Source organism: Mchenga conophoros, linkage group LG11, assembly GCF_057382185.1.
Source record: "Mchenga conophoros isolate Kocher_MC1m ecotype Shallow Benthic linkage group LG11, M_conophoros_male_GT1.1, whole genome shotgun sequence".
Taxonomy (NCBI): Eukaryota; Metazoa; Chordata; class Actinopteri; order Cichliformes; family Cichlidae; genus Mchenga; species Mchenga conophoros.
In genome coordinates, this window is record NC_140536.1 from 13,132,285 (window position 1) to 13,276,463 (window position 144,179).

General features: G+C 39.7%; 6 protein-coding genes and 1 long non-coding RNA gene across 12 annotated transcripts; 5 read left to right on the plus strand and 2 right to left on the minus strand.

Annotated features, from left to right (window-relative positions):
• The first annotated feature begins 1,509 nt into the window (after window positions 1–1,509).
• Window positions 1,510–10,112, plus strand: tmem147 (transmembrane protein 147). The gene is made up of 8 exons (XM_085290979.1): window positions 1,510–1,644; window positions 2,313–2,415; window positions 3,490–3,559; window positions 3,652–3,717; window positions 3,852–3,988; window positions 4,970–5,054; window positions 5,279–5,400; window positions 9,251–10,112. Exons 2-8 carry the CDS (start codon window positions 2,339–2,341, stop codon window positions 9,369–9,371), a joined length of 678 nt encoding a protein of 225 aa, XP_085147105.1. The 5' UTR covers window positions 1,510–1,644; window positions 2,313–2,338; the 3' UTR covers window positions 9,372–10,112.
• A 13,324-nt stretch (window positions 10,113–23,436) lies between these two features.
• On the plus strand, window positions 23,437–40,514 carry LOC146563724 (sulfotransferase 2B1-like). The gene is made up of 6 exons (XM_085290981.1): window positions 23,437–23,658; window positions 28,983–29,191; window positions 29,281–29,407; window positions 29,522–29,616; window positions 38,555–38,735; window positions 38,926–40,514. The coding sequence occupies exons 1-6, from the start codon at window positions 23,517–23,519 to the stop codon at window positions 39,039–39,041; spliced, it is 870 nt and encodes a 289-aa protein (XP_085147107.1). The 5' UTR covers window positions 23,437–23,516; the 3' UTR covers window positions 39,042–40,514.
• A 1,717-nt stretch (window positions 40,515–42,231) lies between these two features.
• LOC146563725 (sulfotransferase 2B1-like) lies at window positions 42,232–52,822 on the plus strand. Of its 2 annotated transcripts, XR_014894266.1 has the most exons (7): window positions 42,232–42,754; window positions 44,714–44,922; window positions 45,011–45,137; window positions 45,224–45,318; window positions 45,699–45,879; window positions 46,000–46,167; window positions 52,430–52,822. XR_014894266.1 is itself a non-coding variant. In XM_085290304.1 (6 exons), the coding sequence occupies exons 1-6, from the start codon at window positions 42,619–42,621 to the stop codon at window positions 46,113–46,115; spliced, it is 864 nt and encodes a 287-aa protein (XP_085146430.1). In that variant the 5' UTR covers window positions 42,232–42,618; the 3' UTR covers window positions 46,116–46,838. The 2 variants fall into 2 exon arrangements, 1 of the variants encoding a protein (XP_085146430.1); XM_085290304.1 differs by lacking the exon at window positions 52,430–52,822 and having other exon boundaries at window positions 46,000–46,838.
• Window positions 52,823–67,422: 14,600 nt separating this feature from the next.
• On the minus strand, window positions 67,423–83,892 carry LOC146563726 (uncharacterized). Of its 2 annotated transcripts, XR_014894350.1 has the most exons (4): window positions 83,763–83,892; window positions 73,462–73,709; window positions 72,176–73,372; window positions 67,423–72,017 (listed from the first exon to the last, which is right to left on the minus strand). It is a non-coding gene; the product is annotated as an uncharacterized LOC146563726 (long non-coding RNA). The 2 variants fall into 2 exon arrangements; XR_014894349.1 differs by having other exon boundaries at window positions 67,423–73,372.
• Window positions 68,848–75,173, plus strand: ncam3 (neural cell adhesion molecule 3). Its single transcript, XM_085290982.1, has 17 exons — window positions 68,848–69,051; window positions 69,433–69,504; window positions 69,661–69,858; window positions 69,961–70,095; window positions 70,348–70,494; window positions 70,629–70,746; window positions 71,291–71,445; window positions 71,551–71,684; window positions 71,868–72,003; window positions 72,153–72,320; window positions 72,470–72,586; window positions 72,835–72,837; window positions 72,965–73,092; window positions 73,185–73,353; window positions 73,546–73,732; window positions 73,822–73,926; window positions 74,021–75,173. The coding sequence occupies exons 1-17, from the start codon at window positions 68,988–68,990 to the stop codon at window positions 74,061–74,063; spliced, it is 2,079 nt and encodes a 692-aa protein (XP_085147108.1). The 5' UTR covers window positions 68,848–68,987; the 3' UTR covers window positions 74,064–75,173.
• Window positions 83,893–87,184: 3,292 nt separating the features above from the next.
• Window positions 87,185–112,657, plus strand: mroh1 (maestro heat-like repeat family member 1). 4 transcript variants are annotated; one of them, XM_085290985.1, is made up of 46 exons: window positions 87,206–87,344; window positions 88,002–88,105; window positions 89,105–89,207; window positions 89,350–89,495; window positions 90,264–90,395; window positions 90,783–90,945; window positions 91,723–91,821; window positions 91,983–92,134; window positions 92,754–92,894; window positions 93,088–93,180; window positions 94,312–94,390; window positions 94,712–94,825; window positions 95,048–95,121; window positions 95,311–95,433; window positions 95,928–96,035; window positions 96,279–96,423; window positions 96,623–96,663; window positions 97,127–97,268; window positions 97,513–97,565; window positions 97,791–97,898; window positions 98,605–98,724; window positions 98,838–98,960; window positions 99,582–99,728; window positions 100,401–100,427; window positions 101,691–101,813; window positions 101,911–101,990; window positions 102,323–102,464; window positions 102,605–102,700; window positions 103,668–103,772; window positions 103,874–104,009; window positions 104,222–104,334; window positions 104,539–104,691; window positions 105,693–105,749; window positions 106,012–106,109; window positions 106,260–106,425; window positions 106,622–106,791; window positions 106,904–107,041; window positions 107,233–107,347; window positions 107,516–107,662; window positions 107,739–107,805; window positions 107,946–108,067; window positions 108,469–108,618; window positions 108,743–108,877; window positions 109,057–109,159; window positions 109,317–109,382; window positions 109,468–112,657. In XM_085290985.1, exons 3-46 carry the CDS (start codon window positions 89,186–89,188, stop codon window positions 109,542–109,544), a joined length of 4,911 nt encoding a protein of 1,636 aa, XP_085147111.1. In that variant the 5' UTR covers window positions 87,206–87,344; window positions 88,002–88,105; window positions 89,105–89,185; the 3' UTR covers window positions 109,545–112,657. The 4 variants fall into 4 exon arrangements, with proteins under 4 accessions (XP_085147110.1, XP_085147113.1, XP_085147111.1 ...); XM_085290984.1 differs by lacking the exon at window positions 88,002–88,105 and having other exon boundaries at window positions 87,185–87,344; XM_085290986.1 differs by lacking the exons at window positions 87,206–87,344; window positions 88,002–88,105 and adding an exon at window positions 87,386–87,483.
• A 2,560-nt stretch (window positions 112,658–115,217) lies between these two features.
• Window positions 115,218–120,115, minus strand: ccka (cholecystokinin a). Its single transcript, XM_085290988.1, has 4 exons — window positions 120,016–120,115; window positions 117,893–117,972; window positions 117,454–117,637; window positions 115,218–116,898 (listed from the first exon to the last, which is right to left on the minus strand). Exons 1-4 carry the CDS (start codon window positions 120,113–120,115, stop codon window positions 116,765–116,767), a joined length of 498 nt encoding a protein of 165 aa, XP_085147114.1. The 3' UTR covers window positions 115,218–116,764.
• Window positions 120,116–144,179: the final 24,064 nt, after the last annotated feature.

Sequence of the window (144,179 nt, forward strand, 5' to 3'; positions counted from 1 at the left end):
AACAGCACGTGGATGATCAGGGACTGCGCAGACAGAAGAAACTTTGTCTGCATTCAAGTAACCCCTCAGTGAATGAAACTGGCAGCTTAACATCAAATGCTACAATAATGCTTGTTCTATCAGTTCTTTAGCATATATTTAATTATTGTACACCTCTAAGTTTGATTCTAATATTATTAATCCTTTCATTTTATGCAATATAACTGTAACAATCTCTGAAAACAATGGTGTACTCTGAGGTTGTAGATACTTTGAAATGAAAAGTGCAGGTGATGTTTCACTTGTTGTGTTTAAACCTCTGCATCCAGCATATAAATTGTTTTGGTTTGCCTTGCTTTTCATTTATAATTAATTTTTCATTAACATGAAATCATGACTTACTGCTGCTACAGTGATACAGGCTCCTATAATGTTGGCTCTGTTAAGGTTATTGTAAAATATTTCAATTCAACAACCATCTCAAACAACTCTAGCTCTCAAAACGTAAGAATATTATTTAGTTTTTTTTTAAAAATACTCAGTCTATACCGAAATATTTCTTGTTTGCTGAAGACAGATTGCATCATTTTGATGTTTTAAGCAATTAAATAACATATTAAGAGAAGTATAACTGACCACCTGGGCTCTAGTGGTGGGAAGGGTCTTTGCGAGCCTCCATTAAAGCAAAATCGCACCAGAAAAGAAAAAGAAAGGGAGGGAAGAAATGTCAGGGAAGTCTGCTGTGTGGAGAGAAAAGCAGAGCAGAGCAGCTACAGGTTAAAATATATCATATAACATTTAGAAAAATTTAATCTAATGCAATTTAACATTCTGTTTTTAGGTTGACTCTACTTTAGAATTACAGTTTCATGAATATGAACTATATCTAAAAGTTTGGACAATCATTTAAGCTTTCATAATAATCAATAAAAAATGTAATTACATTATTAACCATTATTATAAGTTTCATTAAGTTATAACTGGTGAAAAACTACCCGAGGTTGGCAATGTCCCAAGATAGGGCTTGCACTTCTCACCACTGAAATCCAATAGGCCAGATAATTTAGTTTTAAAGATCTAATTAGTGATTTTGCTAAAAAGAAAATGTGCCAAGTGGTATGTTACTGAGGAATAAACTCCATCATCATCTATACATTATCATTATTGATTTATTATATTATTATTTGCATTTATTATATTATGATTTTTTTAAGATTTCTTAACACTTACGATTTTTTTGGCCTTCATGTTTTGAACCATTACACTGTAAATTAGGAAATCTGATGCTTTGTGTCCGTTACTGCAAATAAAACATGGCTCCAATGAATTGTTCAGTTGTCTTTATCGTAAGCAGTTTCTAAATGTGAGCCTTACAAAGCTAGGATTGCCTTTTGACGCCCTTTTATGCAATAAATGAAACAAAGTAGATTTATTTACTTATATTAAAATCAATCATTCACGAGGGAGATGGGTTAAGAAAGGAAGCAGGGCCACAGATTATTTATACATACAGTCCATAGTTTTGCGCTAAAGGCCCCCGGAACCAATTGTTAGGTTCCTACAGTAAGTAGAGCATTGTCGGATGCATTCCGAGGTGGAGCTAAGCTTACTTCCGTTTGTCATTCAGCTAGAGAGCTGCTGGATACATGGTGTGTCGCTTGTCAGGTATTTAAAACGCAGTAACGTTCTCCTTTTCTCTTTAAAAAGTCTTGATACGTCAAAACAAGGAAAGAAATGAGATTCGTAATCACAACATAGGAAAAGAAGGTGCCGGAGGGTTTGTTACCTGGATGTCGCGGTGTGTCCGCACAGGGTGTGCGGGATGTAGCTTAGCCAGCTAATGCACTGGTTATTCATTTCCTTTAGGACCCTACACTACTCTGTAGCTCTGCTAATATTCATATAAAATACACAAGCTAAACGACTCACTCAGAGACGGCAGACTGTCTTTGAATTTTTAACATTTTAAATTCCCGCGATCAGTGCAGTGTCATCAGTGAGGAGTTGATATTAAAATACTTTTACAGTAAAGAAGTAAACGCTGGCTAAGGTTTAAATGGTGCTGAATGAACCAAAAACCCAGTGACGGTAAATACAGCAGATATTATTAAACTGTAACTGATAGTAATTCAAACCCGTAAGTGAGCTATTTCGAACTTTTTGTCTGCTGCGGGAGTGAGCAGCTTTTCTGTGTTTTAAATCACTATAGTATCATATATAATTAAAGAGATGTTTTCTCTTGTTTTCTAACACAGTAAGTGGTTTTACTGACTTAAACTAATGCAATTGTTTCCCCCAGTCTTTGATCATTCTCTCTCTTTCTCTCTCTGCAGGAAGCTGCATTTTGTGACAAGACATCATGACACTTTTTCACTTTGGGAACTGCTTTGCTCTGGCCTATTTTCCGTACTTTATAACCTACAAGTGCAGCGGCCTGTAAGTGTCTGTGTGAATCAGTCAGTAATGCTTGACGGTACAAGATTTAAATGCAGTTACAAGTAACACACTCATACATGGGCTCACATAGACCCTTCTTTCACATTCTTCTTCTTCTTTGTGGTAACATATGTTGCCAGACTGGGAAGTGTCTGCTAATAATCTTCTTAGAAATGTTCGAGCTTTTGGAGAGGGTCCACATAATCCTCTTAGACCTGCATAGTGTGCATAGTACGTTCATTAAAGGCATAATGTAAACCCTTTCTCTCACCATTACTGCATGGATATATTAAAGCTCTGTTCATCTAATTCAGGCATGTCAAATTCATTTTAAATGATGTGCTATATTCAGCCCACGTTGATTTTAAGCAGGCTGGACCAGTGAAAGTACATAATGAATATGTAAAATTACAGAATAATTTCTATTAGTTGATTGCCAAGACTAATTATAAAAAATATAAGTTTCATTAATTTACAGAAGTTTTTTATTTTTAAAACTGTGGCCTCATTGTTTGTTTGGTTTTTTAAACATAATATAATAGATGGTGGAAAAACAGAAACCTTTGTCTATTAATTGTTTGTCAATTAATTTCGGGGTGTCAAACATATGGTGCGAGGGCCAGATGCAAGTTGACACAGTAAATGTAAATGGACTGGTTCTTATATAGCGTAAATGAACAAAAACTTTGTCTTTTAGAATTACAGGGTATTCTAGGCTATGAGCTACTATTACATTTTCTGTACAATTATGCATTTATTCCTTAATTTAAGCACTTTAAAAGAAATATTAAGCTATTTAAGAGGTTAAATGCACAAAGGGAGGTTTCACTGGTCCAACCCACTTAAGATGCAAGTGAGCTGTATAATACCATTCATACTATACAAATTACTTTTGTATAGTATGAATGGTAAGCTGTTTTTTTATTGATATGGAAAGCTGTTAAATGTATGAAAATGCATAATAATAAGTTCATAATCTAAGCTGTTCAGTGGGCTCAATTGGAGTTTTTTGCTGGGGCTATTCTGGCCCCGGGCCTTATGTTTGACCCTCTTGAACAAATGTTCTCTGTTTAGCTCGGAGTACAATGCCTTCTGGAGATGTGTCCAAGCTGGAGCAACGTACCTGTTTGTCCAACTTTGTAAGGTGAGACATTTTTTGTGGTTATGAAAATGGATCATATTTTTTTGAGGCAGGAAAAAAAGCACAAAGTTAACATAAGTAAGTTTGGGTTTCAGATGCTGTTTCTAGCCACATTTTTTCCCACGTGGGAGGGAGGAGTAGGAGCGTATGACTTTGTAGGGGTGAGTGTTTAATGACAGTAACAACACCAAAAAGGAAGATAATCGTTCTTGTCATGTGTATATCATTAGAGAAAGGAAAGCATACAGAATACCAGCTTTAGCATTAGGCTGTAATGTTCTTGTTTGCGTTTCAGGAATTCATGAAAGCCACAGTGGACCTGGCAGACCTTTTAGGCCTCCATCTCGTTATGTCTCGCAACGCTGGCAAAGGAGAATACAAGATCATGGTGGCTGCCATGGGCTGGGCAACAGCAGAGCTCGTGATGTCGAGGTTAGCACTAACGTCTCATTTTATCAAAATGTGCTACACATCTACACAACAGGGGCTCATTCTGCATGTACGATCACACGATTAAAGTGCTGTCACAGTGAAGTTTGCATAAGCTCAAACAAGCTCAGGAGACGTTTTCTGTAGCATAAGCAGCATTACGTGAGGACCTGAAACCGTGTTGCTTAACCATGGCTGTGCCGTTCTTGTGAGAGGAACTGGTTTTAATCGAGCCAGTGATAACGGGAGGATTTAAGGGGAAGGAAAATAGCTCAGTCATTAAAATCCCTTTGCCTGCTCATTTCTTTTAGAAAGATGTCACTTAAATAAATGATATGAAATGCATTCTCTGCCCACAGTATATGACACCATTTCACCATGACACCAGCCATTTCTGCTGCCTTGTTTTTAAGTCAGACAACAGTTAAAAAAAAAATCCTACATAACATTTAAGTAATATTTAAAGCTGATAACTTTAAATATTACTTAAATCCGTAACCTGTTTTATATTGGTTTTTTTTATAGTATTTCATTTTTAAATTTTACTTTGTGGCCACATGTCTGAGAAAGGCTCTTTATAAATAAATGTTATTTACCTTGAATATTAACGGAGTACATAAGAAAACATGTAAATGATAACTTAATTAACATGATGGACACAGAAGTTGCAACAGTTAATGAATATCTTACTGCAGCATGCTTTTTGATTATTAGTTTCCTGTTACTTTTCCCTCACTACAAAGTAAAAGAAAAATATCCAAGACAACTGTTCCTATTAAAAGCGGAACAAACATACCTGTTTCTTCTCTTATCGATAATTTTCAATTTTAAGTTTCTCACAGACTTCTAAAATATTTACTTTTGTCTTTATGACAGGTGGCCTATTTAAGTTTATTAAGAACTGTATATATGTAAAATCATATTATATAATCACCGAGTGAAACATGAAAAACAGGTCCCATAACTCACTATCCTGCTTTTCAGGTGTCTTCCCCTGTGGGTCGGAGCCAGAGGGATTGAGTTTGATTGGAAATACATCCAGATGAGCTTTGACTCAAACATTAGTTTGGTGAGTGACTGCTGCTCTTCTCCCTTTTTAATATTTTCACATTAGTGACTCATCTTGTTTGTAGCGGTTTTACAGAAACATCACAGTAGAAACAATTTGGTCTTTGCATGTTCAGAGAAATTTGAAGTTTAAACGACTTCATTCCTGCGTTTCTTTTCTCTGTTATAATTGGCATTATCGCCATTGTTGTAATATGAGTGATTTTATTCTGGTACATTATTAAGGTACATTACATTGCTACGGCATCAGTGGTATGGATGTTTACACGATACGACCTTCCAAAGAGCTTCAGGCTGCCTGTGACTGTGCTGCTGGCTCTCTGTGTCTATAAGGCCTTCTTAATGGAGTAAGTCTTGGATGTTTCATATTTCATGTTACCATTCTTATATTATATAGGCTTACACAATATAAGAATTATTGTATTTTTACCACATTAAAGTCATTTTTTACCTACAATAATATATTTAACATTTATCTGCCCTGTGTGGGTGTAGCAAGCATATTACTGTATGTACAGTAATATGTTGTATCCTGGACTAACATTGTTATGAAGATGTAGGAACAGCATCGACAGAAGGATATCAGATCACACTTGCAACAATTTGAGTAACTTGAATAACTCGAATACAAAAAAATCCCTGATGCAAATTTTTTGCTTCGGTACTTCATTTAATGCAACAGAGATTGTCTGGGGTACCTGGATGTCCATCATGTGCATGCACAGAGGTACCAACAGACTGTTTCTGTTGTGGTACCTCTGTGCATGCAGGTACTACAAAGTTACATGTGCAACCTGGGTGCAGGGGAAGAGCAGCAGCCAGCAGTCATCTCCTTTTCATTGTTTCACCTTTAAGCGCATACTGTGTATGTTGTTACCATTAGCTAGCTGCAGTGCTTACCACCTGTGCCAGTAGCCTCGATCCTTCAGTTGGAGCTCATTTTTTCTCTCCCAGAGGCTTCATAGATCACAACTCTCTGCACTCTGTTACTCAGAGTCGTGACAAAATGACAGGAGACGCAGTTGGGTGCAGTGACTGTCCAGGTGTTTCACATTGCCTGCAGCAGTTATCCAGAATGCATAGAACCCTAGTTATATTTGTAACTCTGATTTTACATCAAAGCCAAACGTCCAACTTAGGTGGGAGTGCATTAGTCCACCAGTGATGCTCCAACAATATAAATCTAGGAGGTGTAGGATTCATGAAAGGCATCAGCACAAAGCCTGTAATATTTATCAATTTTAAAAATTATTACAAATAATGTTCGTAAAATCATAAAATAAAAAGTCTGTAAAAAATACCTGAAATAGCTTTTAGGAAAAAATATTTTTGACTCGATAAACTGTTGCTTTATTGTTTGAAATTAGTTTTTGGGATTGATCTGCTGTTGAGTTCATGGGATTCATATACCGTACTTTCTGGACCATAAGCCGCTACTTTTTCCCTAGGTTTTGAGCCATGAGGCTTATACAAAGGTGCGGCTATTCTGTGGATTTTTCTTCCACCACTAGGGGGACTCTAACCAGAATTAGAATAAAAAACAAGATAGATGAAAAATCAATGCAAAGAAGAATACACTACTTTTTCTTTAGCAGATAGAACACGCACAACAAATTACCAACTGGTAATTATTTTCAAATCCTCGCCCCTTCATCATGGAAACCACACGAAGAAGTTCGTATGATGCAAGTTTTAAGTTGAAGGCCATCGATCTTGCTATCCAGGAGGGAAACCGTGCTGCTGCATGCAAGCTTAGCGTCAATGAGTCTATGGTGAGACGTTGGAGGCGGCAGCGGGAAGAGCTCATGCAATGCCAAAAGTCGAGAAAAGCTTTCAGAGGACATAAAAGCAGGTGGCCTGAACTTGAAAATGTCCTGGAGGAATGGGTGAAGACACTGAGAGCAGGTGGCCGAGGTGTATCCACTGTACAGATCCGACTGAAAGCCAAAACAATCGCCCGCGAAATGAATATTAAAGATTTCAAAGGTGGGCCGTCATGGTGTTTCAGATTTATGAAACGTAAAAACCTGTCCGTCAGGGCACGGACCACTCTCTGTCAGCAACTCCCCCCTGACTATCAGGAAAAAGTTGAAAACTTCCACAAATTCGTTGAAAAAAAGATACAAGAAAACTCCATCGGACCAGACGATATAATCAATATGGATGAAGTACCTTTAACATTTGATCTGCCTCTGACTAGGACCGTTAACAAGACAGGTGCATCATCCGTGTTGTTGAAAACAACAGGCCATGAGAGGACGCACTTCACCTGCGTTCTGGCATGCACGGCATCCGGACAAAAACTTCCACCAATGGTGATTTTTAAGCGCATAACTATGCCGAAAGAACAACTCCCGAAAGGCATAGTGGTCAAAGTTAACACCAAAGGGTGGATGATAGAAGGTCTAATGAAGGAATGGTTAACGGAGTGCTATGGGGAAGCGCCCGGGAGGATTTTTTCATCGGAAAAAAGCACTGCTTGTTTTGGATAGCATGAGGGCCCACATCACAGATTCTGTGAAAGCAGCGATCAAGAAAACAAACTCCATTCCAGCTGTGATTCCTGGAGGTACAACAAAGTTTTTGCAGCCACTTGACATCAGTGTAAATCGGGCATTTAAAGCTGCACTACGGGTTGAGTGGGAGACTTGGATGACAAGCGGTGAAAAGTCATTCACAAAAACTGGCCGCATGCGAAAAGCATCCTTTTCTGATGTCTGTCAGTGGATCCTAACAGCGTGGAGTGCTGTGAAAGAATCCACCATCACCAATGGGTTCCGAAAGGCTGGACTGCTGCGCGAAGAGAGTGGCGCACCTTCAGAGCCAACTTCACCGGAGGATGACAGTGACACGGAGAGCGAGACTGATGGAGACAGATGTGATGAAGCGCTTCTGAGCCTGTTCAACTCCGACACTGAAGAAGACTACTTCATGGGTTTCAGCGAAGATGATTAAAGTGACATGTGGTTTCAAATACAGGAAAAATGGAGGTAAATAAATAGCGGTTATTTTCTCTTGGTTCTGTTACGTTTTAATCAGCAAAGTTGCTGCCGTGTTAAAAGGCATTGTTCGGAAAGAATCTGTTCAGGTACATACTTGTACATTTGCACTACAAGATTGTTCTGTACATGCAGTAAATATCTATTTTTTCATCATAGATATCTGCGGCTTATAGCTGGGTGCGGCTTGTATATCTTTTTTTTTTTTTAATTTTTTAAAAATAGAGCGGATGCGGCTTATATACAGGTGCGCTCTATTGTCCAGAAAGTACGATAATAATGAGACATTTTTGAGAAAACAAAGCATGGAGTGGAGCTACACTCTCAAACTTATACATAGCTTCCTAAGTTTTCCATTAAAAAACAAAGTAAAACATATTTAGAAATATCTTTTCTTTTTCTTTTTTTAAAATTGGAGACATAATTACTAATAGAAATATGGTTCCGGAATCAAAATGATCTGTTTCCATAATTTTTACTGGTTAAAATAAGTGAAAAATTGTTGCAGTACAACTGCAGGATTTGTGGACTTAAATACACTTTAAATGAAGAGAAATTATTTAAAGATGTGGCAGCAGAAGATAAGATAAGCTAAGATAAAACTTTATTAATAATCCCTCGGGTGGGTTCCTCTGGGAAATTCGGTTTCCAAAAGCACAGCACCGACAAAAGTTACAGTTACAGAATATTATATATATATATATATATATACACACACACACACACACATATATATATATATATATATATATATATATATATATATATAAAAATAGACGAAGGGGATAAATAGAATAAATAGGAATAAAGATAAAAATACAAGTGAATTGCACATTTCAAGTATTGAGAAAGCCTTTGTGAAGCACAAGATGGCAGTACAACACTGGACAAGTATATGACCTAATATTTTTATATATAAAGGACATAATTTGCAGGTAATTGGAAGAATTGCTAACTTGCATGTTGTGCACCATAAGTGCTAAATTCTCCAATGAATGACTTCACAGTTTGGCATCTTTAGAAACTCTTGCAAAGAAAAGTTTCTTGTTCTGTTGGTGTGAGTGGAGTGAGTAGAAAATGGGGTCAGAGTTTGAATAAATGTTTTGAATATACTAATTATCCCTCTGTGTGTTTGAGCAGTGTTGTTTTGCTCTTTTAATTTGAAACTTACACACATTTTCCCTGGTTTTGTCTTCAGGTTGTTCGTTCATGTCTTCCTGTTGGGCAGCTGGACAGTGTTGCTGGTGAAAGCCGTGCTGACTGGGGCCATCTCTCTGTGCTCACTTTTCCTCTTTGTCACTCTGGTTCACTCCAACTAAATAACCCTAACCCCCCACCGGGCCAAAGCCTTTGACAGTCTTTCTGGTCCTGATAGGACCGGGGTTGTCCTGAATCAGGAGCTGACACCACATCAGTCTTGCTGTCACCATACAACATTCAAGATGGCTGAAAAACTACAGTTGATATTGAGCAGAAGTTGGGCAGGTCTGCCTGGAACACTTACCAGTGCTCCCAGTTTATTGTGATGAACCCATTGTTAAAAACTGTGTGTGCTTTCAGTCCATCTGTTGAAGCTGCAGAGCTGCGGTGGTGACATCAGAAGGCTTCTGTAATACGATTGGCTTACCTAAGCTGTGTTGGTTTCATGGAAATGTGACTTTTATATCAAATGAATCAAGACTTGGTTAACAGCATATTTAGTTTTAAATGTTTTCCAGCATTAATGCTCAACGTAAGAAGTTTAATATATAACAAATAAATGACATCAGTAGTTTGTTTGCCCACATGTGTCTTTTTGTTTGTATAAAAGTAGTAAAAACATGCATTCTAGGACTTTTTTTTTCTAATTATTGAAAAGACTTGAGGTCTAAATAAAAAATCAGAAATGCCTTGTTGTAAAATTAATGACAGGTTCTGTGATTTTGACATGAATAAATGTCTTTGTATGATTTTGACATGAATAAATGTCTTTGTATTCTTTCTCTCAACTGTCCTTTAACAATCAGCCTAATTTGTTTTTAATAAAGCACAGTTGCAGCTATCTCAAGAAAACAATCTAAGCATTGTTTCCTTGGTTTCTTTTGTATTCAAAGATTCACACTTTGGGCTTTGCAGGCATTAACCGATCATCTGGGGTTAAAAATCACTTTAGAGTAACTCTCATTTTCTGTTTTTCATCTTTTTAATTGAATTTGTTCATGACCAGCACGGTGGGTGCCGTGGTTACCACTTTTTGGGTTTGTTTTTTTTTTAAAAATAGTTTTATTGAGAAAGAGGAATATACATTATTCGTTCACAGTTACAATACAAGCTGTTCCCCGCACACACGTTAAAAAAAAATACAGTTTTAAAAAATTCATTAAAAGGGGGGGGGGGTGATAAACTAAGCGACTGAGCGAGAGGGCGGGGCAGCTGCTGCCTGCGAGTGCGCTGTTAGAGAAACGGAGCCAGCCATACTAAGGAGAGCTTAAGTTTGACCAGGTACCAAAGCAAATCATTAGTACCGTACAAATAATGTAAATATGACAGTGCATCACGAAAGATTGATATGAAACTGATCACTTGACCCATATTACGTTACTTGCTGTTCAAGTGAATCAACAAATGGCGAAATGAAAAGCCGAACAAATGCTATTTTTTTTAGAGAGTCTTAGCTTACGTGTGTTTATTCCATATTTTCAGTACCCTCCCCGACTAAATCGGTTTCAGTTATGTACTGAAATATAAGAATGGACATTAGAGGGTTCTTTCAAAGAAAAAACTCAGGTAGTATTTTATATATTATGCTTTGTAAGTTGTTCAGTATATTTCTATGCAAAACAAGAGGGATTTCAGTACACAGCAGGATATTCACATTTGTAACCAGATATTTACATACACTTTAGGGAGAAAACATAAAACATTTTTACTGTACAACATCAATTTAGAGTAAACTTTTGTTTTAGATAAATATTGAAATATATTTTGAATTAGTTAAATGTCAGAATAAAGAGAGACAGAGCTGTCTATTTTTTATCACTTTGATCAAATTTAGGAGTCCATGTACACTAAGTTTATTGTTAATTATTAAGAAAACTGCAGACGATTCCATTCTGAGCTGAAGAAGCTTCTGATAGGTTAGTAGAGTCCATGTGAGTAAATTGGTGGCACACCTGTGGATGCATATAAGGCAAAACACAGAGCCTGTTTCTTTGACATGGGAAAATCAAGAGATGTCAACCAAAACACCAGGAAAAGAATCGTGGAGCTCCATAAGTGTGGCTCAGTTTGAATACAATTTGGTGCCATTTACAATTAAGAAATACAGATAGTTTCTCTCTTTACTCTTAAAGTTAACAAATATGTTTTTTATATTTATCAATCTAAAAAAAAATATTTAGTCTGATTTGATGTTACAATTAAAAAAGTGTTTTTATCTGAAGAGTTTGTAAATATCTGGTTTCAACTGTATATTTGATGATTGTCAGCACAAAGAGAGAGAGAGAGGAACAGAGTGGGAGATGGAGAATGAGGACAGAACAGAGATGGAACAAGAGCAGGTGAGACACACATGTTAGTCAAATGGTTGTTTACCAAAAGTATCACCGTATTATAGGTACTCATGTATCTCGTACCTAGTGTTTCTTTTTAGGTTTGTTACGTTTCAAACTCTATTAAGTTATACAGGCTTGTTTGCACAACAAGGCTAAATAATTATATAAACTTTTCTCAATCTAAATAGTGGACTTTGGTAGAATTTTAAAAAAATAAGTGTAGTGCAGGTCTATGATGATTTTTAGTGCTGCTATCATCTAGTTCTGATTCTGGTTCTGTCTTTGTTAAATCCTCAGTAGTCCTGATTTTGAACTGTTGTAGTCCTGTTTTAGTTCTGGATCAGTTCTGGGTCTGGTTGAATTGGGGTTTAGTCCGCCTGTCTTGATACAGCCCCGACATTGTTCTGCCTTGCTGCTTAATTAAAAAACTAGTTTAAGGTGTCCTGCATATGTGATATATATTTTTCCTATATGAAGCCATTCTTTTTTGAACAAAACTCAAAACAGAGCCTATTAATCTTTCAGTCATTTCTAACTCCCCCCCCCCCCCCCCCCCCCCTCAAAAAAAAAAAAAAAAAAATCCCACATGCATACTACCCTTTAGGGCTAAGCCCTGGGTGTTTCAAATGTCTGGCTCCGCCTCTGCGTGCATTTATCGAGACTTTCAACCCCAGGTAGGCCAATTATGGATCTTCGGATCCACATTATGTCAGCAGCCATTCTCCACTGTGAACTATGTTAAAAACAAACACAGCTCACACCCCACAGATGACAGCTTACAGTCCTGCTTAAAGATGAAAGCCCCACCGCTTTTCACACACGATTGCTGTACGCATACAGCCGGCTGTAGCTTTTCAACAGCAGAGAGAGCACAGACTTTAAGGCAGCGAGGCGTGATTGCGGGTCCCGCTCAGGTGCGTCCGCCTCCCCTGCAGCGGCGCTCCAGACCACGCCCCGCCACACACATTAACCAGGTAAATACATATTTAGGCAGAATTTTGCAAATATCTATATATATATTTTTTTTTTAGCAGCATAGTGCTTTTTTTTCAATTATTTTTTAAAAGTCAGGTCAAGGCTCCAAAAGCCCAAAGACGATATAAGGGTGGCGGCTCACAACAGTTTTGTTTGCTACATGGATCATTTTAGTTAAGCTGGGTGTCTTTCCTTTTGTTATATTTCTTTAAGAGTTCAAAATGTGTTATTTACGGTGGCCCCTAGAGACAAAGCAGTACAAACTCCAAAACACATGCAAACCCCAAAGCACATGTAAATTCCAAAACACAACGAAGTGCAAAATAAACGGCAAGTTTGTCTGTATGGGACGGTCTAGTCTCCGTCGTGCTTCCCAGGTTGCCTAGCAACCATGATACTAACCGCTGGAAACGTGTCATACAACTTTGTTTGACAGAAATGAGGGAGAACATGTTTTGTTCATTTGTTTGTTTGTTTCTACAAGAGCTTTGTGTGATTTGATAAGTATCTGAGGCTGAGACCACAGGACAGTAAAACATGATTTTTGGGCTTCATTTCTGTACTGAACAGTCATTTAAGATTAGTTAGTAAATAACAATTAGCTAATGTTGTTCATGAGACTAAAGTCATATCACTTTGGTAATGTAAATATAATATGGCCAATATTATAGTTATTATATTAATCATTATTAGCTATTACAGCAGTGAACATGAACTCTGTCAAATACTGAGCTTCAGTACAGATTCAAGTTGCAGTTATTTATGTCTTATCACCTTAAATCTTCACTCAAAGACAAGTATCTTTGACAGTGCATATATAGGTGTATCATATATAAGAGACAAATGTTGTTCCTTCAGTATGTTGGCATTACTAAATTTGGCTCATTGCTTACATATATTTATAAAAAGAAAATGTACAAGCTGTGATAACTGTTTCTGATAAAATGAAGAGTAGACTGATATATGAAATATTCCTTTATTGGGTGAGAAAATCAGACCATGTCATAACTGCTTTAAGTCATACAGAATAGATATCAGAGCCTTAAACAGGCTGACTTCTGCTAAATGGGTCAAACTGGGCAGAAAGTATACAAACACATAACATCCTTATAGAATATGATGTAACACTAGATCAACTTACCTCAGAATATATAAAGCATATAAACAATTACAGCAATATGATGCAACAAACACAGCAGTGCTACTAATCCAAAATACTCAAAGCTTCATAGAACTGAAACAAACATTTGTTTTTAGCTCCATTCTGCTGCTGATACATACTTTAGGTTTCTGAACATTAAACTTGTTGCTGCCTTTCATAGTGTTTCACTTGAAGGCCCTGAGTACTTTCTCCCACACTGAAAACACTGGAATGATCAAATTATTTGACCATTACCTAATAAGACTGATTCAGGACAGACAATTAGTTATTTTAAACTTTTCTAGCAGTCCTTCACAAACAGGGAACAGTCTGTCTATTCTCTCCATCTGTCAGCTGCTGCTGGCTCTTCCTCCTCTTCTTCCTCACACACTGCTGAGTTTGTCCTGGTGGATCATCAGGGGTGCAAAGCCTCACAGATGATATGCAGCAGTGGGTCCCTCAGTCTGTCCTCACTCTGGACACTTGCAGTCGTCACATATGGAAATCAAATGTGTGATAAGCTGCAGGATTCAAACACAAGTGTCACTTATAAATACATGTTCATACTTTTATTACACAATCAGAGAGAAAGAAACAGAGAGAGAGTGCAGGACAGACAGACAGGTGACAGTCTCAGGTGTATACACTGCTACAAAACAGCACAAAAGAAGGAGGATTGTGTTATTACGAAACAAGAAGAGTTCCCAGATGGTACAGTGGACACATGTGTGACTCCTGTGATTAAAGCATCTTTCTTTCAGCGTAACGAGTGAACCGCCAGCTCGTTCAAACACACGTTAAAGTCCGTTTAGCTCGACACCACCGAACAGAGGCAGCAATATAACATAGCTAACATTAACAGTGCAGTGAATCCTGCTTGTGCCGTGATATTCATGACTGCAAACCGAGCAGCATCACTGACTTTCAGCTTGTTGTGTTTGTGGATATATGACTGACTTTAATTATACATAAAATCATCACATTCTCTGTAAGATTAAAGTCAACTATTGAACGGCGTATATTTTGAAGTAAAGGCTTTAAAAACAAGTTAGTACAAACATCGCTAATGTCACATAACTTTCCCGACATGTGGCCAACAGTAATGTTTTAATGTTCTTCATTATAAAAACATTCGCGCACAAATAAGTGACATAATATTCAGTACTTACTTCTGAAAGTTTACTCTTCGGCGGCTCCGTTTCCGCTGTTTTTTTCGGCAAAATTATCCACACTACCGCCACGCTATGAAATCTGGGATATGTTGGGCCATGAAGGCTACACCGACCCATCCTTAAAATTCAGGGAAATTAAGGACGCATTTGAGGGCCACATTGTGTTTTGGAGTTTGCAAGTGTTTTGGAGTTTTTACGTGCTTTGTCTCTAGGGGCCACCGTAGTTATTTACATGAATAAAATGTAGCACTTCATGGATTTCATAAGCAACACACTTTAGTTGCTCTGTGGATTCTTTTAAAAAGCAGTTAAAAACTATTCTGTTCAAACAAGCCTTTTGTTGATCTACGTATTTTATATTCTTTACATTATTTACATTTGATCTTTTACATTGTGTATAATGTTTATTGATTGTATTGTTTATTTTAATATTTGTGTACAGCGCTTTGTGACTGCCTGTCTGTGAAAAGCGCTTAATAAATAAACTTTACTTACTTACTTTAGTTGTTCACACAAAGCATAAAGGTAAAAATATATATATATATATACAGTGTTATCTTCATTTTAGATTTCAAAAAGTATTTGCGGCTCCCAGTGTTTTCTTTTGCGTGGAAACCGGGTCCAAGTGGCTCTTTGGGTGTTAAAGGTTGCAGACCCCTGGTCAAATCAAATCAAATCAAATCACTTTTATTGTCACATCACATGCGCAGGTACACTGGTACAGTACATATTACTGAATGTGTATACTAAATATGTATATCTACGTGTGTGTGTGTGTGTGCATATATGTGTGTGTGTGTGTGTGTATACATATTTTACAAATTAAATAGAGTAAAATAAAATAAATATATAAAATATACAGAGGTTGGTAGTTGGATATTGTGCAAAACAAGTGGCATTTATATACAGTATGGAGTGCATAATGTTGAAGTTCCAGTAGTGAAGGTGAGGTGTCTATGAAGTGTTCAGCAGTCTGATGGCCTGGTGGAAAAAGCTGTCTCTCAGTCTGCTGGTACGGGACCGGATACTGCAGAACCTCCTTCCTGATGGAAGTAGTCTGAACAGTTTATGGCTGGGGTGACTGGAGTCCTTGATGATCCTCCCCGCTTTCCTCAGGCACCGCTTCCTGTAGATGTCCTGGAGGGAGGGAAGCTCACCTCCAATTATCCGTTCAGAGCACCGCACTACTCTCCAGAGAGTAGTGCGGTGCTGTTGCCGTACCAGGTGGTGATGCATCCAGTGAGGATGCTCTCAATGGCACAGCGATAGAAGGTCCTCAGGATGCGGGGGCTCATGCCGAATCTTTTCAGTCTCCTGAGAAAGAAGAGGCGCTGCTGCGCCTTCTTCACTGTTTTGTTTGTGTGTACTGACCACGCAAGATCCTCAGCCAGATGTACCTCAAGGAACCGGAAGCTGCTCACTCTCTCCACAGCAGCGCCGTTGATGGTGATGGGGGTGTGTACTTCTCTGCACCTCCGGAAGTCCACTATCAACTCCTTTGTCTTTGCAACGTTGAAGGTGAGATGGTTGTCTTGACACCAGTGGGTCAGGGCGCTGACCTCCTCCCTGTAGGCCGTCTCATCACCGTTGGTGATAAGACCCACCACTGTAGTGTCGTCTGCAAACTTTACAATGATGTTAGAGTTTCTAGTGGCCGTGCAGGTGTAGAGTGAGTACAGGAGAGGGCTCAGTACACACCCCTGTGGAGCACCAGTGTTCAGTGTGATGGGGGATGAGGTGATGCTGCCCAGTTTAGCCAAAAGTGATGTAAAGGCTAATATTTTGAGGTGTGTAGGAGTAGTTAGACCAGTATTAACTGGAAGCCCAAAAATAGCCAAAAAAGGGTTCATTCTGACCTGGGTCCCAAGAGTCTTGGACAGAATAACTAAATAATGGCTCCAGAAGTCATGGAGTCTTGGGCACAGAAAGAACATGTGACTCAGGTCACATGGGGTGGCATGACATCTCTCACACTGATCCACCACTTGTGGGTAGATCTCGGACACGCGAGATTTCGAATAGTAAACCCTGTACAATACCTTGAATAAGTTGTAACCTAGCACCAGTGTTGGGACTAACGCGTTACTTAATAACGCGTTACAGTAACTACGTTATTATTGTGGTAACGAGCACGGTAACTAGTTATTATGCCAAAACCAGGAACGCGTTACTCGTTACTGGGATTTAGATAGGCTCGTTATTCGTTACTTCGTGTGGTGGCTATCGCGGAGCTTCCACAGATTCAATAACATTAGCAAGTGGTGGAAGCCAGCAGGTGGATGAAGGAAAAGGGAGGCAAGAGGAGAGACCCGAAGTGGCCGCTGGTCCGAGAGTGTCAGGTGAACTGAACTTCAGGTAAGAAGTTATGACCTGCAGTCTATCTGAGTCAGATATGAACCAAGTTTAGGTGGAGTTTATTTTCGTTGTGCTGACTTTTTCGTACTGCGTACTAGCTAGCATGATGGAGTTTCTATACAGCTGGGTGGGTGCTATGATGTTACTGATGTTGAACTTTATTTTGTTCATAAGGTTAATTATTAGAGTTGCCAACTGTCCCGTAAAAAACGGAATCGTCTGGTATTCAGAGAAAATATTACGCGTTTCGTATTGAGGTGAAAAGGAACAGTTTGTCCTGGACTTCAGCTACAATGACAAAGACACACAGCTGGAGTTATTCTGTGTTTACGCTGCACAGCTGCCTCTTCTTCTCTCATCCTCTCACCCTCCCTCTCCTGTTTCTACTTCAATCACAAAACTGATCAGTGATCAGCTGATCGGCTTTTCTCTCTTGTTTATTTATCGCCCACTTTGCGCCAGAAAGAGGAAACCAGAGGATGTCGCGCTAAACAACAGCAGCACGTTTAAGCTTGATCAGCTGATGTTAGAATTTATTTAATATTACGTTCTAGTATCAGCTGATGTTTGCTGGAGCCAGGGCCGTAAAAGCTGCTGGTCATGATATCGGTTTGGTTATCTGGTGAGAGGGAAACATGAAGATGAAACCAGGAGATGTCCTTACTGAATCATCACAGCCGAACAGGTGATGGAGAAACAGGTTTACCTTTTAGGTGACATGAATGAGTTGAAGGGAAGTTATGAACTGTTTCTGAGAGACAAATAACACCAGGATCCTTTTCTAAGTAGCTCACAGCTGGTAACTGTGCAGGGGCGGATCTAGCAAAGTTTTGTCAGGGGCCCAGGTAGGGCATTAACAGGGAGAGGGGGGCACAAGGAAATACTTTTCTTTCTTATTCTCATTTAAAATGTCTAGCTTTTAAAAAAATAATTATCTGAGTCTTACAACAAACAATTGATAGATTGATGCATATATACCATCAAGACAGTGTACATCACTGTCACAACAGTGTTTGTTTTCATTCAAAGTCTTTATGATTTTTCCTATAATGATGGGCCGTAGTCAAATTCCCCGGGACGATTTTTTTTTTGTCCCAGTCCAGCCCCGTATACAGTTCATCTGCAGTCTGGTGTTACCTACATCTTCCTATTCAGAAGGCAGAATTTCCGAGTTCTGAGTACAATCGAAAGCACTACGACTGCAGTTTTTGTGTTGGATGTAAAAAGCAGGCTAGAATCATGCGGCGGTCAACGACGGTCCAGGCGTGGGATTTCTCTCGTGGAAATGTGCACATTATTTTTTTCCTTTCTATTGGTAAGTGGCACAGTGCACTTCTGGCAATAAGCAAGCTAGAAGACTGGCAAAGTTATGGAAGCAACACATTAATAAGAGAATTCTGAGTAAAACCAAAGTTACTTTCCCTAGTAACTAGTTACTCTGAAAGTAATGAGTAACTTGAAGTAACTGAGTTACTTTTGATAGAAGTAACTAGTAATGTAACTAAGTTACTATTTTAAAGTAACTTACCCAACACTGCCTAGCACAGGACGTACTATAACAGACATTGGATACTGCTTTCTCCCACTGCTGATCCAAAAAGATTATTCCTAACTCCCACTCCAAGCCCTCCTAATAATAACCACCAAATGGACATCTAAATCCATGAGTTGTTTATATATTACAGATATAATTCATTTCTTATTGGGCTTAAGGGACAATTATTCCTCCCACGGTTGGACATCTGGAAGCTTGGATGCTGTGCCTAAAAATAATGAAATAGATGGGCAGCCGAAAGATTTGTTTCTGAAGAGAGGTCTTTAAGTTAAGAAAGTGCCATCTTTAAAAAGATATTTAAAGGTGTTAATACTATTATGTTTCCACTGTACATAAGTGCCATTGATAAGAAAAGGGGTAAATAGGTGGTTCTGTGTGATGGGCATGTGTACTGATGCAAAGACGTACTTAAAATGACTCCTGTATTGTGACCAAATCCAGTACCACAGTAGTGATGTGCGATACCACTGATTTCCTTTCCGATCCAATACCAAGTAAAATTCAGGGTGGTATCGACGTTACTGATCCGATACCGATACTTTGTACAAAAACGTATTTTATTTATTGTATCTTTTATTGTATCTCAAATTATAGCGTCATAATGATTACAGGATATCAGATTACTTGTTCTTATCACTTAATAATGCAGAATTCATCATATAGAAATAAAAAAAATGAAGTTGTGCGCAATTTGAACATGTTGCCTGTCTGCAGCACTAAAGGACTCCGCGAGAGACGTACGGTTGGACCGTTGGAAAGGATATTTGAACCTTAACAGACGTCATATTCTGTGATATGATTTACCCTGAGGTGTTTGACGAGGTTAGTGGTGTGGTGTTACGCCCCAGTCTAGGGGTACAGGAACGCAACATAAGTTTGAAAAGACTGCCCCGCCCTGGTCCCCAAAACCATACACAGAGGGAAACCAATTCCTTAGTGAATCGTGTTTTATTATCTACACTGCAAAAATGAAGCTCCAGGGTGAACAAAGGCCAAAATAACAAACAAAACAAGCTAAGTCAGGAGGAGGTGCTATCTAAAACCCTATGTGAAATCAAACATCAAACAAAAGACAAGCGCTACACCTAACTCCCTAACTGAAATAAACAGGAGAAAACAGTGCAAGGAAAAACAATACGGCAGCTCACCCCTTCTGTTGCAGTGCTATTTACAATGTGCTATGTACAATGAAAGCTAATATACACACTATATACAAAACTCAGAAAAGCCGCACAAATCACAAGCACAAAAATCTCAAGTTTTGAAGGCCAGGGTCAGGTCTGCTGCTGCTGTCAGTGGCTGCCCCGGGACAACTGCTGGTGAGGGATTTGAAGAAGATCACATGGCCAGGGGACCAATCAGCAGCCGTCAGCTCATCCACTCCGGGACCTGCAAAGACTTAAAGGCACAGACAACAACAGCCACCAAAACAGATTATGGACAGGGCCATAACAGTGGCCACAACACCTCACTTTCTTGCCACATGTATCACAAACCACGTCTCGGCTGTTTGTGGAGGTAAAATACGTCCACACATGACTCCATTCACGCTCAGCCATTGTTGTGAGTGCCATGCCAAGGGGCTGCAACACATTTATACAGCCATATTTCGCATATGACTATGAAAGGCAGAAGAGGAAGTAGTTCCTTCCAATGTAGACAATCCAAATGATATAGTTTCTTTCCACTGTGTTCCTGTTAATGATAAACTACAAATTTACCCTAAATTACTAAAATATCGATATTTTAATATGAGAATTGATTCAAGAACATAAATGACTGGTATCGGAGGAATCGATATTTCAGTATCGATCCGCACATCACTATACCACAGATTTTTGGGTTTTTTTTTGTGAAATGAGAGGGGTTGAGTGGTAGTGGTTAGCACTTTTGACTTTCAGCAAGAAGGTCCTTGGTTGAAATCCAGCGTGTTGCGTTTTCGTCCTTGTTTGTATTGCTTCTATCCAGATACTCCAGCTTTCTCTCTCGTGCCAAAGACATCCAGTTAGTGTAGTTGGGTTAATTGGTGATTTTAAGTTGCCCATAGGTGGCTATCTCTCTTTGCTAATCCTGCTATAGAATGATGATCTTTCCAGGATGCACCTTTCCTGCCACCCAGTCAACCTGCAAACCTGAACTGAATATTTATTATACTATTAGAAGGATTTCATTAAATATTTTAAATGGATTAGTTGGTGTTTTACATGCTAGTTTTCTAGTTAAGAGTTTTACGTGTTGATTTTAGCTTTCATTAGTGCAATCTCACAATAATAACAGTAAAAGCTTAAAATACTTCACAGCTGCATGATTGGTTGACTGGATTTGTAGAAAGATACACTTGTGGTCATAAGGTACATACGCTCATCATGGACATGAATACCATGGGCTTTGATCTTTAGTGTCTTAAAAAAAAAGAATCGTGGTCAAGTTTGAATTTATTTTGGATTCTTCTACACAGTCAAAAGTACAGATGCATAGGTGAAATGTAGGCATGAACTCAAATCTTTTAATAAGTGGTTCTGAATGAGCTGCACGGTCTTTTAAAATTGCACCACACATCAAAACTGGAACGGATGAAGAAGGTTAACATTCCCCAAAATCTGAGGACTATGCATAAAAACCCCCTTTTACATTCTTCTGAAAAGAAAACCTCATTTCTGCTGTTCAATACTGAACAAATTTAAACTTTTTAAAATTATTCAAAATGCAAAACGCTTAGCCGTGTCTCTAATAAAACCGCTGTAACGTCAGAGGTAATGTTCATATGTTGATTAATGGTTTTCTTTCGTTTTTGATGTACTGCAGAATATTTTTTATAAAATCCCAGGCCAGGAAAATCACCTTCATGTTTTTCTGTGTTTTATCTTCAGCTACTTTGACACAAAGGCATCTGCTGTGACGCTTACACCTGTGATAAAGTCTTGCGTGTGTCAGCTTCCTTTTTATTGATACAAAAATATGTAAATGTACTGATCTGAATTATAATATTTCTGACTGTCAAAATTTCCCAGATTTAAATCGAATCGAATTAAATCGAATCGTGGATCGAATTGATTTGGGACCTTGTGAATCGGAATTGAATCGATTCTAGAAATCAGTGACGATACCTATGGGCAGAAATCTGTGCCATCAGAAACTGAATTTGAATAAGTTCAATTTGAATTTGAATTGCTTACAATCTGAATTGTAACTTGAATAAATGCTTTTGAAAAATGAATTTGAATTAGTCTAATTTGAAATTGAATTTATGCTTTGAAAATGATCATCACTAAAATGAAATTTAATTTTATATTTTGAAAATGAATTGATTTGCTTTGAAACTACATTTTATCCTTTAAAAATTCAGCTCTCGAATAATTTCAGTTTCACTTCTCACCATTCAGTTTCAGTTCTACAATTCAATTTCAGTTCCAAAATTCAGTTTTTTGGAACTTACATCCACATCCACATTATATCACTTCAAACAGAGGTGATCCAGTAATGCTGCACTAATGAATTAGACTAACTATTCACTTTAGCTAAAGTTATTAAGTTAGCTAAAGAGTTGGGATGCTGTGTAAGACATAAATGAAGCTAAAATACAAAGGTTTGGGCACCGTTTTGCATGTTTCCCTACTGTAGGGGTCTCTGCAAGCATACAGAGGGGGTACTCTGAGAGGGTACAAGATGACAACTCTGGAATTCTACTAGAAACAGTCGATCATATTTGTTTGTCAAAGCTGAATTCAGGGCAAACTACGCTAAATTAGCGTTTTTAGCTAACAGCTACAATAAGCATAAAAGTTACTGCACGGCTATCATTTGTTAACATGACGCTTGTTCTTATACATGTAATACATTTATTACCAACCTGAGAGTTTATCCGCTGGTCATTCGACATGACGAATGACTTCTGAAGTCTTAATTCAGCTCAAGACGCTGTAGATTCCCGTCAGTAACACTTTCGGTCTGCTAGTAAAACGTAGTTCTATTAATCTGCGCTTGAACCGGAATCGGATGTAAGTTCCAAAAAACTGAATTTTGGAACTGAAATTGAATTGTAGAACTGAAACTGAATAGTGAGAAGTGAAACTGAAATTATTTGAGAGCTGAATTTTTAAAGGATAAAATGCAGTTTCAAAGCAAATCAATTCATTTTCAAAATATAAAATTCAATTTCAATTTAGTGATGATCATTTTCAAACCATAAATTCAATTTCAAATTAGACTAATTCAAATTCAGTTTTCAAAAGCATTTATTCAAGTTACAATTCAGATTCAATCGGAGCAATTCAAATTCAAATTGAACTTATTCAAATTCAGTTTCTGATGGCACAGATTTCTGCCCATAATAGTGCCCCTGTATTGACCTGATATTAATATATATATATATATATATATATATATATATATATATATATTGCTGTATCGAACAAAACCTAATTGTAAATCAGGCGCCATACAGAAAATCACGTGCTGCCTTCACGTTACCCTGTAAAATCTGGCTATTACTTTATTCGACATGATTGTGGGACAGTTAATTGCTATTAGTCTGAATAGTAATTTTGAGGTCATAAGTAACATAATAAATAACTTTGGAGATGTTTAAGGAATCAAGCACTGGGCACGAGGAAAGTAAATATTTACTGTTTGATTTGCATTTTCGCCTCCTCTGTGATTTCCCACCGTGCGTGAACGTGGCGGGGAAGTACGACGGTTACTGACAGCTACACTTTCTCTGCATACTTCGAAAAATGTCGATTTCCGAGGAGATGTACCTGCACTATCACGGACTGATTGTGCCCAAGGAAACTCACTCTTATGAGAGTTTGGAGTTTGCTCAGGGATTCAAGTTTGAAGACGACGACGTCCTGGCTGTTACCTACCCGAAGTCAGGTGAGAGCTTCTGTAAAACACTCAAGCGGCTTTTACTTCACAGAAAACTGATGACTAAACCTTTGTGATGGTAGAATTTGATGATAGACGCTGCACCTGCGCATTTATCTGTGTAAGTGGTGTCAGACAGAGCACGCAGAGTCTGCGGGTGAGGGTGAAAATAAATGAGGTTCGCGAGTGAATTGTACGCCGTTGTTGTACAATACAACAATTGTTGTACAGTACAACAGTTGTTCTGCCAAAAAGTGATTTCCGGTATTTGCCAAAAACTGATTGCTCGTATTTAAACTGCTATAAGTGTTGGCCTATAATATGTGAAACATATGTCAAATGCATCCCTTATGGATGACATAAAGTCATCTTGAGCCACAAACAACATTAGTGTAAGAAGGTAGAAGCCGCAATCAGTTTTTGGCAGTGACTTTTACGTAACCTTTATTTATGCAGTTAAAAAAATGTCATTAACATTAAAAATGTCTTTTGTAAGAGTAAGCTGGCCAAGAGGACAACAGAAATGGCAGCAAATATTACAATAGTTCTGTAAAAATATTTTAAGTGGGGATAAACGACCAAATTGGTTATAATGTAAGTACAATAACACAGAGTTGTAAAGATACTTGAAAAACAGATAATTTTTTAATTCTATATATAACCCCTTTGTAAACCCTGTTCACCGAAGTCTGTTTACGAACATACGTAAAGATATTACACATAAAAAATACACGGAAACATTGGAAATCAGTTTTTGGCAGGCAATCACTTTTTGGCACAACACCGTCCTTGAACAGTTTGCTGCTCAACCTGAATGTTTACTATTACCAGTTTGCCTTTGAAGGCTAGAGACTGCATAAACCTATATATGTGGTTAAGTAAGCCTAGATACTGTGCACTATGCAAGAGTTATGCAAAGTTTTTCCAGTCACTCCAAAGCCGTGTGTCAACTGTTATGATATTGTGAAAAATGATGCAAATGGCTGTGGTGAACACGTACTTCAAGAAGAGGGAGGAACATAGAGGGATGTATAAAAGTGTATAAAATGTGCAGTTTGAAGGAAATGGGAGTCTGCAAGGTAGTGGCAGGTGAGAATGTAGCTAGGCAGATGAGTCGCTGAAGTTGAAGAGCAAAGAATGTTGCACAGAGTTCAGAGAGGATTTAAGATAGCTCTGGGTAGAAGGCAAGGGTTATCAGATGTCTGGGAAAACTGCGCAGAATGTATCCTCTGGATAGTTTCCAAACAACAAGTAGACTTGTTGTGAAAAGAAGAACTACAGAAAAGTATCCAAAGTGAAGAAAGACCTGAGTACTGGGAGCTTGTCATACAGCAAAGAGAGCGCTTATGAAAGGAAATGGTTTATAATGAGTTGTATGTGAGGCTGCACACTAAGAAAAGAAAATGGGGCTTGTAACAACTGGCTAGTCAAGACAAGGTAGAAAGGATGTCCAGCAGATTAGCGTGGTTAATGATAGAGATGAAATATACCAACAAGTGAAAAGAGTGTGTTGAGATGATGGAAAGCACTGCACCTGGCAGTCATGTGTGTGTATGATGTGCAGGATCTTTAATTGGAGAGCAGTTACAAACTGTGCTCACATTTACTAAGACCGATTTTCATAAGCGTTCCTGATACTAAGCACCGGTTCCCACTATTGTTTCTGTTAACCCGTTATGCAGTTATACTTGAAGACCTGGGCCCTATTTCAGGAAGCCGGTTTAGAAAACTCAGAGTGAAAAACGATACTCAGGGTTGAGTAACCCCGAACTGTCCAACTCGGAATATTCGGTTTCAGAAAGGCTGATAACAATTAGTTCAATCAACACGGAGTTGCTTTAACCCCAAGTTAAACGCGCGCACAAGGATACATAAAGCCCTGATTAGTGGAGCACAGATTAAGCGAGTCACCATGGAGACGGAGGGAAAGAAGGCGCGGTCAATGTATTTTACAGCACTTGAGGCCGAAATTCTGATGGCAGCATATGCCGATAACATGCAAATTTTGCGGAAAAAAGTAACACAGCCTCAGCTGCAAAAGAAAGGGAGCATGCATGGCAAAACATAGCCGACAGAGTCAATGCGTGAGTGTTAATTTAAACATTGATCTAGGGATTTCCACCCATTTAACACGTTATTTTATTATATTTTATTTTATATTTTATACATTTTATTTTGTGATGTGACGTGAGCGCAGGTGCAACCCAACAGGCCCCAAACGTTCCTGGCAGCAAGTAAAAATGAAATATAAAAATATAGTCCAAACAGGTAAGGTGTAATTGTATTATGAGCCATAGTGCTTGGTCTGTTTGTCCGATGTAAATCAATTGCAGTTAGAGGCTACATTTAATTTCCCCTCTGTAAGCACTTATTGAAATTATCTGAGCACATTACAATTACATATTTGCTTACTCTGTATGCTCAAATGTGACCCGTTATAGCCAACAGAAAAAAAGCGGAGGCCCGAAAAACAGGTGGAGGTCGTCCACCACCACCACTCACAGAGGCTGAGCAGTTGGCTTCCACATTTGTGATAATGTTGGCAGCATCACATATGATCTTCACAGTGCAGAGAACACAAATTAGCATCCATTACTATAATAAATAATTTGTTAGTTTGAAATGCTACAGGGAACTATGTACCTGTACATTAATGCTGTGGAAAGACTTCCTGTTCACATAGTCTCCTTCATTTACTGAAGGAGCAATGATTGGAATGTGAGTGCCATCTATACAGCCAATCACGCCTGGGAACCGTGAGAATAAATGTAAAATTTAAGTAGTAGTTCAAGTATCACCACATCATGAATTAAGTTTCGTTCATCCTGCTACCTGCAATTTTGTGGCATCCCTCTTTGATAAATCTTGTGGGTCTATGACCGGGGAACACCACAAACGAGTACAGGAGACGTTTCAGTGCAACTGTAACATTCCTGACTGCCCGACAGACGGTAGCCTTGGAAACGTGCTCAGCGTCACCAATATTATACAGAAAGCTACCGTTTGCAAAAAACCGAAGTGCAATACAAATAATATGTACAGAACTGAGAGGATGTCCGCGATGTGTCACATGAGCAATATTAGGCCTGAGGATGTTATTCAAATAAATTATAGATTGTGCTGAAAAACGGTGACGTTCACACAGAAAATCATCAGGAAATGATAAAATGTCCAAACGCACTCTAATCACTCTCTCCCGGCGGAAAGCTCTGCGGAGAATTTGGGCTTCAACATCTACAGGCTCTTCAAGGAAGGGGCACGCCATGTCTGACACTTCCTACAGTCAGGTTTCTGACAAAGAGGCGGAGAAGGTCAGGGTTAGTTGAAGTAAACCTGCTAGGGGGCAGGTTAGCTTCACGGAGTGTGTCGTCATAGTAACTCACTCAGAATCAGTGTTGGGTAAGTTACTTTAAAATAGTAACTTAGTTACATTACTAGTTACTTCTCTCAAAAGTAACTCAGTTACTTAAAGTTACTCGTTACTTTCAAAGTAACTAGTTACTAGGGAAAGTAACTTTGGTTTTACTCAGAATTCTCTTGTTAATGTGTTTCTTCCATAACTTTGCCAGTCTTCTAGCTTGCTTACTTGCCACAAGTGCACTGTGCCACCTACCAATAGAAAGGAAAAGATAATGTGCACATTTCCACGAGAGAAATCCCACGCCTGGACCGTCGTTGACTGCTGCCATGATTCTAGCCTACGTCACAGAGTCATGTGCGCCTTTTACATCCAACACAAAAACTGCAGTCGTGGTGCTTTCGATTGTACTCAGAACTCGGAAATTCTGCCTTCTGAATACGAAGATGTAGGTAACACCAGACTGCAGATGAGCTGCATACAGGGCTGGACTGGGACAGAAAATTGGCCCGGGCATTTTGACTAGAGACTGGCCCACCATTATAGGAAAAATCATAAAGCCTTTGAATGAAAATAAACACTGTTGTGACAGTGATGTACACTGTTTTGATGGTATATATGCATCAATCTATCAATCGTTTGTTGTAAGATTCAGATAATTATTTTTTAAAAGCTAGACATTTTAAATGGGAATAAGAAAGAAAAGTATTTCCTTGTGCCCCCCTCTCCCTGTTAATGCCCTACCTGCCCCCCTGGCAACACTTTGCTAGACCCACCCCTGCACAGTTACCAGCTGTCAGCTACTTAGAAAAGGATCCTGGGGTTATTTGTCTCTCAGAAACAGTTCATAACTTCCCTTCAACTCATTCATGTCACCTAAAAGGTAAACCTGTTTCTCCATCACCTGCTCAGCTCTGATGATCCAGTAAGGACATCTCCTGGTTTCATCTTCATGTTTCCCTCTCACCAGATAACCAAACTGATATCATGACCAGCAGCTTTACAGCTGTGGCTCCAGCAAACATCAGCTGATACTAGAAATTAATATTAAATAAATTCTAACAACAGCTGATCAAACTTAAACATGCTGCTGTTGTTTAGCGCGACATCCGCTGGTTTCCTCTTTCGGCGCAAAGTGAGCGATAAATAAACAAGAGAGAAAAGCCGATCAGCTGATCATTGATCAGTTTTCATGATTGAAGTAGAAACAGGAGAGGGAGGGAGGGGGGAGAATGAGAGAAGAAGAGGCAGCTGTGCAGCGTAAAGACACAGAATAACTCCAGCTTTGTGCCTTTTTCATTGTAGCTGAATTACGGGACAAACTGTTCCTTTTCACCTCAATAAGAAACGCCTAATATTTTCTCTGAATACCAGACGGGACGGTTGGCAACTCTAATAACTTATGAACAAAATAAAGTTCAACATCAGTATCATAGCACCACCCAGCTGTATAGAAACTCCGTCATGCTAGCTAGCACGCAGTACGGAAAAAGTCAGAATAACGAAAATAAACTCCACCTAAACTTGGTTCATATCTGACCCAGAGAGACTGCAGGTCATAACTTCTTACCTGAAGTTCAGTTCACACTTGGACCGGCGGCCGCCTCGGGTCTCTTTTCCTTCTGCGTCCTCTTTCCATCCTCCACCTGCTGCCCTCCACCACTTGCTAATGTTACTGAATCTGTGGAAGCTCCATAGCCACCACACGAAGTAACGAGTAACGAGCCTATTTAAATCCCAGTAACGACTAACGCGTTCCTGATTTTGGCATAATAACTAGTTACTGTAACGCGTTACTTAATAACGCGTTAGTCCCAACACTGCTCAGAATTAATCTAAACTCGCTTTGTGAAACCGAAAACCCAGAGTTTTCGTTAACTCAGGGTATACTTACTCAGAGTTTGCACTAAACCGGCTTCCTGAAATAGGGCCCTGTAGCTCATACTCATTTATTTTTTTATTGCTATTTCTTCAGGTACAATCTGGATGCAGGAGATCCTCCCACTGGTGCTGAATGGGGGGGATCTGACCCCCATCCATACCATTCCTAACTGGGAGAGAGTCCCATGGCTGGAAGAGAAACAACTGGCACGGGTGGTGGATAAGCTGGCATCTCCACGGGCACTGGTCTCACATTTTCCCTACAACCTCATGCCCCCTTCCTTCTGTACCTCCAAAGCAAAGGTAATGACTCTGTGTGATATTCCCAATGTGTTCCTGATTGTGTAAGAGACTTTACACACACGTATGTTTTTGCACTCTTTCTGCTGTAGGTGATCTACGTCATGAGGAACCCAAAGGACATCATGGTGTCTTCATACTACTTCCACCAGATGGCTGGCTTCCTTGAGGATCCAGGAACCTTTGATGAGTTCATGGATAAATTTCTTGAGGGCAAAGGTCAGAGATCACATATGCACAAGAGGAGACATGCAAGAAAATCAATATTTGCAAGTTCTATCACAATAGTGGTTGGATCTGTAACTGGTCAGCCAATGTCTGCTTCATTTGCAGTGATGTTTGGAAAATGGACAGACCACATGAAGAGTTGGAGAAACAGTGAACTGGGAGACAGAATAATGTACATTACATATGAAGAAATGGCTCAGGTAAAACACTTCCAATGTTTTCACTGAAAGGAAAGTATTTCATGTGAGGTTTTTTTTTTTTTCTTGACTAAACTACCAGACACAGTGTCTCATAGTGCACCGCATTGTCAGTGTGTGCGTGCACACTATGAGAGACAGGTGTAACAGAGAGCTGCCATTACCTGCACAGAATAAATATTTTAACTCACACTTTCTCTTGTTATATTTTCAATTGTCATATTCTGCATTGAAGTAAACAGAAAGTAATTGGAGGACTGTTGAAACTTTTATTCATTATCAGGTCATCAGCTGAATTACATGAGCAGCTGTTGTTAGCTGTGTGTGTATTTGTGGGTGCGGTTGTCTTGCTCAACTTCAGCCTGCACCTCGTCACTACGGCATTCGCCTACAATATACAAGTAAAGAAAGCGATCTATATCAATATACTAGAGCTGGGCGATATGAGATTTTTTCATATCACGATATGTTTTTTTCATTTCAGGCAATAACGATATCTATCACGATATAAGCCAAATAACTATATTTGTTAGATTTAAATGTGCCGTTGCTCACAAGTAAAATGTGAAATAATCAGCAGCTTGTTTTGATTTAAATATTTATTTCCCATAATAAGTTCAACAGGGTAGATGTACTAAAGGAACATGAGACTTTTTCAGATAAATAAAGGCAAATATTGCAAACTACACAAAAGGCAGCTGCTAAAGCGTTTAAGTTTCAAAATAGAACAAACGAAACAGACTACTAAATTGTCAATTCCACTTAGAAACAAAATATTAATTCTAAAAATAAATCTTAGTTTGTTTTACAGAAGAACAGACAAAATTGACTAACTTTTGTCAATATCAAATAAACTGAGAACTAAAAGGAAATTCTCAATCTCTCCTTGTTGTATAGCTTAGCTTTTCAAACAGTTTTAACAGTTACTTTAGTCTGACAAAAGCCGAATGACGAATTAGCGCTTCCAGTCAGAGATTGAGCATGCACCGCTTTATTGCATTTCCAGACTTGCTTTTGGCACAATTTACAGTGCGTGCTACTCTGTTTTTTGTCAGACTTGAAATAGCCGAAATACCTTCACACTACGGAACTTCTATGGCTCTTCCGTTCGACAATCTCTCCGGCATTGGAACCATCATCTGTTTTCTCTTCGGTCACGCTCTCGGTTGATTTTTCTCTAGTCAGCACACTCATTTCCTCCGTTACCCGGGCGGCACGCCGGCTGGCTGCTTCCCAAAACAAATACACATGTGCGGCTTGGCACTTGTGCTGTACGTAACAAGTCACGTGACGTGACGCTGCGGCTGCGATTGGTTCGGCTCTGCGCTACTTAATTTGGATTGGCTGTTTTTTTTTTTTTGTTTTTTTTTAAGAGGACAAGAGCGGCGAGGTCTATCGCAATAGTTTAATTTTTCTATCGAGAAAAAGTTATTTCGCAATACATATCGTTATCGTTCTATCGCCCAGCTCTACAATATACAAATCTGTTGGTTAAATAACATGAATTTTTGCAAACATAAATCATAGTAGTCAGCTAGAACATCATAGAAAGAAATAGTTTTTTCAGCCTTTTACTCACCTCTGCTGCTTCCTGGTTGCAATGTTATGATCGGGGAAGATTGTGCCCCAGGCAGTGTTGGGAAGGTTACTTTTAAAATGTATTCCACTACAGATTACAGAATACATGCCCCAAAATGTATTTTGTAATGTATTCCGTTACGTTACTCAATGAGAGTAATGTATTCTGAATACTTTGGATTACTTAATATATTATCATGCTTTTTACAACTGCATGAATGTACTGTTGCTGTGTGATTTATTACTATTACTGAAGGTCCGTGGCTCCGAACCGTAGTAAAAGGACCTCTGGCTAATACGTCGGTTCCGAGTCGGGCTCGTAGCCGAAAAATAGAGACAGAGAGAAGCGTTGAAAGGCTGCTCCAACGGAACTTATTGTTTCGGAGGAAAACACGAACACAGTGTACACTCGAGTCTTAATAGCTTACTTACAACTGGGCTCGTCAGGCACTCTTCTTGGCTGCAGTGGTTATTATTGTTTCTGCTCTGTGAAAGCTCGTACTTTTCCACTCACATTTTTCTCCCTCCTTCGCTCACAGACACATAACAGGTATGGCAGTCCATTCTCCCTGCAGCACGGACTACACTGCCATAAGGCTACATTCTTTAGGCCAATTAGCTTAGCACGAGAACAACAACAACAAAAAAGCGCTCTCTAACCCAGGAAACACACAGTCGCAGAGAGAGCGCGTCACCATGGCAACCGTAACGCTGCCGCCTGGAACAACAGAACATAGCTGTCAAACAAAACCCAAACAGTCCTGACCCGCCACAATATGAAACAGGGAAGTACCGCCGTGTAATCCATTTATTTCAACAAAGTAACTGTATTCTAAATACCACCTTTTTAAACGGTAACTGTAACGGAATACATTTACTCATATTTTGTATTTTAAATACGTAACGGCGGTACATGTATTCCGTTACTCCCCAACACTGGCCCCAGGACCCGCAAACAATTTATTTGTTCCGGGAGGAGAGTAAGGCACGAGTATAGGGTATGGGAATTTATTTATTCATTCATTCATATTTATAATAGGATTATTGTTGGTTATTATTTTAAATGTGGCCTAAGTTGGAAATGTTTGTAAATAGTGTATTTTTATAAATATTTCTGTGTTACAATGCAATTTCTTTTGTATCATCTATAGTCCTGAGTGAAACCTGCAGAATGGAATATGCTGTGAGGTTATTTAAACCCATCTATTCCATTCAGTCAAAGACTCTTTGGTTCTTATGTTGGATGTCTGCTTCCATGGCCACTCGACCAAGCTGACAACTGTGTTTTTAAAAATTGTTACTTACCTACATCTATATTGTGTTTTGAGTAGGGGTGGGACTCAATTAAAAGAAAGTTAATCTAATTAACTAGAGGTTTTGTAATTAATGAATTAATCTTGATTAATCACATTTAATCGCACAAGCAAATGTGCCTCAAAGCGCAAATGTTTTTTTTGATTTAAAAGGGTTTTAGTGGGCGACAGAATAAATAATAGACATGGTCATGAAAATTGTAAACTCAAGCTCTTAATTTCTGGGGGGAAAAAAAAATTAAACTGCATTTCAATTCAAAACAGAGAAGCAAAAATAATATCTCTGGCCAAAATTGGGCAGACTTTAAAATAAAATACTGTTATAAGTACATTTTCAAAATGGTATTGTCTTTCAATAATAATGATAAAAATTTCAACATAACGTGCAGTTTTTCTTCTTAAAAAAATAAAGCAGAAATATAAAAGGTTATTTGACCAGTTTCACCTTTAAACTGTGAGTAACCTTAGCCAAAATTATTTTGTACATTCCGCTAAAACAGTGTGATCATCGACTATTTTAGTGCAAAAAATAACAAACCCATTGGACTCACAATACCTACGTACTCCATACTGTCTGTGTCTTTTAACCAGTTACTTAGACAAAGTAACTGTGCTTTTATCTGTTTTTATCTTGTAAGGTATGAAGATTCATGTGCTTTGTGCTGAGGTGTTTTTTTCTGTTCTCAAACTGCTCTCCTCTCAGGAGCTCAGTCTGCTTTTCTCCTCCTCTCCCCTCATGTATTGTGCATTTCATTGTTTTTCTTATCATCCTTTGGGAAGACAGCTCTCTGACCTGTCTTCCCAATGTGATGTTTTTGCAGTGTATATAGTTAGAAGGGGACCCATTTCACTGCAGGTAACATGTACATGAAACATTGCAAGTGACAGGTAAATGCATAACCATCATCATCATCGCTTCCAGGCCAGGCCAGACAGCTGTGGGTGGGTCTCTGCTCGACTGGACCACCACTGCAGCGGGGAGTCTGTCTCGCTGATGATGGATTCTGCTCTGTACAAACTCAGAGCCCTGTTGCACAGGGCATCCTCATCTCAATCAGAGTCTGAAGACAAAGAAGAGAGGAGGAGGCCCATTGTCTTTGCTGCCTCCTTTGTGGTGGCATCTTTACGCTATTCCTGCAGCAGGGCTTCAAGGCTGGTCCAAAACTCTTCTCGCTCTCCGCTTGCAAGATGCTTTAAATCCTTAAAGCGTGGGTCAAGCACAGTAGCTATCTTGAGCCACTGATGGTTGAGTGTAGCTACACGCTGGGATAGGTCCTTTGTGAAGGCAGTCTTAAATTTCACCATGTAGTTTGAGTTATCATTGGAGACCTCCATGGTGTGACGCAGGTGGCAGAAAGCAGGTAAAACCACGGAATATAAGACATATGGCTCACCTCCAAGAAGCTCAGTCACAAACCTGTAGTAGACAGTTCAAGAAAATAATGTCCTAAATTCTTTGTTTAATGCTACCGCATCCGGGGCAGCCGATGCGCCAGTATTGGGGAACAAGGATGCTGGTGAGAAGTGGGCTACTGGCCGAAGGAACCGAAACATCATCACACCGAAAGTGGAAATACAAATTTGAAATCATTGCCAGAACTACTGAACTGCAAAATCGACATCAGAGCTTTATCCAAATTATGACTCACAGGATCAGGGCAGACGGTCGTCAAACCATCACTCAACGATGACCAGATGGCACTCTACTACTCGGGTGGAGAAAAACGAAAAGCAGGAGTTGGTTTCATGGTTGCCCGTCGCACAGTCAAGAGTGTTGTCTCATTCCAGCCAATCTCCAATCGCCTTGTAGTGCTCACCATCAACGGTAGCATCAAAACCCACCTCATTACCATCTACACACCAACCGAGACAAATCCAGACCCGGCCAAGAACAATTTCTATAACCAACTACAACACACGTTGGATTCAATCGGACTGGGTGGGAGAGCACGGGGTCGGGTCATTTTGGACATGATGTAATGAACAACAACGGTTTGCGCCTCTTGTCCTTCGCCAACACCAACAACTTCATCATCGGAAAAACACCCAATTTTAACATCCAAAGAAACATCAACTCACATGGCAAAATCCAACAGGTGATGACTCAGCGATGTTGGATTACATCCTGATTGACTCCTGTTTCCGTGATAAATCTTCTACTACAAAGAGCCAAATGCAAATCGCACCCATTGGCAAAGCTCAACTGGAAATGCCTGTCAGATCCCGCTTACAAGGCAGAATTTCAAATAGCATTATCCAGCCATTTTGCTGCATTGGTGCCATCCGAAGATGTCAACGTCAAAGAGCAACAAGTTTTGGACGTCATCATGGAAAGCGCCAAAGACCTGTGCCATCCCACACGCTGCCGAACACAGCCGTAGATATCCGACGAATGTCTCGATATGGTAGATGAAGCGAAATATGTGAAGCTGGTCGACTTTAAACGATATCGTCAGCTCAACAAGGACGTCTGACGCCGATTGAAGGAAGAACGCGAGGCTTACTGGAACCAAGTAGTGGCTGACTTGGAGGAAGTGGCCTCAAAGCATGAGTGCCACACCATTTATCGAATGCTCTGATGCCTGAGTAGAAAAACCAAATCAACAAATGACAACATCTGAAAGGCTGATGGCACCTTTGTATGATCATCAACTGAGCGGTTACAGTGCTGGACGGAGCCACAAGGACCACCAGCAGAGCCGCCACCCATCGAAGCACCAGAGACCCCGATGGTCCGATGATGAGTCAACCCTGGCAAAGGTGAAGACAGCCATCGGGACTTTGAAAAATGGAAAAGCGCTTGGTGTGGATGCAATTACAGCGGAATCGATCAAGGCTGGCGGTGATGTTCTTCTCCAACAAGTGCACCTTCTTCCGCAAAAAAATGTGGCGCACAGAGACGATTCCAAGAACATGGGAGAAGGCCATCATTATCCCAATCTTCAAGAAAGGCAACAACCGAGAATGCCAAAACGAATGCGGCATCAGTCTGCTTGTTTTATTCAATTTTAAATCATGCTTTTTATTTGTTCTTGTTTCTAATGTCTCTGTAAAGCACTTTGAATCACCTTGTTGTTGAATTGTGCTATACAAATAAACTTGCCTTGCCTTGCCTTGCCTTGCTCTTGATCAGTGGAAAAGTCTTCATGAAAGTAATTCAATCATGCCTGCAGAAACATCGCGAACAAACGAACCGCAAAGAGCAAGCCGGCTTCAGATCTCACCGCGGGTCCTGTGACCAGATGTTCAGTATTTGCCAGGTGAGGAGCAAATTTTATGTGGGAAACGGACGGTCATCATCTTTATTGACTTTCAGCCTACATTCGACTGCATCGATTGGGCAACACTTTGGATGACACTGGAGACTGAGCACATCCCACCGAAAGTAATTAAGCTCCTACAGGAAAATTAGAACGGATCATTGAGCCAAATTCGCATCCGAAACAAGCAGTCGACTGAATTCGCCATCCGCACAGGAGTCACCTTACTGCTGCTCTTCAACATCATGGTTTACACCATCATTTGACCGTGTAGTAACATCCTGTGTGAGTGGCTCTTTCTGTTGCTCCAGTCTTGTTTGCTCCTGGTGTAGTTCCTCCATATTAGCAGGGGTGTCTGTAATGCATCTCATTTTGCTTCCCTTTCAATATCATAAGGCTGTTCAATTTTACTTGAAATAGTCTTTCGGCACAGCAGTTGAAAGTTGGATCACCTGATGCTAACTGTAGCACATTTTCTAACCCCTTATCTTCTACCACTGATAGTAGTCTACAGTCCAGAGCAATCCTTTTATGCGAGAGTTGGTAAGTTTGTCCAATATTGGCTTACTAATTTTGGTTCTGGGGCCAGTCATTTCATCAAATTTGGACTGTTCATATGTTTTATTGTCACTGCCAGTGCTAGGTTCTGTGCCTCCTGCAACATGTTTTGAATTTGGATGGTATCGTAAGGTTGAGGTGCTTCGGTGGTACGGAAACTCCTTTTTGGACAGCTTGCACAAAACCATGCTTTTATCAAGGCTTCTGTCAGGTAGTCTTTTGAAATGAAATTTGCCTCCGATCAGTCCTAACAATGCGCGTTCTTCTTCTCCCTTTTTGTACATCTGATGTGTGCATTAGTGTAGTTGGTATTCCAGGAAATTGTGCATTGACAAAAGTTCCCCTTTGCTTGAAATGCAAAGTGTGATTAAATGCGTTATTTTTTATTTAAATTATATTAATAAATTATTTTACATGTTTAAATTCCCATCCCTAGTTTTGAGACACAATTTCCCACATATTTTGATGCTCCACCTAAAGGCCCGAGTGCACCAATGTTCCCTCTAAGCTGCGCACATGCACAATTGCGCACTGCTGGCACGGTCTCTGCGCACAGAAAATCTGTGTTGTGCACAAAAAAAAATCTAACCTGAATTGAAATTAAAATTAAAACTTTAACAATTCTGTTTTGCAGTGTTAGTCAGTGAGTGACTGGCTGCTCCTGTATGGGATTAGAACGATGCCACCATATTCCATAGTCCAGCCAATAATGCCATTTACATTCGCAGCTAATCAATGTGGTTGACAGGCTATGACAGCGTCCTTATGTGCCGACACCGGTGTTTTAGCTAGCAAAGCGGCGTGGCTTATGTGGAGTGAAGCCACATTAATGACAACGTGTACAACCATTGGAGATGTGAGCAGGACAGACGAAACAATTGACGGAAAAAGTGTGGACTTTATACCAGTTTTTAAATTGTGTTGATAGGCCACCTAAAACCAGAGTTATGATAAAAAGATATGCAATGTTTGGTTTTCTTCCTGAATACTATCGTTGTTTATATTTACTGCGGGAAGAAACGGTAAAAACTGTGTTTTATAAGGAAAACGCTCGAAAGCCTGTGAGCAAAAACAAAACCAAAAAACCCCCCACCCTTTCCTATTGGTCGAAAAATATACCATGTTGACCAATCAAAAATGATATGGCAACATGGCATTTATTGTTTAGGAAGGGGGGAAGTTTTAGGAGTGACCGCAGTGTTTTGCCAGGTGAGTGATTTGCGACGTTTAGCACAAATCTTGTGTAGTTAGCGTGTTGTCTTGTATAGTTAGTGTGTAGTGTAGTCAATAGTTTTGTTGTGTGTGTCAGAACAATGAGGCGACTACTGAATGTTACAGGTGTTACAGGAGTGATACATCTCCTGTTGTCAGGCAGGTATCAGGCTGTTGTTCTCCTTTATCTCATAGTGGACAGAAATAATTTTTTGGAGTGACACAAATAATTTGTGTGGCATCAAATTTGATGCAGAACAGCTGATTGTTCTGTAAATAGTTTGAAATATTTATTTTAAAAAATGCCTTGGCTACATTTTTAGGTAAACAGCTGCAAAAAACTCCGTTGTTTGCAAAACTCAGTTACTTTTTTGAAGAAGTAACTATATAATTAATTGCCCAACATTGGTCATTATATATTGTATTTTGCAAACAGAGAATTACAGGAATCTCTCCCAGACCACAGACTCATACTCATAATTCAAGTCAGAGCTTTATTTAAAAAAGAAAGAAAGTTGTGTTTTCAAAATTGGAGTTAGAGTTATTTTCACTTCCAATAGTGTTAACATACTAAACAGGTCATGAACAAGATTTTTTTTTGTTCAAATTTTCATTGTCAGTGTGCTGAAGCAGTTAATTAAAAGTAGTCTAACATAAATGCTTTAATTTGATTATTTTAATAAACCATGTAACTTGGATGGATTCGATGTTGGCGTGACCACAGTGCACACTTCTAATGTTGCTCACAGTGGTCCAAGGGACCGCGCAGGGAGTTTGTGTGTTCGCTCAGACACATGAAAAATTAGAGGGAACATTGGAGTGCACCCTCCACATTTGTCACTTTGAGCAAAACAAACCCAGACTTATGTTTAAGTCACTTGAAATTGTGACTTAAACTATTCAAACCCCTGACCTTTCAAAGTTTGCTCATGAAATGACTTTAGAATAAGTTTTCAATAAAAGCCAAATTTAAAAAAACACTGACTGTTTCACATTATATAACGAGCGTGTTTCTTCCAGGACCTGCCTGCGGCTCTCAGGCGTATTTCTGATTTCCTGGGCTGCAATCTGACTGAAGAAGTAATTCAGAAGGTAGCACAGCATTGTTCTTTCAAGAGCATGCAGAACAACAACATGTCCAACTTCAGTCTGATCCCCAAGGTGTACTTGGACCATGACAAATCTCCTTTCCTAAGAAAAGGTGAGTTTCCATATTCCATTATGACACATCTGACTGGGTTGAAAAATTAGTGATATTGAACACAACACACCAACTTGGACGCATTTGTTATCAAAGATGTCTTTTCAGAGTTTCTTCCATGGTCAATTTCTGTTCTCATCAGGTGTTTTTATGTTTATGTGACTCTTTGCATGCGTGTTTTTGTTGTCAGGCATTGCTGGAGACTGGAAAAACCACTTCAGCTCAGAGCAACTGACCCGATTCACCTCTGTGATTTCCAAAGAGCTGGAAGGTGAGAGCTTCTCTCTGCCATGGAGCTTGGATTGACCACCATCTGAAATAGTGAGATGGAGAGATCAGGAGTGGTAAAGACAAAATCGAGACCTATATCGCGAGTAATGTTATATTTCTTATAGGAGGCACATCTAGTATACATAGAGCTGCCCCAAAAAAACAAAAGAGTGCATCGACCAGCACAACAAATTTTGGATCCTTCGCTCTGATTTAGCGGTGAGTGCAGCGCATGCCGTTGTGAAAGGGCCTTTATGCTCCGCAGTGTGACTCACAGGTCCCAGGTCAGCCCTGACTTTGTGTTAGGTAATACTAAAGTAATAATGGGATTTCTGGTATATCACAGCTTTATCCTTTCAACAGCTACCGGAAGTTAAGGGACCTAGCTTATAATGAATATTCATATGGAAATCCTCCAGCTTCAAACTATATTACCCTTCCAGGACCTGCAGCTCAGCAAAGCACCCCTTCGACAGCCCAACCCATCTGTCTCTGATTGGATTGTTAAATTTGTGATTGACCTGACATTGACCAATCAGCTGAAAGGAAGAAGAATTTGGTCAAAATTTTTAAGTTTAATATATAGTTTTTTGCTTTGCATCTGTAACCAGACCTTAAAAAACAAATTTGTAATGTGTAAATATTTTTTTACAAATACAAATCTCTTTTACATTGACACAAATTCTCTTCCATAGATGCACAAACATAAAATTTTCAGATATTTGGTTTACAGGTTACAAAACTCAGTTCACAACTATGCTGTCTGATTTACAAAATATTCGTACTTGTAAAATATTTATAATAAATATTTTAAAATATTTATAACCACAATTTGAGCCCATAAACTAGTGCCATGAACTAGTGGTAAAAAACTAAATTGCCGCAAAATGACGTCACTTCCGGTTTCGAACAGGTCATGACGGACATGCGATAGTTCGCGCTGATGGATGTAGGAAGTGTTACAAACAGCTGATCGGATTGGCAAAGCGTGTTTCTGTAATATTATGTTTTTGTTGCTACAAGTGCTTTTTATGCAGTTTTTGCAAAGCTATATGTAGAAGGAAACTGTGACCTAGGGCAAGCTGATGGAATAAGATGTAAGTACAACTCCTCCGGTTTCATATGCAAAAAAAATTATTGCGCTAGCTTACGTGGTTGCAGTGCTACCGGGATTTAAAAATAGTTATGTAAAACGGAGCGTGCCCGCTCCGACCGGCTTTAAAGGGTTAATATATATTGTTTTTTAGTGTGTAATACTTATTGCATGTTAACCTTGTATATGATTAACTTTTGCCATCTAGGACCTCCATATTCTGGATCTGCATGTATTTGACATTTAACTGGTACAATTTTTAAAGTTACTGAGCATAGCACATTCACGGCACAGTCCACATGTTTCTGCTAATACAAAGTTATGATACTGCAATCTTAATTAACATGGATGTAATGTTGTATTTAATTTGTTGTTGAGAATTTTAACAAGAAGATCAATAAAGTCATTAACAGTAACTTGTCTTATTTACTTCTTTTATAGTTTTGATGAAATAGTAGTCAAATTTTAAATGCTAAACATCATATTGTTCTCCAGACGTATGATAGACACACAGGCTTGTTTTTATTTCAGCTGTAGCTGTAATAACAAGAATGATGGATGAATCTTTGAAAAGACACATTTCTGTTGGATTTTGTAAAAATAAGGCCTACAAATAAAGCTCCATTCCCCTATATCTGTAACGGGGTTGCTTTTTTTCTCTCATAATGAATCAAGCTACTTTAGCCACTCTGCATTCCTCTAATCTGATTTTCAAGCCTGTACATTATGTGTACATAGTGACTCAATGTGCTCTAATCACCACTTATATATTACAGAGCTGGAGCTTTTAGTCAGCAGGCGAGCTCACACAAGTTGATCCTTCTGGGATGTTGCAATGGTAGACTGAAAAAAAAGCTAGGATACTAGATATAAAAATGCTTTGCTAACTTTATGGAGCAAGTCAAAGCTTGAAAATGCCTTGCCTTTTTATGTTTTGGAGAAAAGTTATTTGCAAGCATATTCAACTTAAAATGCAACAGCTATGCAGATTTGAAGCTGCTAGCATATACAGGTGTGCTTACAGCAACATTTTATGATGAACTGTATCTTGGAGACAAATGCAAACACATTCCTACATGTCAGACCACAGGGGTTGGAAGCCCACACAGGACATTGGGTAGACTAAAGCAATTGTCTGTCTTAAATGAACCATATCCAACAAATGTTGCACCAAATCAGCCGTGGGCTTTCAGTAATAGTAATAAATCACACAGCAACAGTACATTCATGCAGTTGTAAAAAGCATGATAATATATTAAATAATCCAAAGTATTCAGAATACGTTACTCTCATTGAGTAACGTAACGGAATACGTTACAAAATACATTTTGGGGCATGTATTCTGTAATCTGTAGTGGAATACATTTTAAAAGTAACCTTCCCAACACTGCATATACTACCTTATTAAGTTTGTGTTTAGGAATTCTGTCTTTGGGATGAAAGACAGAACTCCTATAATATTTAAAACTTTACTTTCTGTATTTTGAAAATACACACCATGCTTATATGAATCAAAATTTCAGTGAGTCTTCTGCAAAGAGTTAGCAGCCAGGAATGCTGCAAAAATCTGAAAGTAATCAAATTTGTATCTGGAACAAGCAAAGAATAACACATTCCTGAACTTTCACTCCAAATGCAGGATAACTTGTATTTCTTTATAAACTAAAGAACTACTGGTGTGAAACTTTGCCCATTAATACAGTCAGATCCAGTATACTAATAAAAAGATCACATGTGGACAAATAGGTCATCAAGGAGAGGAGCCCATTTTTCACGCAGGATTGTTTTTCGGTAAGAAAAAACTGAATAAAAAGGAGGACGTACAAAACGAATGGTATTCACTCATTTTTTGCTAGTTCAGCTCACACGGCCCAATTTTTTTCTGTCTCTCATTTGTTGTCCCTTGAGTCCAATAAAGCTGTCATTGTTGAAAAGGCACAATGGTCACAGACACAGACATAAACACAGGCACACACACTACTTGCTTTTACGAGCTTGCTGAACAACGCTGTAGTGTTTACACTGTCGTGCTACTTTGCTGCGGTTGTGAATTCCAGTGAGTCATATCAAGCCAGGCATTATACTAACACGGAATCACTCCAACTTTATGTCAAGACACAGAAAGGGAGAACATAACTTGATGATTACAACCCAACAAAATTTCAAAGCCTATGACCAGTCAGTAATGTCTGCAGCATGAGGTTGTTTATGTTTTATTTTCTTTAAGTCAGTTTTACTACATAAAGCCAAGAGTAATCGAATAAAAAGACAGTATACTATTTGAGACCAACCCGTGGTCATTAGGTCTTGGCTTCAACCTCTGAAATATAAAAGCAGTTTGGAATACAAAGTTCCCTTTCAGGAAGGTATACGTACTTGGGGGAGAATGGTCCAATCATGCCAACTAGATTATTAAATAAGGAGGTGCTCAGGGAAAGGGCACTGACTACGTAACAGGAGAAAGTCTCTAACGAAGGATAGGAGAAAAGTACAGAAGACTCACTCATCCAGAGAACTGTCATGTCTGCCACTGAGTACATTAAGTACCACGGTCTCCTCCTGCCCCTGGAGGCCCACACCACGGAGAGCTTGGAGTACGCCCAAAATTTCTGTGTGGAAGACACTGATGTGTTTGCCATCACTTATCCGAAGTCAGGTATGTGTTTGTTCTCATATCTGTTGTCGCTTTTTAGCTTTTCTAGTTGTCTCTGATGGTTTTTGTTGATAAGCTTTAGTTTCCACATTTTATATATGGAGGAATTTATTCCTGTATATTTAAGAAATTTGTTTTGATGGCAGCAAAACATCTCAAAAAAGCTGAGATTTGGGCAAAAGAACACTGAAAAGGGAAGTGACACTAAAAATAATCACATGGAGGAGCATTTCAAAACTTATTTGGTTAATTAGCGACAGGTCGTCAGCAACATGACTTGGAATCAAAAGATCATCTCAGAGAGGCAGAGTTTCTCAAAAATGACGCTAGGCAGCGGTTCCTTTCTGAAAACAGCATTCACAAGTTGTGGAATGGTTTCAGAAAAATGTTCCTGAAATTAATGCCTGCATATCTGAAGGTGTGGGGGTCTGTGCTTATGGAGTGAGTGCTTGCACATCTGGAAAGGTGCCTTCAGAGCAGAAAAGTAACTTTTAGTTTAATTTTTCTGTGCTTTTCTGCCTCTTTTTCTGTGATATCCTGCCTTTTTGGCCTAAAGGGACCACCCACCATTGGAGAGGAACTCCTCTAATAAGCACATCAGGGCTTAGGAGGGTAGCTCAAATAAGTCAAACGATATAGACCAAAAGCAAATATCCATTACAGAGCACATAAATGAACCGGCTTGGTCTCAGAAGGATATACAGGTTTCAGAGGAACATACACTGCCGTCCAGGCAATATCTTTTTCAGGGAAGGTCTTGCATATTTCAGCAACATAATGCTAAACCACATACTGCAGCTATTACAGCATAGTAGAAGATTCTACTTCAACTGGCTCCTTTCAGTATGGAAGAGTAGCAGCTCTACCCTGAGGCACAATCTCTAATGGAGAGACCAGCCTCCCTTCAGAGAAAGGCCATTTCTGCCAACTTTCTCAAACTTAGAGGTGCTGATTCTCATTCCCACCACTTCATACTCAGCTGTAAGACAGGACAGCAGGGGGGAAAGTGGGAATTTCTTGAAATTCAGAGATTATACATAATGTCCTTATTTATTTAAAAAACAAACTGGAGTATACTCTCTGTATCCCATTCAGAGGTTGCATGAAAATGCTATGCAGTTAAGTGAAGGCTCAACAAGTTAGCTTACTGTTTGTAATAATGCACCTTGTAGGACTGGTAGAGAGCAGACTGTGGGCTTCATGGTCAGTTTAACAGACAATGATGGTGGGAATATTATTAGTAGTCCACTCACTGAGCTTGACGTTTATAGCAGCTTCATACTCTGTAACATCTAGCATCTCTGTTGGCTAAATCCATAAACAACAGTGAATCTCAGAGCAGCAGCATACCTTAGCTGATCACAGCATGTACTCAAAGAAAAATCCTACTGGAGCTCACATTGGGAATTGTTCTTATGTGATTCTTTTCCCTATGCCCACCACTCCAACAGATCTTAGCATTCCCCCACCTACTAAATCCTAATGTAATGTTGGGCTACATAAATTTTTTCTGTTTACATGTTGATGCAAAGTCACCCATCTACAGTGCAGGCAGCAGCAACAAATGTAAGGCTGAGTTAGCTTAGCACAAAAATAGCTGGTAGAAATGTTTTTCAAAGAGCTGTTTTTTTTTTTTTTTTGTACTGAGGGTACATTTACATCCAGTATAAGTACACATGCTTTACGTATACTTGGTCAAAGAAGTTGAATCATCTGGACGACCCTTTCAAATTTTGATTTGTCAGACCTCTGGAAAATCTTTCACTTAAGTCTTTGTTAGATGAAGTCAGCCTCAAAGAAGACAACAGCCTTTCTGGATCTTTTTTCCCTTGCAGGGCAGGATGTTGTTTTGAAGTTGTGGTGCAATGACAAACTGTGTTCAATGGCATTGTTTCTCAGAAGGGTTCCTGAGCCCGGGCATAGTTTCCAATACAGATTGTTATTTCACTGTTATTTCTTCAGGTACAATCTGGATGCAGGAGATCCTCCCACTGGTGCTGAATGGGGGGGATCTGACCCCCATCCATACCATTCCTAACTGGGAGAGAGTCCCATGGCTAGAAGAGAAACAACTGGCATGGGTGGTGGATAAGCTGGCATCTCCACGGGCACTGGTCTCACATTTTCCATACAGCCTCATGCCCCCTTCCTTCTGTGCCTCCAAAGCAAAGGTAATGACTCTGTGTGATATTCCCAATTCATTCCTGATTATATAAGAGACTTTACACTCATTATGTTTTTGCACTCTTTCTGCTGTAGGTGATCTACGTCATGAGGAACCCAAAGGACATCATGGTGTCTTCATACTACTTCCACCAGATGGCTGGCTTCCTTGAGGATCCAGGAACCTTTGATGAGTTCATGGATAAATTTCTTGAGGGCAAAGGTCAGAGATCAAAACTGCACTTCTATTATCACCAGTAGAAGAGTGGTTGCATGTGAATGATTTGCCAATTTCTATCTTATTTGCAGTGATGTTTGGAAAATGGACAGACCACGTAAAGAGCTGGAGAAACAGTGAACTAGGAGACAGAATAATGTACATTACCTACGAAGAAATGGTTCAGGTAAAACACTTAAAATTTTTTTTGTTAACAACGTCTTCCATTGTTTTCCATGAAAGGAAAGCATAACAGATCACTGTACAGAACACTTTATCTTCGAGTATTGTGTTGTCAGTATGTCTGCAATATTCCCAATAGAAAAGGTTATTTTAACATTCTTGCTGTTAAAAAAACCCTCAAAGTTCATATTACGTTTGGACGTATAGTATTCAACTAATAAAACTCGGACTTTTTATCGTGCCAAAAATGTGAAGCTTAAATCACTCAAATCGCTGACCTTTCAAAGTATGATCTTAAAATGACTTCAGAATGAGCTTTCATTAAAAGCTAAATTTGAAAAACACACACTGTTTCACATAATATAACAACCGTGTTTCTTCCAGGACCTGCCTGCATCACTCAGGCATATCTCCGATTTTCTGGGCTGTAATCTGACTGAGGAAGTCATTCAGAAGATAGCAGAGCATTGTTCTTTCAAGAGCATGCAGAACAACAACATGTCCAACTTCAGTCTAATCCCCAAGGTGTACATGGACAGTGACAAGTCTCCTTTTCTAAGAAAAGGCGAGTTTCCATATCTTCTATCAAAAGTGTATTTTTAGATTTCTTCCCAGAATCAATTTCTTTTCTCATCAGATGTTTTTATGTTTATGTGACTCAAGCTTGACATGTTTTTGTTGTCAGGTATTGCTGGAGACTGGAAAAACCACTTCAGCTCAGAGCAACTGACCCGATTCACCTCTGTGATTTCCAAAGAGCTGGAGGGTGAGAGCTTCTCTCTGCCATGGAGCCTGGACTGACCACCATAGAGATCAGGAGTGGCAAAAATCCTGGCCTGTTATTTCAGACCAAGTAATTCATGCTAACTGAGCCAATATTCTTAAACTTATTTATGGTTTCAATATTAGGACCATGAGTAAATAGCATTAGAAGTAGCAACGTTTATTCACATGTCTTCTAATACAATTAAACCAGGATTCAGAAGCCTCACTGAGTCCATTAAAGTTCTCATGACTGGCATGCTTTAAATTAAATGGAGACTATTTATAGATACAGATAAAACTAGCTTGACAAAATATTTAGTGTATCCTGATATAAATCTGAAGCCACAAGCACTGGACATTAAAGATTGTACAATTTGTGCTGATTTACCCACAAGGAAATACTGTTGCAACATTTGAATTCCTCACAAATTAAAGTGAGATTTTTATACCTCTATACTGCTGTTTTAATTTTATTTTCCAGTTCACATAATATGCTGAAATCTGTCATTTTTTAGTAAGCACTTTTTAACTTATTTTTATCTCTAATAATTATTTACATCTTCATTATTTTAATATGTTATTTTTTGGAGGGGGGAATTGAATAACTACTTTAGATTTAACTTTAAAAAAAAAAAAAGTAAAAAATTATAATTTGCCCAGTGAGTCTAAACTCATGCACTAAAATGTACTATGTGAATACTTAATTTCTGTTACTTTGGTATTATTTAATCATAAAATACAGGTTATCGCTTATTTGTGTGATAATTTAACAGAAATGATGCCTAGCAAGAGGAGTAAAAATATAAATCTGATGTCTGAATGTACTGAAAAATGTTGGTAAAGTCCTTCAGATTAAAAAAACCTTTTTTTTTCAGGACCATTTCTTTTTAGGCTAATAAAATTGGTGTAAGAATTTATAATCTGATGTAGTCTCAGCCTTCACTGATAAATGATGGCTTTTCCACAGCCATAGCAGAGATGCTTTTATTTAGAGTTGCTCTTAATGTAAACCAGGTGTTATTACTTTAAGTGTAATATACTTAATTAAAAAAATAATGCAGGGCAACTTTAAAGGAAAATGTGTTACAAGAACAGTCTAGAATCTAGATTTTAGATTTATTGTTATGTATGGTCATTCTTGGACATTTTCTTTACTGCACCCTGTGAACTCCTAGATTGCGCACTTGTTCTTTGTTTACCTCAACTTTGGACTAAATGAAGAAAAGGCTCAGTACACCTGGAACTCAGTGTAATTGGCAATCAAAAAATATAGTTAAACATTACATGAGCGATTACAGACTTTGCACCACATAGCGTGCACTTCATCTACTCATAATGCACCAGATCAGTACCAGATGAGGAGTCTCGTAATACCTGATCCAGCTCGAATTTGAGCCAAATGTGCACAAATTTTATTAGATTAGAACGTTCAGTGTTATTCAAATCATATTCCTTTTAGAAACTATTGAACAACAAAACAGTAAAATGGGAGACAACAGTGGAGAAAAGTTAGCTTTTTTAAAAGTATCTATTTTAAGATAAATGAACATATTTGTACATTTTGTTTAATTAATTAATAATTTATTCTGAAAATATATAAATTTTTAACAGCATTTATTTTAAAAACTCAAATACAAAATGAAATGTTGCTTTCATTTTACAAGTAAGAAAGGGCAAGCAACAACAAAAAACAACACAAAACTGTACATTTATTATTAAAATTTCACACAAACACACAAATAAAATGCAATTGTTCAACACTAAACAGATCAAACAGGATCTGTGCAGGATTGGATCAAGAATGATACATACACTCCTAACAATCTAGCACAATTCGACATTCCTTCAATTCCTCACATTTAAACCCATTTAAAATATTTTCTAATATGGCATCAGACATGCCAAAGTAGAAAACAATGTGGCAGCAACTTTAGGTTAAGGCTTCTTTGGCTTTTTGGTGTTCTTTGGGACCTCCACGATCACCAGCGGAGGGCAAAACAGTCGAGTTCAGTATCTGCTGCACTTGCAGACGAGCGGTTCTTCCACACAGCTCCTGTGAAGATGTACCGTTTGACAAACATACCCAACATTCCAAAGTGAAGTTCATTCATTGATGGCTCTGCTGAAATGTGGAACATTGAAGAGTTAAACACATAAATGAGGTAAATACAAATTTAATACGGTTAAAATCAGACAATCGTATAAGCCACAACCACCTCACTACACAGTTATCATGGTCCTGGGTCAGTGATCGAGTGTTTTCTGTATTATTATTATTATTATTCTGTGATTTCATCATGGTTTATGATTAGTAGTGGTTTAGTTCACTTTTAATGTTAATTATGTTGTTCGCCCCTGTCAGTCGTGTCTCTCGTCATTCCTGTCCCTGTGTCCCACGTTTCCTCTGTTCTGTATCAAGTCTGTGCCTGTTGTGTGTTTCCTGTTTTACTTTGAAAGTCTGTGTCTCATGTCAGTGTTGTTTCCCTTGTCTCGTCAGGTCTAATTTCTCCCAGCATGTTTCCCTCCTGTCGCCCATTCCCTGATTACTCCAGTTTGTATTTAAGCCCTTTGTTTTCCACGCCTTGTGTTGTGTTGTGATGGCTGTGAAAGCTGCCGTTTTAAATTCATGCCTTTGTGTTCTGTGAGTCCTGCATTTAGGTCCAATCTCCTGCCTGCACATTTACACAGCACATGATATCATGACAGCAGTAGCATTTGTTAGAGGATGGAACCACAGGTACATGTAGGTGAGCTGTTTTGCTGAGCTGCTCTCCAGGACTAATCAGTTTCACTATCGGTGTCAGTATCACCAAAGATGAGTCTACCAAACAAGCCTTGTTACTTTTAAGCATGGATAATTGAAACGTTTGCTTCATTTATGATTACCGATAAATCAGTGATGAAACTACAATAATCAAGAATTGCTGACATTTCAAATACTCGTCAGTCTAATCTAAGAAGCCCTGGGTGATTTGGCCTCAAAAGCACAAAAACAGTCCAGTACTGGACTTTATCTGTTCTTTTTTTATATGGAGTTGCCATGTGCTTTCGTAAAGTGAACTAAGAGAATAAAATACACACACATTAATGCTGTTTATGACACATTTAAAGCCATATAAACGTTGACATATATCTCCATAGACTTGTTGAATTAAGTGGTTAAATGATTTTAAAACTGTCTGTCTCTAAATAATTCCTAAAGATTTTCTCTCTTTGGGACCAAACCTCGGTTTTCTCTGGCTGGCCGGCAGAGCCTGCAGGCTCATCGCCACAACCTCCTAGGGCTTCTGCAACATAGTGGCTGGGTGACCCCCTTCCAGGGCTCCCCTCTTTGTATTTGTACCCGAATACAAAGGGACAAAGACTAGACTCTGGGTTATTAGCTTACTGCAAGATAAATTAATTAATTAATAAAATAAACTACCTAATGAAAAGAGCAAATATAACAAACATGCCACCCCATGTGCAAGTGAAAGATGTGAGGGGAAGGGAGTGCAGTCCTTATTAATGATAATCTGTACCACTTGATTTCACTTAAGGTAAACAGGAACAAAGGTGCCAATCAGAGACAAGGAAATGTGGACAGGAAGTAACTAAAGCCAATTCAAGCCCAGGATCATATTAATGTGGATTCACTCCAACTTGATGTGAGGATACAGAGAGGCATAATGTTGTTGATAATGTGTTTCCTTCAAATAGCAGTTTGCAGTATTACATTGTTCATTATTGTTCATTATTTTTTCCCTTTAAGTAAAGGGAAAAAGACACAACTGGCAGTCCAGCACACATTGCTAATACCACTGAGAACATTAACTACCACACCCTCCTCCACCTCCTCCACACATTGGACAGCTCAGAGCAGCAATAAAATGTTCTGTATGGCAGACCCTGATTCCCATTGTTTCAAATGGTTTTTGCAGCTTCACTTTTGCTGATAAACTTTATTTTTCACATTTTATATACATGTCAACGTCTCGGATAAAACAAAAATGAAATTAGCTAACAAAATTATATGATTTGCAAATCACATAAGCCCATGTTTTACAAAATATTAAGCATATCAAAAGTTTAAAATGAGGAAATGCACCATCTTATGAAAAAATAAAGTGATTTTGAATATGTTGGCAGAAGTGCTTTGACAGCTGTTTCTTTTTAGTACCTAAAAGCTATTTTTCTTCAAACTGTCAATAAGACAATTATGAGATTACATTTTATACAGCTTTCTAACTTTTTAAAAATGGTAACAGATGTTCAATAATACATTACTGAGATGTTCAGTGGTTCAAATTCAGTGGTCATGTTTTGGTTTTATGAAGATGCAACAGATGCCCATAGTTTCTACCTGAAAGCATCTCAGATGACACTGGAGGCCAGCAGTGTTACACATAAACTGGGTAGCTGAGTAAGTTTAGTTTGGTCTGTGGGTTTTGTGCTTCATTACAGGTCTTTGAAAAGAATTTAATGACATGCGAGAGAAATAGCTGTCACAGCATTATTCATGCCCTCATGATCATGGTGCAATCAGCCGCTTTTAGTTTAATATAAAAAAATTGAGATAATTAGTAATAGATTAGATACATTTTGACTGCCAGATGAAACAAAGACAGAGAGGGAGTTCTGGAACAATTAAACTCTTTACTATGTCGATATGTCAGCTACTTCAGATCAAGTATCTACTGTTAACTGACTCAAAATTCTTAGATTTAACACCCCCCCCCCCAAAAAAACCCCAACAAAAACCTGCTGCTCCAAATTATTACTAAACTTAACAATGATTTGATTCAACCAGTAGATGGCAGCCAAGTATCCTCATGAACAAAGCACAGTAACCAGCTCCTCATAAAACACAGACACCGTGGCTCATCATGATGCTTTTGTGCCCTAATATAACAGCGTGAAAAACAGTAAAATGAAAAGAAAAACAAAAGAAACAAGAAATCATTTTGCAAAATGAAACCTTTTATTAAATAAAATACCATTGTGTGTGTTTCTACTGTTTTCAATCTGTTTTCTTAAACCTTTTGTGTTTTGTTATATATATTTGTTATATTTTTTTGTGTATTTGCATATTTTGTTCTTATTATTTGCACCTAAGGGGCCTCCACGAGCAAGGCAAAGTAAAAGAAGCCAAACTCAAGTGAGCTGAACGTGACAAAAATGTATTTTTTGCAGAACTGTGCAAACCAATTCACATGAATATATAATACTATTAATAACATTGTGCAAAAGAAGGCTTACAGAACAGAATGCAGACAAAACGAATACAACAGTTTTATATATAAATGAATAAACCAAATCCTTCCTAACTTGTATCAGCTCTATACACTAACAGATTTTGTTACAGAGAAACTCTGAGTTAAAGAGTTTCTTTTTCAAGTTTGTAATAAAAACAAAAACAACCAAACAAATTAAATATTTAACCAACAAAACCATTTTATGCATAATACTGCACATTTTCTAAATCGTGCATAACATATTACCAAGTTGTTACCAGTTATAAGTTCATTAATTATCAAAAACTCAAACAACACTAGATATTGAATTTCTATTAATTTGGTTCCACAAATCAGTGCAATCTTACTAGTCATCATAAAATAGACTTAATTTCTGTTCCTGTTTATTTAATAAATCTATTTTTATTCTTTGGTGTAAATGCTAAAGAATAAAAATAGAGTTTGATATAAATATATACTTGTGTGTATTTTTTAAACAAATCAACATAAATTATCTTCTCTTTATAACTTAATTTCATACCACTGCCACTCTAACTGTCCCATGCAGCCTGTGGGTTGTTTGCAGTACGTGGGCGCATACACGTTCAGCATCTTCGCCACATGATGGGCCCTCTTCCTGACTAAACCAAAACTAATAGTATGTTCATATTTGTAACTTTTTCATTTTGGCCTACGTTTTGTTTTTCCGTTGGCATAAAACACGATGGAGCCACTCCAGTTATGTCCTGCATTATCCATTGGAAGGAACATTTAATTTGTCAAGTTTTCATCAGTGACTATCATTTAAGAATTAACTTAAAATACATTTATCCATTACGCTCAAGATTTCTAAGTTTATTTTCTGATATTTATTTTTGTGAGACGTTTTTTCCCTCTGTATCTGCTAAATGCAAACATAGACTTTAGCAATCATTGACTCAAACTACTAAATTACTTTAAAAAAAATGTTGATGCACTCTCCTTAATTATTGCCTATTGTCCTTCAGTTTTTTCTGATGTTTCTTTTTTTACATAGTTAAAGTTAAGTTAAAGTAGTTTCTGGAACAGCTTCTCTGCATGTGCCTCTCCCCAGAGTTCTGACACTATTTCAATTACATGGTGGCCTTTTGTCCCCAGGGGAAGAATTGGGTGTGTGTGGATCTCAAAAAGTAAATGATGTGCTCTAGGACACCCACCTCGCTGCCGCCTTGTACCCGCTGGTCCTGCCCTGGGCTGCCCACAGGATGCTATCCTGCTTTGATGCTCTCATCATACACACACACACAGCATACAGTACACAAGATAACTAATAGTCCCTTAGAAGATCCTGTAATCTTAATAAAGTTTGCGACAAGCAGCCAGCATAGTCTTCCTTAGTGTGTTGACTTCCATCACCCAGAGCACTGTTCACACTAATCAAATGATTTTGCATTAAAGGTGTTTTTGACCAGCCTAAAAATGACAAAACTGTTTTTGTCCAAAAATAATTTGGACAAAGTTGCTTTGAAATAACATCTAGCAGAAACAATTAACTGGAATAGATGTAAACGTGAGCCTGTGATGTGGGCCTTGTGATGGCTAAGCGGTACTTAGCCATCACAAGGCCCCCCCCCCCCTCCCCCGCCCCGTTAAACAAGTGGTTGTCTACAAAAATATCCTGCTGTTGTCTTTATAAGACACATGCCGCCAGCCCTCCCTAGGGTCATATAGCCTGCTGTAGACATCTGCAGATAGACCAGTGATAGCATACAGTGCATCTAAGCATCCGCCCAGTCTGTATGACCCAGTCCCAGAAAGGCCAATAAACTGTCACTGTTGCGTGTTGTGTGGCATATGTTACAGGCCGCTATCATTCATCACAAATACAAAGTGGGTGTTTCTCCATAGCTCCATTTTTATTAATTTAGAGCTTATGTGCATTTGATGCTTGAGACTGTTCATGCGCTCTCTGGTTTTTATACCTAATGCTTGCATCTCGCTTACACTTATCTGTCTGTGCTCTCCTTTATTGCCTTTCCCTTCACCCCTACACCAATCACAGCACTGCCTGTCACTGAGTCTGACTCTCCCAGAGGTCTCCTCGTGTTAAAAAGGGATTCTTCCTTCCCACAGTTGCCAAGTGCTTGTTTATAGCTAATTGTTGGATTGCAACGATTTTCTCGCTAACATTGTACGGTATATACCTTATGACAAAAACCACCCTGAATTTGACTGTTATTGTGAACTGCTGGCATATAAATACGATTGAATTTCACTCAGTTATCTACATATTTCTTCTCTGTTCCTCTGTTGCCACTGTTAAAACAGCACTCCTATATCTCAGACATCTGGTCATAAACTCATAAACAGGTAGTTAGCATTTGCAGATATATGAAAACTTAAATTTCACAGACACACACACACACTCACATAGACGAACATACTCCTCAGTCACGCCCCACCCAGGGTGTCTGCACAGTTCCGGGCCGTGGGGCAATTAGGAATAATGGCAGGAAGCTAGTTAGTGTTATCTCATGTCACGGCGGCCTCCACTGGCACTGAAAGACCCGGGACCGGTCACGTAGAGACACAGACAGTCAGACAGGGAGCCTGGACAGAAAGAGAAGGAGGAAGAGGAGGCGGAACTGTAAGAGAGCCCTTGGGCAAATGGCCTAAAAAGACACCAATATTATTATTATCATCCACTGGGCTGTATGTTAAATTAGAAGTCACACTTGAAAAAACCAAGTGTTGTCCCAAAGAGTCTTCTAATGTGAAGATAAAATTTAAAATCCACACGTTCACATATCAATAAGCTCATAGTCCAGCGCAAAGGGTTCCAGAAATTTGGCAAAAGTGACCTAATGTCTCATCTATGTGCCACTGCTTCGTCTGCAGTGTGGCTCCTGGCTGCAGTTAAGATGTCTTTCTATTGTTTCAGCAGCACATTCCATTTCCTGTATGCATGACACTGTGCACATGCCTAGGACTACGTGGGTGTGTTTTGATGGGGGGCGACAGGGATGACGGTAGGAGTAGCGCTGAAAAAACGTAAGAGGATGTGGTCAGGGAGGCCCAAAAAAGACTAAAGAAAATAAACAAAGAAATCCCTGAATGAGGCTCAGGCACAACAAACAGTCACGTTCACCAGCTTCAGGTCACATCGTCAGACTGGCAAGCACACAGTGCTTGGAGAAGTCATGCTTCTGCAAGATATGTGTCAAGATCTGGCATTAATGTGGTATGGATTAATAAATTAGCAATGCTATGAGTGGGCTGTTGCTGAGAAGAAACATGCTGACGACATAAAGACAATTTTTAAAAATCCTATAAAAGTAATTTTGACAAATATGCCTTGTCTATGTGAATCCATAGTCTGTGTTCCACTACAGATTTTATCAGAAGGTTTATCGATGCTGACACTGGCCTGTTGTTGTGGACACAAATCTGTTGTGCGGAGTGAACTTTCATATCTCTTTGCGGCAATCTGTACTGAGTTTACTATGTATGAAAGTGTGGGGAATAAAGTGAGCTTACCGAATGTGTTTATTTGTCAGATCTTCTCTTTTCCCTTTTATCGTCGCACCATTTCAACAAAAGAAAAGGCCTCTGTCAATAGAAGAGGCCGAGATAAGACCGCAAAATACCCCAACAAACGATTTACAGTAATGCCGCATGTTACGTGCCAGTTTGCAAACACTGTCTTTAAAGTACATGAAGGTCACTGTTGCCACTATAATGAACTTCCTACGTATAAATCTGTCGTGTTTGTGCTGATTGTTGCTAATCTGCAATAATCTAAGTGGGATGACTTTCCAAACCTTCAGTGAAGCCTGTGCTCGCAAGTTCCCGACTGTATAAAGATCCGCTCTTTATTTTTTCTCACTCTGTCCAGATCAGAGCTTAAAAAGCAGTTGTTTGTCAGAAAGCATCCTTAACGGAAACCCTAGTAAAATATCAGCCACTGCCAAAGCGCACTGTTTGGACATGTGTTCATTCACTCATGTAATGGCAAAAAAATAAACTATAAGACAAATAAACAGGCCTCTATTTTGGTAAAGTTTGTATTTGAGTTAAGAAACTGGGCTGGAATTGAAAACTTCCCACCAATTAACAATGTCAGCGTTTGGGTTATTTATTGTTTTATAAGCAAACTTTTTTTTCCCCCAAATGGCCAAATGATTAAATTTGAATGACCTCAGAATAAATGTGTGATTGAAATTCATCCAATGGCCAAGGCCAAACTGAGCCCATGTGTACGCTGCTGCAGAAGCTGCTTGTAGATAGGTATGTCCCTCTGTTTGTGTGCAAAAATAGCTGATTAGACTAAAGATGTTTAATTTTAGATGAACTGTCTTCAGAGCAGCCTACCATCTGTCTTCCTTCTATTGTTGTGGCTGATTGTATTTTGAATTTCAGTGACGTACAGTAGCATCGGCAGGCTCAGCTATAGTAAAACTAATTCCAGGGGAGTGGCTCCCAATCACAGACTGATGATGGATTGTGTGAGTGAGGAAGAATAGTGAATTTCTGAATAATAACAATGCTAAATACTTTTCACTCGTTTGAAAGCATGCCTGATATGCTGACTTCTTTAAGAAGAAAATATCTTGATGTTCTATCAGGAAACAGCTCTATTTTTAAGTTAAAATAAACAAAATGTAAAATGATGTAACTGCAATGCTCTGATGTTGGGTTTTTTAAAAAAAAATCACAGCAAGGAAACTTCACCGACTCATCTGCAGCTGGATCTGCCAGAGTGGGTCTGGATGTTCTCGATGTTCAGATGAAAGCTCTGGTGAGAGACTTTATGGCGACATCCAAGATTGTTTAGACTGTGGGGCTGTTTGATGAGCGACATGGCTTTGGCTGAAAAACCATTTCTTACAGTACTTTGTTTAGTCAATACATTTTAAGAAAAACATCTAAATATTTCCTGTTGCCCCTCTGGGGTCACTGGAGTGTAACTATAGTGCTTTACCTCTGACCCAAATCTTTCGTGATATCACATCTCATCAGAGAAAACCAAGCAATCAAATATTAGAAGGTCATGAGTATCACCTGTCTTTGTCCTCTGTGTATTCACTATGAGTTTCCTGTATGGCAAAAGAGGTCAGGAAGAGAGGAGCACCGAGCAGGAAACTGTGTGGGTGTGTTACTCCCATTACGACCTGGAGAAATGTGGAGGTGCAGGGTCGCACAAGATGCTGGATGAGTTCAGAATAGCCACACACAATGCACGTAAAAGTGGTATACACACAGACAGCCCACTGCGGTGTTTGTTTATTAGGTATTTATGTGACAACAATGGCTGGTGTAAACAGGGTGTCATGACCTCAGGGCATCTTTCTGTCTGTATTTCTGTGTATAAATACACTTTGTATAAATTTAGCAAGACGCTGCAATACTATCACTATCACTTCTTTTGTTTAGAGCCCGGTCCAGCGTTATTTTAGTAACAATGGCTGTGTCGCAATTCAGGGTCTGGATCCTTTGGAGGCCGCATTTGAAGGCCGATTATTTCACAGCGATGCGATGAAGGCGGTCCAAATTGGAAGGTTGCTCCAAATGTGGCCGACAAATGCATCCTTCATTGCCCGAATTTGAAGGATGGGTTGGGTGTCCTCCGTGGTTTGAACACCCGGTCAGCTATCGACCTGACTGGGTGGTCAAGGCTCACTAGAGCCAGCGAGAACAGCGAACTCCTGGCACATCATTTTCAAACCCTGCGCGGTCTTTATCTACTCAGGTTATAGATAAGTCACTTAGAACTTAAAAAATGTCATTGTTTGGCTTTTTTAAGTGTTTTATGAGTAAATTGGTTTGGCTGAGATTAAAGTTATAGTTTTTACACAGCTGAATAGACGTCAAACAGAAAACTGATTAAACAGAAGTGTGAGATGGTCGAGAATTTGCTCCAATGTCCTGTTACATTGGGGCAAAAAAGTATTTAGTCAGCCACCGATTGTGCAAGTTCCCCCACCTAAAATGATGACAGAGGTCAGTAATTTGCACCAGAGGTACACTTCAACTGTGAGAGACAGAATGTGAAAAAAAAATCCATGAATCCACATGGTAGGATTTGTAAAGAATTTATTCGTAAATCAGGGTGGAAAATAAGTATTTGGTCAATAACAAAAATACAACTCAATACTTTGTAACATAACCTTTGTTGGCAATAACAGAGATCAAACATTTACTATAGGTCTTTACCAGGTTTGCACACACAGTAGCTGGTATTTTGGCCCATTCCTCCATGCAGATCTTCTCGAGAGCAGTGATGTTTTGGGGCTGTCGCCGAGCAACACGGACTTTCAACTCCCGCCACAGATTTTCTATGGGGTTGAGGTCTGGAGACTGGCTAGGCCACTCCAGGACTTTCAAATGCTTCTTACGGAGCCACTCCTTTGTTGCCCGGGCGGTGTGTTTTGGATCATTGTCATGTTGGAAGACCCAGCCTCGTTTCATCTTCAAAGTTCTCACTGATGGAAGGAGGTTTTGGCTCAAAATCTCACGATACATGGCCCCATTCATTCTGTCCTTAACACGGATCAGTCGTCCTGTCCCCTTGGCAGAAAAACAGCCCCATAGCATGATGTTTCCACCCCCATGCTTCACAGTAGGTATGGTGTTCTTGGGATGCAACTCAGTATTCTTCTTCCTCCAAACACGACGAGTTGAGTTTATACCAAAAAGTTCTACTTTGGTTTCATCTGACCACATGACATTCTCCCAATCCTCTGCTGTATCATCCATGTGCTCTCTGGCAAACTTCAGACGGGCCTGGACATGCACTGGCTTCAGCAGCGGAACACGTCTGGCACTGCGGGATTTGATTCCCTGCCATTGTAGTGTGTTACTGATGGTGACCTTTGTTACTTTGGTCCCAGCTCTCTGCAGGTCATTCACCAGGTCCCCCCGTGTGGTTCTGGGATCTTTGCTCACCGTTCTCATGATCATTTTGACCCCACGGGATGAGATCTTGCGTGGAGCCCCAGATCGAGGGAGATTATCAGTGGTCTTGTATGTCTTCCATTTTCTGATGATTGCTCCCACTGTTGATTTTTTCACACCAAGCTGCTTGCCTATTGTAGATTCACTCTTCCCAGTCTGGTGCAGGTCTACAATACTTTTCCTGGTGTCCTTCGAAAGCTCTTTGGTCTTGGCCATGGCGGAGTTTGGAGTCTGACTGTTTGAGGCTGTGGACAGGTGTCTTTTATACAGATGATGAGTTCAAACAGGTGCCATTCATACAGGTAACGAGTGGGGGACAGAAAAGCTTCTTACAGAAGACGTTACAGGTCTGTGAGAGCCAGAGATTTTCCTTGTTTGAGGTGACCAAATACTTATTTTCCACCCTGATTTACGAATAAATTCTTTACAAATCCTACCATGTGGATTCATGGATTTTTTTTTCACATTCTGTCTCTCACAGTTGAAGTGTACCTCTGGTGCAAATTACTGACCTCTGTCATCATTTTAGGTGGGGGAACTTGCACAATCGGTGGCTGACTAAATACTTTTTTGCCCCACTGTATATTTTAGATAGCAACGAGCAGACGGCTGAGTTTATTAAACTCCACCGAGACAGCAGTGACGCGAATCTGAAGCCTAGACCGTCCAATTTCACAGCGTTGCACAGCCTCTGGATGCAGCCCCTGCATTGAGACACAGCTAATGACTATCTTACAGACATGACTGCAGACCACGGCATTTTTGCACCTCATACATTTAACTACGGGACAAGCAGAAAAAAAAAATCTTCCAAAATTTAACTCTTAAACTGGTGGCAGGCATTTTTTCCCACTTAGATAGAGTCTTGTATTAGTTACAATGTTTTCTTTTTTGTTCAAGTTTTCTGTTTCATCCCTTTTGCTTGCCCTTTTCCATGGTTTTCTTCCTTCTCTTCTCTTTCACTGCACCGATCACCTATTTCAATATGCAGTCGCAAACAACGATTTTTACACATCTGCACGGCATAATCGTGCACTCAGCATCAGCACATCCACTACAGCCGCACAGCGTATACAGACATATAGGACCCACACGCACAAGCGCCTACACACTCGCTCATACAAATTAATATGCATACACATAATCAGACTTATGGAGCCTCTTGCCACATATTTTTTAAAACTTGACTGATAGATAGTAGTGCCTTTTTCCACACTCACTACACATACACAACTATGGAATATCACATGGAATATGCATGGAGCTTGCTCCAGAGAACAGAGGTTAAAGATATGTAACCAGCTTAAAAAACTGCAGGCAGATGTACTCATAGACTGTCACAGCTACAGATGAACTTAAAACACCCGAGTTTCCTAATGTGTTCTCTGCCTGCTATAACTCTAGACAAAGGGGAGTAGCATTTTAATACACAAAAATATTAATGTTACATACTCACAGTTATAAATCCAGAGGGCAGATTTCTAATCATTAAATTATCTGCACTTAACAAAACGTTTTGTATTGTGAGTACATATACTGGTATATAAACTGTTTAAAATCTACAGTTCTTTCAATTAATTGCTTCTTTTGTTATTCTTCTTCTACCCAACTGCAATCTGGAAATGTTAAATATTCCTCCTAGGCTTGCAGATGTAACTGCATTAAATCACATCCCACTTTTAAGGAAAGTAGAAGATGATCTAGATCAGGGGTGTCAAACTCAAATACACAGTGGGCCAAAATTCAGAACTGGAACAAAGTCGCAGGCTAACGTTAATATTTATTGGGAAAAAAATCGTCCTCTAGATATAAGAATGAATCTTTTCTTATGGACTCAAACAAGTTTTGCTGAAAAACTGAATATGGAACGAGCAAAGCTTAAAACTAAACAATATATATATTAGCTGTATAATACCAGTAGGCCAGCTCTAATAGTAATTTGGTATGGCTTTGCCAAATTTGGCCCGTGGGCCAGAGTTTGACACCTATGGCCTAGATGGAAGTCTCTACCCATATCACTCATGGGAAGAGTCGCTTCAAAACAAATGAGGGTTTTGCCAAGAATCAATTATTTATTCTCAATGATCCCGTGTAAACCATCTCCTGACTGTTTTAGATCTCTGGAATTTTCCATTTCTAAATTCCTTGGGAAGATAAGCTCTTAAAAAACCCTACAAAGGACCAAGGATAGAGGAGGACTAGATCTGCCTAACTTTCGCCACCACTTCTTAGCCAACAGGCTACAAATTCATCTCAGGAAGGTTAAAATACACTTTCTTAGATGAGCCCTGGCTAGATGTAGAACAGCCATTATGCAATTATATAGAGCAGGGCTCTCAAACTCACAGCCCGTGGGCCACTTGCGTCCCACGTTGTACATTAACGTCAACAAATATAATGCAATTTGGTCCTTACTTTACTTTTTTTGTTGGGGAGGATTTGATTGTTGTTGAGTGCAATGCTAAAATGCGTTCTTTAAAAAGCAAAAAATGATTTAATATGCAGGCAATATGAGCAGAGAGTACAAACATGTTGAGGGATTGGCTGTGTTAGTTCAGTGAGAGAGTTATTTGTAAAGAAAACTTTTCTTTCACCAGCAGTCAAAAACTAATGTGTACACTTTAGTACGCAGGCTTCAAACTACCAAAACTCTCCTTTAAAGAGGACAAAGTCAACGTCTCAAACCTGTCAAAGACAGTATAGCAAGGAACACAGACTGAGGGGCCATGAGCAGAAGGAGAGATTTGAACCCTAGTGGAGAAACCTTCTCATTAAAAAGTGTAAAAGAAACTTTCACAGGCTGCAGGGGAGGGCTCAATACAGTCAGTCTGCGATGCACTAAGAACAGAGTCAATGATCTGAACTAAAACACCCGGATTGTGACACTTAAACCTCACTCGCATCTGACAGCTTGGGTCATGTCGTTCAGCCAGGGCTCAGATTTAGTTTTTTATGCAGCTCAGCTCTTTAGTCTGGCCGCATAAAAACTCTATAATTCGTTATTATAGATGTGCTGAAAGCTCCCTGAAAAGCCTTCAGTTGATCCAAAATGCAGCAGCAAGAGAACTGACAGGGTCTAGAGAGAGAGAGACCATTCATCCTCCCATGATGCACTGTGTGTGTTTCGTCTTCACTCACCTTTTTTCACTCACTCTGGATTTATACACCTCTCTACAATGAAGTATTAGTTATTATTAATCTCTGGTTCTCTTCCAATGTGTTTCTTTGTTAAACAATTTATATAAAATATAAATTTTAAAAAAAAGTCCGAATTTCATGCCCATGTTTTATTTACAGTAGAACATAGAACGTATATCAAATGTTTTAAATGGGACTGGGGCATTTTGAATTTAATGGCAGCAACATGTCTGAAAAAATTTGCGATGGGAGCAATAAAAAGCTGACAGTATAGGGGGTACTCAAAAGAAACATATGGTTATTATGTTGGTAACAGATCAGTAACATGATAAAGATAAAAAAAAAAGGGCAAATAATCACCAATCTGCTAAAATATGCATCTGCAAATTATGAAATCATTTCAGAATAATGTTGCTCAATGTAAAATTGTGAAGACTTTGATTACCTCATCTATAGTACATAATATCACAATGCAGCATGCAGCACACAATAAACTCAATTAAGACAACACATACTCAGACAGCTCGATGGATTCGGTCTGTACTTAATGTCTACCGTTGCGCACATACACAGACACATGTACACAAGCCTTTGCAATGTCGTACGTGCACTGGCTAAGCATCCGTTATCATCTGTGTGCAAGCACTAAGTACTTCCTGCATCGTGATGTTAGAGAACAACAATACTGTGACCGCATGAATAGATTTCTTGGCAATGATAACACGATTCCTCCTCATTATATTTTCTATTAATATTTTTGTCTGGAACTTTTAATTCACCCGTGTCTGCAATATAGTTTTTATAAAGAACAAATTTGCATAAATCCTGAGAATCTGGAGTCATTTATGTAGTCTGATCTGATCAGAGATGAATGAAACTTGGATGGAGCAATGTGTGTTAGGAATGAAAAACTGTCCTCTGGGATTTGGAAAATTATTTATCCGTTACATCGCTCCATTGCACAGTTTTTCATATGTTCATAATCTGCCAAATTCTTTTGTTGTACTTGCCTCACTTTTCCATTCTTCAAACTGGAACGAAAACTTTTGCCTTTTTTCGAGACTCTGAACATTTGGAAACTGTTTAAACTTTTAAAAAGTTGAACTTAAAAATGTATCTAAGTAGCTTTTTAAAAACAATACAAAAAACATGAGCCAGGATTTTCAGCATAATGAAGACACTTGAGGACAAGCACATACTCACAGCGGTCTGTTTTGTTCACACAAAGGGGAGAGCGAGGGTGGGCCTCTCCTCAGTCACGAGAGCCTTGCTGTCTCTCACTCCTTCCTGCCTGTCTCGTCCTCATATCTTCAGCTGCTCTTGTTCCTGTCAGTCTGTACATGTTCGTGTATGCAATTCTTTTGTGTATTATCTGTCCTTAGACACATTTAAGGTCCTCTGTGTCTTTGACACTGAAACATGTTTTTTTAATAAGGTCTTTTTATCTTAAAAGATACATAAAAATATATACTTCTACACTTCTAAATTTCTTCAAATCGAACTTTGCTTACCTGGTTAACTTTAACGTACAACTTAAAACTAGCTAAAAGAGATCTTGGGATGTTATGTTGAATTTTTCTTTTCTTTTTTTTTTACAGACTTACCTGCTTTTAAAGATTTTGTTAAAATGTTTGTTCTTCTGTGAAAACGAAGACAAACAGCAAGTTTCCAACTCATCTTTCTTTATGTCTCAAACTCCAACAAAGAAGGAGAATTTAGTTTTTTTTTGCTTTGTTTTTTAATCAGCATAGTTTAAAAAAAAATTATTATTCTTTACTATTTTAAGTCTATATGTCTACCATTTTAACTTATGTGTAGCCTTTAAACACATGAATTGAACATGAAAGAAGAGTTGTTTTTATTTGTATAGCAAATATTTGTTATATTCTGATCCACCAGAAAACCCCTTTAGCATCATTTTCTTACCTGAAAAGCCAACAAAGGAGACATGTTGGCCCATTGCGTGACCCCAAAGCCAAAGACAGTTCACATCCTGGAATCAGTTTTTCTTTTACACTTTTTAGAATTTTATTTCATTTTTTTGTGGTTGGGTTTAAGGATGGATGCGTCCTTCTAGATTTGGAAGACAAATTAGGCTTCTGTTATGTACATAAGAAAAACAAATCATAAGCCATTATAAAATTTGATTTGTTCAGCTCAACCAAAGGTGCTTTTTTTGTTAGATGTTTTAGCTATCGTGCTATGCTTGGCACCACCTGGTTGCTGATACTCTGGAACCTGAAAAAGCAGATTATACAGAAGGAATATTGTTTAATAAAGTCTTAAATGTTTTGTTAAAGATGATCATACTGTCATTATTGGAATATTTACTGAATTTCAGATAAGAGATAAATGAATCTAAACAACTTCCAAAATCTGGCTTGCATTCTTTTCAATAGTCCTAAAGTATAATAATTAGTATAAAGTATAATAATTTAATCAATTTCAATATACTTCTCCCCTTGATGTTAGAAAACCCCCCAAAACAAAACAAATGGATTCCACCATCGACAATATGGTACACAGCTTTACTTAGTTTCAGTATATTTTGTTTGAGTATATTAACTGGATTTAGTCTGTTTTTGAGCATTTGCTTGTGAATTTGCATGTATGTCAGAGACAGTTTGGCTATAAATATATGTAGTTATAAATATAAGCGTAATGTTGAGGTTTTGGCACCAACAGCTGGAACAATTGTTCTCAATTTGTTTATTTATTGGCTACAAGGACAAAACAGAGGACGTGGACACCGTTACCATGCTGTGTGTGTGTGTGTGTGTGTATATTTGTGTGTTTGTGGATGGTGTGTCTTCATCGAAGAATGTTGTCTTGGGTAAATAAATGGCACATAGAAAGTACGATAGAGTTTTTATCTGGGAACGCTCTGTTACCGGATGTTAAATCTGTTTGTTTCCCACTAATCTCTGCAAAATGTTCCAAATGGAAATAAATTTTACACATTCTGCCAAGTCCTTCTTGGTCTTGTTAAACAGAGAGTTATTAATATAAGTACAATTTTGAGTTTTTGACAAAATCACCTGTTGTTCTAAGTTTATTTGTTTATTTGCCACAAGATCAAAAAGAGGGGTTGCAAAAATTCTTAGATGTCAACAGTGTTAGAGTTAATATTAAAAAATACTGTCTTGGGTTAATGTATAACTCACAGGCAAGAAATAAAGCTCTTGGATAATGTAATGTGTAACAGTTTATGGCCACTAGATAGCCCCAAAAAATGCTGCTGAGACCAACAAATGGAAAAAAAAAATGAGACAAACATATATATGTTCACTATTTACTGATTAGTCAGTCTCTCTGTTCAGGTAACATATATGTTTATGTATTTAAAGCTGTTATATTGAAACTTTCCTTTAGAAAAAAAACAAAATAAAAACAATGTGATATTTAGGGAGGTATGTAAACTAATGTCGTCTTTGCAAGTAATGTACTCTCAAAATTCATACTCACATTTACTTATGCTTACTACTTACAGTTTCATTTTTAGCTGACAGTGCATTAATACACGTTAAGCTTTAGCCTCACTAATTACTCTAACATGCATGTCTTTGGACTATGGGAGGAAACCCTAGTACCCAGAGAGTATGCAGGCCTCCAGTCGTGGTTCTAACCAATAACCTACTAGCTATAAGGCAACAGTGCTAATCACATCATTACTCCTCATGATCTTTGTGTGACCACTTAGATGTGTGGTTATTTTGGATTTTGCCTTCATAGCGCCTTGGGCCTGAACTAATAAATTGTTAGCAGCACCATGAATTAAAGCAAGACTTTTGTCAGTTTTATAAATTTTGCTAGTAATCAAGCAAAAAAAAAAAAAAGACTCAAATAAATATGATGCCAACAAGATCTGTGTGTGTGTGACCACCGTCGTTAAACGCCCTCGTTATGAGCGCACTCTGTTCTAATGAGCCATAATAACACCTCCTGATAATCAACCTGATAGGTGTCCCCTTTGGGCTCTCCAACCTTTGACTGGCTGGCTGGACGTTGGTGTGGAGACACTGATAGGCTATCAAAGGGAAAGAAGGAGAGGCAGGCTGGCAGTTGGCCAGTGGAAGTGATAGGACCCAAAGGAACAAGACTTGACTAACATCACATAGATGAAACACAGTGGCATAAACTGTATGCGTGCATGTGTGTACACTTTTACACGTTTAAGTTCATAACACTGATCATCATTACGATCTTTATGGTTATGATCAAAAGGGATGTAAAGTGTTCCCTATTGCTAGTTACTGTGTTTGATTTTGTCATAGTGGATTCCACGACACTCGGTGGACAAAGGTATTGGACGACACGATCTCTCAGTTTTTGAATCCAAGTATTTTCAGTCGCATTTCCACAGGTGTATGAAATCAAGCACCTAGTCGTGCAGTGGACCTGAACAAACATTTGTGAAATAGTGGATCGTTCTAAAGAGCTCACTGTAGTTCAGCACAGTACTGCAATAGGATCCACCACTGCAATAATCTCAGGCACAAAGTGGCAGATAATGTGAAGTTACAGAGTGAGTCTCTGAGCACTGAGATACATAGCGCATAAAAGTCAGCAGCGCTCCACTGCCTCAATAACTGCAGAGCTCCAAGCTCCTCTGACATGAACATCAGCGCAAACACTGTACACCAAGAGTTTCAAGGCATGGGTTTCCCTGACTGAGCAGCTCAAACAAACAGTGTGGCCCAAACAGTCTTTGCTATTTTGTCCCATATACATGGCAACCATGTAGTATATGGGATTATGTGGCAGACCAACACTTGAATTTAGCACATTTATGGTGATGTAAACAATCGTGTTGTTTTTTTGAAACCAAGAGTGACCAATTTGGACTAAGTTATGAACTAATGTTGTACCGACTTTGGTTAGCAATAGATAGTTAAATCCACCCACTATAGATGCTGGATCCCAAAGATCATATCTAATTCTTGCTGACATCAAAATAAATTAACACATTAAAAATGGGCACAGGCACAAAGATGGTTAGAACACTTAAAGCAAGCCTTATTGAAACGTAACTGCATTAAAAAATGGTCTAAAAATGCTTCAGTGGGGAGCCAGGACTCTTTGCACACCTTTAACAATGCACAATTTTAAACCCTGATAAGATTTAAAGATAATCCTCAACAACATTAATCAGTTCTCATGAAAGGCACTGCATTTATATTTTGATATATCAGAAGTTGTTAAGAACAGAATCACTGATTCAGCAGTAACTTAACAGACCATGATAGATTCACAGAGCACGTAGTACAAAAAAAGCACATACATCATTTTGCTTTTCATTGATTACCCCTGATTGTTTATTCTTGCTTTAATCTGATGTGAGTAGCACACGCTTGCTCAGTGGCATGTCTCATTTTGAGAGTGACAAGAGAAAAAAACCATTCTCCCGTGAAAACACAACATTTATGTCACCTCGTCACTGTATACACTTCGCTCCTTTGATTTGACGTCGCTTTCACATCTCAAACAAAAGCCTTTTTTTTCAAGGTCTGTGATCAAATGTAGCCAACAATTAACACTACCAAAGGCGATCCCAGAATACGAGCTGTTTTGCAAAGTTAAGAAATTGTTTTCTTTGCAGCAGAATGGGCATCACTGTGGTTTGTTGATCTCAGCTTCCTGCAGGATGTAAAATGTCTGTGAATGCGAGCGTTGCCATGCTGTATGTGCAGTCTGGTGCGCTTTCTTGAGAAGAATGTGACCCTCTTTAAATGAGAGGAACAAACGATGGAATGATAAAAATATCTTTCTCCATCTCTTCTTTCCCTTGAGGGCTGCCTCCCCTCACTTTCATCCGGCAGCCTGAAGGGACAAGGAGGGAACAGGGTGGAGAAGGTGAGAGAGAGGGAGCGAGAGAGGGGGAACGTGAACTTTAGCAAATGTAACTTTTTAACTGCAGATTTTAAAGAACCTAATGCCTCCTTGGTAATGAGAATAATACAAATATTCCCATAAAATGAGATAACGATTGTGTCCTTACACAATGCAAACTGAAGGACAGAGCATGCACATACACACACTGATGTGATGTAGAGGTATATTTAGCGATATATGCAATGTAAATACCGTACCTAATTTGTGCACATTGTTTATTCTGAAGAAAAATGTTGTTTTGCAGTGTTATAAAAAGTGCAAATGAAAAGATAGAAAAGAAGATAAATATGAATTAAAACAGGCCAACCCAACAATACTGGCAAACATACACTGTTAAAAAGAAATCCTAGAAAAACAGTAATATTCTGGCAGCTGGGGCGCCAAAATAATACCATGAAATAACAGAAAATAACTTTCCCATAAAAATACGGTTATTTTCAGTAATGACAATACAGTTGGTTGCCCTAATTTTACATGGGATTTTGCCTTTTTCAAGTGCTTTTAAACATTAAATTAGGAACATTTTAATGTGATCAAGCAATGAAATTACCTATAAACAAGGTCAATGAATGTGGCAATATGAATAATAATACTTAAATGTACAGAAATATACAGTTAACTTAAATAATAGTGGATTGCATGCCTGGGGACAGACTGACAGCTCGAACCGGCAACCTTCCGATTACAAGGCGAACTGCCAACTCTTGAGCCACGATCGCCCTATATAGCAATAACAATTATTATTTGATGTAAACAAAGTTTATAGGAATCATGTTATATATTTTTCCATAGCATTACATTTGAATTTAACAGTTCAATCCTTCACATAACGGACAAATATTTGTGCAATCATGATACATCTGTGAATGTATTTTAACAATCTAAATATGCATATGTACAGACAAATACATTTAAAAAACAAGGACATTATGTTTTATTACATTACAGTGATTTTACATTAATTTACATTTGAAATGTGAAATCACAGACTATTGATGTAAATTTAATGATATTCTAGAAGAACAGAACAAAACTGCAAAATACACAGTAAAATACTTTTATATTAGGACTTGTTCTTACAGTGTAGGCAGTCACATGAAATGAACTTACAAACATATAAACAAGCAAATCTACTATAATTGCAATTTTTCCCATTCTTGATGCACATTCATGGATTACCTATTAGATTGAGCTTTTCTGTGTCACACATTTTCAACTGCTCACGTGACCTATGCGCTGATAGAGCGTGCCGAATTGAATTGAACTGGCCGAGAAACTGGAGGGGAGCAAAGCAGAATGCGGTGAAAAAAATGAACAAAAGAGATAAAGATAATAGAACGTGGGGGACCATTTTGAGCAAAACAAAAAGAGAGAGATTAAGGAAAAGATGAGAGGAGCAATGATGTCATTCACTCACCACATCCCAGTTTTCTTCCTGAATGACCCAAAGTGACTCTGCTGGAGTTTTAGGAGGGATGAGAGACCATAAGTCTGTTCCCCGCCTCCTCCTCCTCATTTCCTCTCATCTCTTTTGCCCTTGTGCCCCTATATAACCACTGACATAGACCCTGTTTCTCTCAGAGTGGTGCTCGGTGGATAGGATACAGGTGTTTGCCTGTCAGTTTCATACTCAGACAGATTTATTTTTTGACTAGCTGATTTTTCTGAATTTGATTTGCTGACAGCACAGTTGTCGTTTGAAAGATCGGTAATCTGCAGACAGGTGAGCAAGATGAACCAACCAACTCGCATCCTGACATTGGCCTTGCTGCTCCTGCAGCTGATGGACAGCATAGGTAAGATCTGCTGATGTTTTTAATGATTTTGAAGTGGAAATGCAGAGTTGTCAGAGTGGGAAAACTGAGACTGTGGTCTATGAAAACTGTGAAGTGTAAGGATGAAATTATTCAAGAAAACTATGCTTTATTGAGAGACACATCCACAGAGCGTTGGAGTGTTTGAACTGGATTTACTGGGGAGAGATGTGTTGTGCATGTCATTCAACTGCTGTCTGTTAAATGTTTAACAATGAACTAAAAAGTCCTGATAGGTGATTTAGGAACAACAGTGTTACTGTGTTTGCTTTGGATGAGATGTTGCTCTGTGTTTTTCTTCTTCCAAAGAGAGGAAAAACATCCCAGACTAAAACCAATCTCCTCTCCTGTCTTCTCCTCCAGATGCTAAAATGAGCATCATTTCCACTAAACTAGATATTAAAGTTGGAGATGAGATCTTGCTGTTGTGTAAAGGTGAGTCGTTTATATTTCTTATCTAATTGAAACGATTCAGCATGAACATATTTTGCAATCCAGCTTTATACTCTTGTGAAGGTATTAAAATAAGGCTACAAATTATATTTTTTTCCCCTCTCTTTTTCTTTTTGACCTTCTTGTCTCTCCTCTCAGCTGGAGCAGAGGGAGACATAACCTGGCAAAAGGATGGGGAGGACATAGATGATGAAGAGATTGTGAATAAGTTGGACGAGGCCTCCTCCAAATTGGTAATTAAGAAGGCTACAATGCAGGATGCTGGCAGGTACACCTGCCACTGCGATTTTGACAGCGGACATAAAGATGATGCTCAGATACAGCTGTTTGTTTATGGTACGTAACAGCTGGCGGCACTTTTTCCATTTAAACTTTAAACTCAGTAAAATGTATGCTAGGACTTGTTGCTTTATCCTTAATCTTTTCCTCTTCTGTCAGATGGGCCATCCTTTGGAAGCACTAAGACCTACCATGAGTTTCTGGAGGGTACAGATGGGCTGGTACCCTGCCTGGTGACTGGACAGCCACAGGTGGATGTTCAGTGGTTTAAGAACCAGCAAGAAATCTCTAATGGTAAGAGCAAAAAATGGGAACATAGGACCTGATGCTACCCTGCAATATGAAGGCTTGCTTTGTGATTTAAAAAGAGCGTTTTGTGAACCTTTTGTGAACATTCAGTTTCCCAAGCAAACTCTCCTGTAAACTTTAGAGTCGTAATAAGCAAAAGTTAGTGTATGACTATCATAGCCAAAGCTGCTCTAATCAATATTTCTGCATCAAAATAGTTTTTAGTTAATTTTTTCTGCCTTTCTTCTCTTGCTTCAGTGGGAGGGCATATGCGTAAGCAGTCTGATAACACGCTCCGTATTGAAAAGGTGAAGAGAGAGGATGCTGGGACATACGTGTGCAGAGCTCAGATCAGAGGGAGGCCGTCAATCTTTATGGAACTCTCTGTTTCTGTTGTTGTCAATGGTAAGTGACTGTTTTGCACCAACACATTCATGAGGCTGAATTATTATCATCACTTCCTCATTGAGTTTTAGAATGAGATTAACAAACAAAAAAACCCACCTGAAAATGTACTGAAACTCAACCCTCTCCTGCAGCTCCCCCGACTGTGAGACTGAGAGAAGAGGTGAAGAAAGTGTTGGCTGGACCTGAAACTAACGTCTCTTTGTTGTGTTTGGTGGACGGTCTGCCACAACCCAACATCACCTGGACCATGTAAGACCACATTTTATGATTTAATAATAAAAATCAAATGTATGGGCTGAACACGATCTGAGCACGTTACATCCCTCTCTCTAACGGCATCACAAAATCTCTAAGGTTAAACTTGTCAGATTTTTCACACAGTTCATCCTTTCCTTTTTATTTAATTCACATATATGCATGCTTGTCACAAAATGTAAATAATGTTGTTGTTGTTGTTGTTTTTATTGGTTTTAATTACCACCATAGCTGAGGGAAAATGTACAATCAGCAAAGAAACTGGGTCACGTTGTGTTGATGTTTGGACTAGTCCCCCTGACGCTCTCCGTCACTAATGTAGCGTGACATCTACACTGTGCATCAGCGGGTGGAGCAGAGTGCACGTGTCTAAGGGGGCTGTGTGTGTGTGTTCCTTGATTTCCAGCTTTATCTCTGCCTCCCTCTCCTGGCCTCGTTTTCTCCATTCCTGATATCTAAACAGTCTCACTATCTCATATTGCATAGCATATTAACATGAAAAAAATAAGCAATTTTCTATTTATTTCATTTTTTCCAGGCCTGTTCAGTTTAACCCCTCCCGTCATCACTTCAACTCAGACAGCAGCCAGCTGACTATACAGTCTGTTGTGAGGGAGGACTTTGGGGAGTACGTCTGCACGGCCACCAACAAGATTGCTGAGAGCAGCGCTACCATCATGCTTCATGTCTTTGGTTGGTTTGATTGTGTTTCACTTTAAAAACAGCTGTGCTAGAAAAACTCTTTTTAAATCTTGTTTCAGCAGTTTGTGTCACGATCATTGACGTGTTTCATTTCAGAGGCCCCCGAGGTGTTTGTCTCAGCAGAGCAGCAGCGTGTGTTGGTGGGTGAGGCTGTATCTGTGTCCTGTAATGTGACTGGCCATCCCCACCCTGAATTACACTGGCTCAACAAGCAAAATGGACAAACACTGGTAAGACTGTATAAACATAAATACTTAGATTCAAACAGCAAATTGTGTAGCTGAATTCAAGGACCTATATGTAAGCACTAATCCTGAATTGAAAAATTTGATAGAGCCCATAATGTTATATGGTTAAATATATGTAATGTTTTTTTAAAATGTTTTTACCTTCTGTCTTTTTCTCTCTGTCAGAGTTCAACTTCAGGCCGCGTGCGAGTGGTGGATAATGTGTTGATGATTGATGAGGTGGTGCCCTCTGATGGTGGATTGTATTCCTGCATGGCCATCAGTTCTTCTGGAAATGCATCAAGAGATGTCGCCGTATACAGTAAGACGTTGTCTCTGTCATATATGGTTAAATGGAGAAAGTGCCTTTATACTTTATTTATAACACCAGTGCATGTTCTGTTTCTTTTATATTAATTTGTGTTTTGCTGTTCCCTTTTTCATTTTTTTCATTTTACACCCTAACTTCAGCTCAGCCCGGTCCACCTCTCTACCTGTCAGTCTCTGCGGGTCCAGCTTCAGTCCACTTCTCACTGAAAACCACACCTGTGAGTGGAGGAACACCCATCACAAGTTTTGTCCTGCAGTGGAAAGAAAAACCCACAGAGCAGTGGAAGGAGAACACCGTCCCGGCTACAGGTGAAACACCTCCTCTTTCCAGCCGTGTATATGCATCAGTCATCATTTACACTTTCACCTGCTCACAAGTAAAAGTTTTATGAATGTGTGAATGAGTAGTAGGACTTGAATATGTGCAGTATCTGATGCTGTTTGTGTGTTTTTTGTAGATCCTCTTGTTATCAACCTCAAGCCGTACACTTCGTACACAGTACGTCTCTCTGCACTGAATGCAGTGGGACGTGGAAAGTTCTCTGAGACACACAATGTCCACACACAGGGAAGACGTAAGTTCTTCACACATTACCAACATATTATATAAAGCATACATTATATCTCTAATTCATTCCATAAATTTAAATAGGAGTGAATGAATTACTGGTTCACACTGTGCAGGATGCTTGCTGATGTTTTTGTGGTACTACATCCTTATCTGCCATCATTACTTTTTCTTTTCCATGTCATCTTCTTCCGTCTCCTGATATTCACTCGCGCTGTTCATCACATGATGTAATCCACCGTCATCCATCCTCAGAAGGTAAAGTTCTCACAGTTTTTTGCTAAACTAACCTGACATGCTAGTTTAAGTAAATCAGTCAAATGCAGTGATCAGGTTTTAAATATTGTTATGAATTCTTCGTGTTTTTCTTGCGTCGTTCCCACAGGTGAACCTGACAGTCCAGTTCTATCCTCTGATGAGATGAAAATAGAGAGCAACACCTTCTCTGTCCCTCTTAAACACACGGTAGATGGTGGCAGCCCTGTGTTGCAGTTTAATGTTCGATACAGACAGGTAAGAGACAGCATGAGCCTGTCTTTGTGTTTGTCTCCATCAACCCATATCCCTTGATTAAGTCCTTTGGTTGCTCTGCTGTCTTTAACCAGGATAAAGAAGAGGCTGAGTGGAAGGAACTGCAGATGCCACCTGATGCTGACTCTGTTTCCCTCAAAGACTTGGCTTTTGGCTCAAACTATCAGCTGGAAGTCTCAGCAGTCAATGCCAACGGTTCCTCCATACCTGCCACATTCAACTTCACCATCGCAGAACAGTCTGGTATGTGGCCTCTTGAGATCTGCAGCATATACGGAGCTAGAAGTTATTCTTAGAGTGTAATTTATACATTGAAAAACTGACACTCATACAAAATCACAGCAGATCTACCTGAATAATAGAATTTTCTTGTCAGAATAAAGATGTTTAATGTTTTCTGTTTGCGCATTGAGACTTTTTCCTCTCTCCCACCAGCCAAGAGCGGCATGACCAAAGGCGCTGTGGTTGGCATCGTCATGATCATCTTTCTGGTGGTATTCATTGCTGTCGATGCCACCTGCTGCTACAGAAACCACTGCGGCCTGCTCATGTGCATTGCCGTGAAGCTCTTTGGGCAGAAAGTTCCAGGAATCAAAAAGCTGGAAGAAGGAGGTGAAAAGGGGTAAGTGTTTGGAATAACCTGGAGGAGATGAAGCTTATATCATATATTTCCATGATCATAACTCATATATTTATGTGTTTTGTCTGCAGAGAAGTAAAGCTGAAGGGCATGTCCACTCTGAAAAGCAGTATGCAACAGGTGGGGGTCCCACTCAAGGAAGGGAAATGTGACAAGGCCCCACTCACCAAGAATGAGTACGTTCATTTTCTCCCACACACTGTAAATCTACACAGATATGTCATAAACATGCGTTGAGAATCTCACCGACTAATTCTTTTCGTCTCGCAGGAAAACCCAACCTGATAGAGACCTGCCCAGCATTAATGCATGAGACAAGAAAACAAAGACGGGAAGATTTCATGTACTTTACAAAGAACAGAAGAAGAAGTGAAGTAATGATAGGTGCCATGGGAAAGGGCAAACACTTTAACACTCCGTAGGGGACTGGCTGACTTTGGCCTGACCCAAACCTCTGAACGGTTTCAGTCAGTGGACAGCGATTCTTTGTGCAGCCTCTCGTGACAGCACCGTCCTCTCCTCAAGCTTCTAGCTGACCTGGTTGATACGTGACTGCAGACAGGAGATTAGCAGAAGTTTTTTTGTTACTTTGTCTGCTTTTACAGGGTAATCCTCATGTCTGTGGTTTACAGGCTAAAGCCATTGTTGTTACTTTCTAACTTTACACTTGATTTATGAAAAAAAATCATAAAGACACAACAAAGGTTTGCCTTTCACATTTGAATGTTACACAGGCGTTCATTTTGGTTTTTGTTACTAACTTTTTATTATTACTGCACTGTGGCAGCTCTACTAACTTATGTCTATGACAAAATATCCTATTAATGTAACACCAAATATGACAACTTTACCATGTGGACTATTTAAAGGGCAATATATACTAAACCTACACATAACCAACCTTAATTTAAAGTATGCTAATTTGTGTTGGTATTTATTGGGTTTAAAAGCCGTACCGTGACTAAATGAGAAATGTTGTAAAAATGAAAAACATAATTGGACTTTTTAGCCAGTTTTGTTCTCAAGCACTTTTTTAGGAAAAGTTTTGAAGCTCTGCTAGTGTCACTGACCACTTAGGGGACCTTAAAATGAGATCCCTCTTTAAAGTACCTGTAATAATAGCCGACATGTATGATATGGTTGCTAGACACAAAACTGATTGATGTAACTCATTTTTGTATTTATGACCAAATTAATGATTACAGGACGCAAGCTGTTCAAACGACAATTTATTTGAAGTATCTTCGAATTTTTGAAGGCGATGCATGTTTGTTTTTATATTATGTTTTTCACTGTACATTCTTGTAAATACATGTTACTTCTTTCTCTTTGTGTTTTATAAAAAACTTTGACTTGGAAAGCAGCTGTATGTCTCTTTTACTCACCAAATGAATGTTTTTCCCTTTTTCCTGGTGTAATTATCTCATACAGTAAAACTATGAACACTGAGAAAACCTGTTTTTTCTTTATTGACTAAGCCTATCACAGTTACATACACTGAACAAAAATATAAACGCAACACTTTTGTTTTTGCTCCCATTCCCCATGGGATGGACGTAGAGACCTAAAATTCATTCCAGATACACAATATAACCATCCCTCCCAAACAGTGGTCACAAATCAGTCCAAATGTGTGGTAGTGGGCACATCTGCTATATTGAGATAATCCATCCCACCTCACAGGTGTGCCACATCAGGATGCTGATCTGACATCATGAGTAGTGCACAGGTGTACCTCAGACTGCCCACAACAAAAGGCCACCCTGGAATATGCAGTTTTGTCTCACAGCAAAATGCCACAGATGCCACAAGCAATGAGGGAGCGTGCAATTGGCATGCTGACTGCAGGAATGTCAACCAGATCTGTCGCCCGTGCATTGAATGTTCATTTCTCAACCATAAGCCGTCTCCACAGGCGTTTCAGAGAATATGGCAGCACATCCAACTGGCCTCACAACCGCAGACCTCGTGTAACCACACCAGCCCAGGACCTCCACATCCAGCAGGTTCACCTCCAAGATCGTCTGAGACCAGCCACCCAGACAGCTGCTGGAACAATTGGTTTGCACAACCAAACAATTTCTGCACAAACTGTCAGAAACCGTCTCAGGGACGCTCAACTGCATGCCCGTCGTCCTCATCGGGGTCTTGACCTGACTCCAGCTCGTCGCCGTAACAGACTTGTGTGGGAAAATGCTCACATTCAATGGCTTCTGGCACGTTGGAGAGGTGTGCGCTTCACGGATGAATCATGGTTCACATTGTTCAGGGCAGATGGCAGCTGAGAATGTCCCAGTTCTTGCATGGCCAGCATACTCACCGGACATGTCACCCATTGAGCATGTTCGGGATGTGCTTGACCGGCGTATACGACAGCGTGTACCAGTTCCCACGAATATCCAACAACCTCGCACAGCCATTGAAGTGGAGTGGACCAACATTCCACAGGCCACAATTGACAATCTGATAGACTCCATGCGACGATGTGTTGCACTGCATGAGGCAAATGGTGGTCACACCAGATACTGACCGGTTCTGGGTCCCCAGACCCCCAATAGCGCAAAAAACTGCACATTCCAGGGTGGCCTTTTGTTGTGGGCAGTCTGAGGTACACCTGTGCACTACTCATGATGTCAGATCAGCATCCTGATGTGGCACACCTGTGAGGTGGGATGGATTATCTCAATATAGCAGATGTGCCCACTACCACACATTTGGACTGATTTGTGACCACTGTTTGGGAGGGATGGTTATATTGTGTATCTGGAATGAATTTTAGGTCTCTACGTCCATCCCATGGGGAATGGGAGCAAAAACAAAAGTGTTGCGTTTATATTTTTGTTCAGTGTATAACACCTGGCTACTATATTTAGAGAGTTTAAGAATATAATATGTTCCATTAAAAAAAAGCCCTGCATGGAAATGACTGTGCTTCCACAGCTCACTGAGCGCCATGTTCAAATTTAATGTAAATGTATAAAAAGAATGATGACATGTCTCTGCTTCCTCCCACTTTACAAAAGTGAAGCCAAAAGCTTCTACAGTCACTGAACACAACATTTATTTAGCAGTTTTTAATTCCAGATCAACCAAGTATTGACTCCAGTTGTGCTGAATGGATTTCTGACTTAAATCCTTCAAGTAAGCAAGATGTACTATGTACTATAACTCACATGACTACAGCATTAAAAACCTTATTGTTCAGTCGTGGTATGCTGAGCTAATGTTGGTATTTTGATATCCAAGCAACTTTTTTGATACCAACTTTTTATCTTTCTCGAAATCCAGCTGTGTATAAACAGAGTTAAACTGTAGTCTCAGTTGCTTTCTTCATGTTTGGATGTTTAGGATGTGATAAACTCCAGTCACGTAAACATCTGTTGACTTCTGAAGAAAACATCAGGACTAGAAAACAAAGAAAAAAGTCTGTCTGCAGATGCAGTGCTGTGTAATAGTGAGTGTGATCAGCATGAGTATGATGTGGCTGCTAATCTGAATTTCTTCTTTCATGTAATATAAAATGAGATTGACCACAGTTATGACTGATGGCAGTTTTTTCTGTACAATGTGAGAATGGCCCATCATGTCTAAGATTACACACCACCTGACAGGCAGGCCACAGTGCTTTGTTTTATATAGTGGTGAGCGGCTATGCTGTCTCTATTCCTGTTCACCTCATACACCTCAAACTGTCAGTACAGCTCTGCACTAACTCAGTGAAAGCTTCTGCTTCTGAAAGTGAAAAAGCACTGAAAACTCCTACTTTTACAGAGGGACTATTGAGAGCGTCCTGAGCAGCTGCATCACTGTCTGGTCTGATGATAACTGCACTGTATCGGATCGCAACACCCTACAACAGATAGTGAGAACAGATGAGAACATCACTGGAGCCTCTCTTTCCTCCATCACAGACACTTATCGCACCAGCTACATCCGCAAAGCCACAGGCATTTTGGAGAAACCCTCACGGACACTATTCGCCCGGCTGCCTTCTGACAAGAGGTACCGGAGCATTCGGGCCCTCACTGTCAGACTGACAAACAGTTTCTTCCCCCAGGCTGTTAGACTCCTGAACACTCAGTGACTGGACTGACACACACACACACACCCTCATACACGTCACTACCAAGCACTTATCTGCACAATTTCATACACACACAGACAGCACACCTTCATACACCAAGTTACTTTTTGCACAATGCTCAGTCATTTCTATTGCAGTTGTGTCTGCACTGTCTTGTGTCTGTAACGTTCTGTTCTGTCTTGGTTTTGTTTTTGCATTTTTTGCACATTGCACTTTATGTAGTCCTGCGTTGATTGTGTGTTATATGTCATATGTAGCACCAGGGTCTTGGAGGAAGGTTGTCTCATTTCACTGTGTACTGTACCACTGCACATGGTTGGAATGACAATAAAGCCACTTGACCTTGACCTGTCTATCTCGGGCCAGGATGTTGATATGGAGCAGTATAGATGCCTGAGCATCCACATTAACAACAGGCTGAAATGGAAGACTGTATACATTGACTTTATTCTTCAGCAATTTACACTGAACATTGAAGTTACCATTTTAATGTCTTATGATTCGATTTCTGTGGGCGGGGGGGGGGGGGGGGGGGGGGGTGTTTGTTTTTTTTAGCTCCTTTGTTTTACTTTATTTCATTTATATCTAAATAATTTAACTATTTTCTTTTGAGCATTTTTTTAAAGCTATCTTATTTATGTAACTTTTTTATAGATTGTGTTTTGGCTGATTGAGCACAATAATTTCTTACTTTCAGGAACAATTAACATATATTTTATCCTTTATATAGTAGAACTGTCCATTCATCCATCCATTTTCTTCCACTTATCCAGGGCCGGGTCGCGCGCGGGGGCAGCAGCCCAAGCAGAGAAGCCCAGACCTCCCTCTCCCCAGCCACCTCCTCCAGCTTGTCCGGGGGAACACCAAGACGTTTCCAGGCCAGCCGAGAGATATAATCTCTCCAGCATGTCCTGGGTCTGCCCCAGGGCCTCCTCCCGGTGGGACATGCCCGGAAAACCTCACCCAGGAGGTGCCCAGGAGGCATCCTTGTCAGATGCCCGAACCACCTCAACTGGCTCCTTTCGATGTGGAGGAGCAGCGGCTCTACTCCCAGCCCCTTCCAAATGGCCGAACTTCTCACCCTATCTCTAAGGGAGAGGCCAGCCACCCTTCGGAGGAAGCTCATTTCTGCCGCTTGTATTCGCGATCTCGTTCTTTCGGTCACTACCCACAGCTCGTGGCCATAGGTGAGGGTAGGGACGTAGATTCACCAGTAAATTGAGAGCTTCACTTTTACACTCAGCTCTCTCCTCACCACAACAGACCAGTACAGCGTCCGCATCACTGCGTCCGCTGCACCAATCCATCTGTCAATCTCCGGCTCCTTTCTCCCGTCACTCGGGAACAAGACCCTGAGATACTTAAACTCCTCCACTTTGGGGCAGGAACTCATCCCCGACCCGCAGTGGGTACTCCCCCCTTTTCCAGCTGAGGACCATAGCCTCAGATTTGGAGGTGCTGATTCTCATTCCCACCACTTCAGGGGTACTGCCCCTGATCTCCACGCAACATTGTAGAGGTGTGTCAACCAAGACAGCCCTACAACATCCAGAGCCTTCAGGAACTCGGGGTGGACCCCGTCCACCCCAGGGGCTCTGCCACCAAGGAGTTGTTTAACTGCCTCAGTGACCTCGCCCCCAGAGATTGGCGGGTTATCCCCTTCGTCCCCAGATTCTGCTTCCACCACGGAAGACGTGCCAGTGGGATTGAGGAGGTCCTCGAAGTATTCCTTCCACTGCCTGGCAATTTTCTCAGTCGAAGTCAGCAGCACTCCACCTGCACTGTACACAGTGCAGGTAGAGCACCGCTTTCCCCTCCTGAGTCGCCTGACGGTTTGCCAGAATCTCTTTGGGGAAGTCCGAAAGTCTGCACTGTTAATAAGAAGTTTATCAGTCCCATAGATGCTGGCCTGTTGTTGTGTGTGTGTGTGTGCAGCGGACGTTGTTATCTATCTGGGTAGATCTGATATGTTTACAACGTGTGAGAGTGTGGTGAAGAAAATTGGTTTACCAAATGTGTTTATTTGTTAAGTCCCCTGTTTTCCTTTCATCATCTCCCCAAGGCGGCTGCCAAACAAAAGAAAGAACTTCTGTCAATAGTAGAGGCCGAGATAAGACCCAAAAATACTCCAACAAACAACTTACGGTAATGCTACATGATGTTACGTGCCAGTTTGCAAACTCTGCATTTCTTTGACTAATTTCCTCCATTTAAATTTAACTAATGAGATTGTTACAATCTAAATGGGTTGACTTTTGACTAAAACCTCCCGAGTCGCCATCAGTAAACTCCACTGTATAAAAATACATTCTTTAAAACAGACGCTTTTTTCCCTTCTCTGAGATGTTTTTTTGACAAACAACCACTGATATCTGCTGCTGGCAAAACAGTGTTATATAATGACAACCAAAATAAAAATTAAGTCAAAATAAACAGGACTCAATTCTGGTAAATTTCATAATTGTTAGGTTAGGATGGAATAAAAAATGTCTGCAGATGTTTATGTTATTTCTCTATCTACAGGTAAACTTTTTGTTTTTCATAAAATGGAAAACAAGTATAACCATGTCAGAACAATTATGTGGTTCAATATCATTTACACCACATGTAATGGAAAAAGAAAAGCACCATCCATTCGCTTCCGGTCATCCTTTTCGGGGTCGCGGGGGGTGCTGGAGCCTATCCCAGCTGTCATAGGGCGAGAGGCAGGGTACACCCTGGACAGGTCGCCAGTCTGTCGCAGGGCCAACACACAGGGACAGACAACCATTCGCACTCACATTTACTCACACATTCACACCTAGAGGCAATTTGGATTATCCAATTAACCTATCCCCACAAGCTGCATGTCTTTGGGAGGAAGCCGGAGTACCCGGAGGGAACCCACGCAAACACGGGGAGAACATGCAAACTCCACACAGAAAGATCCCGGCCTGATGTTGGAATTGAACTCAGGACCTTCTTGCTGTGCGGCAACAGTGCTAACCACCGTGCAGATAAACTTATCTAATTAATCACACAGTTCATTCTTTTCTTTTTAGTTAGTTAACATATATGCATGCTTGCCATGAAAGTAAATTTACCTTCATTTTTTCCAGGCCTGTGGAGTTTAACCCCTCCCGTCATCACTTCAACTCAGACAGCAGCCAGATGACTATACAGTCTGTTGTCAGGAAGAACTTTGAGGAGTACGTCTGCACGGCTACCAACAAGATTGCTGAGAGCAGTGCTGCCATCATGCTTCAAGTCTTTGGTTGGTTTGATTGTGTTTCATTTCGAAAGCAGCTGTGCTTTAGTCAGATTTCAGACCAGAAAAACACCTTCTGTCTTTTTCTCTCTGTCAGAGTTCAACTTCAGGCCGTGTGCGAGTGGTGGATAATGTGTTGATGATTGATGAGGTGGTGCCCTCTGATGGTGGATTGTATTCCTGCATGGCCATCAGTTCTTCTGGAAATGCATCAAGAGATGTCGCCGTATACAGTAAGAGTTTTTCTCTGTCATATATGGTTAAATGGAGAAAGTGCCTTTATACTTTATTTATAACACCAGTGCATGTTACTGTTCCTTTTAAATTAATTTGTGTTTTGCTGTTGCTTCTCACTGAAAACCACACCTGTGAGTGGAGGAACAACCATAACAAGTTTTGTCCAGCATTGGAAACAAAAACCAATCACTGACAAAAAGTCATCATTTACACTTTCAACTGCTCACAGGGGCGTAATTTCCAGGGGGGTTAGGGGGGTTACAGTGTCACGCCAAATTGTCATACATCCAACTGCTCTAAGTAAAAAATTCAATCAATTCACATGCACATCAACAGGCTCCCATATCCCAACACTTCCAGTGAGACGGCAAACAACGCAAACAGAACAGACAAACAACAAAACAAAACAAAAAAAGAAATCCAAAAGAAAAGACAAAGCAGCAGAACTTCTGTCAGTGTAGCCCGGAGAAGCAGTGGCGCCCAAGCTATAAAAGTTATCAGCCACCCACTGAGGCCTACACTTCCGATCAAACAGCGTCGCTCAATTTGTTAACAAAGTAGCCCATATGAGGCTTCTGCAGAAGCCAATAAACAGTGTTGGGGAGTAACGGCATGTACCACCGTTACGTACACTCAACAAAAATATAAACGCAACACCTTTGTTACTGCTCCCATTCCCCATGGGATGGACGTAGAGACCTAAAATTCATTCCAGATACACAATATAACCATCCCTCCCAAACAGTGGTCACAAATCAGTCCAAATGTGTGGTAGTGGGCACATCTGCTATATTGAGATAATCCATCCCACCTCACAGGTGTGCCACATCAGGATGCTGATCTGACATCATGAGTAGTGCACAGGTGTACCTTATACTGCCCACAACAAAAGGCCACCCTGGAATGTGTAGTTTTGTCTCACAGCAAAATGCCACAGATGCCACAAGCAATGAGGGAGCGTGCAATTGGCATGCTGACAGCAGGAATGTCAACCAGATCTGTCGCCCGTGCATTGAATGTTCATTTCTCAACCATAAGCCATCTCCACAGGCGTTTCAGAGAATATGGCAGCACATCCAACCGGCCTCACAACCGCAGACCTCGTGTAACCACACCAGCCCAGGACCTCCACATCCAGCAGGTTCACCTCCAAGATCGTCTGAGACCAGCCACCCAGACAGCTGCTGGAACAATTGGTTTGCACAACCAAACAATTTCTGCACAAACTGTCAGAAACCGTCTCAGGGACGCTCAACTGCATGCCCGTCGTCCTCATCGGGGTCTTGACCTGACTCCAGCTCGTCGCCGTAACAGACTTGTGTGGGCAAATGCTCACATTCGATGGCGTCTGGCACGTTGGAGAGGTGTGCGCTTCACGGATGAATCATGGTTCACATTGTTCAGGGCAGATGGCAGCTGAGAATGTCCCAGTTCTTGCATGGCCAGCATACTCACCGGACATGTCACCCATTGAGCATGTTCGGGATGTGCTTGACCGGCGTATACGACAGCGTGTACCAGTTCCCACGAATATCCAACAACCTCGCACAGCCATTGAAGTGGAGTGGACCAACATTCCACAGGCAACAATTGACAATCTGATAGACTCCATGCGACGATGTGTTGCACTGCATGAGGCAAATGGTGGTCACACCAGATACTGACCGGTTCTGGGTCCCCAGACCCCCAATAGCGCAAGAAACTGCACATTCCAGGGTGGCCTTTTGTTGTGGGCAGTCTGAGGTACACCTGTGCACTACTCATGATGTCAGATCAGCATCCTGATGTGGCACACCTGTGAGGTGGGATGGATTATCTCAATATAGCAGATGTGCCCACTACCACACATTTGGACTGATTTGTGACCACTGTTTGGGAGGGATGGTTATATTGTGTATCTGGAATGAATTTTAGGTCTCTACGTCCATCCCATGGGGAATGGGAGCAGTAACAAAGGTGTTGCGTTTATATTTTTGTTGAGTGTATTTAAAATACAAAATATGAGTAACTGTCCCTGTACTAACGCTCGGAGCCGCGGACCTGTTTTATATACACGCGGAATAGTTTTCTATACGAGATCGCTGCAAAAAGTGCAGCCTTACCTAATGTCCACCTTACTGTTACTCATTTATTTTATATTAAAATTTAAGAATCTAGTTGGTATTGGTATGGCGATTATCCTTCAGTAATAGTAATAAATCACACAGCAATAGTACTTTCATGTAGTTGTAAAAAGCATGAAAAAATATTAAGTAATCCAAAGTAATCAGAATACGTTACTCTCACTGAGTAACGTAAAGGAATATGTTACAAAATACATTTTAGGGCATGTATTCTGTAATCTGTAGTGGAATACATTTTAAAAGTAACCTTCCCAACACTGCCTATAAACACACTTATTTACCACCAAGTAAAATAATAAATGACACAAAATAAACACATACCAGCCGCGATGGGAGGCTTCAGGAAGATAATCCGCAGGTGATAACATGAGTAACACCAATCAACAAAAGTACAGCCAATTCAGGCTGAGGAAGTCGCAACATGTACGCAACTCCTAACTGTAACACCCAGGGAAGTCAGGTGACCGAAAGGCCGCATGCGGATAACAACAGGTGAGCGATTCAGGGACACTCAGATGGCAGCTACTATTTATAGCAGAGCCATCTAATATGATTGGTTAGTAGTTGGATTAAAAACAAAAGTACTGCATACAGTATTCATTCTGCTACACAGAGAAGTAATGCTGAAGAGCATATCCACTCTGGAAAGTATGCAACAGGTGGAGGTTCCCACACTCGCTTATGAGGTCGGTCAGTTCACAGAGATGAATATGAAAACTGTTTAATATGCTGTAGGCTACAAACAACAAAAGAAGAGAGAGGTCAAATATACTAAAACGGTCTGATTTGGGGGTGAACCAGAGCTCTGCATTTTTGCAGTGAGAGGACGGTGGTTCTGAATGTAGCCTCTTTGTCTTTGACAGCAATGTCCACTCCTCAGGCTTCTACCCGACAACAGGGTGACTACAGGGAGGAAATTCTGCTGAATGTTTTGTTGTTTATTCAATTTGTTCACTGCAGGGGAGTAAACGAGATGAATCAATGCTGCACAGTGAGACCAGCAATTTATTTCATATCAGCAAGTTTTCTAATTATATGTCTTGGTATAAGATACACTGCTGTAATATGCAGACTCTACTTCATCATTCCTGGTACAGAAAGCTTATGTTAGTCTTTTGAAATGTAAGCAGTGAACTTCCTCAGGAAATAACTGATGTCCAAGTCTCTTTTGTCCCAAATTTGTGTGTATAAACAGAGTAAACAGCAGTTCTGGTTCCTTTCTTCATGCTTAAACAGTGATAAAAATGATAAAGTCCAGTTCTGTAAACAGTTGCAGACTGCTGAGCAGAACGTCACAACCAGAAAACGACAAGTGAAACATACATATCTTACTCTTCAGAGAAGCAAACCTGAGAAAATGTCTTTTTCACCACCTAGTGCTGATCTTTTTTTTTTTCTTCCAGTATATTGAATAAAATGCAAGGTTTTTCCCCACCCTAGTTCTATTTTTCTTAAATGAAGCTTATGGGAAGGTTCAATGTCTGCTCGCTCCCATATGCTGCCAAATAAATCTAAGATTTATCCACTTTCCCACGCTGTCAAGCTGCTTGTGTCATCGCTGGGCTAGTCCAGTCATCTTCTCTCTGCCTTTTCCCGGCCAATCAACATTCGTGTCACGTACTTAAAATCTCACTGCGCATCTGTCTTTCTCCTTCGCGGACTCCTTTGTGCAACCCACCTCCTCCCCGTCTCCACTCACTCATCACTCAAGCTCCATTCAAGCCACCTTCATCTCCACCACCAGCATTTAGGCCATCTGAGTCTAACTGCCAAACATTTATCTGTATTATTATTGTTGTTGTTATTATTAAGTCTTTGTTATTATTTATTTAGTCTAAAATATGTTGGCATAAAAATTAAAAAGGGCTATTGTAAAATTGCTAAAATCAATGTCAAATATAGATTCGATTCTTTCATTGCCTGCTCAAAATTTGCCCAAAACTTTTATTTGAGGCAATTTAATATTTCATTTTTCATGTTTTATTAAAAAGAAACTGACAGGCACAAATTCACTATTTGGGACTCAAACACAGAGTTTGTATACTTGATGTTTTGTGCTGATTAATAAAGTGTCTTGCATGCAAATGCTCCAAATTAAAGAGATGGTCCTCACCTGCATCCATCAGATAGAGGAAGAGAGGGAATCAAGATTACCGCATCCATTACTGATGAACATTTTCACTGTAGCTCTCTTTTAAAATGGCCATATATGTATTTAAATGACTTCTGAATATATGTTTAGTTTTGACCAATACAATCTGTTGATTGTTTCTTCACTTTCTGTGTATAACTTCAGTTACCTAAAAGTATTAAGACAGTAATTTGGTTTAGATTTTCACAGGTCAGATTCGGGTTGCCTGCATTATACACTGGGCTGCCATGGCAAACTATATGCTGTAGTGACATTTTTCCTCCTTCAGTGATTGGTCGCCAACAGCTTTGAAAGTCAAAGCTGCAAAGCATTTGTTAAAGATTAATTAAGATTATTTAAATCAAGCATTTTTTAAAACCTGGACAACAGTGTGTGGCTTGCTCTTTGTCCTGCAAAAGAATGCTAAAAATCCCAATTTGGGGCGTTAAAAATGTAAAAAGAATCTTTAATGCAACATCTATAATCTCTCCTTAGCACCAAGACAGATACAGTCGACTGTTCTTTCTTTTTCTGATTTCCTCTCACAACAAGTTCAACACAGGACCTACAAAAAATGCTTAAAGGTGCGACAAATGTCAAATGTTGAACTATATTTGTTAATAATTAGGCATGTTCTATGCTTTCTATTGTTAGCTAGTTCATTTACATATCTTTGGACTCCAGTCACAACTCTATCTGTGAACACTTGGTCATTATTATAGTCCATGGTTAGACCAACGAAGAAAACTAAAAACAAAGAGAAAAAACTGAATCTGCACAGAACTCTTAAGCACTGTAGTTAATATGTAATGAAAACTATCATCACAGAGAGAAGTGAACAAATAACGACAGAGGTGAAACTACTTCCCATGCGACAATGTTAGGGTGGATCATTAGATGGCAGTATTTCCCCACGATTTTAACTATTGCTCCAAGAGACATGACAAATATTCTTTTGGGCTTTTAAGTAAACATTTCAATCTGTAAAGTCTTTATATTCTTTTGGAGATGACATTTCCTGCACACATTTAATTTGTGTAGAATTAGAGCACAGTAACCAAGTCAAGATTGGAATTTGTACTTTTATTGTTTGATGAAATAATGTGGTCTTTTCCCCAGTAACCCTTGTTAGAGTCCTAAAAGACATAAATATTAAATCTATAGTCAGAAAAAACATCTACTTTATCAATCAATCAATGATTCAATCAATCAATGAATCAATCTTTATTGACAGACGTTTCGTCTATAAAAGGATCATACCCTTTTTTTAAAATTCATAACCACAACTCCATTACAGTATGGAGATTTGTTCTATTAGTACTAGTATGTTAAAATTGCGTTTGTGCTCCATTTACACTCACACTTACGCTTGAATGTTTTTCTTTGAGTAAATCACATCAAACACCCACATCCACTTTATCTTTTTTTAGCCGTTTTTACTTTTTTTTTAAATAATGAATTATGATGAGGTACCCAGTTTACCCAACAGAAATAAATACTAATTTGATGACGCACTTGAGCAAGTCAAAGTCTCGATACCTCTCGGTAGCAGTGAAAGTGGCAGCTCTATGTGTTTCAGGTCTGCACGCTAGCCACGCCCCCTGCCTGATGCGTTCCTGCTGACTGAAAGCACATGACCAAGCGTGTTTACACCTGCAGTCTTTAGTCAGGCGCTAACGTCAACTGTGACACGGATACGCAAGCCTGTTTTTTAAACCAAGATAAGACTTGACCGTGGGGTGAGAGATTATTGTTTGGCAGACCCTCGGCTGGTAAGTTAGCCATATTAGAAAGGCCGCTGTTTTGCTTCAATAAGAAGGCTAGTAGCTCTTCCGTAGCAGCAGCTGCTGCTAGGTTAGCACACTAATGACTCTTGAGTAGGTTGCGACAGCAGCATCACCACCAAAGCAGGTAAAAGCTAAAGGTTTAACAGTTCACTCATGTATAAGTGGCTTCACTTCAGGCACTCTACTTAGCTTAGCCCACACGGTGTGTTTGCTTGCAATGTCATCGTTCTTTATGGTATAATCAACGTAAAATTACAATAAATGACTGAACGAGCTAGCAACGATTCAGTTGTTGGTTATGTTAACCCTTTAGCACAGCAGGTGTGGCGGACTGATAAAAAGTTAAGTCCTATTGACCAGATAGTGGCAGTTTTTGGTTGAATACAGCCTTAAACTCATTAATAGGTGTTAGCGTGTCTCAGTGTGAACTTGTCACAGGTCACAATCAACTGTCTGCTCTCAGGTAGCTTCCCGCAGGTTCCCTGTGTCTACGTGAGTTGTTGTAATCAGAGGTTAAACTGAGATTTGGCAGGTGAAGGCACAAAGATTGGCTGCAGCAGGGCCAAATAATTACTGTGAGTTAGAAGTAAGTTACATAAAAATGTGTTCTGTGATGTCCAGTAGATGTTTCTTTGTCTGCAGATTGTGATCAGCTGAACTGCCATGCTACTCCGATATTCCCTGCTCTTTATGGATTTAACCACCTGAATTCAACAAGATATAAGCAGATGTTAAGACAGTAAAAGGTAGACTTCGGTGAATGAGTCTAATCCGCATCAACTTAATCACCTTAAATATAAACTCATGTAACCCATTAGCAGTACCCAAGATATATTCAGTTCAACATACTAATTCTCTGTAAACTTGATAACAATACTGCAAACTAACCAGTGTAGCATGCAGTAAACTGCCTACTGCCATATTTTCATGTAAGCATTTGCAAAATGTTAGGCAAAAACATAATTCAACAACACATCATGCATAATCCAGTATCTGATTTAAAACTCAGAGACTGCTCAGCATGTGAAAATCCCATTCTTTAAAAATAAATAACTCATCTTTCTGGCATCTTTCTCCATATGTCAGTGATGCATGTTAACATTTTTTCCTCTCCCTGGGAAAAAAAAAGCAACTGAGCATTTAGCTCACGGATGTATTTTGCAACACACTGCACGGATATAGTTTGTGCATTTGTTGATATTTGTTGAGCTGTTTTAAAGTTACTTTTTACAATACTTCCCCATTAAAAATCATTTCTTACCTCTTCTGTGGCACTAACTAGATGCAGACTACCGTGAAACCTTATTTAAATCAGCACCATTAATTGCATCACAGGGATGAAAAGGAAAAAGGGATGTGTTTAAGATGTAAATGAACCATGGGATGTCATTGTTTTCTTATTATTGAGCAAGTGTCTCCATGCCATCACTGGAAACAAGCACAACTCACTCAATAGTAAGATGCACTAACCTCTCTATCAGATGTAATTAATCATTAACTGAAGGCGGTGGGATGCTATTTCAGATTGTTCCAACCCACTTTAACCCCTGGTTGTCATGGTTTTTGCATACATTACTGCACATATTTGATAAAGGAACATCCATACTGGGATGGTAGTATGAACATTTTAAATGAATCAAATGATTTTGGTTGCTCCCAAGTCAAAACAGCAGTTTATTTCCAATGAAAAAATGGCAATATTAAGAACAGTATTAACTGTAAATACTGTATACTGTCTTCGGTAGCTCTAGCCCATCTGTATCCCAGGAGAAACAACCCCTCTTTGGCCTCTGGCTCCAGGAAGCCAGAGCTCCTTGCTGTCCAACATGGATGAGACGGATGTTGAACGTGAGTCTCTTCCCTTCCCTACTGAAGGCTAAGCCACATGTATTTGACATTGGTCAATTCAGCTTTCTGAAATGTTGTCCATCCACTTATGTTTACTCCTTTTCTGCTCCGATATGCTTCTGAGGTTGTGTTTTCCTTTCAGAGGTGACCCTGGCTCTTCTTGATGCAGCCACCGATAAAGACTCAGAAGTCCAGGAACAAGTCAGGAAGTCTATTTTGACTCTGGGAAAACAGCAGCCAGACCGAGTGTTGGCCATGTGTCAGGACTACCTCCTGAAACACCCTAAGGTAACAACCCAGAATAGTGAGAGTCCTTAGGAAGACGAAAGTCAGCCATAATTACGTAACTAAGAAAACAACTGCAAAGTCGTTTAATGTTTAAAAGCAATATGGACTGTTAAATCTATTTTGAGCCTGTTTTTCTGCATTTTTTTCCCGCACACAGATGCAGAGACTTTTGATACCGTTGTAGCCACTGAATTCATTCAGTTCATTAGTTGGCTTTTTTAAATTTAGATGGTGTAAAATGTTCTTGGTGATATATTCTTTGCTTATCTAAAGGCAGTCCCTGACATTCAGCAGAAAACAGAGTCATGCTGTTATGTTTCAGATTAACTGCTCCTGTAGCATTTTAATTTCCTGTTTCACTCCATTGTGTTCCTGTTCTCCTTTATGTTAATGACCTTGTCAGTGAGGCTGATACTGTTTTCATCTTATTAATCCGTCAGTATCATCATGCTAAAATGTGCTTAGGGAGACATATACTATAACAGAAACTACCACAAAGGCTATTTTGAAAGCTCTGCCTTTCTATGGACAGATTTTGACAACAAGGTAACACAGCTTTGGGAGATGCAGTCATCAAATTTTACGCTTGTACTGACATCAAAATGAAGGCTGATTTCTGTGTGGTCGGAGAGCTTATTGGCATAGTGACTGATGTTATTCCATCGCAGACCAGCCTGTGGTCCTCCTTTTTTTTTTTTTTTTTTTTTTCCATGCTTTTATATCGCCTCTTCATATCTTCCTCTTCTTCATCTCATCTTTCTTCTGTAGCTGGTGGTGAGCCACAGAGTTGTGATTCTTCGGACTATTGAGCTGATTGTTAGCTGCAGGATAGAGGAGATCAGTCCTTCCAGGATAAAGAGTATTATCTCCCTGGCCTCAGATGAAATGACTCGATCAAAGGTAAATTATTTATGTTTGTGAAGGTTCTCAGTCGCCCAGGTCATCGTAGTCTAAGGAGCTTGGAAAGAAAAGCATCTGGACTTCTTTAAGTGGACCTTTCACCTCTCATCCGAGAAGCTTCTTCAGTTCTTCTTCTTTAGAGCTAAAGAAGCTGAGAGGTGTAACGTCTTCAAGAAACTTAAAGAAGTCCAGATGTTTTTCTTTCTAAGCTCCTTTGACAAAGGTAGAATATTTACTTTTAATCATTGATTTTTGTGTTTTTTAAGAGTGTGGACATTACATGATTGAGTTTTGATTAAGATATCTTAAAAGCCTTAGTCATACAGTTTCATGTGGCCCCTTTCTTACATCCTCTTCATTGTTGTTCTGCCTTCATGGTTGATTCAGGAGGTCATCCCAGACTGGCAGCAGGCAGCCAGTAATATCTTGGTCGCGGTGGGTAATAAGCACATCAATGACATCATGGAGGAGATACTAAGCAAGTTCCAGCCAGGGGTCCTGCCTCACTTCTTTGTAGTTCAAACACTGGCCAACCTCTCTGATTCAAATGGTAAGGACATTTTTACTGGCGTACATGAAAGGAAAAATGTGCAGTCTGTCTTTAAGGAAGCCCACATGCAGGCCAGGGTAGGATTTTGGCTGAGAAGAAAGGAATTGAGCGGTTGCTGAGAAAAGCTGAACCTGTTAAACCTGTCCAGTAAGAGCACTTGCAGGTCAAAGATTTTGCACAACACCAGGATTTTTTTCTTTCTCTCTGTTTTTTAGGAGCACTCTGTGATTACAAATGATTAGGGCTCATTTTTTCCACTAAGTATGGAGTCATACTGGCAGCAGTAAGATATTTTTCAAAACTTCTGAGCTGATGTGTACTTTTCTAATGGATTAGTAAAACTTATTTAGAGCCCTGAACTTCAGTGTCTGTGCTCCAAGTATGGCAGCTACCAAAGTAGCATGTCAGGTAGTTAAACAGAGTTTGTCAGTCTTTAAAGGCCCTTTAAAGTGCGGCTGACGTTACTAATCCTACATTTGAATTTGAGCATGTGTTTTATGGCATGAATGAAGTTGTTGTTTTTTTTCTCCCCAAACTCCATAAAATGAAATCTGGAATAACTTAAAAGAAAAATAATCAGAGTTGTCTGAACTACTCATGTCTGAGTGTCACTTATTGTGGTAACAGCCAAATAACTGATAGACAAATCCATTTGAATTATTGTATAAAAATTAGTCTCATAGTGCAAAAATAATGCCAATGTATGTCTCACTGCTGTTATAGAGGAAGAGGGAAATGTAAGCGTGCCATAAATGTGTAATCTGTTCTGTTCTCTAGTTTATGGCATGGTGCCGTTTCTGAATGCTATTCTGGGAACCATGTTACCCATGCTGAGCATGGCAAAACAGGACAACATAAAGTGGGTCTTCTCTTCTGGTAAGAACCACCTGACCTGTTTTCCAGTGGTTTCTTAGATTTTGACTGAACAAACCAAACAAAAAGTGCAGCTTCACGATGTTCGCGTGTTTGCTTTGCCTGCTCTTTACAGTCACACGGCTTTTCTGTTTCCTGTTTTGTTGTTTTTTCTCTCCCTGCAGCTCTGTCTCATTTCAGCGACAGTATCTTGGAGTACCTGGCCAACTTAGACAAGGCTCCAGATCCTTCAGTCAGAAAAGACACGTTCTCCAGTGACATCTATGCTGCTTTTGAAATCCTCTTCAATAACTGGTTACAAAGCAGAGAGCCCAAGGTAGGTTGATCGTGCAAGATGATATGAAATGCAGTGGACTATACAACTGAAAAACCACCTACATTTTGCAAGAAGTCATGGGTTGAGGCATTGTTGAAGGAAGCTGAATCATTAAGGAAGCAGAAGTAAGCCATCCAAAGCTGCAATGACAAATAAAAAAATAAATGATAAAAGCTAAATTAATTTTCTCACAGAGAGAACACTTGGTGTAATTTACTCTCCTATCCTGGAGAGACACTGTTTTATTGGGAAATTCCCAAAAAAATGTTTTTTGAGTTTTCTGGAAGGTGCAATCTGTTTTAGTCAACAAAAGAGAGTCACAAAACTCAACTAGAAGAGGGTGACATCTTTACTTTTTGTACTGACTCTATATTAATCTGTGTTACTGAACCAAACAATTAAACCGTTTGTTGCACAATTGGGAAGATACAACTGTTTATTAGAAGAGTATTTAGTTAAATTATCTCAGAAAGAGGCTTGTTCTGGGAACTAATATTTATTCAATCACAGGTTATTGATGTGAAGGTCATTCTTATTACACATATGTCCAAGTACTCACCTAATCTTTGTCATCTCTATCACCTCATATTCTGACTTTTCTTTTCTGTTTGGCTTCCAGTTGAGGCTGACAGTGGCTGAGGCGGTGGGATCAATGTGTCATCTGATGGCCAGCGATAAACTGGAGGAACAGATTCCCAGACTTGTTCCTGCCATCCTGTCCCTGTACAAGAAAAACAACGAGCACTACATCATTAGCAAGGTGGGCGCAGTGTGATGCATCAGTGTAGGGATTGTTTATTATGGGTTTTTGTAGAAAGTATAATTTATGTAAGGAAATGGAGGACCATTACTCTCTGAGCATCTCTAAACTCTGTCCTGGCTTTAAGTAGAAGTGCATCTTAAACTGAGTCTGAGCCTTTGGGTGAGTGTACCTGTTTTGTTTTTCTAAACAGAGTCTGTGCCAAGTCCTAGATGCATCTGTCAACATGGGCAGCAGGGTGCTGGAGGCACAACTGGAAGCTCTGCTCTTTGCACTGCACCAACAGGTACACCTTAAGTGCATTTCTTTGCATGGTAATAAATTGGTATCATTGATTGTGTAGTGTATTGATGAGAAACAAATGGTTAGAAGAATTGTTTCTCAGTATTTCTGTTTGGTGCTGAACTACTTATGGTATTGAAAGCACAAATCTGTGAATGAATGGACTGGGTTAATTCTTGCGAATTGCTCACCTGTGCTGCTTTTCTTAGTTGATGAATCAAATGACCGTAACTGTTACTGAGGTCACACATTTTCACATCCTTGTGACTCAGCTGACACTTGGCCTGATGCCTGCGTGTTGCAAAATTTCACCTCAACTACGTAATGTGATGTGATGGCATAATGTTACAGCAGCAGTGTCTGTTACAGTTCCTTTTGTAATTTTTTTCCCTCCATTTTATATATGTAATATTTAACGGTGCTGTTGCTGTTAAGAATGTGTTCCTACAACATTTTCAGTTCTTATTTTCAGCTGAGAAGTGTACCCGAAGTGGGAAACAATAAACACATGTGACTTTGTGCTGTAAAAACAGACCATGTGCTCAGACTGTTAATTTTTTTTATTATGGTTTTCAAAAATGCACTGGTCCATGCAAAAATGAACTCATGTTAATATTCTCCCATTCTTCAGCAGCAGGAGAACACCATCATCCCTATATATGATACAGCTGCAGGAGAGCGTTTATACAAATGTTTTATTGCCTTTAGCTGCTTGATTTGCACTCTGACTTGTAGATTATGAGCAGAGTCCTTGTTATGTAAAATTATATCAGTCCCATTTTTAATATACAAATGCAGTGATTCGTATTAGGTAGATATACATTTCCTGGCTGTCACTGATCCAAACACACATCTGCACCCATGACACCCGAAGCCACAGAAACCAAATTAGAAAACTGTATGTTATCCATGCTGAATAACACATACGCTGTTATTATCACAGCTGTTTTAATACAAGGGATAAAGGTAATGGTAAAAATATTATTTAGAATAATGCGACATGTAGCACAATTGTGTTATAGTGAGCCATTTTTAATGACATCTAAAATAATCTAATCTACCGCGACCATTATTTTCCTGATGTAACTAAGTCACCAGAATAGACACCATGATGCTCTTCCCTTGTTTCTACCAGGTGTCTGCCCCTGTTGACTACAGTAACCCTCCTACTGTCAAGAACCACAATGAGGTCCTGCGCTGCTTCAGTTTGATTGGTACTAATTTTACTTTTATTTTTCTTCTTATGTTGATGTGGAGTGCACAGTGACAGCTGAATGTTGTCCGGTCAAGCTTTTCTATCTGGTTTAGCTCTGGAGAGTCACAAGAGCAGTAATGAGATGTGCATTAGCATGTTAGACCCAGTTTCCACCACAGGATAATTGCATTAACTGTGGCAGTTTGTGGACTGCTCTTATCCTCTGTCTTGCTTTGCTTGCCTTTTTTTGACCTGATTATTACATCTGTGTCAATTTATGCATTTCACATTTAAATGTATTTATTTTATTTTTTTTAAACTTCTAATTCTCTCCCTTTAGCGAACTCTTTCCCAGATCGCCTGGTTATGTTTGTTCTTCAGAAGTTGGAGAACAGTAATGAGAGAAGCAGGATGGGCTCCTTGGCTGTCCTCCGTCACCTCATCAACTCCTCCAGTAAGGAAATACAATAACAGCTCCAAGCATGACACACACTATTCCCTGATCACACACTTGCCTGTTTTACGGCACACAGACATTTCAAGACAAGTAAGAAGCAAATTGTTCAGTTTACCTAAATCACGTGATAGTATTTATGTATCTATGTGTGCATACATAGAAGTGTTGATTCATTTGATTATTTAAGACTTTGCCTTTATTAGTACCTGTGCATTACAGCTTCTACTATGGAGAGCAAGAAGCTGCTGATTCTGGCCAGCATCAGACAGCCGATGGCTGACCACAGCAACAAGGTAACACACACACACACACACACACACACACACACACACACACACACACACACACACACACACACACACACCTTTTTATTTTATTTTTTTTGACTATCATGCTGTTAGATGGATGAACATATTCTTCTTGTGTTTTACTCTTTTCCTTAAGCTTTTAGTTGTTTAGACAATGATGTCATTGTTTCCCAGGTGAAGAAGCGTGTGGTCCAAGTGATCAGTGCCATGGCTCATCACGGCTACTTGGAGTTAGAGGGAGGAGAGTTACTGGTTCGATTCATAGTTCAACATTGTGCTTTACCTGACACGTATCAGGTACAACTCCTTTTGTGTTCATTTCCCCCTTTTTTTTTTTTTTCCTGATTTGTATGGAAGTTCTCTGTTAGTTGCATTTTCAGTGCTGTATGTGTGTGTTAGTATGGTGGCTTTTTGTTGTATATATGTACACAATGTACAAAATGGTAACAGTAAAAACAAATATCATTTTCTGTTTTCCATGTGATTAAAATCTAAGGTGCAAACATGAATGATGACATGCAAACAAGCCCATTAATGCCCAGACATTCATAATCATTCACAATTCATAATTCACAAATGAGCTTTAATACTTTATCTTAAAGTCTATAAGATTAATGAACTATATGGAGCTGAAAATGACAGATTCTGCAGATGTGAAACATCAGTCCTCTCACAGATAACCTGAGGACTTTAGCACCCCAGATTAAGGAAGAACTGTACAGAAGGACCAGCAAAGATGTTTTTAAGTAAAATATGTATTACTACCTGTGCCCTTTTCTGTGTGTCTTCAGCGGAGTCAGAGGCCCACAGATCCAGAGGAGGTAACTAACGAGTCACTCAGGTCAATGTGTGACAACACCCTTCATCTCCTCACTACCACTGTTGGACGACTAGCCGATGTATGTACCCTTTCTACCAGTCTGATCTGATCAATATTGTGTATATATATTAACATGTGTTGTTCAGGAAACGGTGTTAGCAGCAGGTGTTTCTTATGTCTTTATTTTATGCTGTGCATGTGTGAAACTTCCCTGACTAGTAGTGTAGGTCAGTTAAATTTGATTTGTACTACTAGTCAGTTAAAAGTGTTACGTTTAAGAACTTTGCTGTGATATTTAACATGTGTGTTTTCTTGTTTGAAGGTACTATGGCCAAAGTTGCTGTTTTATCTGACCCCTTCACAGTACAGCAATGCCACTACTCCTCTTTGTAAAAGTCTCATAGTGCTGGGCAGCAAGAAGAAAAATAACCAAGAGCCCAGCTTCAAAATCGACTTTACACGGGAAGGTACATGGCTATAGACACTTCTTTATGTAACGTGTGGAAAGCAGTGTGCTGTAAGGGGTCTATGTTGAAATGTTGTGTGTGGAAGTGGAAAAAATAATATTATAAATAACTTTATAAGCATTGAAATTTGTTCTTACGTCTCTTGTTCTTGTTCTGAATGATCAGTTTAACCTAAACATGTCTCATCTCTGTCCTTTAGTCAATCTACCATCTCCACAAACACTGATGATCAGACTGCTGGTAAGCAAATATAGAAGCATCGGCTAAACCTAATTCCCTTTTTGCATCTTCAGTATTCAAATAAAGGCTTGCCAAGCATCCCATCTAATAATTGGCTGGAGCAAAATTTTTGTAATAAAATTTAAAAAAAAGAAAATTAAACAAAAAGAAAAAAGGACTGCATGGATTTATTATGCTAATTTAATCCCCGGGGTGTGTGTGTGTGTGTGTGAGTGTGATCTGCATATAATGATGGGGTGTTATATGCATACTGTGAGTGAAAGTTAAGTCTGTATGTGTGTTTTTTGTGTGCGTGCATGCGTTTGTTTCACTCTCTATGGCTTTTAATCCCAAATTCTTTGTAGTTGCATTTTTTTCTCTAGCTCCTCCTACCACGGAGCAATAACCAAGTTAGACAGATTTACTGCAATTGTTTGTCTTTTATGTGATCTGTGATATAAATGATACGTATCTGTTTTTGTAGGTGAATGCAGCTTTTCCATTCAATAACAGAGATCATGGCGCTCCGTCCCTCCATCTCCTCCAAATCCTCAGTATTAACATTCACCCCAATGCTGAGGCAGTCTGGGACAAAGAAATAGCTCCACTGCTTACAGTACTAGAGGGTATGAAAATATGTGCACATACAGTAATCATTTTATGCATTTATTTGTATTATACTATATATGTGCTTTGCTGTAGTTACACAAACTGGCACTTTTGCCCTTCAGGGGTTCTCATGCTTGGTTTTTTTTTTTTTTTTTTTTTTTCTTGTAAAGATGATCATCACCTTGAGTGTCATCCTCATGCACAGTATTTTTCACTATGCTGCTGCCAGAGCTTTCTGACTGTGGTTTTTGGTTTTAACAGAGTCCGCTGCAGAGAGTCTGGATAAGAAGGAATGGGACAAGAGGTTACTGGAGGTGTGTGGGTTTATTTTTAATATTCCCTCTTCAAATGCATTAGTGATTTTCAGCTGAATAAAACAAAAATATCGTCCCACTTATTTGGGAAGAGAGTGAATGATGGTTGTCATCATTATTAGATTATTTATATAGTTAGACTGTTATGATCCCTGCTTCATCAAAAAACATTTAAGTCAATTAATTTGATCAAAGTCATCCTAACGGTGCTAAAACTGTCCACAGCTCTTGTCTAAAACCCTGACAGCACTTGATGATGATAAGTGGGTATGTCAGTTGGCAGCTGAATCAACCAGATACCTCCCTACATATAACAACGCCTTAGAGGAGAAGGTAGGTACCTTTTTAACAGTAAAGGTTTATTAAATCAGTTCAGAGCTGCTAAGACTTCAAAGCAAACTTAATTTAGAAGTGAAAAATATGGAGCAGGTAGAGGGTGGTAATAAATCTAAGAAAAACGTCAGAATTTCTGACAGTAAAATTGTCAATTTCCAAGAGAAGAAAACTGCAATATTCTAAGATTTCCATCACAAATATGAGACCACAGTTCACACAGCACACATTAGCACTAAAATGATGCCCATGGTACTCCTTGTGCATATTTTGGCAAGACTGTGCAATGAGAGCTGATGCCAAACGTTCATCATCTCACCCAAATTACCAAGTTGTTTTCTTCTAAATGGGTCCATTTTTTTTCATGCTAATATTATGAATCATATTTAAATCACAAGTATTTCTTCATTCTTAAATCCAATTGCAAGGTATAATTTGATTTGGTCATCTGCTGCAGACATAATGAATGCTTAGCAGAACACATAAAATTTATATTTATTTATTTATATATATATTTTTTGATTGCATACAGAAAGTTGAAAAGTTACACCTGACCAAGGGTGTAGCTTGAAAATAAACAAAACTTAACTAGTAAATTTTGTATAGTATAATTGATATCACAGATGTTCCTCTTATAGGAGAGAAAGATATGAAAATGCTGCTTAGATATTTATATAATGAGCCTTTTTTTTCCCCTTTTTTTTAGAGCTTCCTGTATCGATGTATAGGAGTGACTCTCCAACACTGTTTCAATAAAGACCTGGTCAAAAAACAGCTGCATGAAGTTCTCCTCGCAGCTCGGCACAATGATGCAGTCGAAAGAGAGGTACCTGAAACTGTCACCTGACAATATTCTTTCGTACAAAACTCATGTCACTTTCGATGTTGTTGCACAGGTTTATAGTCTGACTCTAAATTCCCGTCATCTGCATCTCTCAGGGAGTGGCGATGGGCGTCGGTCTGTGTGCAAATAGCCACTTGGAGGGAACTCTGGCCAAGCTGGATGAGTTTGGAAAATCGGATGCCTTCAAGAAGTCACCGAGCATCTTTAACCTGCTGAAAGTACGATGGAAAATGTGCAAATAACAAGTTTCCTTATGTTTATTTTATGTAGAGCAGTGTTCATTTAGACGTCAAATTTTGATTTGTTCACAATCTTTTGACCAAAATCTCATTCTAAAAAAATCTAAATTCTTGTAGTTTTAGCTAAATATCATAAGATATGAGACCAAATCTGACGTTGGCTACATTATAAAGTGTGAAAGAGTGTCAAGTTTTGTTGGTGACAGTTTCTCAACACTGTTTATTTTCCTTGACATGAAATATCAAATGTGTCCATATGTCTACTCTTCTCTTCCTCTCATATGTTAATTTAAGATCAGAGATTACATCTGACTGGATCACTTCCATATTCCCACCCGTCTATACACCTGTCTCTTAGATAGTTCTTATTGGATCTTGTCTCTGCAGAATATTTTCAATATTTTTTTTTCGTTGACAAAAAGTGGCAACACATCCCGTCATCGTTTTTGTCCTCGAGCATTATTTTTTATTTCCTTGTCAGCTTGTTTTTATTAGGAAAAAGTGTGACAAAAATTATTGGTTAACAAAATGAATACTGATTGTACAGTTTTTTTTACAAAAAACAAAACGGCTGGTTATTCCTTTCTTGTCTAACCTCAGGAGCGTAATGATGTCGAGGTGGAGAAGGTGAAAAGCACATTAATCCTGTGCTACGGTCAGGTGGCTGCGAACGCCCCTCCAGAAAAGATTCTGAACCGCATTGATCAGGACATCCTACGCTGCATCAGTAAACATTTCAACACCAAGGTATGGAAACACAGAGAAACAGTCCTGTGATTTAGTAGTTTGCCATTGTTTGAGATGGTGTTGCTGGGTGTCACAGACTCCTGCATCACTTAGGTCAGCGGTCCCCAACCCCCTGGCTGGGGACCAGTCTGTGAGTCGTCTGGTCTGTGCCGCGAGAGTTGAGGCTTAGGTGTATATATTTGAAAGAAATATTTACGCATTACCATAGCGACCAGAGAGCATTAAGGGGCAGAGAGGAGGATGTTACTCTCAATGCTGTCGGCGCATTTCAGGAGGACGCTGCTAATAAAGTTACACAATTACACAGTGAATTTGCCTTTATTATTATATTTACAAAATACCACAGTTTTTGTCTTGGTCGTATCATTTTATTTTGTTGTATTTATCCGCAACACCTTAAAGGCCAGTCTGTGAAAATATTGTCTGACATTAAACGGGTCTGTGGTGCTAAAAAGGTTGGGGACCGCTGACTTAGGTGATCAGACAGTTCATGAGAAGAAAGAGAAAAAACAGCAAACTGAGCTAAGATCCAGGTCTGATGCTACAGGCAGTGAACAAGGAAACTCTTAATTTTAACAGCTTATTGATGAACATTTTATTTGACTGAATCCTGCAGGAATCAGGGCTGTGTTTGTATGTGAGCTCATTCCTTATCACCTTTTCTTTATGCAGGTTCTGGGGATTAAAGTAGAGACAAAGGTATCGTCACAGGAATCCAGGAGCTTTGTCTTTAATCCTTGCTAGTTAACATTTCCTCTTTCTTCAGTTTGATCTCACCCTCCTTTCTTAATATATTTCTGCATAAAATCTGCATACTTTTGGTGATATTGTCACTAAAATCATACATGAAAGTCTTCAATTTGAGAGCGCTGTGCAGTAAAACAGCCTTTTCATTATGCTTCAACCCAGCTTCACTGCATACATGTGAAGTTTCACGGTGCAAGAGCACCAGACTTTACTGTCCTCTGAAGGCATTCATGTATGATCGATCACTAACATGTTTCCAGTGTGGTGGTGGAGTTTATGTTGATTTTTAAAATGCAATTTAAAACTTTTTTACAATCACCTAATAGCAATGAGACTAAAATATATCCCAGCTAAATTTGGTTGTTGAACCGTCGGAAACCATATTGAGCATCACTTCTTATTGCAATAAGGGACCGTGGTGTACTTCTGGGAAATGTAGCTTCAAAGTGATGCATCACTGAAAATATCTCACACACTCACTTCAGGAAAGCTTGAAAGATTTTTTTATCTTTTGTTGTCGGCTCTCAGCTACAAAGAGCAGATGATAAGAAACTAGCAGACCACCTTTCTTACATTAGTCCTTACTAAATAATATTCAGGTTTACGACAATATTGTATTATGTGTGTGCTGTTAAGCTGTTAACATTTTGTCTTGTGATTATAATCATTTGGGGCAAAGAAACAGCTGTGTTTACGGCATTGTTCTAGTCAGGGTGACATTGATAAATAACACCTTCAGGTCCGTCTCTCTCTGTTCTTCACTATAAGCTCTACTCTTTCTTTCTTTTTGCCTTATTTGCTTAAAGGTTGATTGCTGTTACATTACTCACTGGTGACTCGCACGCTGTGTGAACGCCTTTTATGTCTTACTGATCAGAGCTTGCAGATGTTGTGTTGTTCTACTGATCACCTCACATTTCTTTCCATCCATAGGCATGGAGGATCAATCTGCAATATACATGTTGGATTGATTTAATTAATTAGCTGACTGATTTATTATTATATGTATTTTATTGTTTATTTTTACTATGCTTTGTTTAGAGTTGTGTCTGCTAAAACAGGTTTGCAGTGCATCTTGTTCATTCTTGATAACGGAGACTGCCTCTTGACCCGAATCATTTTCTCTCTTTGTTTTTTTTTGTTGTTTTTTTTATGTCTTTGTGCGTCATTTGTCTTTATTTTGTGCACCGTCATCTCTGCATTTTCCCAATACAGGACCTGACTATGAAGCTCAGTTTGATCCAGAGTGTTGGCCTCATAGCCAGAGCCATCAGTGAGTGTGTGAAGAAACAGGGCTACATCTTCTCTCGCAAGCAGGAGCTCATTACTGTTATGCTGGTCAGTGGAAATTAAGGGCCAGCTTCTTGTTACACAGTAATTGCAGACAGTAAGAACAGCAGACATGTTCTTGTCTTTTATTTTTTTCACTGGTCAGGACTTCATTAAGGCAGAGCAAGCTGATGCACTGAGGACTCCAGTACGCCAGCTTGTGATGAGCACGTGTGCCAACCTTATGTATCCTTCACTTCAGTGAAGAAACTGAACTTTGCAAAGTAATATGACACAAATTAAGTCCCTTAATAATAGAGACTAACAGCTACTGAATATATGTACAGAGCGCTTACTAATAAATGAGTGTTTGTAGTAGTTAATCTTACTGTTTGCACTGAATGAACTGTAAAACTTTGATTTGGGGTGACTTCCTTTTGCAGACTTAAATGATAACCACAGAACTCAAAGTCAACAGAAGACAAATACGAGGCAGCACTTTGCTGACGTGAAATGAATCATCAGTGACTGAAGCTCTGTCATCTCCCAGTGTTTTATCTTTGACCTTAATGCCTCAGTCCACTGGACCCTCCGATGAGCGAGAATGAGAACTTTGACTTGCTAAAGGTGTGTATCAACAGTGTGTTCTGTCTGCCAGCTGAGACGAACACTCCAGAGAAAACTAAAGAAGAGGAGCCGCTCGACCCCAAGCAGAGAAAGGTGAAGTGAGATAGACTGAGATCTGCTGTAGTTTGTTTGTACCACCTCTGATCTTTATAGCAAACTTTGTCTGTCATTGTAGCCAAGTATTTTAAATGCTGTCATGCTGTCAGTCAATATATTCTGGTGGATCTCTACAGGCGCTGTACAAAGACACGCTGGCTGCTCTGCAGGAGCTGCTGAAGAGCGTATTGGCTAAAGATCCAACACCCGACGGTTTACAGAATGTCTTTAAGGTGAAGCCTGCCGCTTCAGCAAATGCTCTTGTTTTCACTTGGCTATTCAATATGTTATTTATTTAATTTTTAAAAAATAAATGAGGTCATTTTGTCATAAGATTAAGGGGCTGATGAAAATCTTTACTAGTAGTTTTGGTCGAGCAGTAGAAGAATGGGGAATAAAATCAATACAGAATAGTATCACAGTGTTTTACATGGTGATAATAGATCGATTAAGGGAAACAAAATATCAATATTCTATTAAATAAATAATACTTCTATTAGAAAAATAATTTAAATACTCTCTTACCATCATCCTGACATAATGTTGACTCAGTTTAATGCAAGTGAGAAACTGTCCAACACAGCTAGCTCCTACTTCAAAGCACGCTGATGGCTCAGTCACAGCAGCCTCCTCACGCTCCAGCATTGACAGCAGGTTTTAGTGAAGGGTCTAAAGCAGGATCTGCTTAACAATCTCATTTAAAGCACAAAAAATAAAGGCAATAACTTTATCTTATAGAGTAAAACAAATACTGAAATAGTTTAACTTTGAAGACAAATCACCTTTTTAAACTGAAAAATAAATTCCAAAATATGCTTTTGAATATATTCAGCATATGTTAAAAGTACAATAATATTATATTGTGAGTGAAGTATAGTGACAATATTGTATCATTAGGTATCTGGTGATTCTAGCACTATTTATTTCTGGTTTTAAGTGCATGATACAAATTGCTCTTTCTCTGCTTTTAATTTTAGTTTCTGTCAGTCCTGCTCACGACTCCAGTTCCACAAATAACTTTATAAAAATCTTTAAGTATTGTAGACTGCCATACAGTAATGATTGACTTTAACATGCCAGTATCATATCGTAGTGTACGTGTAAAGCTCTTGTAAAGGACAAAGTAAAGCACTATACAAATACAGGCCATTTACCATAGTGTATGTAACCTGCGTTTTCTGATGTGACTTCCTTGTGCAGCACATTGAATCATGGTTGAGTTCTGGACAGGACCACGAGAGGGAGCGAGCTATCACAGCCACAGCTCACATACTGGCTTACTACCTGGATAACCTGACTGTCAAGGTACACACAAAAACATAGGGCAGATATATTGGTGACAAAATGTTTTTATAATTCAATGGATAATCGTGTAATTACCATTTAACAACTCAAACTTTGTGTAGAACATGGTGTCTTTCCACAACCTTGGAGCTCTGCTGGGCCGCCTGTCTCCACGCTGTTCGGACCCTGTCCCTGCCGTGCGCGCTGCTGCCGTCGAGTGCATACACACACTCCTTTATATACAACTTCGATATGAAGGTACAGTCATGTAACGCTTTGACATTTTATACATTGTTTTAAGGAAGTACCATGTCATAAAGTGGGGAAAGGTAAGGAGGCAATGATGAGACCCTGTCTGTTATTTTGTAATTAGTTTATAAAAGGAGCAGGGGTTGGATAATCTGGAGTTGAACTGTGAATAATTATTGTCAGTGTAAAACTTATTTAAATATTTCTATCCCTGTTCCTAGGATTCTCTTTGGATTATAAGGATGAATCTGTGGACTCTCTGCTGTTGTTAAAGGATCGGCTGGAGAACCCTGACCACTCAGTTCTGTACAAGACCTGCTCAGACCTTACCAAGGTACGCGCAGGAGAGCTGCAAACTGCTTTATTGCTCGTGCTCAATACTTGTTTTCTTGCCAGTGTGGATTTTATCTTTTAGTATGACACTCAACAATATGTTTGTGCAGTTATCTGTTGTAATGCGTATAGTCTGTCACACTCTGTCCACCATAATGTAGGTGTGTGTGTGTGTGTAACTGTATCTTTCCCTGCATGAAATCAGGTGATGAGTAAGCGTCTGCCTCAGCAGCAGCTGACGACATTGGTGTTCATGCTGTTTGAAGGGCTTGTCGACAGCCAGACAAACTGCTGCCGAGCTTCAACTGTCATTCTGAATACTCTGCTCAAGAACAGAGGAGGCGGACTACAAGATATGGTAACGCACGGACTGCCTTTAGTTGCATTTTCTTATGCCTGTACAGTCATTGCATATGATATAAAGTTGCAAAAGAGAAATCTCTGGAATCACTGACATTTCCTTATAAATAAATGTATACAACATTTGCCTACTCACAAATTTGGGGGATAGCTTTCACAGAACCTTAAGAAGAGGCATTTGAGCGATCCGCCAAGCAGGGAAAAGCAGCAACAAGCACTTCTAAAGATCTGGATGTTATTCAGCCCGCGAAAACAACTAATTGTCTACAAGTGAATAAAATTTAAGACTACTGCTACTCTCCTGGGAGTAGGCGTCCTTCAAACATCAAAGGGAATAACACTCAGTCTTGGGAGTTGAAGAAGACCAAAGGGCTGCAAAAAACAGCACTGTAAATCTTTAAACCTTGTTAAAGTCTTTGTTCATGTATTCATAAAAAACACTGATCGGGAAAACGCCTAATGAAGGGGAAAGGTTTTTTTTGTTTTTGTTTTTTTTAAAGACCACTTTGAAGGTACAAACTACATTTAAAAACTCAAGATTGGCTGCTTTGCAACCCAAGGGCCAAGAAATCTTTGAATCAATGAGTGAGCAATAAATTCAGAACAGAATTAAACAGCAAAGTGGTTTACAAAGAAAAGACAAAGAAAGGAGGAAATTCCACTTTTTTTGAGCCTCTTAGCTCTGACCTGATTCACATGATCTGGTGTGACCTGTAGAGGCCTGTTAGGTCAAGACATCCCAGAAATGTTGATGAAATATTTCTGAGAATTAAGCAGGACATGGAAAGTATAGCTGTTACTGGTTTAGTTAGATTGTGTTTGTCTAAAATGATCTTGATGGCCGTACAGATGACATCAAATCAAAAGTGCTGCTAAATGTAACCAGCTTCACAGACATGGTTTTGCAACTGTAACAGTGAAGTGCTTTACCTGCTGCTGTCCTGCTGGATCACCAAACACAGCGATTGTTTGTTTCTGTGTTGTTTGGTGTGTATGTAGGTCCCAGAGATGCTGGAGGTGCTGCATGTGCGTCTGCAGAGCGTCACAGAGGACCAGGTAAAGACAAACATGAATGCACAATTCATATATCACACACTTAAATTATTCAGATATTGAGCGTTATCAGCATTTACAATTTAAAGGATTTCTTATTATCCCCATGTTAAAATAACAAAGAGCAAATTAGAAGAATACCTTTGAGCCCTATTTTGCAATGATGAGCCGTTTACTTCACAACTCTCTTACTTTGTTTTCTTGCAGGTACTTAATGAACTCACTCGCTTTGCTAAGAATAACTGTTTTATTGTATTATGTTCAGGTGAGAGTGGCAGTGGGACAAACAGTACTTATCCTGGCTTCTCAGCATCTACAGACTGTTATCAATACACTAGTCAACCAACCACTTCCTTATGACAAGTAAGTATAAAGAACCTTTAAATCCTCTTCCTCAGCATGACCACATGCCAGCTGTTTTTTGTCTTAATATAAGAAAGAATTGCTCATATTTTAGCTGTAACAGATATTTTCTGGGACATGTGTGAACATGAAGCGTATTTGTTCGTGCAGCTGGATCAGTGAGATGTGGATGGCTTTGGGAGCAGACCCCATTGTAGCTAATCAGATCATGGAGATGGTGATGGAGAAACTTAGCATCATGGCACCCTACGTAGACAAGAAGGAGTCATTGATGAGAGGAGGAACAACAAAGGTGGCTACTAATCAGCCACTGGCTGTAAGTTACAAAGTGACTCACTACATGTAAATTGAGATGCAATTGTTGTGCACAGGACACACACATATCATGAAAGTCTGTTGTACAGACTACAAAGAAATTAGCTTGTGTTTAGTTTCTGGTGCTGTTTTTAAACTTGGTAAATTTACTATAGATAATTGATGGGTGTGAATGTTGTGTGACTTTTGTCATTCAGATGACATGCGGTCTCAAGGAGCTGTTATTAAACGGTCAGAGTCAGGAGCCAGCGGTCAGTCTGTTCCCTCGGCTATTCTCCTGCCTCACTGTGCGACTGGGAGCGAGCGTCGGAGTCTCAGCACCAAAGGACATCAACTCAAAACACACTGCCTCCATCCACGTCGCAGGGTACTCATCTTTTTTTTTTTATGTATAAAATAAATAAATAAAATCTGTCAAGTTAGAATGTCAGGTGTTTCTGTGGGTGAACCTTTGGATCCAATCCTTTCTTCTCTTCCAGGGTAGCAGCTGAAGCGCTGAGAATTTTGTTAGCACGAGCCCAGTTAGATGAGGTGATGAAAAAACTGGATGAGGATAACGCCTGGGATGCAGTGAAGGAAGCCAGTACACATGTTAAAGGAGTGACACTGCTAGCAAGGTACAGATATCTTCATGTTGCACATCAGTAAAGCTGTAAATCTCTTTTAAAACAGTACACTGGAAACACTATGCCCTTGTTTTGCATTTTATCCAAACCCTGTCTTATTAGGAGTTAAAATGTTAATTTAAATGTGCTCTAAATGTGCTATGGTGTCTTTGTAAACAAGCATTTGTTTGCCTTGTCCTTAGGGCGATGGCTAAGCATGCTGGTCCCAGATTGCCTGCAATCGTGGAGTGTCTGTGTCCATTACTGAACAATATCTATGAATGCCAGCGAATCACTGTCACTGCTTTCTTTTCTGAGGTGATAAACCCAGTGATTACATGTCTCCAATTCTTATCGTTATATCTAAATTGCAAATGACTAAATGAGTATCTTTAGCAGCTTCATTGGCCAGCAGCAGGAGAACAACAATAAAATGTTTTTTATTTATTTTATGTCTTTTGTCACGGTCTTATCTTGTGACTCCAGCTGTTGAACCATCATGTGGTGACAGAGCTGATGTTAGTAGATGTGTTAATGAACAACATGATGGAGAGGATATCAGATCCATGCTGCACGGTCCGCATGTTGTCTGTGCGAGGGCTGGGGAACATAGCCGTGGGCTCACCTGAAAAGGTACGCACACTCACAGCACTCGCACTCAGCCACCCTAACTGTTACGACACTCACTCACATGTAACTTTCATATTAGGTGAATAAATATGCCAAGGAGCTGCTGGCAGCCATGAGTTCAGGAATGGAGGAGAAAGATGATCCAGGTAAGTCAACAGCAGATTAAAAGTGAAAAAAAGTAACGCTAATAAACATTTGTATCTAATTCACTGCAGTGTTTCTTAAAGCGTACATGGTACAGTCATTAATCAGATCTCTCTCTTTTTTCTATATAAAACTGAAACAGGTAAACTGATCACACTTGAGGCCATGTCAGGCTTGTCTAAAGTTCTTGTCCACCTTGACAAGAAAAACGTTCACCTACTCGCGGTCTACATCTTCATGAAGATTAAACCTTTCTTGGAAAGTGTAAGCTTGGTCTTTATATATGTCCTGTATCATGTTATTAATCAAATATTAATCTAAATAAAGTAACATTTTGTTGTATTTTATATCAATATTTCTTAAAAGTTCATTCACATCTGAGGTCAGTTAGATTTCTCAAGCTTTGTTCAGTCCTTTGAGAAGATGACTTTTTAAATATTCAGACGCAAGGAGGCTTTATGAGACACCTGTACGTTTGTGGCTTTTCAGCAGGTGTGCCTACTAACAGGGCCCTTTTTGTAGGCACACCTGTTTACCTGCCTACACCTCTGTGCCTAATAAAGTGAAATTTCCCATTCCAACCTACATGAGACGATGAAACAGGCAATGCACTTTCTCTAGTTGTCTAGATAAAATGCTAAGTGCCGCTTCTGACTCTCAACCAGGAGAACGATGACATCCGCTGTACTTCCATCCATCTCATGGGTAACCTGTCCACGTTTGGCTCAGGAGAGCAAGTGTTCAAAGACCAGATCCACAATGTTCTGGTCAGCCTGCTGTTACACCTGGTTGATCCAAACCCGGAGGTGGTTAAGGTAAAGTTGGAAAGCACACACAAACTGTGACAGCAGCTTTCTCTCTTATTGCAGATACACTTTAGTACTAGAGGGTGAGCTGTTACATGCTGTCATGTAAAAGTGGATTGATTTGTTTGTTTAGGCGTGTAAGTATGCGATGCGAGTGTGTGCTCCTGTAGTGGGATCAGAACAGATCACAGCCATGTTTCAGAACCACCTACATGAAGATAAGAGCTTGCACTACGGAGAATTCATCAACGACCTCACAAAATACCTGGTGAGCTGAGAGACCGTCTGAGTTAAGCTTATTTAAATGTGGGGAGATAAATTCAAACCGTTAGTTTTAGATTTTGTCAGCTTTCTGTCCTGATGTTTGCTTTTCTCACCGCAAAGTTACAATAAATCATAATATAGATGCTCGTTTGTGATGCTTATTGTGTGTTTTGTGGGCTGTAGATTCAGGACTTTCCTGGCATGCTGAACTTCTACCACATTTCAGTCATCCAATTCTTCAAGAGTAACTGGCCTGAGGTCAGAGCAGGAGCTGCCATGTTTATAGGTATCACTGCACTTTAAAAGATCACTCCATATTATAAACTGAAGTTCTATCAATAAGCACGAAGTGTCAAATGAAAACCAGCCTCTGTGTCAGTTAGGTTACAGTATGATAGTTTACAGATGACATGTGATGATGATGATGATGTATCCATCATCAGGGTTCATGCTGGGAAATCTTCAAGAGGAGCATCACTCCCACCTCAACATGGGCACCATCACTAAAGGTAAAGTGAAAAAATCCCTTCATTTCCTCTCTGTTCTCATTCTGTTTGTTTGCTGGTTTTAATATTTGTGTGCGTTTGTTTACAGGTTTGGTGATGCTGCTTCAAGATCCAGATCCTGTTGTGAGAGTGAAGGCTGCTGAAGCCATGGGACACTTCCACTGACACACACACATACAAATACTAGTAATTCCTTTACACATCAGTGGTCGGTATAGATAGTAATTTAATTGTTTTTTTTTAATATTCAGCACTCTGTGTTCCAGTGTGCAGTCATTCTCAAATTATCCAAATAAACTAACTGCAGACTTTCATTAAGACCAGAACAGGGACCAAAGAGGAAGAAGTGAGGAGTACGAAACCAAACGGTCACATGATCATGCCAATGAAAACTAAAAACACTCAGTCACACACACATGCAGATGCATTTAGCTCTTATAGTCTTAATTTAGCCCCTCTCACCTTTTACTCTGGTACTTGAAGGAAGAGTCGATTCTTAACGGTATTTTAGTGACCCAGGACTGTGCTCTTTACAGATAGACCTCATCTGTAGCATCCTGTCAGTGTGACAGCGACAACGAGATACACTGTGTTCTCTCGATCAATATATTATACGTGAAGTTTCTAATGCGAACATGAAAATACATTTAAACTTGAGTAAAACTTTTTTAGAATAAATATAGTTTCTTTGAATACAGATATATATATGAGCAAGTGAAAGTTGCACATTTGAAGTACATGACTAGTTCACGTGAGCGTGGTTGGTAGCTTGTGTGTGTGTGTGTGTGTGTGTGTGTGTGTGTGTGTGTGTGTGTGTGTAGTCATGGCAGCATTTTGTGACCATGTCAGTGAATGTGGAGTTTAGTTCCAGAAAATCTCCGTTACAGGTAGTTGCAGTTTAGTGAGCTTGGTTTTGGTGTACTAAAGACCCCACCCTCCCCCTCACCTTTTGAATCTTTAGCCACTGCTGAGCTGTTTCCCTGCCCTCAGTGAAGACCCTGTGAAACGTGCTTAGATCGATTAGATTTGTGGTTCCACGTGGATGTCTTAAAGTGAAGCATAAAATAAAAATAAATGCACGAGAGCTAGAGCAGATCAGATTTGAAGGGTTGACAGTGTGTCTGGAGGATGTGAGTAATTAATCCATATCATTTAGCCACTAAATCAGCCACCAGTAACCAGCCAGTAGCTGTTAGTGTTTCTATAACCAGCAGGACTCAAGCTCAGTAATGGGAACTGGGTAAGAGTTTGCCTATTGACTAATGCCAGGCTCACCATCACTGTTTAATGATGCTGTTTATAAATCACTACCATCTCTACAGCTGTAACAGTCATGTCTTCAGCCGAGGCTTTTAAAACTGCTTTGATTGTTTTGTTTTATCAGCATATGGTTAATTTTGTTTTTTAATTTCACGTGAACTTCACATTAATCTCACGCGTACACGTTAATCGCCTGGAAAAAAAAAATCTTTGCCAAACCTCCTGTGTCAACCCTCATAAACACACCAGCCAAAATCATATCAATCCATAACGCTGAGAGGTGTCACATTATTTAGAAAACGAACTCAATTCCAATTAATAATTGTCAAAAAGACAATTGTAGCCAATAAAAGGTTACTAACCTAGTGTTGCTTTGTCAAACAGTCCAGCTAAACGTGATGAAACCAATGCCAAATATCTACAGCCTCATTATATTGTAGCAATGCCGTTAATGATTTTCCTTTATTCTAACTTCGAAAGCACTTGATCCTTGTTTAGTTTTACAGTTGTTGCCTCTATTTGTGTGCTTTTAGGTACTGATGTGGGTGTGCGTGTAAATATGTGTGTGAGCAGTGTCTTATACGAGAATGACTTGAACACAGGACCTTAGTATTTATGTCTCCAATCAATGTGCTCAAAGACAATAAGTCGAAAATAATATGTTGTGCATCCACATTCAAATCGATTTTGGGGCAGAAATTTCCAGAACCTCTGATTAAGGTGATAGCGATGCATCGTTTGTTGTAAAGTTTACCTCTGATATTTCCGTTGCACTTTTAAGCCCTGCTGTGCGGTTCCTGTTTGGGGAACTGGCCGGCAAACCTCTGCTAATTTTCTTCCAAAGTTCAGCATCACAAGTCTTCTTTATTTTTCCCTGTTTACTTTTGCACTTGAACAATTGAGACACATTTGTCTCTTAATACTCACATTCACACTATAAATGTATTAATCGCATACATAAGCTGCTCCTGGATCTGTTTTTGCTAGCCCTACAAACAGGGACTCGTGGCCTCCTGCACTTTCTAACACTATGGCTCGGTTTAGGGTAGTTGGTATTATTCTGTTGTTGTAAACTTTGTACAACTGATATTGATTGTTTCATGTCTTCCTGGTTTTTAACATGTTCTGAATGTCAGATGGTGATTATTTCAAATGTGTCTGCGTGTTGGAGCGTGAATGTGTGCATGTCTGTTTTCAATAGAGTGTGTGAGGACGATGGTAATCAGTGCATCTAAAACGAATAAATAAACAGACCCATTATAACATAACTAGTCATTTTGTATTTTTTTTTTTTTTAAATACCTTTTTCAAAATGAGTTATACTCTTACTACAGCAGATCAACTGAGTTCAGGACTTTGAACGAGACTGGATGGATAAATCTGAGCTAAGAGACCAGCAGATACCCACCTGTCTATATAAAGAGACATTTTCATCCTGTGTGCAGATAACACATGCCACCATTTTTTAATAAAGAGAAATTTTAGCTGAAATTCTTATTTCATATGTGTGACATAGGTGTACTCACCGTAATCATGCAGAAAACTTAGAATAGAAAGTGAAAAACTTCAGATGACTCCAACAGAGAGCTACAATATTCTTGTGTATTCGATGAGCCTCCAACCAGGAAGCATGTTAACAGTTACATTCATACTGTCCTCAAGTGCAGCTCAATGACGATTTCTCTTTATCCAACAACAGATGAAACTGCGCTGAAAAATCAGTCAAGCAATGCCACCAATGAGTATTTCACTCATTACATTAAATTCATTGAGTTGTCTGATCATTCAACATGTTTTCAATGTAAACAGAGGGTTACCAAATTATTACTTAAGGTAATATAACCATGTTGTGTTCTATTACATTGGTCCTTCTTGTGTTCTGCACACGAAAACATAGAGTGGTGACAGTTCTGTGACGGCACATCAAAGTCAGTCACTTGAATATGAATGAATGTTGTGAATGTTAGCACGTAATAGAGCAGGCAACATTATGAGCTGTATTTGTGTATAAAGGCAAAAATGAAAAGTATCTTTCATTACAAGTTTGTGAAAATTCAACTCCAAGCATGTGTGAGTCTTCTTTTTCCTGCTGTTCCCACAGAAGCCCCACAATTCATCTCTCACACATCTTTGCACTTTTTAACAAATCAATGAGGTAATTACTGCACACAACAGTCTGTGGAGGTCATTAAGGTATCCAGTAATCGACTGTTCAAATGCTGCAATACCACTTTTTTTTTTTTTTTTTTTTTTTTTTAATGTGTGTCCGTAAGTCTGCAAATTAGTAATGTAATTACACTGCCTGGCCAAAAAAAGGTAACCACCTGGATTTAACTAAGCAAATGGGTACAAGCCCTCCTATTGGATAATTACTGCATAGGTCTTTCAGCTGGCAACAAGTTGTTTAACCCCCACTGGTGCAATGAGTTGCTTCTCATTTCATAAACAACCATGTCGAAAGACTCATCTCGTGGTCGTGGAAAAGATGATAGTGTTTGGAAAGGGTCAAATCATTGGCATGCATTGATAAAAGATAACATCTAAGGAGATGCAGAAACTACTAAAATTGGATTAAGAACTGTCCAACGCATTATTAAAAAGTGGAAGGGTTGTGGGTACCCAATCGTCTTCGAGGAAGAAACGTGACCGGAAAAAATTGATTGTGATCGGATATCACTTAAACATTTGGTGAAATCTAATTTTAAAAAACAACAACAACAACAGTAGAACTCAGGGCTATGTTTAATAGTGAAAATAAGAGCATTTCCACACACGCAATGCAAAAGGAACTCAACAGATTGGGACTGAATAGATGTGGAGCCCAAAAAAAAAACACTGATCAGTGAGGCAAACTGAAAAAAAAAGAGGCTTCAATTTGCTAGGGAGCATAAAGATTGGACTGTGGAGCAATGAAAGAAGGTCATGTGGTCTGATGAGTCCAGATTTACCTTGTTCCAGAGTGATGGGCGCAACAGGGTACGAAGAGAGGCAGATGAAGTGATGCACCCATCATGCCTACTGTACAAGTCTGTGGGGGCAGTGCTGTGATCTGGGGTTGGGGTCTGTGTGTGTTTCAGGTACTGCCCTCTCAAAGACTGAATGAACCAGCATTACAGCCATGGGTCATTGTGAGCATCACAGGGAAGGTTGAAGCCGCCCACTGCACCTGTAAGGCCGGAGTCCCGGAGACCTGCACCCATGTCGCTGCTCTTCTGTTTAATGTAGAAGCAACAGTGTTGATCTGTGGCACAAGGACTGTTACAGATGAACCTGCATACTGGGTTTTGCTGGGTAATGTGACCAAGATACAGCCAGAGGTTGGCCATAAGATAGACTTCTCCTCTTCAGCTGCCCAAAAAAGGCTCTTGATCAAAACATAAACAGACCATCCGTATTGAAAGGTAAAAGAAAAAACACTATCATCATCAATACAAGATGTTGGTAAAAAAAAAATTATCCAACACTGAATGGAAATAAATCTTGTGACATTGCAGAAGCTTATTGAAACAATGCCACAGCGAATGCCTGCTGTAATCAAAGCTAAGCCAGGTAGTGTATCTTAGTAATTGTGAGACTTCTTCTTCAAAATGGTTCACTTATCTCATGGCCTCACTGGTCCAACTTCCAGTAGATTTGAATGAATCACAAGTAAGCCTGCAATCTGGGACAGAAGTACTCTATTGTGATAATATTTTAGTGTAAGGTCTTTAAGCTATGATGGGATTTTTCATTGTCATAACATCATAACTAATATTGGTAAGTTAATATCACAGTAAGTTGATAAATCTATGAATGATTATCTGTCTCTCTGCATTGGTCCTGTAACAGGCGACCTGTTCGGGGTGTCTCCTCTCGCTCTATGGCAGCTGGGGTCAGTTCCAGCCTCCCCGTGACTTTAAATTGGATAAACGGAAGAGAATTCCTTTCCACGTGTTCATCAAAGAGCACCTATCAGTATATTTATATCACTTTTGCCAGTTTCGCACACAAAGACTTCAAGTACAAATTTAATTAGAAACAGAGCCAGAGTTTAATTTGTCTTTCTGTTTTCATATTTGTGAGGAAGATAATTTTTTATTTTGCCCCTCATCAGCATTTAGTTCATTTCACCAGGAGATTTGTTTTTATTATTTTAGGGCTTTTTATTTTATTCACAGTACTCATCCTAACTTCATTGCATTAGGACTAACAGATCATTAACATAATCCACTTTAATTAATCCCCAGGCACGAACACAAACACTTTTAAAGGCAAAATGAGCTCTTTGAGACTTAAGTCTGATTTAAATTATAACCTTTTCTAGCTACCAGCTCCTTTGTCCCAATGCTAATCCCGGGAAAGCTATTTTACTTATAGTGGGCACAAATGAAAATGTTTTGGCTTTCTTTTGCTGAAATCCCACACTGGGTTGCACCAAAGGTTTGTAAAAAAAAGAGACATCCATTCTTTCTCTTCTGCAGTGATCAAATCTAACACTATATAGAGAACTGCCCCACCACCTGTGCCCTGAAACCATAAGATCATGAGACTGAAAAGAAAGCGTTTGAATTTCTTGCTGACATTGGAGGAAAACAAAGCTTTATTTGGAGTTTCACTGAATCTGTAGAAACAAATGATTTAATACAGAGAGTTAACCTTTATATATAATAAAGGCCGTTAAAAAAAGAAAAGAAAAGATTTCTAATCTGTAGATTTAATATCTGCAGCATCCTGATGTTATTGTGTCTGCCACTGAAGTCCATTATGCAAAGTCAGGGAGACTCCCAGGTATCAAACAGACAACACTTTGTGCTTGTCAAAACCTGTTTTGCCCTTTTCACACTGCAGCAGCCTGCCATGTTAGCCACTTTTCACCCAGTTCTCCCAGTTTCTAGCACGATCAAAGATTTTTGAATGATGTGTCACATTCAGTGTTGAGCATGGTGTGATATGAAACAACATGCTTTTTATTGTTGTGTCGTTTTTGTTTTTTTATTGTGTAATTTTATGAAGATTAGTTTGCAGAGGACACCTTAAGGGCACATTAAAAGTCTACAGATACATTCATACAGTAACGCTCAGTAAAATTAAGCATTTTAACAGTACTTTAAAATACGAATGTCTAAATCCTAAGACACTGATTTTTCTCACTGGAAATATATTTAAAGGGTGTTATGTTTAACAGCTTTTTGTAATTTTTGCCTTTTAACAGTTGAAGTTGTTGGACTTACAGTGCTAAACAAATTAATTAGATCTCCACCCAGTGTAAGTTTAATGTCACAGAAGCCCTAAATTAACAATACTGGTAATTGCCAAAATCATTTTTAATGTTTCTGTAATGGGTTAATCCAGCAGCATATTAATCGAAATGATGTTTTTAGTGCAGTTCTCAGAGCACTGGCTTAAATTTAGTCATATAAACATGATTTATTGCAGACTAAATGATAATCTTTTTTAGTTTTAAACAAGTTTTGACTCATTGCTAAAATATTTGTGATTTCTTAGTTAAGCTCTGTATATCCACTGAAATGGAAATGTGGCATTTCCCATTGTTATACCAGACCTACTGTTTCTTCACTGATCTGTTAACACCAAAAAGCTAACATTGCATTTGTCAAAAACAACTTAACTAACAATGAATTTATGGTAACAAGCATCTGCTGTGTAACCAATGTCTAATAGCATTAGCAGATCGTGAGCTACTCATGTAACTTTAAGTAAGAAAGTACTGCCAAACAAATTAAAAACTCTATGCTGGTTAGAAAATTACAGTGACCCCATATTTTAAGAAATCAAAACACCTTTTTTCCATGAAAAAACTTTTTTTGTGACTCATTTTTAGTGATTACCATCCAAACCACAGAGAGAGTGAGGGACTAAGAAAGCACTGCGGGATGGACAAGCATTGCTACCTTTGGTCTTAACAGCAACACAGATATACAATAATGTGCCGTAAGTTTTGGATTGAAGTTTGTGGTTCGTAGATTGAAGGATATGTGCTGAGATATACTTCTCACTAAGTCAGCTCTGGTGGGCTGAGAGTGCAGTGTGAAAAGGGCTCCAGGTTTTTTAAAATAAAAACTTTAACTGGTGATGTTGGAGGTTTTGGGCTCAGCGTTCGAAGAAACAAAGCCGTGCCTTCAGGACTAGTATTCGTACTCCTCTGCACTACGCCGTCCGAAGTCCATCCAGCCGAGATAATCTCTGTCCTTTATCCTGTGGTTGGGGGGGAGACCACTGGCTCTGCTGCTGAGGGAGGATCTGGTGTGGTAGGCAGAGCCTAGAGGAGACATGGATGAAACAAACTAAACAAAAGAAAACATTCACTGCATTTCATAAAACTTATGTTGTTCTTCTTTTTTTTTTTAAACTACCCATACTGTATGATAATAATATACGGTCTATCTTCCAAATGGCACTGTTGATCTAACTCATGCTGACTCGCTGTGTTTCTATTTCTGTCCATGAGCTCAGCAGGTCTCGTAGTCACACAGCGTTTACTTGAAAGAAAAAAACCGATGCGCGGTGACAGAGGAAGCAGAGAGTGAGGTCAGGAGGTAGGCAGACGACTATGATAGAGGGCGCAGGCAGAAATGTTAGGGGAGTAGCAAGCGTGGAAAGATGAAGAGAGGAGGCCAGAGGGAGGTGGGAAATGCCAGATGGTGGGACTGAAACACAGCATGAATGAACGCAAGCTGCAGAAGGATGGATGTGAGGAAGAGGGAAATATGAGCATGTAATGAGATGACAAGTAAAGGGAAAAGGGAAAGGCGGTCATTTTATTTTCTCTTCCCATCCTTTGTTCTCTTATTCTGTATCGGCAGTCTGATCACACCTTTCCTAGAGATGAGTCTGGCCAGAAGCTGGTTCAGGCTGTCTGGAGTGTCTGCATCCTCTTGGTGCTGGCTGTAGTTGATAAGATGCCCTGAGAGGGGCGCTGGAGCGGAGCGAGCCTGCCGTTTCAGGCTGGGAGAAGGGAGAGATCCGCTGCCTGAGAGAAGAGCCGTACTTTCAGCTGTCTGTGGAGAAAATGACACATTTATGAAATAACACATTTAAAAAGTAATAAAAAAAAAAAAATTCAAATGAAAAAAAATATTTATCCTCCAGTGGAAAATTGAATCCAATTGTACCACGTGGAGGCAATTTAGACATTAAAGTTTGTAATCAGGGTCCTACTCCACTTCCCTTAATTGGCAATGTACGCGCTGTTTAGCTCTGCATAATGTGTGTGTGTGTGTGTGTGTGTGTGTGTGTGTGTGTGTGTGTCTTACAATTGATTGTGAAGGCAGACTCAGGGAACCACTGGACAAAGCAGCCAGGATAACACAAACACAGATGCCTACAGTCATGGCTGGATGGAGAGACAGGGAGAGAATAACAGTTAAACAAACTCAATAGCACATTTCCAGTTAGTCTTTATTTGCTCTTTACTGCCTCTCATCTGCCCTCTTCTCTCTTTCTGTCTCACCTCAGCTTGCTAAGGGAAAACAAACCAATGCAGGCAATATTGGCTTTGCAAAAAGCAGCAATAAATCAATTTAAGGTCATTTAAACACATCGGGTGAGAAAGAGATGACTCTTTAATGGTTCTGCCTCGAACTACAGCAAACATTATTTCATGTTTCATAAATACTCTCCTGCTCTGCCTGTGACAGAACGGCTTCATGTTTACACACAGACACATACATGTATATGTATGTGCTGTTTGGAGTTGCGGTCTCTATAGTCGAATGTTGATCTATGTGCTGTTTTTTGAACGGGGCTCACAGGACAGTCGGTGTCACACAGAATCAATACATGAAGTTTACTCACACTGAAAGCAGAGGCATGAAACCTTTTTAACCCCTCATGTAAATACATATAATATTATTAAACATAATAATAAATACATTTATAGATGTTTCTTATTAATTTGGTTAGAAGATCATTTTGATGATTTATTTATTTTATTTTGATCTTGAAGCCTGCCAAAGCAGCATATTATCTTTGATGAATAATGTTTTACTCCCGAAATTTATTTCCAAAGGAAAATGAGTTAAAGTGGATAATTAGATAAAACCAACAGCAAAAGCTGCTTGGAGGCTTTCCATCTCAGATAAATCAAAAACCCCACTGCCTCAGTCTGTCACAGTGTTACAGCGCTCTGCTGCGTCTCTCTGTGTTAATATATTTACTAAGTCAAGGATGATCTTTTTACAGCCCATAAACACCAGAACATAGATATGCAGGAGAGCATAACTTTGCCATGGTTTCTACCTTTGCAGAACAAATAAAAAAATAAGTGTTTTAGATTTTTCATTTATTTTATGTACTGAGTCTTTGTTCTTAGTCTAGATCCTTTTGTACCGTTAACAGTCCAGAACGTCTTCTAGTCGTTGTTCACTGGTCAAATCATTACAGACGTGCAGGTGAAATCGCCCTCCTCTGCAGTTTTAAACCAACTGAAATGGAGAATTTCTTCTTGTGTGATTTTATCACCATAAGTCCAGTGAAACGTTTGGTTTGAATAATTTGTTTAAACGGACACAGCGGTGGTGTAAATAGCCATTCTGCTCATGCTAATATAATTCCTTTTAGCAGCTGGTCATTGTCTCTCAATCATTATGTAATAGGCTGGTAATGATGTGATAATGTAATGTATGTGACAGCTCTCCTCTCCTCTCCTCAGAAAACAAAATGAGAAAATAACACTTTTACCCATCACTACTTAGTTTATACACAGAGATTAAAAAAAAAAAAAAATAGCTCCTATGAAATGTGATGAGGAATTTCTTTCCTACTTTCTTTTAACTCCAACTCTTGGAATGATAATTTTATCCACAACAAAGGTCAAATGATGCTCACAGAACCAGCAGCTTCTGTGAGCATTTAAACACAAACACAGAGTTTTCCTCCAGATAAAAGTTAGGGGCAAAATTAAATTTCTTATGTGGTCATTTGGACACTCAGACATAATTCTCTTTCAGCTCAGCTTTCAGCATGGATCTATTTTTACTCATCTGTTACTTTTTAAAGACTTTTAATCATAAATATTGTATAATCTTTTAATAATTCTGTTTGGCTCGTGTATGAATATAATTTTCTTTCATTAAAACCCACCACTCACTTAAATAAAGAGAAGAAAAGATCCACTGTAATAAACATTTCATTTGTGCTCTAAAAAGGCAAAAGAAGAAAACGACATATAGATGGATAACTATCTATATAAATACCAGTCCAGTCTTTACTTGTCTACAGTATTCTCATTTTCAGTGTATAAATAACTGAAAATGAGGGGACAGGACACCTCAAAGCATTAGTGAGTGTGTGTAACCATCCTCCTGTGACAGGAAAACAGAGAAATAAAATGAAGTTTGAAAATGAAACAAACTGCAGAGAATATTTTAAACCTTACCTGCAGCTGTTGAAGTAAACCAGGAGAGGCTGATTTGAAAATAGTGAGCTTTGCTCCACTGATGAGGCTGTGACTGAGTATGAGATTGAGAGAAGACCATACTTTATACTGACAGAGAGGGAGGGGGAGGAGCCTCGGCCTGTGGGAGGAGCCTGGTGCTGGTGCAGAAAGTGACAGCGCTGACGCCAGTGAAGACACAAACATGCATGTAAACTTAGAAAGCATAATGAACGCTCACACACACTTCCACATGTACCCACGCCAATCTAGGAGAGAGAGGATTGGGACAAAGGTGGCAGCTTTAAATACACCTGTGACTGAAAATGAGGGGTTAGTATTTTGAATCCAGTAAAGAGACGCTTTGGGGATCTTTAACTGGTTTGCTGTAGATGATAACAAACTTGCAGGTCAGTGCCTTCGCCAGCTGCAGCGAGGCTCTAACAGCTTTAGCTGATCAAAAGCAGGGACACTGTTCATGTCTGACGGCCTGAAAATCATCCTGGGACTATCTTTTCTTTTTTCCACTGATGATCTCTGATGAAATTATGACAGAATGAAGTGGAGAAGAATGAAACTCTGAGACTTCTAACGAAGCCTTTTGGTGTCATGCACATGGATCCACTGTAATCTCGTGGATGTGTCATGCAATCAAACAGACGTGAGTGTTAAAGATCAGAAACACATACGGTACTTGCTTATATTATCTCCTGTCTGAGTGTGTACCTTCATCAGCGATGAATGTGTATGAGCTCTGTGTACAACAGCTTTTCTTTAAACAGTAAAAACATCCCCAGTGTCTTCTTGGCATCTTTAAATTGTTTAATTAAATAGAAGTGGGATCATTTTGTCAATCTATGAAGTACTTAATTAAAGAAAAAATCCGAATCACAGCTTGTGGGTACAGCACTTATACACGAAACAGTGATGCACTGGCTATGAGTGTGAATATGTAGGGTTTATATAACACATGTGGAAGTTTTGAAATAAAATTCTGCTTTTTAATGTTTGATTAAAAATAAATAAAGTAAAATAACATAAAAATTCAGTGTCTCTGAAGGCCAGAATGAAAGTAACAGCATGAGGATCCCTTTCATATATATTTTACAGATTCGAACGCTGGAATAATAACACCCTGAAGTGCAAACTGTGCTTTTAAAAGTTCATTAAAACCTAATGATCTATTTTAGCTATCATCAAATTGTCTGAGTCAAAGGATTCATTTTACAACGTTGTTGTTTGCTGGAGCTGAAACATACAGGACTCAGGTACATTACACCTGTTGGGTAGATATAAATGGCTGCTTGCTTGCAGCATTTTTGTGAATCCTGTTAAATTCTTCAGTAGTTCAGGTACCGCTGAGTTTACAGAAAGGTATTAAAGTACTTTTGAAACATATTTTCACTCTCTGGCTCTTCCTTGAAAATCTAACTCCCCTGCGGATGCATCCTGGACCTTTAAACATATAAAGTTCTTTATTGCAGCTCCCTTTTGTTATGAAATGTTGCTTAATGTCAGTAAAGCCAGTGGACCTGCACAAATTAAAATAAACTAATATTTGCACAATACTGTACACCAATCATTCACTTGCTGTATATGAACAATAGATTTTAGCCATTCTCTGTCATTCTCTGTTGCGCTGGTCTTCATTTCTCATTCAGTAACTGTGTCAGACTGTTCTTTTTCCATTTATTTTCCTATTCAGACTTTTTATTTTATTTTATGTGAGCTGTGACCTGGCACCGGGAGGATATTTAAAGTAATTTTTTTTTTTACCCAGCAGCGCAGTCCCACCTCTGAAATGAGGAAAACGTATCTTTCAATTCAAACCTGCAAAAAAGAAATCAAAGATGTGTCAGAAAGTTGAGAGAGGATTGTGAGCTAGCTCCCTTTCACTCAAATTACACCAAGGTCTGACACTGTCAGATGTGGGAGGCTGCCAGTGGACAGTCTGAGTCTGTCCCGGGTGTGATTTAGCTCTTTAGCACTATGTTAATAAGGCTGCCATATGTCTGTCTCATAACACTGCCATGAACTTTTTGATCAGGCACGCACCTGTAGGCTGATACTCGTGCCCCTCTGCCCTCTGTCAAAGACAAACACCGCACTCACTTTGTGTTTTAAATAAGAATTCATAGATTTTGAGGTATCAAGTGGGCAGATGTCAAGAGACAACTGGAAGCTCACTAATCCACTACCCTCTCACAGGATTTCATTACAAAAGTCAGCCTGTAAGCCTCATCAGACAGGTTCTCTCTGTTATTGGGGAGGAAAAAAATGAATGTGAATTAAAAGCCAGAAAACAGAAAGAAAGTTTTTATGGCTTTTCTTCTCAAATATAGGAAAACAAACAGGGACTGCAAATTTTTAAGCTAACGCTGACTTTTCAGACCATGTCAACATTTAGCAGCTGTGCAACACAAACCAGAATAACTGATTTCCACAAAGTAGAAGAAGATTATATATGTGTTTGTGATGTAATTAAAAATGACAGTCAACGGAAATAGTGAGGGTGAGGCCGAGGTCAGGAAGTGTTAAGAAAAAACATTAGGGCAACTCAAAATGCACCGTTTGACTGCAAAACATATTTCAGGAGCCCTAGCAGCCTTCTTGACAGCCACACTTCACCTGAGACCATTTCTGATGAGGCTTCAGTAGATGGATCAACAGAATGGCCAGATGTATCTCTGAGGTCCTGTGTCAATATTTGTTTTCTGCACAGCATGCCAGAATATAAAAGTCATAGGCCAACAGCACTTTGAGAATCACCGTGTTAAAAAATGCTATTTTATGTATTTTTCTGCTACCTTTGGCTTTTATCGTAGATTCAGTCAAAGAAATAGGAAAAATCTAACAGTGGGAAATTAAGTGGTTCTTTGCTGAGTTTTCTGTTATGTGCGGACACAACGATGAATGATCGTTGAGTTAGGTGATCCCTTGAGTTAGGTGTGTCATGTGTCATGCTAGAGTGATTCATAGGTCAGCGTCAACTGATTCAAGCAACAATAAAAAAAAAATCTATGAAAATGATGAGGTAAAATGAGAAACGACTGCTCACCCGCCCACCTCTTAATGTGAAAACTGCAAATGCTACAACTAACTTTAGACCAAACTGTGGAAGTGGGTTTGTGTAATGAAGTGTTGTATTTACAAGCTCAGATTACCTCTTGTGCATCAGTCACACACAAAGTTAGAAATCGGGGTATTTTTCTGCCCATGCTGCAACACCAGGCCCAACCTAAAGGACCGCTCCGCCGACGACGGCTGAATCACTTCACCAACTAAAGTTTGCCTGTTGGTTTGAAGTTTGAACTCTTTCAGTTGCTTGCATGTTGGTGCCTGTGCTGCTCTGTGTCAGTCTGAGTGAAGGCATTTGCTCTCTGCTAACTAGCTGCTACTTTGTATCTGCCATCTGCCTAAGCCATGTGCAAATTTTCCATTTCTTCTGGTTCCCACTCTGCATGCTCATTATGGTGATTTATGCTGTGGTAAAATATAACCAGGCTGAAATGAACCCCGAGGGGTTCTTGCCTGCTTTGGCTGAATGGATGAGTGCAAACTTTGGTTAAGGGGTTATATTATGTGTTGGGCTTTAGTGATGTAAACGTAACATTAGTTTTTCATTACTCCCATCGTCATGTTTATGTATTTTTGGATTAGTCAATCAAACATTTCTCATAGAAAAACCTGCAGCTTAGAAGTCGACAACATCAGTCAGGCATAGTTAGAGTCAGATTGACATATTATTCTTCATCTAATTTCCAACAAACAGCTCAGCTCCAGTTCTGTGGTTGATGCTGTCGTCACTCTCTCTGCCATTCTGAGCTTAAACACATGCATTCATGAGTCTGGCTCTATGAACCATTTGATAATAAGAGATTCTTTGCAGACTGTTTGAAATTCATACCTAGCATACCTGCTTCTGCATATTGGATGAGCTGCAATCTCATTGCAGTAGACAGACAGTGGATATTCTTCCCCGTGGTATTAAGTTCACAGGAAGGGGATGGCTACATAATGTCTTCATGGTTTTGGATTCTGCTTTGGTTATGATTGTATTTTTGTGGATCTCTGATGCCGTAAACTTGAGTTGATCCTGGACTTTAAATGCCAGCTCTTTATGGAACTTGGAGCATAATAATTACCACAGGAAAGACAAGAAAAAGCGATTATAACAGCATAAATATTGCAAAAAGCAGCATCCAATACCAGTTTTGGTACTGAACACAGATTTGTCCTGATGCCAAGTTCACTAAGAATCACTTACAACATGTTGCGTTAATCTTCAGTGATTATTCTGCCTTTTTAAAAAATAAAATACCCAAACAAGGTGTTCCACACAGGCCTGTGGCTCATAATGACATCACTTCTCAAAGGAAACATACATGCACACAGATTTTTAAGGAATGTATTCATATTTATTCTCTCTGTCTCTCCTCCTGCCAGCGGGTACTTGATTTAATTGCACTCTTGTGGTGTATGGGTCACAAACCTCTTCAGTAGATGGACCCTCCATTCTTTAATTAACTGGTGCGTTTTCTATTGTTGGACATGAAGGGAAGGTTGGGTGCAGAGATGAGCACAGAGGTGGGGAGTGAGAGGGGGCAAAAATGATGATGATTATTAAGCATTAACTACATACACTTAAAAACATGCTGATTGCTGATGGAAACAGTTAGATGCTTTTTTTTTTTTTACTGGTAAAGGTTTTTTTTGCAGCCATGTGAAGACAAAGGCAAAATAATGAAATAAAAAACTGGGAGCTCAAGGAATGAGCAAGAATTTCATCTTCTTCAGCATCTGGATAGTTTCAGTGGCTTTTTTTAACCTCCAAAGTCTTCTTCAAATGTACAGAAGTTTCTCCTTTTCTAAACTTTTAGCCAACTATGACCGAGGGTGTCATGATGAAGTATCTTTTATCTGGAGTTTAAACACATGTAATCCTGGAAGCTGCTGGGACAACATGAGCAAAAGCTTCCAGGCAGACCCAGCAAAATCATTTTTCACAGAAACAGGAAAGGAACAGGAAAAAACTTCAGAAAACTTTGGGACCATCAGGTGGGAACACTGCAGCACACAACTGGAGATCGTTTGTCTGCTATTTCCTCACTACAGGAAACAATAAGTTTGATTTCAGGTGATAGAGCTGTCTGACTGGGACATGCAGGAGGTATAATTCGAGATACCGACTCGCTTGCTGTGGATTGTGGTACCAGAGCTGTTCTCTCATTGGTACAATCAGACCGATGGGGGCCATTCAAGTTAAAGGCCATTAAATGTGGAGGTGCAGACGTGCGCTCTGCACATTCATCTTAATCAGTTCTCACAAAGCTGAAATTCAGGATTTTTCTCAGTAGACATCCTTGAGGTTCTTCTACCCTTTGACAAGGACAACAGCGTTTGTACATGTATTATGAGAACTTCTTATTTCTGGTTAATGTAAAAAAACATGCAGTTACACCTTTCTCACTATAGGGTATTAAACAGAGTATTTTTCTTCTATTTCCTTGTTTTATAGTTTTCTTCTTTTAAAATCTTCTTTTATCTTATTCATCTTCTGATATCTTTTATAATCTGCTTCTTCTTCCGTCTTTTTCTTGTTGTCTCTTCTTCTTTTATTCCCAACCTCTATTTCTTCTTCTCCTTTCAATGTTCTCCCTCTCAGCCTGTTAACAAGCTCACATTTTCTCGTTAACCTGAAACATGAGGGAATTCTGAATGAATAGTAAAACCTGTATGGGCAGGCGTGATATAAAAACATGAACATGTTTTTTGTTGTTGTTTTTTATTTTTATTTTTTTTAAGGCAGAATTAATCTGCAGGAAAAAAGAAAGACATTTGCAGCTCCAAGATATGAGAAAGTGCAGTCCTGCCCTTCAGGCAAAGCCATAGTATTTTCCACCTACTGTAAGTTCTGTTCCCCAATACCAATGTTTTGCGACAGAACTGTGGGGGCATTGCGACAATAATGAACAGTAGTTGAGTTATTGTGCGCCTGTGCTGCTGTGTGATGTTATTTGTTCAAGACTGCTTTCTCAGAGGAAATAATCTTACTGAACTTTGCTGCTCTCTCTGATTTTCCACATCGTGGCATCGAAGCTTTCTAGCAAACCTCTAAATCATATTTGTCATTTGCAGGATTGTCTTAATCTGGATAACATCTTGGAACATGGTGATTAAATTCTTTTTCCGATTTGGGGAATTATATGAAAAGCTGTAAGCTATTTGAATTCAAATGAACAATTTGTGAGTCTGGAGCTGCGAGGTCTTATTGAAGCATCTTAAAAATGAGTTTCTCAGGGGAAATAACGTGAGACTACATTCAGCTGCTTTTTTTTTCTCTAATAGGTCCTTTAATCAGTACTAATGCTCCTCTCTGGGCCATAAAAAACAGTGTGTGAGTGTGTAAGTGTGTGCATGTGTACTATCCTGCAGTATCAGTTACATGTGTCGCCCTGTCTGTGCCACTGTGTGTGTAACAGTAATGGTAGAAAGTTCTGCAGCAAGTTAAACAGGGGAAAACTGTGCCCTGTTGATGGCAGAAATATTCATTCGGAAATGTTATTAGATTTTTTTGGGATGTGGGAAATATGTTTAAGTGTTTGAAATTACAGTATTAGCAGACAGGAAGTGCAAAATGCTGTCCTGGGGTGGACTCATTTTGTCTTACATAACCAGCAATAAAACATTTTTAAAAGATGACTGTGTGCTAAACATCACAATCAGGGATTTAGGGAAATATTTCAACCAATGTCTTATCTTATGATGTCACTAAGTTTGAGCAAAATCCTCAAGGCATGAAGCCATTATGTAGCCACCTGCTGTTTGTGTTCTATTATGGGGTCCAGCCAAAACTGAGCTTTGTGGTTTGTTTGCTCTTCTCCAGAGCTCAAACTGGTTCAAGTCAGATTTGTTATCCAGTTAATTTCCTTGATCTGCCTTTATGGTAAAAGCAGGATAGTAACTTCCTTGTGGAAAAATAGGAATTAGGAAAAATGAGGAAAAATAAGTGGTTGTCTGGTGATTACATTACATTTTGTTCTATTCAGGAACCAACTGGTCAACCAGAGGCTGAGCATGCAGCACCCTCGACCTCTGGGCAAACACTTTTGTTCACAAGAAGATTGCACAGTCATCTGTTGGGAGACTACCTGTCTCCAAACAACTCACTGCAATCACTCTCTGACAGACTGCTGAAGGTTTTCAAAGAACTGCCTTCTAATTAATAAACAGACAGATAACATGACAACATGTTGCAGTCAGTCTGAGTCAGTCTGCACCAGTGAGTGCAACTTGTCTGCAATGTGTCTCCTTGCAATAGGAGTTGACTCAACTGGTTGCCAACTGATTCTTTTCTGGTTGTACTGCTATATAAAATCAAGATTACTGCATATTTGCCCAGTTTTGAAATGAATTTGCCATCCTCCAGCAACTACATTACTATGCGTGGAAGAATTTCTAACTTCCAGTTTCTGGTTGTACAACAATGTCACTGGGAAATTTCTGTGTTTGTAGATTTGTGATTTTTGACAGTTTATTACAGTTAATCCATATTATCACAAACAGATTACATGTAATCGGCAGCTTGACCCCAGCCAATTACAAAATGATGAGCTGATTGCAAATTGATAGCAGATTGAGATGATTGCTGTCACGGCTGGGGCAGCAGTCGTGTGGTGGAGTTAAATGAGGACCCAAGATGCAAGAAACGGCTAGATGCAGGTGAGCGTTTTATTTACAAAGGGTGAAATATATACAGAAATGAGGGTGGCGAGGACTGCACAAAGACACGAACCTAAACTGGGACTGTTTTACAACACAAAACTCGAGGACCCGAACAGAGCACAGAGGACAGACACAGGTAGGGCTGATACAACACTCAGGCACTAAACACAAGAACCAAATCCTAAAAACTAAAACCAGAATAAACACAAAACACAAGGTGAAACCAAAAGGAAACACAAAACGCTGGGTCAAAATGACCCAGGATCATGACAATTGCCTTTTTATTGATGCACTAAAGTTTCACTGAATATGAGAACGGACACCGAGTGGTCGTAGAAATAGTTCCTATCTTCAAAACAACCGTTTCAAAGGCAATGAGCTTGGAAATTTATTGCACATTTTGATTAAATGTGCTTGTATCACAGTCTCCAACCACTGTTTTCTCTAATGTGACTGTTCTTCTGGAGTTATTAAATGCCTCCACCCTCCAAGGACAGGAGAGGTGATAATGGTGCATTTAAACCATGTGCAGCCAGCCCAGCCACCTTTTCAATCTTAGGTCTACCACAAAGCTGCTCTGCATGTAATGGCAACTGTGAGAGAGAATATGACGGTGGTGTTGGGTGCTGGGATAGATTTAAAATCACTTAGAAGCCTCACTCTGTTTGTAATGTTTATTCTGAATCAGCAAGGTAGAGAGAAAGGATCTCACTCCTCTATTCCAAACACACCCTCTTCATCGCACCCTCTTCTCTTCTATTTTAGACAATTGTATTGCCAGCCTGAGGCGGTCTGTCACTGGCAGGAAATTGAGAGTTTAGCTGGCTGAATGGAGAAAATGTGTTGAGAGAATTGTGGCAAGCCGCACACACACAAACAGCTGCAAATACTGAGAGAAATGCGGCGTTAACAAGACTGATAAACTGTAGAATACGTCCACATTTACACTATGTGAGGCACCGATATGCTGTAATGTGGAATTAATTATATTGTATTCGTGCTCGCATGTTAAGCTATGCTTAATGTCTCTGTGTGTGAGGGTGAACGCGAGGCTTTCCTGTTGACATCCGTGTTTCCCTTCAGATAACTGCGACGGCCCACACCAATAAAAACATGACAGACAATTTGAGCAATGACTGAAATGGGGCATCACACCTGTAGACGCCAACCAGAGCCTCACTGTTGTCACATCAGCTGCTCGGTCACTAGATTTAGATTAAAACATAAATAAATCCATGACTCTGATGTTTCTCGCTGGGCAGACGCAGCTCTTGCTCTGAGTCTGAGAGGAGCGGCTGTGCAGTATGTGGGTGGACGAGGTGAGGTGGAGTCAAAACGCATCCTATTGCTTCTCTCTGAGTGATCCACTGTTGTTAACTTTCTAACTTATGTGCATGTGTTGATGTAAGAGACCTGGAGCTTCACCAGCAGCTTTAGTGAAATGCAAAAGTAGCTACAATTTATGAGTTATCGCTGATATATGAAAAGAACAATACAGTGAATATGTAGCCGGCATTGGGCTGGTGGATTCCCACAGGCATATCTCCAAAACATGATGTTCACTGTCGTGGCTCATGTTTGTTAGTTGCGTTGCATCAGTTTTGAGCTGGCTAAATGGGCAAAGACAGTGTGATGAAGAGCTGAAAGACTTTAAAACAGCAAAACACAATCAGCCAAATTCATATTTTTGTAAACTTCTGTGTTTCACACTCATCCTTAAAACATAAAGCTACTGTACAAGGGTTATTCTATTCTGAACAGCTGAATATTTTTCTAGGATGTCCTATTTAAGAAGCTGAAAAACGTTCACGTTCCCATTTGTTTCCCATTTTATTTTATAGCAATGAAAAAATGATCCATGCTAACATTGGCCTAAATAAATCTGTTTTTCCCTTCATATCTTTTGCCTGGTTGTGCTCAGCCCACCTGCTGTGAGCCCGCAGCCCTGCCCCACAGTTAGAAACACTGCTGTAAGGAAAATGAAACATTGTAAAAAATTGTATCTTACTCTTGATGCCATCATTCCCATAGAGGTTTCATTCCAAAGATGCTTTCTCTTTAGTGAAGATCATCCCAAACATTACTGAAATCTTTCTGCTGGTTTTTCATTTGAAGTCAGTCTGCTATTTTCTTCTTTTTTCGACCTTTAGCTTGTTGTAGGATGAACCCTCAATCAGCCAAGCCATCGTTTAATATCACTTCTCATCATTCTTGCAAAAAGAATAGCCGAGGCTTTTCATTGGGATCTCAGTGACAATTTGGATCTTTGCCCCATGTTTCTTTGTCATAGGCAAATGTTAATGGGACTCAAATTAAAAACATGTCATTTGTTGGCATTGTTAGAACACAGTACAAATGCTACCTGTTAAGATGTTAGTAACACTGCAGGACTGACTGATCTCTGTGGGCTGGCTCAGTAGGTGAGCCATCATCAGCTGGATAACGAAATAACAGCATGGACACATCACTAACTCGCACACACACAAACACAGTGTTGCTGCCTTCTATCTGTTCTTACAGCTCAACATGTGTGCAAAATCGATATGAGTCCCAGCACCACCATAAGGTTCAGGAGGGAGTGACTTTAGAAAGATCACACCATTCTGTGATTAACCAGCAGGGACGGCTATATTGTCCACCCCTACAGTGTGTGTGACGCGCTGCTGTGTGTGGGTGATTCTGTATTTTGCGCCACGGTCTTTGTCTGTGTGTCCGTGTGGTCCTCCAGGCAGCACGGCACCAATAAAAAGGTGACAGAGACAGACCGTTTAAAAGATGGATTGAAAAGGGGAAATGACGGCATCGCACCTGTGTGCGCCGGCCGGGGGAAGAAAGGGAACGACAGACATGCGATATTACAAAGTGCGTGAAGACAAGCGTATCACTGTTATTGCCGCACTTTCTTAGAAATGTTGGGTTATACACTCTTTTGTTTCTTATTTTCCAATAACTGTGGTGAGCTGGGGCAAATAGAGATGAAGCTGAAAGCGCATCTCTCTTATAAGCTGGTGTAATTAAAGTTCATGGCTGGTGGTTTTCCCCCCAGAGTTCTTCCTCAGCGTGTAGCACTTTCTTAATGCCCAGAAACTTTAAGGTGGAATTTGAAGCTCCAAACTTTGCTGATGGAGCCACAGACAATGATGACATCCAGATAAAATCTGAAATTTCATCATTGTTTCAAACTGCCACATGCAATAATGTAGTTAGACAGTTGGTGCTTTTTTAAAAGATTTGCTCGTTTTTTTTACATCGCGCTGGAACACTCGACGTTCAGTGTTCAACAGATTTATTTGTTTTAAGAATGATGAGCATTTGAGGTTTGCATGTTTGTGACTTTTCCTGTGATGCTTTGGAGGAAGTCAGAGGAAGCTTAACACAGACTGTGCTGTTTTTATTCAGAGCCCTGAAACACAACAAGTCCTCCAACCTGAATTACCATAGAGGCTGCCCCTACATTCCCATGTCAAAGTCTAATGTCGCTTTAAGTCTCCTGATTACAATAGTAACAGATTACTGTATTTCACTGTAATACACAAAAGCTCACTCTATTTGTTTCTTTGTCCATCAGCTCATCCTACACCATCAGGAGCTGAACAACCAAAGTTGGCACACAAGTCCATGAAGGTTCATATTTGTATCAGATACCATGATGTTACCAGGCACCCTTTCATTCACCCAGCAACAGACTAAAATAAAGCACTTGTGCAGCTATAACATATTAGAAAAGCATTGTAACAACTTTATCCATTAATAATAACATCCCGTCCTTATAAACAAAAACTGAATTATGTATGATATGTTATGAAACCATCGCCTAGTAAAAATCACCTGCTGTTTTTTGTTTTCCTGCATTTTTAGGCTTTATTGGACAGCAACAGTAGAGTAGACAGGAAAAGCAGGGAGAGCGTGAGGGAGACTGACGTGCAAGCAATGTCCTTTTTTCAAGCCGAGGCCCCTGCAGTCTTTTGGCATATGGGTTTGCTGCTCAACCAAGTGGGCGCTGCTAAACAAAAAAAAAAAAGGCACCTATTTTTAGTATAAATCATGCTTATCTAACAACCACCTAGAAATGCACTAAAATGACCATTTTAAGCATATAAACAACATCTACCAACCTTATTTAACCTCCTGGCATCCATGTATGTAGACATCATATTTTGGGATGTCTAGAGCAAAATAATACATTTTGCTCTACAAGGGACTGATATCCAGATATGAGGACATTATACTGCCACTGTTCTATCAACATTTAAAACAAATGTCCTTATATGTGGATGTCATTTCTCTCAGAAACAAAAATCAGGTAAAAAAAAAATTTTTAAAAATCTGGAAATTCTTTGTTTTTACATTCATCAGGTCCCAACATGCCCAAATATCAAAGAGAAATTAAAAATGCATGCTGTGGAAGAGTTCAGGTCTTAGGAGGTTAAATATGTCAGTTTGCCAGCTGCACAACCAGGCAAAGCAATACAAAGAAACACGTATTAGTATCTAAAAAGGTATCCCCAACTGACATTTTTGAAGTGGTCAAACTGGCATTCTTATAATAAAAAAACATATACACTTAATATATACATGTGTAACAACAGTTAAACCCACTTCTTTAGGCTGTGGAGAGGTTCTGCAAAAAGGATTTAAAGCAGAACTTTTTTGCAGACGAAAGTTTCCTGTTTTTTACACACACATCTTTACAAACTTCTGGTTTGTTTTGATGTAATGCTGAGAGCTACCACTAGGAAAAATTGGCACTTTGAGTGGCAACACTCTCCGTGTAAGATGTCATAATACAGAACAAGAACCGTGCTAATATAGAACAACGACCTGTTCTCTTTGTTGTTTTCCTGTCTTGCTCTATGTACTTTAATGTGAGCAAACATAGTAAATTAAACAATGTTACTATATTCAAATTATAGAACATAGTGTTGCATTTATAGTCCTGTCGGTCTTATGTAACACTGTACACTGGTACTGTGTTGTTATTGAGTAGCTTTGGCTGTATTCTTAGGACAGTGTACACAATCAGGGTTTCTCTCCCTTTAGCTTAACCACAGGGGTGAGATATGTTTGTAAAAGGACTGCAGGCAGGAGGCACTTCATACTTTTATTTTATGTTCACACACAAAAAATCTAACAGTGCTGTCACCAGTGTTGGTTTAGTGATCAGTCTTCATAATGCAGACGACCCTTGCGTGTGAATCAGTGGATCAACAGGCTATTGTTACTCTGGTCTCTATGTAATTTGATACAGAGCAGCTGGATCAGTAGCGCAAATATTCCTCAATGATCCCGCTCTCTTATGATGTATTGGTTTTAGTAATAGGGTCAGTGGTTTCTCATTTACCATTTAACCTCTATATTTTATCTCTGGGTATCCCTTCTTTTTCACTGCAGTGCTATATTTAGTCAACAGTTTGGGCAGCGGATTTTAAATGTAGTAATCTATTTTTAACAACTCTTGGTTATCAGCTTTAATAGAAGTAAATATCTGTTTGGCATTTTTGGAACTTTTGCATTCTAACTTTAGAGAAGCCGATCAAAAATTATGAATGCAATACGAATTGCAACAAGCTAATTCATTATGGGACAACTACACAAGTACAAATTGGCACCAAATTGCCACTGTAGTCATACACTGGACACTGGATGGCATTATAGTGGCAGGCAATTGCAATTTAGCAAATATACTTTGTTAAGCAACTTCATTTATGAGTTTTTTCACAAGTTGTAACCATTTGAAGTTGAATAGTGAATATAAATTAGTCTTATATATGTCTTTGGCATTTCGTGTTTTTTTCTGATCAAACATCAAATAAAATCTTTTACATTTCATATAATATTTGTACATCTATTGAATGTTGCTACAAGTATCATAGGTTAGGTATAAATGACAGCATTTCTACACATTTTACCATTATTAAAATTGCCAGAGGAGTAAGGTAGAAGTGACAAAAAAGATGGTACGTCCAGTCTTTAAGTAAATGCACAGTAAAGACATATAAAGATAAAGTAAGGTGGGTGACTTTCTCCATAAGTTACTACTATAAGTAACATACTGCAAACTTTTAAGCAAACTAAACTGTAATATGTACATTACTTTTTTGTATAATAATGCTAACTCTGGTGTTCGGTGAATGTTAAAGTGCAGGAACCTGTGAAGAGCTAATAAAAGACAAGGACAGTTCACTTTTTAACAGAATCTAAATCAGTCCAGCTTTTATATGAGACTAAAGACATATCTTTTATGTTTGGGACCCCAGGAATCAAAGCCTTCCAAAGATGACTGCCGTATAATTGAAATAAAGAATAAATAAAGAATAAATGCTGTTTTTAAGCAGCAGGTATTTCATAGGCAAAACAGTTGAAGCTGATCAAAAATAATAAGTTGAACTAACTCAAATGAAAGAAAATGTTAGATGAACTCAAGATATTTCACTTATTTGGACTGTTAAAAAAAGATTACTGAATTTATTTAATTACTTGGATTTACTTGTATAACTCCATAGGCAGGCGGAGGTAACGCAGACATCAGTGGATCATTTGTCATCATGCAAACTGTTGTTTCAGACAGTTTCGTAATTGATCCACACTCGGGAGCTGACTCCTGACGTCAGCTTATATTAAGAAGACTTTTTTAAAAAGTAAAAATTAAAGAGCTGGGACTTTGAATCTTGATCGCTGTGGGCTAAATTGACAGCATCTGGCTTTTTCTCTGATCAAAACAGATTTACATATTTGTGTCACGACTGGGAATGCTTAATCTCCAGACACGGATGGGCATCAGGTACTCAGCTGGTATGTGCCTCAAACTCTATATGCTGCTCATTCTCACAGTTAACCAAAGGCTAATCAAACCACTAATGCAGTTTTTAATAAGCCAAAATACTCTGTTTTTCTCACACATTTGTGAAAGAGGGTCAAAGAGGGGAGATTGCAGTTAAAGCGCACATCTGAGGTCGTGATTGGAGAGACAATTGGTTGGGGAAGGCTTGAAGAATAAAGGCACTGTTAGATGGTGAGAGGCTTAATTGGGTCTGAGTCACTCTGCAGAGTCATTTGTGTTTCACCGAGATCAAAGAAATGCTCATCTGACATACACCCTGACAGTGATACTCATTTATAAGACAAACACTCTCCGGTGTAATGGCTGTGCTGCCACATTCAGTTGGAGTGTTGTGTGTTGACCTTGTCTGTCTTCCAGTCTTGCTAACAATCTCTGGGATTGTTTAGGCGGTTTGTAAGAGAATTACCCTTGAGCTCCCAGAAGGGGTAAAAGTTGTCAGATTTGGTTTTCAGCATTTTGGGTCAGATTCCGTTTTCATTCAAATCATCCGTGACTGATGAGCTGATTCAGTGGATACAAACAGAGCAGCAGGAAGGGTGTGAGTAATAAGGAAAATAGGAGGCTCACTGTCAAGAACACAACAGAAGTGACCAAAAATAATCAAAAAAGTACAAAAAAAACAATGGAGTAATAAAAAAAAAAACATGTTCATCTTGAAAAAAGTCAAAATTTCAAGATTAAAATCTAAATACTATTTTGAGAATAAAGTTGAAATGTGTAGATTACAGTTGTTCTTTCGAATCCAACTTCTACAGCTGCTGTACCCTCTGCAAAAGCCTTGTGTGGATGAGTTAGTGAAACAACCTGATCAGCTGTCCTATGATGCACGGGGGTGTTACCATCAAAATCCTTGCATTGGTGTATTAATTTTGGCCAACTCTTTTAACTTTGTGTTTTTTCCATCTGACCAAATACATCTTTCTGCACCATCTCTTCAACATCCTTATACAAATCACCTGACTGTGTTTATCTGCTAAAAGAGAAACCATTTCCTTGCTACTAAAACCGCTTTTGAAGTGCGATTTCACGAACTCATCTACACAATGCATTCTGTAGATTGGGATGTAGCCGTGGCAGATTTTGACTTGTAGCGGCAGCTTTAGTCTTCACATTGTGACTTTATTCTCAAAAATCGAGTACTCAAATAGTATTTTAAGTTTAATCTCTTTTCTCAGAATGAACAATAAAGTATTTTGTTCTTACTCTGGCCATGACATTCCTTTGTAGAAAACTTATCTATGTTTTTACATCATTAAGGCTAGCACAGTGACAGATTATAATCATTATATATGTTACAAAAAATTGTATTTATAGTAAGAGTTCAGAGTCATTGGGAAAATTATCTGGGAGGGAATGAACGCATCTTAAAAAAGAATTTAAAAAAATATTTTGATCTGATGTTGTCGGCACAAAACAAACTGCCAATCCATGTTATAAGTTTTTGCAAATGTCATTGTACATCAGAGGACTTCACTGATGGCAGAGTAAATGTACTGGCATGACGCACAAAATGAAAAGACGTGTCAGTATCATAGCAACTTAAATGCACCACAGGAATTTTAACAATGTTAATGTTAGGGTTAACAAATGAAGACCGTTAGGGGTTTTTTCTCATCAGTACAGTAAGATTAGAAAAGAATATTTGGATATAGGTGCCACACATAGTCCACACTTCAGCCACCATCTTAAAGAACAAAGACACTGAGTGTGACAGATTTACAAAGATTGTGGGCCCCAGGCTCTGAAATACATTTCAGCTGCTATTCAGGGAAGTATGTATGCACAAGCATCAAACTCCTGAAGAGGACATGGAGGAAAATCAGATGTGTTTGAGTTCCCAGAGCAAATCCGAGGAAACAGCGTTTTAGTGGAACCCACTGTTACAATACAAAAATTGAAAACTCAAAAATCTCCAGTATCACAGGTAAAGGAATGATCAATATTCAAAAGGCAAATTTTATTAAGATTACAAAAATGCAAACAATATCATTAATAACAACGCTATTTTAATTTAAAAAAATATAGAAATGTAAGGTGTATGTACATTATATATATATATATATATATAAACACCCAGCACGCCCCTGCGGGCGGTTTATCCTTCAAGCTCGGGTCCTGGGAGCTTGAGGGTCCTGCGCAGTATCTTAGCTGTTCCCAGGACTGCGCTCTTCTGGACAGAGATCTCCGATGTTATTCCCGGGATCTGCTGGAGCCACTCGCCTAGCTTGGGAGTCACCGCACCTAGTGCTCCGATTACCACGGGGACCACCGTTACCTTCACCCTCCACATCCTCTCGAGCTCTTCTCTGAGCCCTTGGTATTTCTCCAGCTTCTCGTGTTCCTTCTTCCTGATATTGCTGTCATTCGGAACCGCTACATCGATCACTACGGCCGTCTTCTTCTGTTTGTCTACCACTACTATGTCCGGTTGGTTAGCCACCACCATTTTGTCCGTCTGTATCTGGAAGTCCCACAGGATCTTAGCTCGGTCATTCTCCACCCTTGGGGGCATCTCCCATTTTGACCTCAGGACTTCCAGGTTATACTCGGCACAGATGTTCCTGTACACTATGCCGGCCACTTGGTTATGGCGTTCCATGTATGCCTTGCCTGCTAGCATCTTGCACCCTGCTGTTATGTGCTGGATTGTCTCTGGGGCATCTTTACACAGCCTGCACCTGGGGTCTTGCCTGGTGTGATAGACCCCAGCCTCTATGGATCTTGTGCTCAGAGCTTGTTCTTGTGCTGCCATGATTAGTGCCTCTGTGCTGTCTTTCAGTCCAGCTTTGTCCAGCCACTGGTAGGATTTCTGGATATCAGCCACCTCCTCTATCTGCCGGTGGTACATACCATGCAGGGGCCTGTCCTTCCATGATGGTTCCTCGTCTCCCTTCTCTTTCTTGGGTTTCTGCTGCCTGAGGTATTCACTGAGCACTCGGTCAGTTGGGGCCATCTTCCCAATGTATTCTTGGATGTTCGTTGTCTCATCCTGGACTGTGGTGCTGACACTCACCAGTCCCCGGCCCCCTTCCTTCCGCTTAGCGTACAGCCTCAGGGTGCTGGACTTGGGGTGAAACCCTCCATGCATGTGTAACCCAGATCATTGTTTGAGTATGGGATTTCTGATTATTTGTGGTCACTGAACGCACCACTGTGCCGTGCGCATAGCCACTCTCTAGTCCAGCTACAGAGTTTTTCCTTCCGTTCATCCGATGAGGCGCATGCTGCTCTCGTGCCCTCTACGAGCTGGAAATTCGGGAAAAAGTCTTGTAGCGGTTACAAACGTGAAGCGGAGCTGAGTCCGACAGCATTCGCCATTACACGAACTCCTCTGGCTGGTTTGTTTGCCCTTTTGGTGCCCTGGATCCTACTGGATGAACTGCCTTGTGGAAGTCCTCATCTGATGACTCTGCCGAACCGTCCTGGCAAATAGATGGTCGTTGCTGGATGCTATTATTGGATGCTACACCGTTCCAACAGAGCGGTAGGAACAATTCAAAGGGCCCCAACGATGCGCTTTATTTTTCCCTGAGCTCAGGTGATTTTCTTTTGGCCAAAGGACCTTAAAGGATACATATTTGTTTTTATTTATTTATTTTATTTTTCTTATGACACTGAGTGGAAAGACACTACAAAGAAAAGGGGTTTATTATTTAAAATTGTGTCTAATAAATGTGTTTATGTTAAGTAAGTGTGGTGTCCATTGTGTGCTGGAAGCCTTATTGTTCCTGTGGTGGAGCAGCTACTACCAATCTCCTTTACGAAACTAGCTTCTGACAGGATACAGGTATTTGGGATACATTTGATTTCTTGTAACCTATTTTTAGAGAAACTGTGATTCTGGGTTAAACATCGGGGTGAAATTGATGACACTGACACCTAGTGAACTGCCCAAGGTCAACAGTCCTGATTTCCACGCATTAAAGGTTTGGCGTAAGTACAGATTGCGTTACAAGTGGCGAGCCAGCCAGGAGATTGGTGAAAAGTAGCACCTTGACTTTCCAGCTCACAACACCTACCTCTTTTCCTTGACCCTATTGTGTTGGACATGGATCTTTGCAGACGTTTTGATGTAGATGGCCAGTGCTCACTTTTTGTGACTGGCGTTGAAGGGATTTACACAGATGATGACATTGCTAGTGTTTTTTCAGTAAATGGTAAAGTTTCTCGGATAGTTCGAATTCCAGATGAATCAAACCAGCCAGAGGGTAGAGTCCTGATACAATATTTGTCCGATCAAGCCATTTCCAAGATCAACCCCCAGATCTTAGGCGACTTGCCGAGCCCCAAGGATCCTGCTATCGGTTGGTCTGTCAAAACCATTCGAGATGTTGCTCAGGAAGAGGTAGGCAAGGAGTTAGCTCGTAGATATTTAGAAGAACTGAAGGCTGTTGGAGATAGTGGTAAAGCAGGTTTCTTGAGTGTTATTCAGAGTGAGGTCAAAGAAGTTCGACATAACTCTGAGATTCCTGACACACAGCCACACACAGCTCAGGATGGTGACACATCCCTCCATGACATTGTAGCTAGTGATCATGATGAACCTAATCACTACACACAGACCCACAATGCACCTGATAGTGCTGTGGTGAACCCTGTTAATATCGACCGCAGTCTCCTTAACCCACCTCAGATTCAAAAAGTTGTCGTTGAGCACGTTATCAGAAATGACTCAACAGCCCCGTGGTCTACACAAACCAGACTGCGCACCTTTTCTGGCCGTGCTCCTAGGCCCAATGGTGAGGTAGACTATGAAACATGGCGCACACAAGTGGACCTTCTTGTCAGTGATTGCTCTCTTAGTGATGTGCAAAAGGTTAGGAAAATACTTGAAAGTTTGCTAAGTCCAGCAGCCGATGTTGTTAAGTTGCTTGGTGTGAGTTCACCACCCAGGGCTTATGTTAGGCAGCTCGATTCCGCTTTCAGTGTTGTAGAGGACGGAGAAGAGTTATTTGCAACCTTTCTCAGCTCCAACCAGAATAGCGGAGAAAAGCCCTCAGCATATTTGAACAGACTCCATAGCCTCCTTACTCGAGCTATTTCTAGAGGGGGAGTCTCTGTCGAAAGTTTGAGCGAACACCTACTCAGACAGTTTATTAGAGGCTGCTGGGACCAGAGTCTCATTATAGCTCTCCAACTAGAAAACAAAAAGAACAGTCCACCAACATTCCCAGATCTACTCCTTATGTTGAGGACCGAGGAAGGTCGTAGATCTGCAAAGCTAGACAGGATGAAAAAACATCTGGGTGCTACAAAAGCAGCTGTACATGCCCACTCCATTTTTGATGTACCCTCCTATGATGATGAGCCCGTTCCGACACAGACTGCAAAGCAGAGCGAAGCATCTAAGCTTGAGAGGAGAATGGATGAGCTTTCAAAGCAGGTAGAGAAACTGAGTCAAAGGTCCAAGAATTCTCCTTTTGACAGTGAGGTTAGTGCAGCGTTAAAACAGAGGCAAGAAGAAACTGTTAAACTTGAAAGCAAAATAGATGAGTTGTCTAAACAACTCAGAGAGCTCACTCAGAACCAAAAATGTCCTAAAGAGAATAATAGTGGCAAAGACTTCCTTGCGGCAAGAAATAGCAGTGCCAGGAGACCAGTTAAGGTTCCCTCTATGCCAAAAGCATGGTTCTGCTTTAGATGTGGTGAAGATAACCACATTGCCGCTCGATGCCCAAATGAACCCAACCAGGCACTAGTCCGCCAGAAGAATGCTGAGTTAAAGGAAAAGCAAGGAAGGTTCCAAGCCCAACAGGTTACTGAGCCTTTTGCTTTAAACTTGTAGCGGCTCCTGCTGTGGGACGTCCAGGAGCTGAGACCAGCATTAGTCCCGCCTCAAGTGACCAAAGAATTGATGTTCAGAGCAAAATAAAGACCCAGACAACGGTTCAAGATTTCAGTTCCCAATCCCGCTTGCCACCCGGTCTGATAGGTCCTCGTTGTTCAGCTTCTGTTTTGGTTGAGGGTGTGCAATGCAACTCTATCATGGATAGTGGTTCACAAGTCACTACAATCTCCGAATCATTTCACAAGGATAAGCTGGCACATCTCCCCATTCAGCCCATTCAAGCATTGCTTGAGATTGAGGGTGCAGGTGGACAGCACGTTCCCTACCTTGGTTATGTTGAGACCCACATCACTTTTCCTCACAACATTACAGGCAAAGAGGAAGAGTTGGTTGTTTTGGCTCTTGTTGTGCCTGAGTGCCATTTTAACAGCAGAATACCAGTTTTGATTGGTACCAATGCACTGTTAAGACTCCATGATAAGTTATCTGAACGTGACGGTCCAGATTTCCTTCACAGACTGTGTTCCAGAGATGTAGCACTGGTTCTCCAGCACTTGGCTAAACAAATGGATGATTGCCACATACACCCAGTGAGGTTGCACGGGAAAGTACCAGTCACCATCCCTGCCAACCACAAGTGCTGTTTAATGGGCGATGTTAGGCTGAGAAAGAACACTCCTAACGTAAGTTTCGTCCTTGAACCAAATGAACACGACAAGTTACCTGGTGGTTTATTTCTTGAAACTGCTTTGATAGACATCCCTTACAAAGCTAAGAGTAAGGTTCCAGTCGTCTTGCAGAACTTGAGTGGGCATAGTATTGTATTGCAACCAGGAAGTACAGTTGCCCAGGTATGTGTAGCCCAGCACATTTCACCCCTGGTGCCTGTTTCAAATGCTTCTTCTCATGACAAGTTTGATGGAGAGAAGCTTAAGTTTAATCTTGATGAGTCACCCATCTCTGAGGAATGGAAAGAGCGCATCACCACCAAGCTCAAGTCTATTTCAGAAGTGTTTGCGGTTGATGATCTGTCTTATGGTCACACCACTGTGGTAAAACACCACATTCGGCTGAACGATGACACGCCGTTTAAGGAACGGTCGAGGCCCATCCACCCAAGTGACAGAGAAGCTGTCAAGCAACACCTCAAAGAACTGCTTAATGCAGGGGTTATTAGGGAGTCAGAGAGCCCCTACGCATCTCCAATAGTAGTTGTGCGTAAAAAGGATGGTTCAATCAGGTTGTGCGTTGATTACCGCAAGTTGAACGCACGGACCATTAGGGATGCTTATGCCCTCCCAAACATTGAGGAGACCTTCACGGCCCTTAGTGGTGCCAAGTGGTTCTCGGTCATGGACCTCAAATCAGGCTATTATCAGGTTGAGATGGCCGAGGAAGATAAAGCTAAAACTGCTTTTGTCTGTCCTCTTGGGTTTTATGAGTTTAATCGCCTGCCTCAGGGCGTTACAAATGCCCCAAGTACGTTTCAACGACTGATGGAGAAGTGTGTTGGGGATTTGAACTTGAGTGAGGTACTTGTGTTTTTGGATGATCTGATTGTGTTTTCAGACACCCTGGAGGAACATGAGGTGAGACTCATGAGGGTGCTGAACCGGTTGAGGGACTTTGGGTTGAAGCTGTCCCCAGAAAAATGTCATTTCTTTAGGCCCTCGGTGAAGTACCTTGGCCATGTGGTTGATGCCCAAGGAGTTCACACAGATCCTGATAAGATCTCAGCTTTGAAAACATGGCCTCGTCCTACAAACAAGAGAGAGTTAAAATGTTTCCTAGGCTTTGCCGGTTATTACCGGAGATTCATTGATGGATACTCAAAGATCGCAAAGCCTTTAAATAGTCTCACGGCTGGTTACTACTCACCCAAAAAGAGGGGTAAAGTGTATCTTGGAGAACATTTCAAACAACCATCAAACATTAACTTACCTTTTGGAGAGGAGTGGACACCTGAATGTGAAAATGCGTTTAAGACTTTGATTGAGAGACTGACATCGGCACCTGTCCTTGCTTTTGCCAACCCACAGCTACCATATGTCCTGCACACTGATGCCAGTCGTGAAGGCTTGGGTGCAGCGCTCTACCAAGAGCAGGACGGGAAGCTGAGAGCTGTGGCTTATGCAAGCAGAGGACTTTCCAAAAGTGAGAGAAACTATCCCACTCACAAGCTTGAATTTCTAGCTTTGAAGTGGGCAGTTTGTGAGAAGTTTAACAGCTACCTTTATGGCGCTAACTTCACCATTGTGACGGATAACAATCCTCTCACGTATGTACTGACATCTGCAAAGTTAGATGCTGCTGGTCATCGCTGGTTAGCTGCGCTGTCTACTTATCAGTTCACCGTTAAGTACAGGGCCGGTCATGCCAATCGCGATGCAGACGGGCTGTCCCGACGACCACAAGCTCCTCCTTTTGAAGATGAGGATTTCATCAAAGAAAGGGAGAGAGTTGATGACATGAAAAACCGTCTTCTAGAGGTGAGCAACGAGATGAGTCACGAGGTGGTATCTGCCTTATGTCAACGCCATCTTGTGGTGTCAAAGATCGAGCACTGTTCAAATCTAGAACAACCTTTGGCTGTAGAGTCTCTTGCTGTTGATCCCTCAACAGTTGCGGATGTATTTGGAGAAGACACATTACCATCTATGACAAGCTCTGACTGGTATAAAGCTCAGAGGGATGACCCGGTTGTCTCACGTGTCATTACCTTCGTTGAAAGAGCTCAAAAGCCCAGCTTCAGAGAAACAAACCTTGAAGTTCCTGATGTTAGGCTCCTTCTCAAGGAGTGGAGAAGACTCGAAATGAGAGATGGAGTATTGTACAGGAAATGGACAAATAGAGACAACACTGTATGGCAGTTAGTCCTACCTGAACAGTTCAGAGGGAAAGCGTTGCGTGGAGTGCATGATGAAGTTGGTCATCTTGGTTTTGAACGAGCACTGCATCTTGCCCGTTCCAGATTCTATTGGCCAATGATGACAAAGTCTGTAGAAGAGAAGTGCAGACAGTGTCCATGCTGTGTCAGGAGGAAAGCAGTGCCTCAGAAGGCAGCGCCTCTTGAAAATATTATAGCAACTTACCCGCTTGAACTCGTCTGTATGGACTATTTGTCAGTTGAGCCAGACAACAGAGACACCCGGAACATATTAGTTATCACTGACCATTTTACGAAGTTTGCTGTGGCAGTGCCAACTAAAGATCAGAAGTCCAGGACCATTGCAAAAGCTCTGTGGGAGAACTTCATAGTTCATTATGGGTTTCCCAGTCGTCTACTCAGTGATCAGGGTAGAGACTTTGAATCTCACACAATCAAAGAGCTATGTGCGTTGATAGGAGCAGACAAAATCCGCACTACACCTTATCATCCTCGCGGAAACCCGGTGGAAAGGTTTAACCGGACGCTTCTTGATATGTTGGGTACGTTGGAAGAGGAAGACAAATCTCACTGGAGGGACTTTGTTAAACCCTTAGTTCATGCGTATAACTGCACGAGGAACGACACAACTGGTTTCTCTCCTTATGAACTGATGTTTGGCAGACAACCCCGACTACCCATTGATTTAGTCTTAGGTATCCAACCTGAAAATGCCAACCATAAGTCTCATTCAGAGTATGTGAACAACCTTCGTCAACGTCTGGAGGAGAGCTACACCCTAGCTGCAAAAAACTCCCAGAAGATCGGAGAAAGGAATAAAGTTAGGTTTGACAAGAGGATTAGAGTGGCCGAGCTCTGTGCAGGTGACAGGGTTTTGGTTAGGAACATGAGTATCAGAGGTAAACACAAAATCTCAGACAGGTGGG

Bases quoted from the DNA above. Each gene is read 5' to 3' on its own strand.
- tmem147 (XM_085290979.1), top strand. From the start codon at position 2,339: ATGACACTTTTTCACTTTGGGAACTGCTTTGCTCTGGCCTATTTTCCG. The intron at 3,718-3,851 runs GTGAGTGTTTAA...TTTGCGTTTCAG, and splicing joins GAGCGTATGACTTTGTAGGG to GAATTCATGAAAGCCACAGT. The intron at 5,055-5,278 runs GTGAGTGACTGC...TACATTATTAAG, and splicing joins TTGACTCAAACATTAGTTTG to GTACATTACATTGCTACGGC.
- LOC146563724 (XM_085290981.1), top strand. From the start codon at position 23,517: ATGTCGATTTCCGAGGAGATGTACCTGCACTATCACGGACTGATTGTG. The intron at 29,617-38,554 runs GTAAAACACTTC...TGTTTCTTCCAG, and splicing joins CATATGAAGAAATGGCTCAG to GACCTGCCTGCGGCTCTCAG. The intron at 38,736-38,925 runs GTGAGTTTCCAT...TTTTGTTGTCAG, and splicing joins ATCTCCTTTCCTAAGAAAAG to GCATTGCTGGAGACTGGAAA.
- LOC146563725 (XM_085290304.1), top strand. From the start codon at position 42,619: ATGTCTGCCACTGAGTACATTAAGTACCACGGTCTCCTCCTGCCCCTG. The intron at 45,138-45,223 runs GTCAGAGATCAA...TCTTATTTGCAG, and splicing joins TAAATTTCTTGAGGGCAAAG to TGATGTTTGGAAAATGGACA. The intron at 45,319-45,698 runs GTAAAACACTTA...TGTTTCTTCCAG, and splicing joins CCTACGAAGAAATGGTTCAG to GACCTGCCTGCATCACTCAG.
- ncam3 (XM_085290982.1), top strand. From the start codon at position 68,988: ATGAACCAACCAACTCGCATCCTGACATTGGCCTTGCTGCTCCTGCAG. The intron at 69,052-69,432 runs GTAAGATCTGCT...CTTCTCCTCCAG, and splicing joins GCAGCTGATGGACAGCATAG to ATGCTAAAATGAGCATCATT. The intron at 69,505-69,660 runs GTGAGTCGTTTA...CTCTCCTCTCAG, and splicing joins GATCTTGCTGTTGTGTAAAG to CTGGAGCAGAGGGAGACATA.
- mroh1 (XM_085290984.1), top strand. From the start codon at position 89,186: ATGGATGAGACGGATGTTGAAC. The intron at 104,335-104,538 runs GTACGCGCAGGA...GCATGAAATCAG, and splicing joins CCTGCTCAGACCTTACCAAG to GTGATGAGTAAGCGTCTGCC. The intron at 107,806-107,945 runs GTAAGTCAACAG...AAACTGAAACAG, and splicing joins GGAGGAGAAAGATGATCCAG to GTAAACTGATCACACTTGAG.
- ccka (XM_085290988.1), bottom strand. From the start codon at position 120,115: ATGGTCTTCTCTCAATCTCATACTCAGTCACAGCCTCATCAGTGGAGC. The intron at 117,638-117,892 runs GTAAGACACACA...TTTTCTCCACAG, and splicing joins GTCTGCCTTCACAATCAATT to ACAGCTGAAAGTACGGCTCT. The intron at 116,899-117,453 runs GTGTGATCAGAC...TGTCTCCTCTAG, and splicing joins CAGACTCATCTCTAGGAAAG to GCTCTGCCTACCACACCAGA.